General features: G+C 46.4%; 2 protein-coding genes and 2 pseudogenes across 10 annotated transcripts; 1 reads left to right on the forward strand and 3 right to left on the reverse strand.

The window, feature by feature from the left end:
* The first annotated feature begins 5,905 nt into the window (after positions 1 to 5,905).
* Positions 5,906 to 108,598, forward strand: Smarca4 (SWI/SNF related, matrix associated, actin dependent regulator of chromatin, subfamily a, member 4). Of its 9 annotated transcripts, none has more exons than XM_057766802.1 (35): positions 5,906 to 6,181; positions 29,636 to 29,888; positions 31,888 to 32,020; positions 32,707 to 33,111; positions 33,355 to 33,453; positions 34,559 to 34,817; positions 35,878 to 36,004; positions 36,462 to 36,635; positions 38,912 to 39,085; positions 40,354 to 40,521; positions 40,626 to 40,676; positions 49,514 to 49,644; positions 49,785 to 49,842; positions 56,412 to 56,533; positions 60,422 to 60,572; positions 64,093 to 64,256; positions 70,522 to 70,588; positions 71,503 to 71,613; positions 72,968 to 73,210; positions 75,075 to 75,188; positions 75,712 to 75,819; positions 76,835 to 76,921; positions 78,279 to 78,325; positions 79,615 to 79,781; positions 81,435 to 81,598; positions 84,112 to 84,339; positions 84,637 to 84,735; positions 85,004 to 85,081; positions 85,460 to 85,677; positions 91,744 to 92,007; positions 105,040 to 105,148; positions 105,265 to 105,366; positions 106,040 to 106,172; positions 106,274 to 106,416; positions 108,261 to 108,598. In XM_057766802.1, the coding sequence occupies exons 2-35, from the start codon at positions 29,667 to 29,669 to the stop codon at positions 108,291 to 108,293; spliced, it is 4,953 nt and encodes a 1,650-aa protein (XP_057622785.1). In that variant the 5' UTR covers positions 5,906 to 6,181; positions 29,636 to 29,666; the 3' UTR covers positions 108,294 to 108,598. The 9 variants fall into 9 exon arrangements, with proteins under 9 accessions (XP_057622785.1, XP_057622788.1, XP_057622784.1 ...); XM_057766805.1 differs by having other exon boundaries at positions 29,639 to 29,888; positions 85,460 to 85,678; positions 91,754 to 92,007; XM_057766801.1 differs by having other exon boundaries at positions 29,639 to 29,888.
* On the reverse strand, positions 10,068 to 11,136 carry LOC130872636 (lysophosphatidylserine lipase ABHD12-like; annotated as a pseudogene).
* On the reverse strand, positions 15,405 to 15,898 carry LOC130872638 (60S ribosomal protein L27a-like). The gene has a single exon (XM_057766811.1). The coding sequence runs from the start codon at positions 15,880 to 15,882 to the stop codon at positions 15,436 to 15,438; it is 447 nt and encodes a 148-aa protein (XP_057622794.1). The 5' UTR covers positions 15,883 to 15,898; the 3' UTR covers positions 15,405 to 15,435.
* Positions 18,692 to 19,544, reverse strand: LOC130872637 (poly(rC)-binding protein 2-like; annotated as a pseudogene).
* Positions 108,599 to 116,994: the final 8,396 nt, after the last annotated feature.

Genomic DNA, 116,994 nt, shown 5'->3' on the forward strand with positions numbered 1-116,994 from the left:
TCTGATAAACAGGTGAAGTGATGGGATGGTCAGAAGGTAACTTATTGGAAGCATGACAGCTCATACCTCTCATCCTAGAACTTCAGAGGAGGAAGACAGAGGGATCAGGAGTTTAAGACCATCCTCAGCTCCTTAAGAATTCCAGCCTGAGCCGGGCGGTGGTGGCGCACGCCTTTAATCCCAGCACTTGGGAGGCAGAGGCAGGCGGATCTCTTGTGAGTTCGAGACCAGCCTGGTCTACAAGAGCTAGTTCCAGGACAGGCTCCAAAACCACAGAGAAACCCTGTCTCAAAAAACCCAAAAAAAAAAAAAAAAAAAAAAAAGAATTCCAGCCTGCCAGGTGTGGTGGCACACATCTTTAAAACCAGCACTTGGGAGGCAGAGGCAGGTGGATTTTTGTGAGTTTGAGGCCACCTGGTCTACAGAGTGAGTTCCAGGATACCAAAGATATACAGAAAAACCCTGTACCGAAAAAACCAAAAAATAAAAGTATATAAAAAAGAATTCCATGCCTATCAAAATCCCAGCAAGCTGGGCGGTGGTGGCGCACGCCTTTAATCCCAGCACTCGGGAGGCAGAGGCAGGCGGATCTCTGTGAGTTCGAGACCAGCCTGGTCTACAAGAGCTAGTTCAAGGACAGGCTCCAAAACCACAGAGAAACCCTGTCTCGAAAAACCAAAAAAAAAAAAAAAAACCCCAAAAAACAAAAAAACAAAATCCCAGCAAAATTCTTCACAGACCTCAAAAGAATGGTACTCAACTTCATTTGGAAAAGCAAAAACCCAGGATAGCCAAAACAATCCTGTACAATAAAAGAACTTCTGGAGGCATCACAATCCCTGACTTCAAACTCTACTGCAGAGCTACAGTACTGAAAACAGCCTGGTATTGGCATAAGAACAGACAGGAGGTTCGAGCCAAAACCACAGAGAAACCCTGTCTCGAAAAACCAAAAAAAAAAAAAAAAAAAAAGAACAGACAGGAGGACCAATGGAACTGAATAAAAGACCCAGATATCAATCCACACATCTTCGAATACCTGATCTTTGATAAAGAAGTAAAAAATATCAAATGGAAAAAAGAGAACATATTTAACAAGTGGTGCTGGCATAACTGGATATCAGCATGTAGAAGAATGAAAATAGACCCATATCTATCACCATGCACAAAACTCAAGTCCAAACGGATCAAAGACCTCAACATAAAGCCAGCCACACTGAACCTTATAGAAGAGAAAGTGGGACGTACACTTGAACGCATTGGCACAGGGACCAAGGTGACCTGGGAGTAGTGGTGCACACCTTTTTTTTTGTTGTTTTGGTTTTTTTTTTTGTTTTTGTTTTTTCGAGACAGGGTTTCTCTGTGGCTTTGGAGCCTGTCCTGGAACTCCCTTTGTAGACCAGGCTGGCCTCGAACTCACAGAGATCCACCTGCCTCTGCCTCCCGAGTGCTGGGATTAAAGGCGTGCGCCACCACCGCCCGGCAGTGGTGCACACCTTTAATCTCAGCACTTAGGAGGCAAAGGCAGGCTGATCTCTCGAGTTTGAGGTCAACTTTGTCTACATGAAGAGTTTCAGGCCAGTCAGGGTTCTATAATGAGACTCTGTCTCAAAACAAAACAAAACAAAACCCTGACCCATTCTACTTTCTCAAAAGAGCTGAGTTCAGTTCCCAACATGTTGGTGACTCACATGCCTGTAATTCTAGCTCCCGGCCATCTGACTTCCTTTTCTGCCTCTACCAGCATTGGTACACACATATCACACACACTCCACACACATACTTGAAATAACCATTTGAAATAATAATAATACAAATAAAAACCTAAAGTAAACCAAAAAATAAAAAAACCAACCTAAAGTGATAGCTATGCTCATGAGCCTGGTGTAAGCAGCACAAAGCAAGCAGGTATTCAAAGACAGTACTGTACTCCATAATATGTGTAATTGCTATGTTTCAATCAAAAGTCAGTTGTTAAATGTACTTGCCGCTTTTGCAGAGCACCAGGATTCAATTCCCAGTACCCACATCAGGTGGCGGAAATAGCCTGGAATTCCAGTTGCTATAGTTTCAACTCTTCTGGCCTCTTTGGGCACTGGTACTCATGTGCACATACCTACACACACACACACACTCCTATCATGCACCCTGGCTGGCCTGGAACTTGCTATGTAGATGAGGCTGCCTGCCTTTGCCTCTAAAGTGCTGGAATTAAAGGTGTACATCTTTCATATAAATTTTGTTTTTAATTTTTTAAAATTTACTTATTTTATGTATATGGTGCTCTATCTGCATGTACACCTGCATGCCAGAAGAAGGCATCAGATCAGTTTTAAAGGAGGAGAACACAAGGCATGCCATGGGGTCCAGTAGACTTGTCTGCGGATGATGAAGTCTGCAGTTACCCTGCTCCAGTCAGCTTCTGCACATATGTGGACTTTTGCTTATGATCTTCCTGGTGGGTACCCATCTGGGGATGGGAAAGGCCCAATTTGCTGATGCAGAGTTACCCAGTTAATAGCCAGGTAGCCTGCCCTCTCTTCATCCCCCTCCCCCCATTTTTCTTTCTTTTTTATCTTTGAAGCGTTCTCATACAGTCCAGGCTCACCTCAAGTCCACTCTGTAGCGGAGGGTGACTTTGTACTACTGATCTTCATGCCTGCAAATTCCTATTTCTGAGCCCACAGGCGTGTACCACGTGCTTAGTGTACTCAGTGCTGGTGATGGAATCAGGGCTCCATGTGTGCTAGGCAAGCTCTACAGGTGAGAATCACACTCCCAGCCCATATGTGACGCTTTAAAAACTAGTACGGCTGGTCGTGCTGGCACAGGCCTCCAATCCCAGCACTCTGGAGACAAGGCGGGTGGATCTCTATGAATCTGAAGACAGCCTGATCTACATTGCCAGTCGCAGGTCAGGCAAGGTTACATAGACTCTGTCTCAAACAAATGAACAACCAACCAAATTCTAGTATGTAAAGTGGACACTTGTAATCCTAGTACTTGGGGAAAGAGCAGGAGAATCCTGAGCTGAAGGCCAGTTCAGTTTGTATAGCTAGACCCTGTCGGAGAAAAGCAAGCCTTACAGAGAACCAGGGTTTAGTTCCCAGTGCCTGCATGGCAGGTCATACCACCTGGCTTCTTGGGTACTACCCATGCACATGCATGTGGTATACATACATGCAGGCAAAACACTAATACACATTTTTTCCCCCAGAGGGGCTTAGAGAGATGACTCAGTGGTTAGAAGTGTACTGTCTTGTAGAGGATCTGAATTTTCACACACAGAGAACAAATAAAACTAAAAATTAGGGGGTTGGAGAGATGGCTCAGCAGTTAAGAACACTGGCTGCTCTCCCTTAGGACCTGGGCAAATTCCCAGCACCCACATGGTAACTTACAACTCCAGTTCTAGGGGATCTTACACCCTTACATATATGTAGGCAAAACACCAATGCACATAAAAATTAAAATTAATCACCAAAAGTGGTGGCATACACCTTTAATCCCAGCAACTGGGAAGCAGAAGCAGGTGAATCTCTGTGAGTTTGAGCCAACCTGGTCTACAGAGCAAGTTCCAGGACAGCCAGGGCTACACAGAGAAACCTGATCTTGAAAAACTTTAAAATAAATAAAATTTGTGTCTGTCATCTGTAGGCTGAGTGTGTTTTATGCTGAGTGTGTGTGTGTGCACCTAAGGAGGCCAGAAGAGGGCATCAGTCTATAGGAATTGTGAGCCACTTGAGATGTTGGCTGGGAACAGAATTTGGGTCCTCTGTGCAAGCAAGTGCTCTTGACTGCTGAGCCATTCATTTCACCAGTCATCGAAATATTTATTTTTGAGAAGAGTCTCATTATATAACCTTGACTGACTTGGGACTCACTATGTGGATGACTTGGACACAACTCACAGACTGACCTGGTGAGATTAAGAGCAAATGTCACCAAGCCCCATCTTTCTCTTGTTTTTTTTTTTTTTTTTAAAGATTTATTTATTATGTATACAGTGTTCTGTCTGAATGCATGACTGCACACGAGGAGAGGGCACCAGATCTCATAATAAGATGGTTGTAAGCCACCATGTGGTTACTGGGAATTGAACTCAGAACCTCTGTAAGAGCAGTCAGTGATCTTAACCTCTTAGCCATCTCTCTAGTCCAAGTCCCATTTTAAAATAAATCTTTTAAAAAAATATTTTTAATTTTGTGTGCACTTGTTTGCCTGCATTAGATATGAAGGTGTCGGATCAGTTGATACGGAGTTACAGGCAGTTATGAGCTGTCATGTGGGTGCTGGGACTTGAACCCAGGTTCTCTGGAAGAGTAGCCAATGCTCTTAATTGCTGACTCATCTCTCCAGATCCTTAAAATAAATCCAATAAAATAAATTCAATACCATAGGCTGCCAGTCCTGGTGGCTTGGGAAGCAGTGGCCAGGGGATCACTGCCAGTGATTTCCTGACAAAAACATTGTGCTGTTGTCCTTTATATGAAAAGAAAAAAACCCAGCCTTTTTGTTTGAATCCCTGGCTGTCCTGGAATTCGCTATGTAGGAGACCAAGTAGGGCTTGGTGGTGGTGGTACACACCTTTAATTCCAACACTCCGGGAGCAGAAGAAGGCGAATCTCTGAGTTCCAGGCCAGCCTGGTCTACACAGCAAGTTCCAGGACAACCAGGGCCTCACAGAGAAACCCTGTCTTGAAAAACAAAGCAAAAAAGGTTGGCATTAAACTCACAAATATCCACTTGTTTCTGCCTTCTGAATGCTGGGATTAAAGGCGTGGGATACCATGCCTGATCATTACCAGATATTTTTCTTTTTTTAAAAAAAAATGTTTATTTATTATTATGTATCCAACATTCTACCTCCACGTAGACTGCATGCCAGAAGAGGGCACTAGATCTTGTCATGTCATAGATGGCTGTGAGGAACCATGGTGGTTGCTGGGAATTGAACTCAGGACCCCTAAAAGAGCAGTCAGTGCTCTTAACCTCTGAACCATTTCTCCAGCCCCAACCACCAAATGCTTTTCTTGTTTTTTTTTTTTTTTTGTTTTGTTTTGTTTTTGTTTTTCGAGACAGGGTTTCTCTGTGGCTTTGGAGCCTGTCCTGGAACTAGCTCTTGTAGACCAGGCTGGTCTCGAACTCCCAGAGATCCGCCTGCCTCTGCCTCCCGAGTGCTGGGATTAAAGGCGTGCGCCACCACCGCCCGGCCCAAATGTTTTTCAAACTCAAATAGAGGCTTGGACTCTCTACACTTGCACCAAGTTCTACGCTCATTCCTTCTTAGGAACGGGAAGGAAAACTGTGACCTGGCTGTGTCCACCTCACACACAGCACATTTCACTCACTCATCCTGCTACCCACCGATTCTGAACCCGAGGGCGGCTAGGAGCTGATGGCAGTTCAATAAATATTTGGAAAGCTAATTAATGGGCCTCAGCAGGTTCTGCAGGAAATGTGGACAGGGCAGAGCCTTGCAGAGCAGTCAGGGCCACGCCAGCGCCAGGATCAAAGAGTTTCCCAGACCTGGCCTTGGCCTCGCGTGGGCTCTGTACCGTCCTTGGGCAGTATGACCGTTCCTCGGCTTCAGTTTCCACTTTGGGTGCTCATTTCCGAGCCTAAGGGCTCGCTTTCAGCACGCCTATCTCCCATCAGGACCACAAAATCCCCTCCCCCAACCTTGAGTCCTCGCAGCAGTGGCGCTCCCTTTGCGCATGCTCCCCTGGTTGAGGCCCAGTTTGGAACTGTGCGCGTGCGCAGAGCCGCCCAGCGCCCCACAGAGGCGGTGCGTCAGGATCTTGTGCGGCGTCTGGACCCACCCACCCTCTCGCTCTCTTAGAGGAACGGTGCGCCTGCGCGCAGCGAACTCCTGCGCGTGCGCACAGGGAGCGGAAGGGTGGCCTGGCGCGCTCACGAGGCCAGGCGGGCGGCGGAAGCAGGAGTCGTGGACTGGGTAGGAGGGAGGCGGGCGCGCGCGTGGCCGGCGCGCGGGCTGCGTGTGTTGGGGGGGCGGCCTGCCGAAGCTGAGCGGGCACGCGCGCCAGGCTCTCCCCTCGCTTGGCAGCGGCGGCGACGGCTTCTTTGTTTCGCGAGGAGAAGCGAGACGCCCACTCTGTCCCCGACCCCTCGTGGAGGGTTGGGGGCGGCGCCAGGAAGGCTACGGCGCCGGTACCTCCGGGTAAGGAAGGGAGACTCTCGGGCGAAACGAGGCGCCCGGGGCTTGGGGAAGACGGTTTGAATGAAGCCGAGGCGCCGGGAGGGGGAGGGGGCAGCCGGGCGACCCGAGCGGGGTCGGGGTACGGCGGCGCCCGAGGGTCAAGAAGCCTTGCGCGCGGCTCAGGCCTCAGTGCAGCGAGATCGCGGCCGCTTCCCGGCTCTGTGGCCGGCCAGGCGGGTGGCCCTGGGCCTCGTGGAGGCCGCGCGCGCGTTCTCGTGAGATCTTGGGACAAAGCTCCCTCCCTTTGCCGTTCCAGAGATTCAGACCTCTCAACTTTAAATTCTGTGACCCCAACTTTCAACAATGGCTGGCTGTTTGGTCTTTTCTGTCCTGTTTGTAACGGGTGCGATCTTAATGCGCTGTGGTCGGGGGTCTGGAGCAACATTTTACCTCAGATATTGATGTCCAGAGTGGCTTGGACGCAGTCAGGAACCCTCTTCGTTCCCAAGACATCTCTTGTTTTGACAAATTTTATTATTGAAGATCTTGAAGGAAAAGTAAATAACGCCTTCCGTTCCTTGCAGGTAGTGACTTTGAAATGCTTTCCTAAAAACTGAAAGATGCCTAGGAACGTTTGCTCACGGAGGCATTGTTTTTCTTTCGAGTCCCTTGGCCCTCCCTTCCCTGCTTTCCAGATAGGGCTTTTTATTTTAAAGCATCGAAGGCATCGACTTGATGCCCTCCCCACTTGCAGGGACTCCAGCTGCTTCTCAGGATTTGGAAACAAGTTTAGTTTGAATTGACAGACTGGCTTTGAGTTTGATGCCCCGCGCCGGCTGTCAGCGTCGGCTGTGTGGCCTTAGGCAAAGTCTTCCCTCCGCACCCGTTGGTTTCCTCCTTTGTACAAGGGAACTGCTTCACAGATAGGGTTTGGAAAAACTGGACAAATAATTCCTGCATTATCATCATTATTATTGTGATTTCGGAGACAGGACCTCATAGAACCAAAGCTGACCTCCAACTCCTTAAGTAGCCCAGGCTGGCCTTGAATTCCTCCTCCTCCTGCCTCCACCTACCAAGTGCTGGGACCAGAGGCGTTCAGCCAGTGTTCCTGCACTGTCGTTGACTGCTCTGCGGATAGTCAGTCCTTACTGTGTAACACACGTCTTCAGGGCAAGGGGCTGGAAACGAGAGGGCATTTTCCTTGGCCTGTAGATGTATTCATTCATTTTTAAAGTGCTTGGAGCCGGGCGGTGGTGGCGCACGCCTTTAATCCCAGCACTCGGGAGGCAGAGGCAGGCGGATCTCTGGGAGTTCGAGACCAGCCTGGTCTACAGAGCTAGTTCCATGACAGGCTCCAAAGCCACAGAGAAACCCTGTCTCGAAAAAAACCAAAAAAAAAAAAAAAAAAAATAAAATAAAATAAATTCTTGGTTTGTTTTAACTTTTTTGTTTTGTTTTCTTGGGTCTCACTGTGTAGCCCTGGCTGTTCTGGAACTCTCCATGTGTCTGGCTGGCCTCAAACTCACACATATCTGCTTATCTCTGTTTCCTGAATGCGGGGACTAAAGGCAGGCATCACCGTGCCTTGTGGGCCCACTCGTGATTTATTTTTTGTTTTTGGACACGGGGGTTTCAACAGTCGTGGCTGGCGTCAAACTTGCTCACTCCATAGACCTGAACTCATAGAGATCCTCCTGCTTCTGCTTCCCAAATGCTGGGATTAAATGTGTGTGCTGCCACCACCAAGCTCCTAATATTTCTTTTCTTTTTTCTTGTTTGTTTTTCTTTCTTTTTTCTTGTTTTTTTTTTTTTTTTTGGTTTTTCGAGACGGGGTTTCTCTGTAGTTTTGGAGTCTGTCCTGGAACTAGTGTGTAGACCGTGCTTGCCTCGAACTCACAGAGATCCACCTGTCTTTGTCTCCCAAATGCTGGGATTAAAGGTGTGCGCCACCACTGCCCGGCTTGGGTGTTACTACTTTTTTTGAACTGAAAACATTTTTTGTAGGCTGGAGAGTTGAATCCATGGTTAAGAGTACTTGTTGCAAGCCGGGCGGTGGTGGCGCACGCCTTTAATCCCAGCACTTGGGAGGCAGAGGCAGGTGGATCTCTGTGAGTTCGAGACCAGCCTGGTCTACAAGAGCTAGTTCTAGGACAGGCTCCAAAACCACAGAGAAACCCTGTCTCGAAAAACCAAAAAAAAAAAAAAAATAAAGAGTACTTGTTGCTTAGGACCTGGGTTCAATTCCCAGCACCCATATGGATGTTAACTACTTCCTTAGGCACCAATCTTGATATACATGCAGGCAAAACACTCATACACATAAAATAGTAAAAATCTAAAAAACAACTTGTTTAATTTTGTGTGATATGTGGAGGAGCAGATTTTTACCCATGGGTCCTGGGGATTGAATTCCAGGTCATCAGATTGACAGCAAGTGTTTTTGTCTGGTGAGCAATCTTGCCACCAGGTAGTTCTTCAGAGCTCTAATTCATATGCAGACCCCTGAGTCCTAGCATTCATCCTGTGAAACAGGTGTGACCAGTGCCACCTCACCTGGTGTTGGGCTTCAGTGAAATGGCATTAAAAGTTAGTCTTGCCAGGCGATGGTGGCGCACGCCTTTAATCCCAGCACTCGGGAGGCAGAGGCAGGCGGATCTTTGGGAGTTCGAGACCAGCCTGGTCTACAGAGCTAGTTCCAGGACAGGCTCCAAAGCCACAGAGAAACCCTGTCTCCAAAAACCAAAAAAAAAAAAAAAAGAAGTTAGTCTTCTGGTTTCATTGTTGTTATTTTTTATTTTGTGGTGCTGGGAACAACGCAGAGCTTACAGTGATGGTGTGGTTTGAATGAGAATAGTCCCCAGAAGCTCATACATATTTGAAAGCTTGCTGGACCTGTTTTGGGGAAGGTTTAAGTTTTATGACCTTGTTAGAGGAGGTGTTTCACTGTTGTTGGGTCTTGAGACTCAAAAGCCCATGCCAGCCCCAGTCTCATCTCATTCACTCTCTTTCTTGTGTATTGAATGTAAATGAGTTTGAGGCCAGCCTGGTCTACAGAGTGAGTAGCGGGCCAGGACTGACTGTTCTCTCTCTCTCTCTCTCTCTCTCTCTCCCTCCCTCTCTCCCTCCCTCCCTCTTTTCCTTCCCCTCTCCCCCTCCTTCCTTCCCTCCCTCCCTCCCTCCCTTTCATTTTTTTTTTTTTATTTAAGAAAAACCACCAAGATTTTATTTTATTTTTTTTTTTTCAAGACAGGGTTTCTCTGGTTTTGGAGCCTGTCCTGGAACTAGCTCTTGTAGCCCAGGCTGTCTCGAACTCACAGAGATCCACCTGCCTCTGCCTCCCAAGTGCTGGGATTAAAGGTGTGCGCCACCACTGCCCGGCCAAGATTTTATTCTTAAATAAATGCTCAGTCTACAACCAGGTTAGATGACAGGTGGGCAGAATGGCAGGAAGTGCAGATCTAGGTGCCCCTTACTGTGGGTGAGCAGATACCATGAGAGGCAGGGTCAGCTGAGGAAGGCAAGCAGGTACACGAGCTGAAGGGACAAACCGAACTACTTAGAGTCCACTCTACGCCAGGAAGAGCAGAAGGAACCATTTTCCCATAGTTTAAGTGGTGGTGCCAGAGGGAGTGGTCCTGAGCTCCCGGGTCCCTCCCAGGTTGCCTGTGCCCAGCACAAGGCATATGGAGTTCCAAAAGTTCATGTCAGGGCCACCTGCCTGCCACCGTGTTTTCCTCACAGATTCTTCTGGGGAGGCTCTGCCTGCTGGGTCTGAGTCCTTTCTAGGTACACACTGGGCTCCTGAGCACCACAGGTAGCGACACCCTGAGCTACTGGGTGCCAGACTGCTGGCCAGGGGAGAAGGGAAGGAGGGTGGGTCTTCATGCTCCTTCACAGGCCGGGCTCAGTGCTGGCGCTCCGGTTCCAACTTCCCTAGGAATTCCCTCCTATCCGTGGAAGCTCAGAGCTCTTGTAGATGTACTTATGTCTGTAACCAAGGTCTGAGTGAAAGGGGACATCCTCAGCATGCAAGATGAGCTGAGGACAGGAGATGGGCTTCACAATCCCTCATTTGCAAATTCCACTGCTTGTAATGGGGTCGAGGAAGAACCCGTCAAAGCCAGGGAAGTTCGATATATCACTGAAAATGGGTGACTTTGCTTCTTCACGGATATTTGTGAATGGAGACTCCAATATGAGGGCATGTGGCGGTGTCTCTCTCTCACAGAGAAGCCGTACCAGATTCGATGCCACTCCAGTGCCCAGTGAGTGGCCCCAAATATACACAGGGTTGCCACCACTTCTTGCTTTGATCCAAAGACATGGAGCGCATCATACCTCATGCCTCGCTTCAGTGGTGTTCCCACCGAGTCACCCCGGCCTCTGTAATCGAAGGTGATGACCACATGGTAACCAAGGGAGCTCAGCACCTTGTACAGCTCCACGGTGCCTCCTCTGGTGCCTGCATTCCCATGCAGGTATAGAATGATGGGGTGGTTAGAAGCCAAAGCATCCTCATACCACATCTGGTCCTTCCCTTGGGCATTTTTCCACCAGATGGAGGGGATGGTGTGCCAGACTCCAATAGTCACATCATCCTCTGGCTGGAGGTAGTAATTGCAGGTGTGATTCAAACCTTGATCCTGTGTTTTTTTCCAAGTCAGTGAAATAGGGAACCCTCACAAAATTCAAGAAAATCAGTTTGGCCTGTATCCCAGGACACAGTTTGACAAGAAAAGGAATGGCAGTGTAGAACCCCAGAACACAGAGAATTATCTTCCTCAGTCAGAACCACAGTCTCTTTAGTCTGCCCAGCGTCTGCTTCATGCCCGCGTCATCCCCTTGCCCTCCAGACACAGGTTCTGCTTCAAGCAGCAGTCGATACTGCAGTCCAGCGGAGGAGGATGAGCCTGAGGCGGCGCGCAGTGCTCATGCTCCAAGGTGACGGGCTCCGTCCAAGCCGGCTTCCTCATCCCCCTGTCGGCTAGCAGTCCCAGCGCTGGCACTCTGGCTTCGCTGGCCTGGCCGCAGTCGCCGGGATCCCACTGCCAGTCACTGGCCAGGACTGTTACATAGAGAAACTGTCTTGAAAAAAAAGTTATTTCATAAAATGAGTGTAATGTGTGTAGAGAGTGTGTCACAGTGGCTTAGGGAGGTCAGAGTTGTCATATCCTGCCAAGACAGGGTAAGATAGTTTTGAAAAGTTGCTTGCCTTTGAAAATGGTATGTCAGTTATGTTAGGCCTTAGCCAAAGTTGGTTGCAAACGTGACTTTGGGTGATTTGTTGCATGTTTTGGTAGGTTTTTTTTGTTTTGTTTTTGGTTTTTCGAGACAGGGTTTCTCTGGCTTTGGAGCCTATCCTGGAACTAGCGCTGTAGACCAGGCTGGTCTTGAACTCACAGAGATCCGCCTGCCTCTGCCTCCCAAGTGCTGGGATTAAAGGCGTGCGCCACCACCGCCCGGCCTTGGAAGTTGTTTTACTGAACTTCCTAATTACCCAGGAAACATTATTTCCCTTCTCAGATCTTCGATGGGGTTGAAGACTATATAAATGTAGTTACTCTTCTCTCATGACTTGGCCAAATTATTTGTTATACAAGACCTAAGCTAGTTAGAATAGAATATTTGTACTTATTGTATATACTTTCGTAGTAGGTTTAGAACTCTCTTACTTAAACAAAAGGGGGAGGTGTTGTGGGAGTGCCTTCCGCTCCTTCAGCCAATAGCCGCTGAGATACCAGCCCATTGGGGTGTGGTCTCTCTCCCTTTAAAAAGGATATTCTGTGGAGTTGGTTCTTTCCTTCCACATTTATGTGGGTTCTTATTTTTTGTTTGTTTGTTTGTTTCGAGACAGGGTTTCTCTGTAGCTTTGGTGCCTGCCCTGGAACTAGCTCTTGTAGACCAGACTGGCCTCAAACTCACAGAGATGCACCTGCCTCTGCCTCTAGAGTACTATGGGTTCTTATTCTTATTTCATACTTTTACAGCTGAGCCATTTCTGTTTCATGAACTCTTTTTTTGTTTGTTTGTTTGTTTTAAGGACAGGATTTCTCTGTGTAGCTTTGGAGTCTGTCCCAGAACTCTCTCTGTAGACCAGGCTGGCCTTGAACTCAGAGAGATCCGCCTGCCTCTGCCTCTCGAGTGCTGGGGTTAAAGGCCTGCTCCACCACCTGGCTTGCTTTTTTTGGTTGTTGTTTTTGTTTATTGTTGTTTTTTTTTGTTTGTTTTTGTTTTTTGGGGGGGAAGGGATGTTTAGAAGCTCTAAATGAAAATGGCAGTATTATCTGGGATATGTCAAGACCAAGAGATCTTACTGATATCATCTCTTAGAGGAAGTGTTAAGCTCATTAAGGTAACTAGTGATTTTGATGTTTCCTGTGTAACTGCAGCTGCTGCTGTGAAGGTTTCTGTTTGTACAGTTGAGTGGCATGTTAGGGGAAGGCTTTGTCGGGGCTTGACTTTCCCGCAGCTTTGTAAAAGGAAGAGGGCCCTCAGTGGCTTCCCTTTGTTTCCCACCAGGAAGGGACTGTATTAGAAATAAGCAAGTGGATGTTAGCAGACAGACCAGCCTGGACCCCTTCCTGTCCTTGCACCCCAAGATGTTTCTAGAACTTATGAAATAGACTCTCATAGCTTCGGCTGGCCTCAAACTCATTATGTGCCTGAGAGTGACCTTGACCTTGAACACCGTCCCTTGTTTCCCAAGTGGTGGGATTTTTGGGTGGGGGGTGTGGGCTCTGTTTAGGTCTTATTTTTTTTTTTTTTAAAGATTTATTTTTTATTATGTATACAGTGTTCTGCCTGTATGTATGAGGGCACCAGATCTCATTATAGATGATGTGAGCCACCATGTGGTTGCTGGGAATTGAACTCAGGACCTCTGGAAGAGTAGTCTGTGCTCTTAACCTCTGAGCCATCTCTCCAGCCCTGTTTAGGTCTTATTATGTAGTCTAGCTGACCTGCTTCAGTCTTGATGTTGAGTTCCTTCTGCCTCACCCTCCCAAGTACCAGGGTTATTGGTGTGAGCCACTGTGCCCAGCTAACAGTTCAGCTTTTGTTGCGTGTGTTCACCATTTAATGTGTGGTAAAGTTGCTGGGGGTGTAGCTTGGTTTGTAGAGTGCTTGAAGTCTGAGACTCCACCTCAAGCACTGTGTAAAGCAGTATGGTAATGTATGCCTGTCACCCCCAGCACTTGGAAAGGAGAGGTGGGAGGATCAAAAGTACAAGCTCAAGCTGGGTGTGGTGGTGTTCCTTTAATCCCAGCTCTCAGAAGCAAAGATAGGTGGAGATAGATGAACTTGAGGCCAGTCTGATCTACATAGTTCCAGGCCAGCTAGGGCTATCTGGTGAGACTGTCTCAAAAATACAAACAAAAGCATCAGATCCAACAACAGAAAAGCAAGCAACATGTGCCCATTTTTAACAGTATGGCTCTTTTTCAGTTGTAAGTTGTTTTGCCAGTTAGGTATGCTTCACTGGCTCAGGAAGCAGGTGGCTTCATGACAGTTGCTGTATCACCTGTGATAGTTGGGGTGTGTGTGTGGATCAGGGACATCTGATGTGTCTCTTGCCTGTCCTAAAAGTCTCAGGAGAGTTGTACTGTGGGCCATCTCACTGTGCCTTTGAAGTTGGACCTGGAATCCTGGTGTCTATGTGTGATGCTGGTGGTAGCCACTACTGTTCATTTTCCAGTGTCCTGTGCCTGGAGTCTCAGTTCCTTGCTTCTCTGTCAACTACAGTCTTCTGTGCCCCTGGTGGTAGCTTCCCCCACCTATGTTATTTGTGAATACAGCAGGCTAGTGGGAACTAATGAGAGGCCTAATGGGCTGGAACTAGTCTTAATCAAGAAAAGGGAGATGGACAGGACAGGTTTGTGTAACCTGCTGCAGTTACTGCAAATGTGGTGAGTGAGCACAGTCTGGCCAGTGGTGGCATGCCCATCCTAGGGGTGGAGAGGTTAAGTGTCTGTGCTCCAGCCTTGTAGCCCCACCCCCACCCCTGCACTGTTCAATTCAGAGACTCCCTGAGGACTGAGACCAACCCGACTCTTTTAGGATGTTCATCTTAAGTGGGCGAAAGTAGAAAGGATGTAAGAGCTTAGTACCACACAGAGTTTCTTTTCTTTAAAGATTCATTTGTTATGTATATAGTGTTTGGGGCACCAGATCTCATTACAGATGGATGTGAGCCATCATGTGGGACCCGGGAATTGAACTCAGGATCTCTGGAAGAGCAGTCAGTGTTCTTAACCTCTGAGCCATTTCTTCAGTCTCTCATACACAATTTCTAAGTTTAATTTTTTAAGATTGATTTGAAATTTCTGTGTTGGCTTTTTGTATGTGAATGCAAGTGTCCCAGAGGCCAGAAAAGGATATTTATTGAATCCCCTGGAGCTAGAGTTACAGGCCAACTCATGGATGCTGAGAATTTAACTCAGGTCCTCTGTAAGAGCTGCAATCAGGGTTTCTCTGTGTGTCTCTGGCTGTCCTGGAACTTGATCTGTAGAACAGGCTGGCCTTGAACTCACAGAGATCCTCCTGCCTCTGTCTCCTGAGTGTTGATATTAAAGTTTTGCTCTGCCATTGCCTGGCTTAGCAAGTGTCCTTAATCACTGAACTCTCTCCAGCCCCTAACTTGTTCCTTGAAATAAGACTCTGTCTCAACCTGGAGTATGCTCATTCACTGGTTTAGACTGACTGGTGAGCCCAGGGTCCTCCTGTCACTCCCCTGTGCTGGGATTACAGTTGTGGCACTGTCCACCTGCATTTTTATTTATTTTTTTTACAGCTATGTCTACTTGCAGATGTGCAGGCACGTGTGTGTGGTGGCCCATGGTTGACATCTTCCTTAATTTCTGTCTGCCTTGTATTTTGAGCTTTTGAAACCAGACCTCCTCACTGGGCTAGTCTTCTGAGCCCCTTTGCTATCGTGGGCACACCTACCTAGTATTTACGTGAGTATTTTCAGAGCAGCTGCATCGCTCACTGAGCCGCCTTCCCAATCCCTCAGTTGCTTTCTTAGTGAGGTAGGCAGAGGCTGATTGCCCCTATCTTGATGCACTCATTTGGTTACTGTTCCCTGTGCAGAGCTTCCTTCTTTGTTCTTTCTCCGTGTTTGCAGGCTGGTTGACTGATGGTAAGTAGCTCTGCACACTTTCTACCTTTTCTGCAGCCCGATGTTTAGAGGCAGCAGCTTGAGGAGCAAGTGCTGTTTTTTTTTTTTTTTTTTTTTTTTTAAAGTGTTAGCATTTAATTGGCCTCCCTGAGTGGCTTCAAGCCACCAGAACACAGGCACCTCCAACACCCTTTATCTTCTCTTCAGCTCTTCTGCTGAAAAATTTGGCTTTCACAATGACAGGCTGCTTAGGGAGCTTTCCCTTCCCCAGAACTTTGTAGTAGCCCGATGGCACGACATCGATGATGGGAGCAACTCCAGTCTTGTTCTTGGCAGCGTTGACCCGAGTCTGCTCACTGACCAGCGTCCACAGTTTATCCAGATTGACAGTCGGGCAGAAGCTCTGGTTCCTCTTTAAGTGGTAATGCCTCATCCCAACTTTCCCGAAGTAACCTGGATGATATTTGTCGAAGTTGATCCTGTGATGATGCATGCCTCCAGCGTTCCCGCGTCCTCCTGGATGCTTGCGGTGTTTACCGATGCGGCCATGGCCGTGGCTCACGTGGCCCCGGAGTTTCCGGGTCTTCCTCAGTCTGGATGGCATGGCGGTGGCAGAAAGGAAAGAGCGCAAGTGCTGTTTTTATTAATAGATTGCATTTGTATGTGTATATATGTGTCATGTGTACAGGTACCCAAGGGTGCCAGAAGGATGTCAGATCCCCAGGAACAGGAGTTGTAGGACATTAGATATGTGTGTGTTAGGAACTGAACCCCCTGGCCTTCTTGAAGAGCAGCAAGTGCCCTTCACCACTGAGCCATCTCTCTAGCTCTAAATGACACTTTCAAGAGCCTCTTATACTTTCTGTGGTGGTTTAAATGAGCATGTTCCCCATAATCTCAAGCGTTGGAGACTTGAGCCCCAGTTGGTGGTGCTGCCTGGGGAGGTTTAGGAGATGTAGCCTTGCTGGAGGAAGTAGATCAGTTGGGTAGTGATTTAAGAGTTCATAGTCCTAGCTGGGCGGTGGTGGCGCACGCCTTTAATCCCAGCACTTGGGAGGCAGAGGTAGGCGGATCTCTGTGAGTTCGAGGCCAGCCTGGTCTACAAGAGCTAGTTCCAGGACAGGATCCAAAGCCACAGAGAAACCCTGTCTCGAAAAACCAAAAAAAAAGAAAAAAAGAGTTCATAGTCCTATTCTCTCTGCTTTGTGTTTATGTTTTTTTTTTAAAAAAAAAATATTTATTTATTTATTTATTTATTTTTTTTTTTGGTTTTTCGAGACAGGGTTTCTCTGTGGTTTTGGAGCCTGTCCTGGAACTCGCTCTGTAGACCAGGCTGGTCTCGAACTCACAGAGATCCGCCTGCCTCTGCCTCCCAAGTGCTGGGATTAAAGGCGTGCGCCACCACCGCCCGGCTATTTATTTATTTCTTATGTATACAACATTCTGCTCCATGCCCGCACACCAGAAGAGGGCGCTAGATCTCATAACAGATGGTTGTGAGCCACCATGTGGTTGCTGGGAATTGAACTCAGGACCTCTGGAAGAGCAGTCAGTGCTCTTAACCGCTGAGCCATCTCTCCAGCTTCCTGTGTTTATGGTTGAAGACATGATTTCACAGCTCTGTGCTCCTGCTGCCATGTCCACGCGCACCATGATGGACTCTTAGTCCGTTAGAACCATAAACCAGAATATATTCTCTCTGCCTTAAATTGCCTTTACAGTCATGGTATTTTTACCCCTACAATAATGAGTAACTAATGCAGCTTCAAAAGCTGGTCTTTCTTTCTTTGTTCTTTTTTCTTTTTTTCCCCTTGGGACAGGGTCTATGTTGTATTTGCTTTTCTGCACATATCTCAATGTGTAGACCAGGCTGGCCTGGCCTCTTATCTCAGAGATCTGCCTACCTCTGCTCCAAGTGCTGGGATAAAAGGTGTGTGCTAACACGCCTGGCCCTCAAAGGGTGCTATTAAACTGGGTGTTGGTGTACCTGTGTAACCTTGTCAATGGGAGTTAAGGGCAGCAGAATCCAGAGCTCTAGCTTGGGCTACACAATGAAATAATGTCTCCAAAAAGAAAAAAACAAAAGAAAAACCCAGAATAAAGTCTGTTCAGGAGTCATGTTGAGAGGCCATAGCAGTCAAACAGCCTTGCTCTCAGCTGATTGATAAAGGGAAGTTTGGCCTGTGCTGGGTTTGGGGTTGTAAGGAGATAGTGAGCTAGCATTTTCTGGTGCTGCTTGCAGGTTTGCCTCAGCTCTGTGTTGCTCCTCCAACTGCCTAGGAAGTGGGGAAGCCCATAGGAAGAATGTTTTCTTTCTTTTAAATTTTACTTGCATTGGTATTTTCCCTGTATGTCTATCTGTGTGTGGAGTCAGAGACAACAGTTAGCTGTCATATGGGTGCTGGGAACAGAACCCGGGTCCACGGAAGAGCAGCAGTCAGTGCTCTTTGTTTGTTGGTCCTAGGTTCCTAGTTGTCAGGACTTTTCTGTTTGTTTTTGTTTTTAAAGCTCCAGCCCTTCCTTATTTATTTATTTGTTTGTTTGTTTATTTATGGTTTTGTTTTCTGGCACAAGGTTTCTCTGTGTATCCCTGGCTGTCCGAACTCTGTGTCCTGGAACTTACTCTGTAGACCAGGCTGGCCTCAAACTTACTGGTATCCGCCTGCCTCTGCCACCACTCAGCCATCTTTTTTTTTTTTTTAATTCCTTGCATTATAGAACTAAATGGAAATATTCCACTCTTACATTGCCATAACAGAATTTCATTAGTCTTCTCTACCCCCAGAAAAAGAGGGGGGAGGAGAGAAGCTTAGAAAACATGGATAACAAGGTAATAACAGGAAAAGGAATTAAAATGCTTTACTTAAAAAATCATGAGTGGAGGGGCTAAGGATACTGACTGCTCTTCCAAAGGTCCTTAGTTCAATTTCCAACAACCACATGGTGGCTCACAACCATCTGCAATGAGATCTGGTGCCCTCTTCTGGCATACAGTCATACATGGAGGCAGAACACTGTAGTGTATACATAAAAAATAAAATCTTTAAAAAAAAATCATGAGTGGACCGGCAGTGGTGGTGCACACCTTTAATCCTAGCACTTGGGAGGCAGAGGCAGGTGGATCTCTGTGAGTTCGAGACCAACCTGGGCTACAGAGTGAGTTCCAGGACAGCCAGGGATACACAGAGAAACCCTGATACAAACAAACAAACAAACAAATCATGAGTGGATGATAAAGTATGTAGAAGCTGAAAATTTGCAAACTATTTAAAACCTGGAACCTCTGTTCAGAAATGACACAGATGGATCATGGGTGGTGAGAACAGCAGAAAGGGATTATGGATGAATCTGCGCTGTTCTGTTTCCTCCTTGTGCCACCTGTCTCCAAGAAAAAGCCTGATACTGATTTAAAACTAAGCCAGGACAATGCTGGCAGCCGATCCAGTGAGATAACCTGCTTGTCAGTAGATTCTTCCACTAGGTTGGAAAAATTTTGATCTGCACGCCAGATCTTATGAATCTCATTGATTTTTGACTACTTGACACACAATTATGCAGCCAATCAAATTATTTGGAGATTCATGAGAAATAGTTTGAGCAGGTACACTCAAACCTGCATTGAATCTGATATTGCCGTGAGTCATGGAAAAATGAGACTGTTACATTGCCATCTGGTGCAGCTTGGTAAAATCTAGCTGTGGAATGGCATATGTCCTTGAATGGTATAGGCCTGCAAAAACAACTGGAGAACTCAAGGGCTTGTGCTGGCACAAGATGGTTACACCCTTAGTGGGAAGGGAATAGACAGTCTTCAACATGACCACAAAGATCTGTTTGTAACACTTAATGATGGATTTTAGAGGGCCAGCAAGAGTGATTGCCTCTCAGTTGAGTTGGAGCATATCCCCTGCCACCTGGACCTTAGCCCTTATACGCTTTTATTTTGCTACCGCCTTTCCTAAAGAGAGCCAGCCACACTGACTAGCAGGGACCACCAGCTGTAAGCTAACTTGAAGGTCTATGGGCAGCAGTGCTATTGGTTGTAGAGATGCTAATGACCTTTTCCAGTTTGTCGATGGTCATAGTAAAGGCTTTGATAATGGCATCAGTGGATCCAGCCAACGTGATAATTATCTCAGGACAATTTCCTTCTGAGATGTTGATATGTGCACCATTCTTCTCAAGAATCTTAACAGATTTTCTTTCCTTTCCAGTGTCACTGCCAGCATCCTTTCCATGCACAAGTACCCCGATTGTGAGAGTCATACTGGTGTTCCAGCAATTTGGGGAGCTGGACTTTGAGTGGCTAAGTCTTTGGTCACTGGAGGCGAGAGTTGACTGAAGGGAAGAAGGGAGTTGGTAGGTGGAGGACTTGATTCGAAGAAGAGGGGTCCTGCTGCTTCTGGTCTTTTGTTTTGCTCAGGCTACCCTTAAACTCCTATCCTCCAGCTTTAGGCTCTACAGTAGCCAGGGCTATGAATGCAGCTGTCACATCTGTTCTTTCCACAACCGGTTAGAGGATACCCTACTCTGCTTTTTCCTCTAGTTAGCCTGAAGACTGTTGGAACACTTGATCCTTTAAAAAAAAACTTAAAACTGAATTAAAGCATTTGAAACTTTGTGTGTGTGTGAGAGAGAAGAGAGAGAGATGGCGCGTGGGCAGTCTTTTTCTCTGTCTTGTCTGCCAGCTCCCAAATAACCACATGGAGAAAACTTGGCCTGTAGTTTCGGCTTGTCCCACTAGCTCTTATAACTTAAATTAATTCATTTTTATTCATCTCGGTGTTGCCATGTGACTCATGGCTTTTACCTCTCCTCCTGCGTGTCTTACTCCCTCCTTTCTTGTTCCCTGAAGGTTTTCTCTTTGTAACAGCTCTGCTGTCCTGGACCAGGCTGGCCTCGAACACACTGTCCTCAGAAGTTCTGCCTAACCTCTTCCTGCCTAGCTGGTGGCCATTCAGCTCTTTATTAAAACAATCACAGTAACACATCTTCACACAATGGAAAGGAATATTCTACAGCATATATACATATATTTATAAAGGTTTTGTCTGCACAGTGTATCTGTCCACCACTTTTGTGATTGGTGCCTGTGGAGGGCAGAAGAATATGTTGGATTGCCTGGAACTGCCATATGACTGCTAGGAATCAAACTTTATTCCTTTGGAAGAGCAGCCAATCTGAGCCAACTCTCCACCCCAGAAACAGTTTGGACTTTTTATCTACTACTTAGGAAAAAAAAAAAAATCTATCTCATCCTTTTAGATTGAAATTCTTAATTTTTTTGTTTTGTTTTGTTTTTTTGAAGACAGTTTCCCAGACTGACTCTTTATTCTGAGACCTAGAATAAACCTGAACTACTGGTCTCTCACTGAATCTGAAGCTTGTTTTTTTTTTTTTTTTTTTTTTTTTTTTTTAAGCTAATCAACTCTTCATCTTCTAATGCTTTGTTACTAATTTATTATTAAAGTATTACAGGCATACACAGCCATGCCTAGCTTTTTACATAGGTGCTGTGGATTTGAACTCTGGTCCCCGTATTTGTACAACCAATGGGGGTTTTTGTTTGTTTTTTTCTTGAGACAAACTCTCACTATGTAGACCTGGCTGACCTTACAGAGCCATTCACATTCCTGTGTTGAAGGCTTAATTAATAAAATCAGCCATAGGGAAATAAACTGTAGGAAAGCTGGCCTATTATGTGCTGAGAAATGCTGTTTTGAAGGATACACCAGGAGGTCCTGGCAGCCGCCCTGCTGGCCTGTGCCTATTCGTATCCCGTGCACCTGAGGAGCCACCAGCCCTCTTCACTCCCAACCCTGTGGCTGACCCTGGGAAGTGTGATGGGTTAATAGGCCTGTTCCACCATGCCCTACTTTCTGGTCTGATTTCTCTTCCTGAGATAGTGTTTTCTCCAACCAACTGAAGGCAAGGTTTGGGATCAAAGGACTTTTGATTCCCCCCCTTCTCGGAGTGTCTGTGTGAAGACTGTATTGCTATATCATCAGGAAAGGTGATTTAGACAAAAGAGAATTGTATCATTGTATCTCAGGTGCTGTCTCAAGTTGCAGAGTTGTTACAATAACGTTTTTGGATGGGTGGCTACAAAGAAATTACTTTCTCATGGCTTAAAAATTTTTTATTACACAGTGTAAAGGGATATTTCACAAGAATATATGACAGATTTATGTGAAGCAGTAATTTTGAAGGAGTGAAGTGTTTGAAGATCACCTGATCTATCTAAAATATATCTCTGTTTGACCTTGAAAACATATCTAACATGACTAGGTTTGGTAGATTTATTAACCTGTATTTCTTTATTATCCTAAATAGCTTTTAGGGATTAAAAGTTTACATTTTAAAATGTGTTGTATAGGTACACTACCTTAAACAAGAGTAGAAACATACACAGTATAACCAAAATAATCTTTTTTTTTTTTTTTTTTGGTTTTTCGAGACAGGGTTTCTCTGTGGTTTTGGAGCCTGTCCTGGAACTAGCTCTTATAGACCAGGCTGGTCTCGAACTCACAGAGATCCGCCTGCCTCTGCCTCCTGAGTGCTGGGATTAAAGGCGTGCGCCACCATCGCCCGGCTAACCAAAATAATCTTTTTTTTTTAAAATATTTATTTATTTATTATGTATACAATATTCTGTCTGTGTGTATGCCTGCAGGCCAGAAGAGGGCACCAGACCTCAATCCAGATGGTTGTGAGCCACCATGTGGTTGCCGGGAATTGAACTCAGGACCTTTGGAAGAGCAGGCAATGCTCTTAACTGCTGAGCCATCTCTCCAGCCCCCTAACCAAAATAATCTTACCTTGATATCAGTATACAAAAATTCATACCAGTGTAAAATATTTGAAACCAGTGGTTGTTCAAAAGTAGATTAACAACCCACCCTTTTATCCCATATTTTTATACTATATCCTCCTTTTTCCCCTCAGAAAGAGATCCCTGAGTCTAATCTTTGTTAGCTTTTTCCCTAACCATGACCAGTAACAATTTTTAACCAACCCCCCTAAATGAGACAAACATCAATAAATCATTGAATGACCTAAAACCATCCACCCCATGTCTTGGAAATGTGGGCATTGTGTTCTCTAGACTGCTTCCTGTTGTTTGTGGGCAACGTCATCATTGGGGGATCCTGAGAAAACTGAGTTAATTGTCAGGTCCTGGGAGAGCTAGATTTTGGCCAGTCTCAGTGTGTTGGGAAAATGTAGGGCTTATCTGAAGTCTGGCTGGAGAAGTCTGTGAGGCTGAACCATCTCAGCCAGCAGCTTTGAAGCTGTTCTGGATGTAGAACTCTGAGGAAAGTGCAGCAGAGGCATCTGAGAGGCTGGGTCCCCTGAGCCATCCATTTTCATAGGTGTCTGTTCCCCTTGCTCTGAAAACACACAGTCTTTCAAAGGTAACGTACATATGTGCAAACAGAATTTTTTGTTTTATGTTTAAGCAGGTAAATTATATATCACCTGTCTTGTAGGTTTTTTTTTTTTTTTTTAAGGTTTATTTCTTATGTATGTAACTAGGATTTTCAGAGGGGGCTCCCCTGATCAAACCTGATCCTCTTTAACCTTGAACAAATCCACAGTGTTTCATTTTCTGTGGAAACAGAAGTATAACCTGTTTCTCAAAGCAATACATTTTTTTGACTTCTAAATTGAAGCATCCCTATAGTGTCTAGGTTGGTTTAACGCATCAGTCTCTTATACAACCCAGTGTGTCTCAGCAGGTGTCATTTCTTGTTCATTAGCTTTCAAAAAATTCAAAATTAATACAACACCATATAGGATTTAGACACTGTGCATTTTTCATCTTTGCATGGCTTATGCTTTTTATATTATTTTCTTCTCTCTTTAAAGACTTTATCAGCTTTTTCTCCTATGGCTGTCTATACCCATTTTCTTTTCTTTAAGCCTACTCACAATTTTAAATACATTGTAACCTGTTTAGGGTGTCGTCCCCCCCCCCATCTGAATCTGTCTTTACTAAGCATCTGCAGTGTTCTTTGGTCACATGAGACAACTCTTAAATTGCTAGTCAGTCACCATTATGGCAGCTCAGCCCACAGGCAGCAGCAGCACACCTTTATATGCCACTAAGCACCAGTCTACCTGAGAGACTGCAGGACTGTAGGACTAGGCTCTTTGTCCAGAAAAAAATTTTCTTAAAAAAAATATTTATTTATTTATTTATTTATTTTATTTATTTTTTTTTTTTTGGTTTTTCGAGACAGGGTTTCTCTGTGGCTTTGGAGCCTGTCCTGGAACTAGCTCTGTAGACCAGGCTGGTCTCGAACTCACAGAGATCCGCCTGCCTCTGCCTCCCGAGTGCTGGGATTAAAGGCGTGCGCCACCATCGCCCGGCTATTTATTTATTTATTATGTATGCAATGTTCTGTCTATGTGTATGTCTCAGGCCAGAAGAGGGCACCAGACCTCATTACAGATGGTTGTGAGCCACCATGTGGTTGCTGGGAATTGAACTCAGGACCTCTGGAAGAGCAGGCAATGCTCTTAACCGCTGAGCCATTTCTCCAGCCCCCCAGAAAAAATTTTTTTTTCAAGACAGGGTTTCACTGTAGTTTTAGAACCTGTCCTGGAACTAGCTCCTGTAGACCAGGCTGGCCTCGAACTCAAAGAGATCCGCCTGCCTCTGCCTCCCGAGTGCTGGGGTTAAAGGCGTGCGCCACCACCGCCCACCTTTTTTTTTTCTTTCTCAGTCCCTGTGTTTGAATAGTTGAGCCTCCATGTTAGATGTCATTTATAGACGGATATTTCTTTGGGCCTCCAACTCACAAAAAATGACATGGAGACTTACTATGAAAGCTCGGCCTATGGCTTAGGCTTATCCCATTAGCTCTTAAAACTTCAATTAGCCCATTTCTGCTCCTCTGGGTCTTGCTACGTTACTAGTGGCTTTTACTTGTGCCTCCGCTGGCAACTCCTCCTTTCTTCTTCACAGAGCTCTCTTCTCTGTCCCCAGAAGTCCCACCTAACCTCTTCCTGCCCAGCTAATGGCCATTCAACTATTTTTTTTTCAACTCTTTATTAAACCAGTCACTGTGATACATCTTCACACAGTGTAAAGGGATATTCCACAACAGATGTAACCTTTCATTTAGGAACCAGGTCAGAGATCAGGGCACCTAAAATACTTGTGACATCTCTGTTTTGGCAAGGAGGAGGCTTTAAGGTGCCCAAAGACTTTTATGGCTTTTAGTCAAGAGAGAAACTCGTTAGTTTATTTGGGGTCTTTTTATCATATATTGCTGGCCAAATTTTATCTCCTGTTTTCGTCATCTCCACCCTTTGAAGAGGTAACCCTAACTGCTCTTACGACATTGCAATGACAGCTCATCGGACATCCTCCAGGTGAGTGGGGCTGGAGTGGCTGGAGAGGTTGGCCAAATCCTGATTTAAGTCACAAGAAGGGAAGCAGGAAACCAAGTGTTCAAATGGCAACCAACCACTGAAGTGCAATTGGCAAAAGACTTTTTCTTTTTAACAGAGTTTTTTGATAACAGAGTTCCAGAGTTTTCAGTTTAGCAGAGAAGCCTGCTTTACAGAGCACCAAGTTCAAGGTTATATAAAGCACAGCAATGCTATTTGTCTTAAGAAAAGCAGATCTGAGGTTATGGAACATCATTTATGGTAACTGTTCTCTAGAAACTGAGGAAGGTTGTAGACATTCCTATGTTCCTTCTCATATTTGTTGTCATTCCAAATTCTCTTATCAAGAAAGATCAGCAGTGGATGTTCGTGTGCCCATGTCACAAATTGATTATATTTCCCACATGACTTTATTTGAACCCCAACAGTGTCAGTCAGGGTACCCCAGTGGGTCTGCATCAGTGATCCCAGAAGTGCATTGGTAGTTTCACTTGTGTAACAGCCAAGTGTGTAGGGGAAGAAAGTTCTTTTTTTCTAAAAAAAATTTATTTATTTATTATGTATACAATATTCTGTCTGTGTGTATGTCTGCAGGCCAGAAGAGGGCACCAGCCCTCGTTACAGATGGTTGTAACCAGATGGTTGTACATGTGGTTGCTGGGAATTGAACTCAGAACCTTTGAAAGAGCAGGTAATGCTCTTAACCACTGAGCCATCTCTCCAGCCCTGGGAAGGAAGTTCTTGACTGGTGCCTGGAGAAGGGTGAGAGGGAGGAGTGAAGACAAGAGCGATAGTGGGACAAGGCCAGACAGCTAGGAGGAGCCAGACTGAGGAGATTTATGCATATGAGTGTTTTGTCTATCTGCATGTATGTTTGTATACCATGTGCGTGCCTGGTGCACAAGGAAGTCAGAGGAGGGCATCAGAGCCCCTGGAACTTGGTTAGGGATGATTAAGAACTTCCATTGAGGGCTGGAGAGATGGCTCAGAGGTTAAGAGAACTGACTGCTGTTCTGGAGATCCTGAGTTCAATTCCCAGCAACTACATGATAGCTCACACCCATTATAATGAGATCTGAGATCTGGTGCCCAGAACACTATATACATAATACATACATACATACATACATACATACATACATACTTCCATTGAGCCGGGTGGTGGTGGTGCATGCCTTTAATCCCAGCACTAGGAAGGCAGAGAGAGGCAAATAGATCTGTGTGAGTTTGAGGTTAGCCTGGTCTACAAGGGACTGGACAGGCAGGACTGTTACACAAAGAAACCCTGTTTAAAAAACAAAGCAAAACAAACAAACAAGCAAAAAAACTTCCATTGGGTGCTGGGAATCAAATTCTAGTCTTCTGTAAGAGAATAAGTACTCTAAACTTGAGCCATCTCTCCTGCTCCCTATTAGACTCTTGGTCAATCTCAATCTCTCTCTCTCTCTCTCTCTCTCTCTCTCTCTCTCTCTCTCTCTCTCTCTCTCTCCCTCTCCCTCTCCCTCTCCCTCTCCCTCTCCCCCTCCCTCCCTCCCTCCCCCCCCCCTCTCCCTCCTTTCCCAAGACGGTTTCTCTGTCCTGGAACTTGCTCTGTTGACCAGGCTGGCCTCAAACTCAGAGATTCGCCTGCCTCTGCCACCCGAGTGCTGGGGATTAATGGCTTGCGCCAACACCACCTGGCCTATTAGAATGGGCTCCCAATAGCCTGCTCCCAGTTTTTCTGTGGTCTCTAAGATATCTGTCGAGTGATGAACTGAAGATAGGCTTTCAGGCACTTTGATAGCTGTGGAAGGGCTAGAATTGTGTGATGTTTTTCCCAGATGGCTTCTAGAGAGGGAGACGGAAGTTTAGTCATCATTTAACTTTTAGGCTAAAATAGCAGCCAACCTGTCTCTTGCAGCTGTAGGTAGGTGTTTTAGTGAGTCAAGGTCTGAAGTCTTATATCTGGGCAGCATTTTTCTTTTTCTTTTTTCTTTTCTTCCTCTTCCTGCAACTGCTGTTGCTGCTGTTATTGTTTGAAACAGGATCACTATGTCACCCTGGCTGGTCTGGAACTGTGTAGACCAGGCTGGCCTCAAAGCCAGAAATATCCACCTGTCTCTGCTTCCTGAGTACTGGGAATAAAGCTGTGGGCCCTGACTGTAGCTTTGATTAAAAGTATAGAGGGAATTTTCCTTCTGTGCTGACTGCTCTTCTTTGTGGGCTGGATGGTGGTTAGAGCTCATTGATGGTGTGTATTTGTCTTTCTTTCTGTTTGTGTTTCTGTCTGTCTCTATGACCTTCCTGAGTAAGAGAACAGATGATTCCCCAGATAGTCTCCTGGGACCCAGTTGATCTTTGATGCAAGGGGAGGATATTCTTCTGACCACATCAGTGTAGCCTCTAAATGTAGTTATTGATCACACCCAGGTCAGATTCACCAGTCTATTTCTTGTTTTGTTTTGTTTTTTGGTTTTTATTTTTAATTGATTTTTGTTGAGCTCTGCATTTTTCTCGCCCCCTCCCTGCCTCTCCCCTCCCCTTTAACCCTCTCCTAAGGTCCCCATGCTCCCAATTTACTAAGGAGATCTTGTCTTTTTCTACCACCCATGTAGATTAGATCCATGTATGTCTCTCTTAGGGGCCTCATTGTTGTCTAGGTTCTCTGGGATTGTGATTTGTAGGCTGGTTTTCTTTGCTTTATGTTTAAAAAACACTTATGAGTGAGTACATGTGATAATTGTCTTTCTGTATCTGGGTTACCTCACTCAGTGTTTTCAAGCTCCATCCATTTTCCTGCAAAATTTAATATGTTGTTATCTATTTCTGCTGTGTAAATGGACCACATTTTCCTTATCTAGTCTTCGGTCGAGGGGCATTTAGGTTGTTTCCAGGTTCTGGCTATGACAGACAATGCTGCTATGGACATAATTGAGCATTTGTCCTTGTGGCACAATTGAGCATCTTTGAATATATACCCAAAAGTGGTATTACTGGGTCTTGAGGAAGGTTGTTTCCTAATTTTCTGAGAAATCACCACACTGACATCCATAGGGGCTGTACCAGCTTGCATTCCCACCAGCAACGCAGAAGTGTTCCCTTTACCTCATAACCTCTCCAGCATAAGTTGTCATCAGTGTTTTTGATCTTGGCCATTCTTATAGGTGTAAGATGGAATCTCAGAGTTGTTTTGATTTGCATTTCTCTGATGACTAAGGATGTTAAACATTTCCTTAAGTGACTTTCAGCCATTTTAGAATCCTCTGTTGAGAATTCTCTGTTTAGGTCTGTACTCCCATTTTTTTTTTTTTTTTTTTACCAGATTATTTGTTGTTTGATGACCAATTTCTTTTTTTTTTTTTTTTTTTTTTTTTTTCGAGACAGGGTTTCTCTGTGGTTTTTTTGGAGCCTGTCCTGGAACTAGCTCTTGTAGACCAGGCTGGTCTCGAACTCACAGAGATCCACCTGCCTCTGCCTCCCGAGTGCTGGGATTAAAGGCGTGCGCCACCACCGCCCGGCGATGACCAATTTCTTGAGTTCTTTGTATGTTTTGGAGATCAGTCCTCTGTCTGATGTGGGGTTGGTAAAGATCTTTTTCCCATTCTGTGGGCTGTCGTTTTGTCTTGTTGACCATGTCCTTCGCTTCACAGAAGCTTTTCAGTTTCAGGAGGTTCCATTTATTAATTGTTTCTCTCAGTGTCTGTGCTACTGGGGTTATATTTAGGAAGTGGTCGCCTGTGCCAGTGCGTTCAAGTGTACTTCCCAGCCGGGTGGTGGTGGCGCACTCCTTTAATCCCAGCACTTGGGAGGCAGAGGCAAGCGGATCTCTGTGACAGAGAAACCCTGTCTCGAAAAATCCAAAAAAAAAAAAAAAGTGTACTTCCCACTTTCTCTTCTATAAGGTTCAGTATGGCTGGCTTTATGTTGAGGTCTTTGATCCATTTGGACTTGAGTTTTGTGCATGGAGATAAATATGGGTCTATTTTCATTCTTCTACATGTTGATGACCAGTTATGCCAGCACCATTTGTTAAATATGCTTTCTTTTTTCCATTTAATAATTTTTGCTGCTTTGTCAAAAATCAGGTGTTTGAAGATGTGTGGATTGATATCCGGGTCTTCTATTCGGTTCCATTGTCCTCTGTGTGGATTGATGTCCGGGTCTTTTTTTTTTTTTTTTTAATATTTATTTATTTATTTATTTATTATGTATGCAATATTCTGTCTGTGTGTATGCCCGAAGGCCAGAAGAGAGCGCCAGACCTCTTTACAGATGGTTGTGAGCCACCATGTGGTTGCTGGGAATTGAACTCAGGACCTTTGGAAGAGCAGGCAATGCTCTTAACCGCTGAGCCATCTCTCCACCCCTGATGTCCGGGTCTTCTATCCGGTTCCATTGTCCTCTGTGGATTGATGTCCGGGTCTTCTATTCGGTTCCATTGTCCTCTGTCCTTTGTTTGTTTGTTTTTGTTTGTTTGTTTTTCAAGACAGGGTTTCTCTGTAGCTTTGGAGCCTGTCCTGGAACTAGCTCTTGTAGTCCAGGCTGGCCTCAAACTCACAGAGATCCACCTGCCTCTGCCTCCCGAGTGCTGGGATTAAAGGTGTGCGCCACCACCGCCTGGCCCTGCTGTCTGTTCTTTAACTATCATGTGATATTTAGATAAAGCTGGTACAGTACCCACACCACTTGCCCTGGATGAGTGACCCCCTTGTTATGTAGACCAGAGATCCTCTGCCTCCCTATTGCTGGGGAGATGAACCTGCAGCATCATGTCCTCCTTTCTGATCTGATTTCTCTTCCTGAGATACAGTGTTTTCTCCAAAAGCAGTAGAAGAAGGATTTGGAACAGAGGTTTGGACAGGGCTTGCAGGGTGGGGCACTGCGGACTGGTTGGTTCTGGTTGGCCTCTGGGCCCTTCTTTGCTGTTCCTGACCTACTGAACTGATGTCCCAGATCCCAGGATGACCAGGATTTCTTTCCAGCAGGAGACCACTGCCTACAGCTCTTGTGAAGATGTCCACTCCAGACCCGCCCCTGGGTGGAACTCCTCGGCCTGGCCCTTCCCCAGGCCCTGGCCCCTCACCTGGTGCAATGCTGGGCCCTAGCCCTGGCCCTTCACCAGGCTCTGCCCACAGTATGATGGGGCCTAGCCCAGGACCTCCTTCAGCAGGACATCCCATGCCTACCCAGGGGCCTGGAGGATACCCTCAGGACAACATGCACCAGATGCACAAGGTAGGCATGCTGTGCTCTCATTTGGTACTCTGTTCTCGAGACTTGCCTGAGCTTGGGACCTTGGTGTTCCATACAAGGCTGCTGGAGCCTCCCTGCAGGCTAGAAGGGACAGATTTTTGTGGAGGTGATTTGGCTTGGTTCAGATTCCCACCCTGTGTCTGCTCCTGTGAACAAAGGGTCGGGCTGTTGTCCTGAGCCAGGGGCTGAGCAGCCATCCCACCCTACATTTCCCATACTTGTTAGGGAACAGTGTGCCAGAGCTTTCTTTTGTTAATAAAGGGGTTCCCAGATCTTTAGAGGAGGCTTAGGCTTTCCTCCTCTTCCTTCTTCTTTTTTTTTAAAGCCAGAGTTTCTTTGTAGCTTTGGATCCTGTCCTGGAACTGGCTTTGAACTCACAGAGATCCGCCTGCCTCTGCCTACGTAGTGCTGGAATTAAAGGCGTGTGCCGTCACCGCCCGGCCGAGGCTTCTCTCCTAACTGCACTGGTGGCCTGCATGCTTGAAGCAGTGCTGAGTGCTCAACCTGTTACTGAATTTAGGCTCTGGACTGCCTTCTTCCCACTTTGTAAATTTGCCAGCAAGGCTGCCAAGTAACTCTCTGTCCTGCTACCCGGTCCTCCTCTTAGAGCTGGCTGCGAGTAATAGTCTGTGCCCATGGAGGCGAGGGTGTGAGAAGATAAAGTTGAAGCTGCACTAGGCTTCACCATGGCGGCTTTGTCAACTGCTCTGCCTCCCTGCAGAGTCTTCCTTGTGTTTGCTTACGCCTCTGCAACTCGGTTTGGGTTGATCCCTATCCACAAATGAGGAAGGCCCTCCCTTGCTTGTTTCATCCCTCTATTTGGGTTGTCCTTGTGTGCTAACTGTGCTCTGCTTCCAATACATACCCTTTTCTGACTCCCTATTTTCCGGATTGTTCTGTTGTCTTAGTAGTATGGCATTTGCTTTGCCCTTTTCCTTCTGTGAAGGAAGCTGTGGGTCATATGCATAAGCCCACCTTCTGGTTTACGGGCTCCTGCAGCATGTCAGCCACATCCCCTCTCCCTATCTTTCTTCTCCTAGCATTGCTCACATGTTCTACTACCTCTGACAGGTGCCCTTTGGATACCTATCATATGTCCAGAAACCTGCTAGGTACTGGAGTCCTGGATGACAGCTCCTCCTATGCTGGAGCAAGGCTGTTGTTCAACATGAACAGTTTTGGGGGCCTGCCTATGGCCTTGGGGTGTGTACCTATGGACCCATAGGAAGCTGCCCCCATGTCCCTGTCCCAGCTTCCTTTGTTACAGCTGTACTGAACTGTGGTTTTGGTGTCACTCTGCTTCATCATATGTTAGCCTGTGAGTTTTTTGCAGAGCAGGATGCTTGTTAACCAGGCTCAGTTCACAGAGGGTTCTTAAGCAATGCCCCTTTATAACCGACTGCTGTAGCCATTTCCCTGGGAGGCATGCCCACTCCCAAAGGTGCCATGTGTCAGCCTCCCCTCTACAATGCAAGGACCCTGTTTTATTGTGCTCTGCTCAGTGGCAGGATACCTCTGCAATAGCTTCTTTCCAAGCTGGCAGGCGGCTATTGAGGACAGTGGAGCATCTGGTATCTCAGTGTTGTCCAGTCTGTGTGCAGACCTGTTCGTATGCCCCTTTGATTTATAGTCTCCAAGGATGAGGAGACGTTAGCCCTAGGTTTGCAGCCATGCTTCTTGGCACAGGGAGGAATGAGCCAGGACAATCCTACTGGGAGCTGTGGCATGAATCCTTTCTTTGTGGTTCTCACTGGCTTAAAAGAGAGCTCCATGCCTCTGCTGTCCCATTGCCTAAGTAGTCACCTTCTCCAACAGCTTGATTTTGTCTCTCTTGTCCTGACACCCAGAAGCTGTGATGTCTGTGCCTCAGAGCTAGCCTTATGACCCCCTTAGGTTGACTTCTGTGTGGTCTTCCTGATGGTACTTTGCTTGGCTGCCTCTTGCTGTACTTGACTGACCTGTGTCCTTGCACTTCTCATAGCCTATGGAGACGATGCATGAGAAGGGCATGCCTGATGACCCACGATACAACCAGATGAAAGGGATGGGCATGCGGTCAGGGGCCCACACAGGTATGGGACCCCCACCTAGTCCCATGGACCAGCATTCCCAAGGTACAGTCTTTCTAGGTCCCTTTCTGCTTCCTTTTGTTCATACACCTGCAGCCCACAGTGTACTTTCTTCCATGGGAATTTCGAGGACAGCTAGGACAGCTGAGCTGTGGGGAGGGCTTGCCTGGGGCCTCCCAGGTGAGGTGTGCTGGTGCTCTGTATAGTCTCTTGCCTTGAGCAGGCCTTGAAGACTGAACTGGTGGAACAGAGATGGCCGATCAGCATGGTATTTGAGGTCAGGACTTAGCATGGTGGGGCCTGTGGGCTAGCAACTCCAGTAGTGCCTCAAGACCTTGCCTTAGGCAAGCTGACTTTTCTACATGAGGAGATTGTAGTAGGTGACTTGTGGAGTCCTCCGTGTTCCAGGGGCAGCTAGCAAGATACTGAGTCCTGGGGCCTCATAGGAATGACAGGGGTAGTTTGCCTGGCCAGAAGGTAGGCTTGATGGAGATTGGTTTGGAGGTCTTACCTTTGCATTGATCATCTGTATCCTACTGAAACATCCAAGCTTACAGCTACATGGGCTGCTGGACTGAGGCTGTGACTTAGTCACCACCCTCTAGGTGCTGCTTGACTCAGGAGAGTGGTGTTGCCTGGCTACTATGTCTAGGAATGCCAGGTGGTGTGGATGTGATTTAGCAGTCATAGTGCTGCCAAGTGACCACTGAATTAGTCTTCTTTCCCTACAGGTTACCCTTCACCCCTGGGTGGCTCTGAACATGCCTCCAGTCCCGTCCCAGCCAGTGGCCCATCTTCAGGCCCTCAGATGTCCTCTGGGCCAGGAGGGGCCCCATTAGATGGTTCTGACCCCCAGGCCTTGGGGCAGCAAAACCGAGGCCCAACCCCATTTAACCAGAACCAGCTACATCAACTCAGAGCTCAGATAATGGCTTACAAGATGTTGGCCAGGGGCCAGCCATTGCCTGACCACCTGCAGATGGCCGTGCAAGGCAAGCGGCCAATGCCTGGAATGCAGCAGCAGATGCCAACACTACCTCCATCCTCAGTGTCTGCTACAGGACCTGGGCCTGGATCTGGCCCTGGCCCTGGGCCTGGTCCAGGACCAGCCCCTCCAAATTACAGTAGACCCCATGGTAAGGCCTACATCCCTGCCTCTGGAATGGGGAGGGTATTGAGTGTGGATGATAATGGCAGGCATCCCTGCCTCCCAGATGTGGTTATCTGGGACTACTGAGATAGATAGGGTTATGTTGAGATAAATATACTTTGTCCCTCTCTCTGACCTTATTTGTGGTGTGTTCCCTGAGCTAATATGAGCGTAGGCCAGCAGGTTTGAACACAGTGGTCTTTATGGTGCTTTGTTTTCTTGAATGTAGGTATGGGAGGGCCCAACATGCCTCCTCCAGGACCCTCAGGTGTGCCCCCTGGGATGCCTGGTCAGCCCCCTGGAGGACCTCCCAAGCCATGGCCTGAAGGTGAGTTTCTTTTCTCTTGGTGGCATGCCCCATCTTCTGTCATGAGCCTGAGCTATGCCGGATCCCAGAGATGGGCTCCATTCCCTTTCCCCAGAAGTGACTTTGGACTTTTCTGTGGGGTTCAGTTGGGGTCTGCAGAGGACTTGCCCTGTGGATGGAGGTTGTCCTGTAGTCTCCTTAGCAGAGAGGGAAGGCAGGGAACGTGTCTACTATGGGATTCAAGAAGAATGGCTGGCTTTAATTGTGACAACAGGCAAGCTTGCTCAAAGACAGGATGCTTCTGAGCTTAGGGGAGGAGGGTGTCCAGCATGGCTTCCTTCTCTGTAGAGAGCAATCCCAGTGGAGGATGTGTCTGCTGACTGTGTGTGCCCTTGGCCCTGTCCTCTCATAAGTGTCTTTGGATATTTCAGGGTCTATATTTGGGTTGGGACAGTGGACCCTCCCTGATCTCTTGGGGTCCGTGGTGGATCATTGTATATTAAAATCTGGTTTGTTTGGATGTGGAATAGAGCCATTCTCTTCATCTGAGAGAGAAGCTATCCAAGACTCAGTGCATACTTGATGGGCAAATAGCAGCAAACCCCATGTATACTGTGTATTTTCTTTAAACACTCCCTGTGATGAAGTTTCATTCATTAAACAGTAAATGATAAAACACATCAGTCATAGAGTAAGCAGGAACGCACTCAGGACAATGTGCACTGAACTTGCCTCTACAATGGTGTTGTGAGGAAGCAGTAAATGATGCAGAAGTAGAATTTGGGTGTAGCTCTTTAGAACAGCATGCAATTGATATCTTGCAATCATTTATTCCTGGAGTTTTCCATTTAATATTTTTAGACAGCCATTGACCAAGGATAATTGAAATGGCAGAGACAAAGCTTCTAAAAGGGAGGAGTGAACTACTTTAGAGGAAAGACAGGCATGGTGTCCCTGTGAAGCCAAGCACAGAAAAACCAAACACTGGGTGGTTGGGTCTGAGGTGTGGGAGAACCTGGCTGGAGGATGGGTGTGTCCAGGTTCTGGCCCAGTGAGAAGTAGGAGGGCTGAAAGAGCTGGCCTCCGGCCCCAGAGTTCAAGCAGCATATCCCGCTTGCCTCTCCAGGACCCATGGCCAATGCTGCTGCCCCCACAAGCACCCCACAGAAGCTGATTCCCCCCCAACCAACAGGCCGCCCTTCACCTGCACCTCCTGCTGTCCCACCTGCTGCCTCACCTGTGATGCCACCACAAACACAGTCCCCAGGGCAGCCGGCCCAGCCTGCTCCATTGGTGCCCCTGCACCAGAAGCAGAGCCGCATCACCCCTATCCAGAAGCCCCGGGGCCTGGACCCTGTGGAGATCCTACAGGAGCGGGAGTACAGGTGAGCACCCAGTGACTGCACTGCCAGTGTTGATTGCCAGGTACCAGAGAATGTTCTTTCATCTCTTTCTTAGGCTCATTCTTGTCCCACAGGCTGTGCACTTCTTCTGGCCATCCAGACCTCACTGCTGAGCATCCTGGTCCTGCTCCCTTTCTTCCTTGCACTTGGTGCTCTGGCATTGCTGGAGTGCTTAATGCTTTATTCCTGTACAGCCATTCTTCTAATGGGACTGAGCCACAAGAGAACAGGCAACATTTTGACCTCTGTTCAATGCTAATATTCTGCCCTGGCACATAGTAAGTGTAATATAAATAAGAAGATAGAGTAGGGGACTTTTCCCACACAGGTATCTTCTTAACCTGTAGACAAAACATTGATGCCCGTGGGCTATATAGATTCCCACAGCCCTGTGTCTCATGCTGGGGCTGGGTTGCCTGATGTCACAGCTCTCATTGGTCACATGGGATTAGCACCTAGCTAAGTCACTGTTCTAATTTGCTTTTCCATTGCTGTGATAAAATACTGACCACAGCAATTTGGAAAGGAAAAGGGTTTATTTCACCATAGACTTCCAGGTAACAGTGCATTACTGCAGGAAATCAGGGCAAGAACACAAACAGGACTTGAAGCAAAGACTGTGGAGTAACACTGCTTGGTCTCTAGCGCATAGTTTCTTCTATAGCTCAGACCTACTTTCTAGGACTCAAGCCGCCCACAGTGGGCTGGCCCATCTGATCAAGGCAGTTGTGCAGTTGAGGGTCCCTCTTCCCAGGTGATTCAAGCTTGTGTCAACTTGGCATTCAAAACCAGTGAGTACAGTCACCATCAGGTCCTGGGCTTGCTGTGATCCCAGCAGGCCTGTTTCCAAGAGCACTCTGAGGCTGCTTGCATCTGTTCTGTGTTGTAAATGTTGTCCTTTTCTGAGGCATCATCTCTTACAGCTGGGCTGGGTCTGCCTCCTTTGAAGGACAGATCCTTTATAGTCTCTAGCTTTAAAGACCAGGTGACTTCCTTCAGACCAATAGTCCTCACCACTTGCCCTTTTCCTGTCTCTGCCCAGGCTGCAGGCTCGAATCGCACACCGAATTCAGGAACTTGAAAATCTTCCTGGGTCCCTGGCTGGGGACCTGCGAACCAAAGCAACCATTGAACTCAAGGCCCTTAGGTTGCTGAATTTTCAGAGGCAGGTGGGTCTGATGGCCTCAACTCTGGGCTTATGCGGCCTTTTCTGACAGTGGGGATGCTGGGTTCCGAGAGTGCTTGGAAGGATATTACCTGGGATACCTGTGTGGTTGGGGCTATTAGGATCTCAGGGGAGTTAGTTTCACTGTCATGGCCCACACTGCAGCAAGACCTGGCTGTGTATACCCTGTGGATACACAGGTGTGGGCTCCTGAGATTGCAGTTGTCAACTGGAAGGCAGGATGCCTGGTGAGTCTCTTCCTGAGGTTTACATATCCCCCAGGAACTGTATGTGTGGCTGTGAAAAAGTTCAGATTGCTCATGTTCTGCTCCTTGCTTGTCTCACCTGTGGTACCTCTCAGGTGTCCTACATTCTAGCATGTGGTCATCCCTTGTAAGCATCACCACAGGCATTATAAACCCATCATGCCTGATGCCCGTGTCTCCTTTTCTACCCTAAAGCTGCGCCAGGAGGTGGTGGTGTGCATGCGCAGAGATACAGCTTTAGAGACAGCCCTCAATGCCAAGGCCTACAAGCGCAGCAAACGACAGTCACTGCGGGAGGCCCGCATCACTGAGAAGCTGGAGAAGCAGCAGAAGATTGAACAGGAGCGAAAGCGCCGCCAGAAACACCAGGTGTGTTTGCCACAGGGCCTTTGGGGTGCATTCTTTCTAGTCAGTTTTCCTATGACTTAGCATAAGAATGCTCTGGGCATAGCAGTGTGCCAGTACACAAGCCAAACAAAAAGAGAAGATGAGCAGTGGTCACTCTGGACAGATGAGAGGTGGGAAAGGAGGAGTAAGGACAGAGAAGAAGGAGCTACCTAAGGTGAAAGGGTATCATTGGGGTTTTCATGAGGGGAGACAGCAGACTTGAGTGAGGGTGCCAGACTGAGGAGGGGCAGTGGGGACTAGAACATGCTTCCCTGTTTCATCTTGAATCAAGGATCAGGGTAGCTAGCAAAGTGAGCTATAGGGCGTAGTGGATAAAGTGAGTGAGGGCCCTGTGCGGTATGGAGTATTTGGACTTTTGCTCTGAGCAAGGGGAAACCACAAGAGACTGAATAACTTCAGTTATTACAAAGTCCATCAAGGAAATGAAAATCTACAGTCAAGTAGGTTTATGGATGAATCCAGTATTCTCATTTGTTTTGTTGCGTATTTATTTTTAAATAGATTTAGGTTTATTTTATGCATTTTTTAAATTTATTTACTCTGTATCCAATATTCTGTCTACATATATGCCTGCAGGCCAGAAGAGGGCACCAGACCTCATTACAGATGGTTGTGAGCCACCATGTGGTTGTTGGGAATTGAACTCAGGACCTTTGGAAGGCAATGCTCTTAACTGCTGAGCCATCTCTCCAGCCCCTATGCATATTTATTTTGCCTGCATATATGTACATCACATACATGCCGAGTACCCAAGGAGGTCGGAAGAGGAGAGCATCATATGCCTGGGAATTAGAGTTACAGATGTTTGTTAGCCACCATATGGGTTCTGGGAATTGAACCTAGGTACTCTGCAAGACCAACAAGTGCTCTTAACCACTGAGTCATCTTTCAGCTCTGTTTATTTATTGTTGAGACAGAGTCTTGCTTTGTATCCCTGACACTCATACTCTCTGAGTAACCCAGACTGGCCTCAAACGTAACAGTCCTGCCTCAGCTTCCGGTGGTTTCTTATTCATAGTTGCTACATTTTTAAAACAATAACTATTTATTCCAGGATGACCATGGTGTAAGTAATCTTTATACCCAGGAACTAAGGCAGAAGTATCACAGATTTTAGGGCAACCTGAGCCCAGGGTGTATCTCATTAATAGAGTGTTTGCCCAGCACACACCACATGGCCATAGGTTCAATTTCCAGCACTGCATGTAAGAAAATTTAAAGTCAGTACTCAGTATTAATTATGGTTAACATTTTGGTATTTATGATTGTATCTATATGTGTATATGTGTGTGTGTGTGTGTGTGTGTGTGTGCCTGTGTATTAATGAGAAGTTTAAGTACCTATGTATGTGTATTAATGAGAAGTTAAGTACCTGGGTTATTGAGATGGCTCAGTGGGTAAAAGTTAACTACTTACCCTTTCAGTAGAATTTAGATAAATTAATCTGTACTCCATCTATCGAATATTGCCCAGTTTTCCTATAAATTTTGTCACCGAATCCCTATTTGGAACACAGAGCATAACATTTGCCTTCTTGAGTTAGGTTCTTTTAGCCTAGATGGCTTGGAGCTCAGTGATCTTCTTGTCTCTACCTCCCTCCCAAGTGCTGGTACTATAGGTGTGTAGCACACTACACTCAGATGTGTGTCTAACTTTTTACATTTCAGAGTTAAAAGGTGCCCTGGCAGTCTTGGGGTACAACTGAGTAAAAGGTGCGAGCATGTTTGGAAATTGATTTACAATGTCAAGTTGCCCTGGGCAAGAGTTTAACTTGGGCCAGGTGTAGTGGTATATGCCGGTGATCCCAGCACTCAGGAGGCAGAGGCAAGTTGTTCTCTGAATTCGAAGCTATGCTGGTCCACATAGTGAGTTCCAGGACAGCCAGGGCTATGTAGTAGACCCTGTCTCTACCTCCTCCTCACAAATGAGAGATGGGTGTGAGTGTTCACTTGATACACTCAACTGTTGTGTCTACGGGCCCCTGTTATTGTTGCACAAGTGCCAGCAGCAAATTTTGTCATAGGCAGAACTGAACATAGTAGCCTTATTATGTGGATAGTACCCCCCTCCATTTTCTTTGATGTGCTAGCGATGGAACCCAAAACTCTATGTATACAAGAGAAGCGCTCTGCCACTGAGCCAGTTCTAGATACTCCTTTGTCTTTGAACAAGCTGTAGGTACAATTGAGCCTTACTGAACTAGAACTTAGCCACCCCTCCATGATGTTTTTCTGCAGGAGTACCTCAACAGCATCCTGCAGCATGCAAAGGACTTCAGGGAGTATCACAGATCAGTCACAGGCAAACTCCAGAAACTCACCAAGGCTGTGGCCACCTATCATGCAAATACTGAGCGGGAGCAGAAGAAGGAAAATGAGCGCATTGAGAAGGAGCGAATGCGGAGACTTATGGTATACACCTGTTTTCTTGATTTTGGTCACCTGCAGGCCTTGGGTATAGCAAATTCTGGGCGTAGTCACCCAGGATTATGCTTAGATACTCTGTGCCTTAGCGTATAGAATTAGAGCTGAAGGAAGAGCCACATGGATGTGGGAGGCAGAGGTGTGGGTGGGCCTTCACCTTTATTCCTTCTGACTGTTAGGGCAGGATAGCTCTGAGTTCTCTGCCTCCTGCTCTAAGCCTCATGAGAGCCATGAAAGGTACAATGAGGACTCTACACCCAGATGAATCTAGTCGATGTTTCATCATGGTATAGCTGCTAACTGGACAGATACTGTTACCTGCTCTAGGGACATAGAAGGGAGCAGAATAATTTTTCTCTATTGGACTCATGTTTGCCCTAGAAAGGAACAGAATAGACAGAGTAGAGACAGTTGGGGCAGGACTGGGCTGGGCAGCTGTGAGACAGACTTGGAGCAGAGGTTGAGGGTCGGGTCCAGTGTACAGTGCGAAGCACTATGGAGAAGAAGAAAGAGTCCAAGGAGGAGACGAGAAGGGCAAGGAAGCAGGACACCAAACACAAGGTATAGCTACAGGTAGTCGCCACTGGGGCCCTGGAACCTCATGGTGTTAAAACAGGACACAGGGTCCAAAAGCTTGCGAAGTTTATCATGTGAGGCTTGCAGGCCATTGGGAAGAAATAGATTATGGAAGGAATACCCAGGGAATGTTCACTGCTGTATAGTACTTTCTGTTTTATTTAAGACAGGGTTTCATTATAAGCCTGTCTAGCCTCCTTTATATAAACCAGGCTAGGCTTGAACTCAGACCCACCTACCTGCTGCTGCCTCCTAAGTGCTGGAATTACAAGCATGTCACTTTGCCCAGCTTCTGCTCTTGTTCATTCATAAAAAGATATGTAAAGGTCAAGGCTGAGATTTGTGGAGATCTAGGTCAGGTAGAGACAAGATGGTTTGAGAGTCATGGCGATAGAACCCAGATCGGATAAGAAGGTTGGGATTTGTGATATATTTTTTGGACAGGGAGTCATGGTCATAGAACCCAGATCAGATAAGAAGGTTGGGGTTTGTGATGCATTTTTTTGGACAGGGAGTCTAAAATTTATTTATGTCCTCTGTGAAGGGTTCATGGCAGGACCTGTGTTCCCTGACAGGTCCCTTGAGGTTCAGTATGGAGCTGGGGTGGGTGCAGCAGCCCTCATAAATCCTCAGGTGTGCACCCTTACAGGCCTGTGTTCTATCCTGTCTTGGCTTTACAGGCTGAAGATGAGGAGGGCTACCGGAAGCTCATTGACCAGAAGAAGGACAAACGCCTGGCCTACCTCCTGCAGCAGACAGACGAATATGTGGCCAACCTCACAGAGTTGGTGCGGCAGCACAAAGCCGCCCAGGTTGCCAAAGAGAAGAAGAAGAAAAAGAAAAAGAAGGTTTGCTGGGCCTGACTAGGAATGGGCACCCTTTAGTTGGCCTGGCTGTATGCTTAGTGGCCTGGGCCTGCAGGATCAGGCTGACCTTGTCTCTTTATTTGCAGAAGGTGGAAAACGCTGAAGGACAGACACCTGCTATTGGACCAGATGGCGAGGTGAGAAGTGGGGCTTTCTTACATAAATGCTGGCCAACCCTGTGATACGTGTCTCTTTCAGTTTGTTCGTTTAAAAATGTTTGAAATCACATTTTGATTATTTCTTTAGTGGGGTGATAGTGGTGTAGGTTTTCTCCTTCCTCCTTGTGAGTTCCTGGGGTAGAGCTCAGGTCGTCAGGCTCTCATGGCAGACAGACACTGAGTCATCTTGCTCACGCAGGGCTGAACTTGCACTTTTGATTGTCTTCCTTCCATTTAGTTCTTTTTTTTTTAGTACTTCAAAGTTTTCTAAGCCAGGTGGTGGTGGTGGTACACACTTTTAATCCAGCACTTGGGTGACAGAGCCAGTTGAATCTCTGAGTTTGAGACCAGTCTGGTCTACAGATCGAGTTCCAGGACAGCCAGGGCTACAGAGAAACCCTGTCTTGAAAAACAAAGCAAAATGAAGAAACCGTTTTTTATTTATTTATTTTTTTTTATTTTTTTATTTTTTTTTTATTTTTATTTTTTTTGGTTTTTCGAGACAGGGTTTCTCTGTGGTTTTGGAGCCTGTCCTGGAACTAGCTCTTGTAGACCAGGCTGGACTTGAACTCACAGAGATTCGCCTGCCTCTGCCTCCCGAGTGCTGGGATTAAAGGCGTGCGCCACCAACGCCCGGCAAGAAACCGTTTTTTAAAGATTACATTTATTACTATGCATTTGTGCACATGCCTGCCCTCAAATGTGCATCAGGCATTTTCTGGGCAGCTTGGACTCCAGGCATGTGCTGTTGTACCCAGAAGATACATTCATTTCTGACCCAACTGCTCTTCTGTCTTCTTTTCTAAAATCAGTAGTTTCATTCCTATCAGCCATCATGGGTTTAATGTATTTGTCTAGTTCTACCATGCACAGAATATCCATCCATTCTGACTCCCTGTTAGGAAGTCTCATCTGCTAGACCGGCCTTTGTTTTCAATTGGTTGGGGAGTGTATTTTGAGGTTTATTGTTTTGACTCTCCTTGGAATTCACTCAGTTTGCTCATGTGGTTAGTGTGTGATTCCAGGAAGTCAGCACACAGCATTGTCTGCTTTGAGAGAGGGGATGCTATCCACACCATTCCCATTCAAAGGCAGGTAGTCTCATTCATGCATCTATTGTGTATGTTAGGGGGTAGGGTGGCTATGGATCAGACCCATCGCCTGTGCAGAGTAGGGAATCTGTCTACCAGTGAGCTCATTCCAGTACTCTGTGTTTGGAGGAAAAGGAGTGAGAGAAGAAACAACCCAGAAGGTAGATGTTGTATCGCCTGCCTGTGAGTCCAATGTGTGTGTGGCCAAAGTGAACGATCACCATAAGGTCAAAACCTTGGGCTATACACTATCCTGTTTTACAAAAAGCAATTAGAAAAGTTTAATTATGTGAAAGCAACCTCTCAGTCCTTCCCAGATGGAAACCCGGCCTCACGACTAGGCTGTTGCCTCTCCTGGGAGTTTTCTATGCAAGCCCCAGGCTCTCTGCCAGTTCCTGCCTGGCTGACATCTTTTCAAGTCAGGTCACACACATGCCCCTTGTTCTATCTAAAGCCTCCTGAAAAGTTGCTACTCCCCCTCATTTGAAAGGCGTGTGTTTGGTGGAAAAACTCCAGATACTCTCCAGGAAAGCACACTTAGGATACATGCAAGCATGCAGGGCTCTATGACCTTCCCAGTCATCAAAGTAATGCAGCAATCAAAAAGACTGTTCGGCTCAACATGACTCAGCCAATGTTGGTTCATACTTCATAACCCAAGTGGTTTATTTTAGGCGTATTTAAGTATAGCAAAATTACAGCTTATTCTTGTAACGATTAACTCAGTCCTGCATGTACAGCAAATCATGCATAAATCTCTTTGCGGAACAAATTAAACCTAATACAGATCAGATATGACTGCATTAAAACTACTTGTAGCCGGGTGGTGATGGCAGAGGCAGGCAGATCTCTCTGAGTTTGAGGCCAACCTGGTCTACAAGAGCTAGTTCCAGGACAGGCTCCAAAGCTACAGAGAAACCCTGTCTCAAAACACCCCACCCCCAAAACAAACAACCAAAAAAACAACTTGTAAAGTCCATAAAGATAGGTTTTGTGGATTGACTGAGAAAAACAAATTTGTGATAAGGATCTGGGGGTGGGAAGGTTGGAAGGCCCATTTAGATGCTAGAAAAGTCTCTAGTCACAGCAGGTAGCACAAAAAGGTCATCAGGCTAGAAAGAGCATCTGTTCCAGCTTTTGGGTCAGAAAGGAGGTTTTTAATCCCTTCCCTCAAAGGGGGACAACCCTGTATGCTTAAGAGTCCAGATTCCACTAGGGTAATGGATCTCAACCTTCCTAATCTGCAACCTTTTAATACAGTTCTTCATGTTGTGGCGACCCCCAACCATAAAATTATTTTCATTGCTACTCCATAACTGTAATTTTGCTGTTTTACAAATTTTACATTTCGTAAATATCTGTGTTTTCCAATGGTCTTAGGCAAACCCTGTGAAAGGTTCATTTGACCCTCAAAGGGGATGCGATTCACAGGTTGAAAACTGCTGTCCTGCCGGGCGGTGGTGGCGCACGCCTTTAATCCCAGCACTCGGGAGGCAGAGGCAGGCGGATCTCTGTGAGTTCGAGACCAGCCTGGTCTACAAGAGCTAGTTCCAGGACAGGCTCCAAAACCACAGAGAAACTAAAAAAAAAAAAAAAAAAAAAAAAAAAAAAAAAAAAAAACCTGCTGTCCTAGTACATGTTTGTGAGCACAAAGACCTCCATTCCATGGGTGTTTGGGCAAGCTCTCTGTGAGATATATTGCAAGGTTCTTTTAGACGGGCAGTGATGGTTCAACAGGTGGATCTCTGTCAGTTCGAGGCCAGCCTCATCTACAGAGCTATTTCTGGAACAGCCAAGGCTACGCAAAGAAACTCTGTCCCAAAAAACAAAAGAAAGGGGGGAACCTTTTGTTTCATTGTGTTTGTATGTTTGAAGTAGTGACATCAGGCTAATTTTAGGTCACATCTCATTCTTGTTTGTTTTTTGTTTTTCGGGACAGGGTTTTTTTGTGTAACAGCTCAGACTATCCTAGAACTCTTTCTGTAGACCAGGGTGGCCTTGAAATTACAGAGATCTGCCTCTGCCTCCTGAGTGCTGGCATTAAGGTGTGTACCACCATGCCTGGCGGTCATTTATCTCTTGAAGCTGTTACTTGAAGCCTCACTGCATTTCTGCATCATGTTTATCACACACATGTATTGTGAATTGGTGTGTTTGCAGGTGTGTATACATGTGTAGGCCAAAAGGCAGCTTTGCGTGTCGTCGTAAGAAGCCCTACCCATTCCTTTGAGACAGGGTTTCTTATTGACTGAGAACTCAGCAGTTATGGTATCCCCTGGGATCCTCCTGTGTCTGCCTCCCAGTGCTGGCATTCTAAGCTTGTGTGACTCCCCAGTCCCCTTGTTTTCTTCTGTTGAGGCTGGGTCTCATCTAGCCCAGGCTCACCTTGAAATCTCTGTGTGGCCAAAGATGATCTTGAACTTCCAATCTTCAACTCCAGAGTTATGGCAGGAGAGGTATGGCCCCTAAATTATAACTTTTATGATTTTTTAAAAATGCTGGTGAGTCCCGAGCAGCTTCCTGCAGGGCGGGCTGGTTCTGGCGACAGTGAGGTTCCCTGACCAGGAGAGCCGCGCAGACCCAGCCATGCAGCGAGTGGCTGTGCATTCGACAGTGAGTCCCCGGAAGGCACAGGTTCCCAGTGGCAAGCGGGTGGGAGACACGTGGACAGACACATGGTACAGAATAGAATTGGGTATTTATTACTTAGAGGAGGGGGGAAGAAGGAGAAGAGGATGGGGGGGGAGACAGAGGGGGGCGGAAAAGTGGGGAGAAGCATAAGCGAAGCTGACTCTCCAAGAGGAAGTCGGAAAAGAGAGTGAGCTCAGGCCGGAAGCTGAAGATCAGCCTGCCTCAGCAGATGGGGGAGGGAGTGGGTGTGGCTTGTCTCTTAAGGAGACGAAAATCATAACATTCTCAGCTCCTTTTTTATAATAAAAAGTGGGAGGTTAGACACCACAGTTTGACGGAATTGGGACGGTGGGTTCTCAAGACTGCTTCCAGCTTATTTGTGGACGTCATCTTTCGGGGGGCGGGGGACCTGAGAAGGCTGGGTGCTCGCCACATCCTGGCATACCTGGTCTCTTTGTTCCTGTCTGGTGTTTGTGCCATGGAAATATCTGGTGTCTCTTATACCTGTTTAAGGTATTGACAGAACAAAGAACAAAGTTAATTAAGGAAAAAAAATTTAGGACCAGGGAATTGAGGGAGTATCTGACCTGTTTAAGGTGGATTCTTTAATTTGGCTACATGGAACTCACAAGAATATCTTGGGTTTGTGAAAACAGGTTTTAGACACATACATTGTATAATGACTGTGACATATTTTTGTACAGTGAAAAGTATTTTTAAGACTATGGAAGGCAGTATAACAGAGAAATTTTAAAACTGGCAAAACCTCTCAGCTATCAAACTGTCAGAGATCTTTGAGAAGGATAAGATTTTACTTGAGTTATTGATTAAAAAATGACAGAGAATTTACTTGGTTGGCACCTAGAGCTACTCTTTTTTGGGTCCTCCATGGTCGCTGAAGGTTGTACTTGACCTTTGCTGTTTAGCACAGGGCCTGCCAGGCTCCAGAAGACCCTGTGGGCTAAGAAATCAGTAGAAAGACAGGCCTACCTTGACCTGAGCAGCTAGGCTGTCGATTCCAGCGATTCTGTCCACGTCAGGAGATCTTTAGTTTAGATGAAAGGCAGTTTTGCTCAATGGTCAGCATTGGGCAATTGAGCCAAACCGTGGATGGACGTTGTTGTATGTCCGTTTGTCTTCTGTCTTCTTTGGAGGAGGTAGAGTGCTGCTGCTAGGAGCCAGCCTGCCTTTTTTTGTTACGAAATTTTTTTTTAATAGTTACATATTTAAATATTACATTCCCCAGATCTCTGAGCAGTTGAGGGCTGTTTATTAGGTATAGCTGCAGTATAGAATCTGCCTGGAAGGCTGAGTGTGAGCCTGACTGTACTGGCTCTTAACAAATAAGATTTATACTGGTAAAAAGACAGAAAGAGGGCTGGAGAGATGGCTCAGAGGTTAAGAGCATTGCCTGCTCTTCCAAAGGTCTTGAGTTCAATTCCCAGCAACCACATGGTGGCTCATAACCATCTGTAATGGGGTCTGGTGCCCTCTTCTGGCCTGCAGGCATACATACAGACAGAATATTGTATACATAATAAATAAATAAATATTTAAAAAAAAAAAGACAGAAAGAAGAAACTTATGTTAATGACAAAACTGACAATAGTAGAGAACAGCTTAATATATTTTAAATGAGGGTTGGATTAAATATAAGGCTTTTTTGTAAGAGACTTAAAAGTACATAACAGTTTAAAACATGAGACTTATGATTTTATAGTCTGAAATGATATGTATTGAACAATTATTATACACAGAAAGAGTGAACAGGAATTAGGCAACGTGGATGCCTTTGGTGGGGCCTACCAAAGGCATGCCACTGTGCAAAACACATGTAAAAGAGTCAACAAGAGGATTTTAGTGAAAACCGGGGGACAATGCAGGGTATACTTAAGTAAAGATGGAAGAACTTGGTCACCTGACCCCAGTCAACATGTCGGCAGCCACGTGTTGTATGAAAAAGCCACAATTTTTGAGCTGTTGAGGATTTTTAAGCTTAATAAGAGGGACCGAAAGGTGTGATCTGCCCTGTCGCTGAGTCGCCATGCCACACCACACAGAAGGAAGCAAAAGGCTGGAACCTAAAAAACCGCACCATGCCACGGCTGGAATTGAAAAAGCCAGCTGGAATTTTAAAAAAATTCCATGGGCGGTTGCTATCCAGAGCCAAAATCGTGAAAACCCACGAAATAGCGGCACCCAAGGCCTATAACGGGAACAGGTGCTAAATGGCGCGAACACCCAGGACTCGTGGACGAGCGTCCTCGGACCGCAAGTGGGGTGTTATGGCCTGGCTGGATCCGGTTGTTCGGGGTGACTCAGGAACCAGAGAGGCTGGGGTCACTCCGAGCGGCATTTACTACGAGGGAAGAAAAAAGGAAAGAGAAGAAATGGGAAAAAAAAAAGATGAAGAAACTGGGGGACCTTGTTTCTACCTGTACAGTCGAATGCACTGGGGAGTGTACAGTGCTAATGCGCGGGCTGACTGACCCCGGGTCAGTCCAAATACGATTTCGGTAAAGGGAAGCAACCATAGCAGAAAGGAGGGAAGATTCACTGATTGAAGCCAGGAAGCCGGTGGTGGGAGTGGAAAAAAAACCTGGTTCAGGATTCTGATCCTGGAAAAGGAGTTTTGGGCAGGAGCACCTATCCAAGTCACGTGGCACCAATTGGGGGGGTTGGAGAAGTGGGAAGAGGCAGAAGCAAAGCTGCCTCTCCGAGAAGAAAAAGAGAGCAAGCTCAGGCCAGAAGCTGGTTTTTCGAGACAGGGTTTCTCTGTGGCTTTGGAGCCTGTCCTGGAACTAGCTCTGTAGACCAGGCTGGTCTCGAACTCACAGAGATCCGCCTGCCTCTGCCTCCCGAGTGCTGGGATTAAAGGCGTGCGCCACCATCGCCCGGCACCCTTACCTTTTTTTAAGACAAAAATTTAATTAGTCTTTTTGAGACTCAGAGATTCACTTGCCTCTGCCTCCTGAGTGCTGGGATTAAAGGCCTGTGTGTGCCATTACCGCCCAGCTGTGTTTAATTCTTTATATGCAAGTTGTTTTAGTGTCTGTTGACCTTTCGTTTATTATGAGTATATTGTGCCCTGTATATTTTGATGTCTTGCTTGGCTCAGGCTTTAGTAGCTAAGTACATGACTGGGTACATGAGAAGTGTTCTGTTGGGTTCTGGAGGGGGAGCAGAAGGAGAGGGTTTTCTTCCTGGGTTGTGGAGTCATCCTACCTGCTGTCTATATTTTCATGGCAGGGAAGGGGAAAAAAGCATGAAAAATCAGCTGTTCCCTTCCCTGGCTTTTAATTTTTGCCAGGAATGGAAGCTGTAACTTTGCACACTCAAGGTCAGGCTGTACAGCCGAGCTAAATTAACCCAGCCATCATTCTCACTTTATGACTCCGGGGGACTTGCCTTAGTCCTATTCTTTGAAGCAAGGACTTTTCCCCAAGCATCTCAGGAAGGCCAGAGCAGCGCACACTTGTTAATTTAGGCTGGCCTCAAGCATACTGCTGTGGCTGTTCCCCTGGAGATGGCCATTCCAGGGGATTTTATTTGGGGTATTGTCTTAGGGTTTCTATTGCTGTGCTAAAACATCACAACTAAAAGCAACTTGGAGAGGAAAAGGTTTATCTCAGGTTGCACATTACTGAGGGAAGGCAGGAGGAATGCTGCTTTTTGGCTTGCTCCTCCTGGCTTATTCAGCCTGCTTTCTTATAGAACCCTGGACCACCTGCCCTGGGTGGCACCCCCGGCTGTGACTGGCATTCCTACATCAGTCCTTAGTGATGATGGTGACTCACAGGCTTACCCATAGGACTGTCTTTGGAGAGCATGTGCTCATTGAGTTTTCTGCTCTCAAATGACCTTGGCTTCTGTCGCATTGACAGAACATTAGCCAGCACAGATGTTGTCTTGAGTGACTACTGTAGAAGAATGCGGGCTGGCACACTGCTGCACAGAGCCACTTCGTGGTAGTTGGTAGTGTCTTAGTTTATTTTTGTTGTTTGAAACAAAGTTTTACCGTCTAGCTCAGGCTGGTAATCTTCCTGCTTCAGGCTCTTTTTATTTATTTTTGTTTGTTTGTTGTTTTTTGTTTTTCATGACATGGTTTCTCTGTACCTTTGGAGCCTGTCCTGGAACTCACTCTGTAGACCAGGCTGGCCTCGAACAACCAGAACTCCGCCTGCTTCTGCCTCCTGAGTGCTGAAATTAAAGGCATGTGCTGCTACCACCCAGCATGCTTCAGCCTCTTGCCTGAGCCTCCAGACCGCAGAGATTACAAGTGTGAACCACTGTGCTTAAAGCACAAAGTGACTTACTCTCTGCCATGTGGGGAACTTAAGGCAGCCATCTTGCTTTGGAGAGCTAAGCTTCAGGGAATCATGCTAAGGCAGCTGTAGTGCTTCTTTGTGTCAGTTCATGGTACCAGTGTCACTGTTCCCAGCCTCCTGGGGGGCTGGAGAGGTTGCTCAGCAGTTGGGATCATTGATTTGTCTCACAGAGGACCTGGGTTTGATTCCCAGCACTGGCGTGGCTGCTGTAATTCAATCCGGGGAATCTAATGCCCTCTTTTAGGTACTTCTGGGAGCACTAGGCACATACGTAATAAACAGACCTACATGCAAGCAAAATAACCATACACATAGAATAACAAATTTAAAAAACAATTGAGATAAGACTCAGACTCACTTTAGGATACTTTGATTAAAATTTTAGGATAAGGTGTCAGGTCTCATCACTTTCACCCTTTTTTGTTGTTGTTGTTTTTGGTTTTTGAGGCAGGGTTTCTCTGTGTAGTCCTGGTTTTGCTGGAACTCACTCTGTAGACAAGGCTGGCCTCAAACTCAGAGATCCACCTGCCTCTGCCTCCTGAGAGCTGGGATTAAGGGCATTCACCACTGCCTGGTTACTTTTAACCTTTCTAAAGTGATCTGTGTCTCTTCTTGTTTTCTGATACTATGTAGTTCATACTGGCCTCAGACTTAGAATCTCTTTCCGTTTCCCAACAGCTAGGATTACAGCCCTTCTTAAGTGACTTTTTTAGATCCCAGGGTGGGAGTTGGGGAGCAATTGGTCATGACAGTCACTCTCTTTCAGCCTCTGGATGAGACCAGCCAGATGAGCGACCTCCCTGTGAAGGTGATCCATGTAGAGAGCGGCAAGATCCTCACAGGCACAGATGCCCCAAAAGCCGGGCAGCTAGAAGCCTGGCTTGAGATGAACCCAGGGTGAGTTGGGTGCCTCCTTTGTGGAACTTGGCCGCTGGGACGATAATTGCTTGCGTTTGGGGATCATCAGACCAGGTTTCAAGGAGAGTAAAGCCACTCCTTGCAGGGGCTCTGCATCTATTCATTGCTGTTTTTCCCAGGTATGAAGTCGCTCCCAGGTCAGATAGTGAAGAAAGTGGCTCTGAAGAGGAGGAGGAGGTAAGAAGCTGCTTTATCTTTCCTGTTGTTGGGCCTTCCACCTTGTTTGTGCCCATCACCCTGTGGGCTATGCCCCCTGTGCCCTGTGTGTTGGCTGGGCATGGTGTAACAGGGGCAGCCGAGACCCTGGGCTTGGCTGGAAGGGGTGCTTCACAGCTTTGCTGACCTGTGGACTGTTTCCGTTTAGAGCCAATCCAGTTTCAGTCATTTCCTCAGTTGCACCAGCCGCATTTCAAGCACTCAGCATCACTCCTCTGAATGCTTTGCTGCTTTTGCTCATTCTTGGTCAGTGCTGTGACTTAATGGGCACGTATGCTTGTTCCATATGTGCGGCAGCCACCCAGTGTTCTCTCATGCCTCTTGATGACTCTTTCCCTTGCTCCCTGGGTTTTATGTTTCCCTTCCTCTCCCCACAGCGTTAGGTGGATGGTGTGCCATCCTCTCCAGCTTTTCCCTCATGAGTTGTGGTGCTATGTTAGAGGACTTGTGGTTTCTATGTCAGCTGGAGTCTTGAGTGCCCCCTGCCTCCCTAAGAGTCTCCCCAGTCTTAGGTGAATACACACACTCACACACACACACTGTTTGTTTAAGATAGGGTTTTTGCTATTTTACACATTCTGGTACATTCCGCCTGGCTCTGAATGCTAGCTAGAGTTACAGGAGTGCTAGCATGCCCAGCCAAGAATGCTTTGTTCTAATCTAAACAGGTTCCTTGAAGTCTAGTTTCTTAGTGAACATTTGGGACTGTGGATCAGCCCTTCACACTAGTGTTAGAATGTGTGGTCAGCCAGAAAGCAACCCTTAAGCTGTCTGTGGTTGTCTGCTTTCCCTCCCCTCTTGTCCCAGGAAGCCACAAAACTGTTTTGCTTTTTTATTTCTCGTTGTACGAGTCTCCCTGTATAGCCCATGCTAGCTTCAAACTCACTGTCCTCCTAACTACTGGGATTACAGCGTTACACCCCCATACCCAGCTCACCAATCTGTTTTCCATCTCTATATTAGCCATTTGTGGATATGCTGCAAATGGAATTGGAGCACCATTGTGTAGCATGTTATTGAGGTCCGTCCATGTGTGGTGTGTACCAAGAACTTGTTCTTTTTATTGCTGCGTTGTGTTCCATTGTATGACTATACCATTTTTGTTTACCCATCCACCAATTGGGTGACATTTAAATTTCCAGTTTTGCTATAATGAATAACGTGAACATTTGCAAACATGTTTTGTGTGGACATATGTTTTCATTTTTCTTGGGTAGATTCCTAGGCGTGGAATTGCTGGGTCATGTGGTAAGTTTATGTTTACTTTCTAAGAGACTGCCAACTATTCTCGAAAATGACTGTACCATTTCACGGGTTCCGGTTTCTCCGTGTCCTCACCAACACTTGGTATTGTCTGTTCTTTTCCTTATGAGCATTTTAGTGGGTGTGTGGTGGCATCTCATTTGGTTTTGATTTGCGTTACTCTAGTAAGTAGTGATGTTAAGCATCCTCATATGCACATGTGCTCCATCCATCCATCTTCCTCAGGGGAAGTCTCTTCAAGTCTTGCCTGGTTTTAATTGAGCTGCCATTCTAATGAGCTCTCAGACCTTATTTATTCTAAACACGGTTCTGACCTAGTGTATAATTTACAAATATCTTCTAGTATGCTTGATTTCTTACCCTTTTTCTGTGTATGTATATACACATACATGTATACATACATGCAGCAGTGCCTGTGTAGAAGTTGTGGTAACCTGAGATGTCATCTTTTCCTCTACCTTGAGAATGGGGCTCTTGTTGACTGCTGTTCCCAGGTTCCAGGGATTCTTCTATCTCTGCCTCCCAACTCACCTTAGGAGCACTGGGATTACAGACATGTACTGCTGTACTTGGCTTTATGTGTGTTCTGGGGATTGAACTCAGCGTGTTTACCCACGTAGCAGTATCCCCAACCTCCAACATTGTGTTTAATGGTTTCTAACTACCTCTATCATACTGAAGGGTCAGAGGTGATGATTCCTGCATTCTGGATTTTGGTTCTTTGATGGTTTGTCACACTTTGTTGATTGATCTAGAGTTAAATTATTGATGTGAGTAAGGCTGTTTTGGGATATAAATAGTGTTTAAACCTCTATGTTTAACACTATGCACCCTTGATCTGTATTTCATAAACTTTGGTTTGAGATTGTCTCTCACTATGTATAACTCAGGCTGGCTTTGAACTATTTGGCCAGGATTGCTTCAAACTCTAAATCTCCCTGCTTCAGCCTCCTAAGTATTGGTAATTATAGTTGCATGCCATGACACCTGGCTTCATAAATGTTACTTTTCAATTTTCCCACTCCAAAAACCTAGGGCCTTATACATGCTAGATAAGCATTGTTGTGTGTCTCTGAAATTTTAATGAGTTTGATTTGTTTTTTTGTTTGCTTTTTGGTATTTTTGAGACAAGGTCTCTATATTATGATAGCTCTAGCTGTCCTGGAACTTGCTATGTAGAACAGGCTGGTCGCGATTTCAGAGATCCACCTGCCTCTGGCAATGTGTTTTTGTTTTGGATATTGGGGCTGGAAAAGGTCCCACGCATTCTAGGGTAGTACTCTCTACCACTGAGCCCTAGCTCCAGCAACTATTTTATGTTTATATGTTTTTGGTGCTCAGGGAAGCTTTATTCAAAACAAAAGTATGTCCACATACACAGAGCACACAAAGGGACAGACTTGCCCGGTGGGGGGGGGGTCCAGACTCAGAATCCCAGTGCTTTATTTTTGTTGCCATCGAATCTGGACTTTTTTTAAAATATGTTATCACATGTGTATGATTTGTGCGGGTGAGGGTAGGCATATATATGTGCCATATGTATTTGGAAATCAGAGGACAGCTTGCAGTAGTTAGGTCTCTCATACAGTAGTCTCCAGGCATAAAACTTGGGTTGGAGGCTTATGTAACATTTACAAATCACTGTGCTATTGGTTAATTTGATTTCTTTCTAATTTTCCCGTCTTTTTTCTTGTATGTTTGTGCAGGTGAGCATTTGAGGCAGTTTTGCTTTATATTCCAAGCTGCCTTGGCTTTATTATGATTCCAGGTGCTGGGCTTCAGGTGTGCATCACTAGCACGGCTCCACCTCCCGGCTGCCTGGCCTACCTGCCTTCCTTCCTTCCTGCCTCCCAATCTTTTTTTATTCTTCCTTTTCTGGTACTATCTTTTATCAGTTTGCTGACTTACCTTTTCTGCAAATTTTCATTTCAGCTATGCTTTTATTTAGTAGTTTCTTTGTAATCACTCATTACAGTAGGCATCTGATTTCATTACATTAGTTTTTAGGTTGGATTTTTGAGATAGGTTCGTGGTGGTTCTGCTCCAGTGGATGTGACACTCCTACTGACTGAACCTGTGACCTCCTGTCTCACTTCCTGAGTGCTGGCATGTAGCACAGTATTTTTTAAATTAATGCTTTATGCACTCTGAATCCTTTGAAAGATGTTAGCATAGAAGAAATAGATGAAAGTATATTTATAGTCTTTTACATCAATCTATATACTTACCATTTCTGATGCTATTTGTGGGTTGTTCTCCAAGGATTTATTTTTTCTGTGTCTGTGTGAGTGTATGCCTGTGTGTGTACGCCAAAACCAGAAGAGGGTAGCAGATTCCTTGGACCTGAGTTGTAGGTGTTTGCAGTGGGCTCTCATCTCTGTTGTCTCTTTGGGTGCTGCTTCTTTCCATGCATTTAAATTACTTGAGAGCATGCCTTTCACTTTTGTGTCCTGAAATTTTGTGTTAGTGGTTGTTTGATTCTAAATCTTTCACGTCTGCTGGGTTGGCCCCCAGGACCTTATGCATACAGGCAAGTGCTCTACTGATGAACCACACCCCAGCCCTCTAAGGAAATTTAATAAGGCCTGAATGCCAGCAACAGGTGCTATTCAGTCTTTTTTTTTTCCCCCCTGGGGTGTTTTTGTATTTTGGAAGGTCAGTTTAGTTGAACATATAAATAGTGTTTTATAACTCCTCCCCTGCTTCCTCCTCTTTCAAGCAGTTTGAGCATTGTGATTCCACTCTTGGTTGACCTTTTTGTTTCATTGTTTTTGTTTCTGTGCATGTTCATGTATCTCTGTATGCAGTTGTGACTTGTAAGTACAAGAGGACGTCACAGACCCTGGAGCTAAAGTTACTGGCAGCTATGAGCTGCCTGACATGAACACTGAGAACTGAACTTGGCTCTTTCACACTTCTCAGATCATTTAGTAGCCTTTTGTGTTGGCTTCTTGTTTCAGATGAGAATTCAGCCACCTGCTGTTTCAGTTCTCTTTTTTATTGCCACTACCACCCAATTGTTTGTATCTCTTGCCTTATAGATTATCTGTCTTTGACTTTTTAGTGGCCTTCATACCAAGCTGTCTTGATATTTATCCTTCTTGTTGTGTCTCTGACTTGTCTGTGAATTATTTTGATTTTGTCAGAGTGAGAAGTGGATAATCTCATAGTTCTTTGATTCTGTGCTCATTGACTGAACAGAAGCCTAACTCCTCCAGCAGCTTTGCACACGCTGTAGTTACCGGCTTGGGTTACCTTTCACTGTCTGTGGAAAGAGGCCGGAACACCTGACAGCCTTTGTTATTTCTTGTTTATTTACTTAGCTTTGTTGGTTTTTTTTCCCACTGGCTTAGAATGTAGACCAGACTGGCCTTAAACTCAGAGACTCCCAGTTAGCTCCTTTGAAAGATTATACCCCTACCCTCTCCAGAATCATGGTAGCTGTCTTAGATTTCTCTGTTGCTGTGATAAACACCATGACCTTTGGAGAGGAAAGGGTTCATTTGCTCTTACAATTTCCAGAGCACAGTCTGTCACTGAGGTAGTTGAGGGTGAGGCGGGACCGCAGAGGAGCCTGGCTACTGGCTTACTTCTCGACTCCCAGTAAAAGCACCTCCATGCCACCTGTCCCCAGGGTGGCTGAGCACTCACCCATCAATCAGTAATAAAGAAAAACATCCCAGCCCCAGGCCAACCTGATACCACTCAGTTGAGAGTCCCTTCTCACATGACTCTAGTTGGTGTTGGGTTGACCGAAGCTAACCAGAAGTGGCAGATATCTGTTGGTATGGTCCCAGATATCACTGTTTTTAGCTTCAGTTTCATTCTGTAAGGTGGCCTGACAAGTGGGTGAATCTTTCTGGGAGATCAGTTGCTCCTGTGACTGGTGCTCTTTCTTTCTCCCAGCAGGAGATGCCTAGGGAACTTCCCATTCTTTGGAATCTGTTGTTTCGGTAGTCTGATAGATTGAGAGACATAAGTGTGTGTTTGGTTTTTTTTGTAGAATATTTTTATTTCTACCAGACTGGTTATAGAACCTGGCAATTTTGTCCATATCCATGGCTGCCTAGCACAGCAGACTTCATATTGGGAATGGGTGGGCTATTTGAAGTGTTTCAAATAAATAAGCTGCAGCCCTGTGCCGTTTTCCTGAGAAGTTAACAGCATCTCCACGGTGAATGTTAGAATGTGCTGTGCCCTGCCTAACTCTTGGAGCTTGAATAGCCATTTTTTCAATCTTGCTCAGTTCATGTCTCTAGAAAGGGAATATCCTGACCTCTTCCTCCTGCTTTCGCTGTTTGACCAACTCCTGTGTTATTCTAGCCATGCTGTGACTCATTGGGTGGCTGCTGCCTTTCCAGACTCATTGGTGTTAGCAACCTCCTGATGATCCCCAGTGATCTTGCGTTACGTTTGCATGGTGCAGGGAAAACTTTGTCAGAGTTTTATTAGAACTGTTTAGCAGATAGTTGTGAAATAACACACGCATTTTGTACCATAGAGATTGAACCTCGCCACACATCCTAGGCAGATACTTTAGAACTGAGCTATAGCCCTGGTTGTTTATTTTAATTCGAAACAAGAGTCAACTATATTGCCCAGACAACTCAAACTTATAGTCTGTATTCTACAGTTTCCTGTGTAGCCAGGGTTAGAGGCATGTGGCATTTACATATGATATTTAAAAATCTCTGTAGCAATTCTGTGATAGTAGAGGAGAAGAATTTGCTATGGTTCATGTAGAACAAGAATCGCTCAGTACTGGGAAATGCATTGAATATATTTGTTGAACATGCTATGCAGAGTCCCAGTGTTATCTGCTCAGTAACTGCAAGGAGGCCCTTTAAGGAAGGTAACATTCAATCAATTTACAAGTATTGGAAAGATGCCTGTTGTCTCCAGACGAGTGAGAGCCTGTCTGTAGAACTGGAGGTAAAGCACAAGTATGCTCAGTGAGGTCAGCTATAAACTGGGAAGCTGCTTGAGTTGGTAGACACTAAAGGCGTGGCATGATTCGAGGAGCCATGTGGAGTCTGCATTGGAGAGCAACAGGTATAGAAACTCCCCAAGATACCCTTGCAAAAAACCTGCAAGCTGCCATGAAACTCAAGTCAATAATCTAGCTGTTCAAAGGGAAGGGCAGTTAAGACATAGACACTACTGGACTGGGGGAACAAGGCTATACGAGCATATCTTCACTGGGAGCCCAGCAGGATGCTAGGGAATCAAGCTAGGGATACTGGATGACATGGCACCTCTCTTGGTAGGAGGAGGAGGAAGAGCAGCCTCAACCCGCACAGCCCCCTACACTGCCTGTGGAGGAGAAGAAGAAGATTCCAGACCCAGACAGTGATGACGTCTCTGAGGTGGATGCGCGACACATTATTGAGTAAGGGGTCCCCATTTGTCCTCACCTGCAAGCTCTATAAAGTGGCACCAAAACAAGTGGCCAGAGTCCCAGGCTTTCCCCTTCCATTGTTTTTATTTTGTGTCAGGATCTTACTACATAGCCTAGACTGGCCTTAGACTTGATCATCCTCTCCTTAGGTGTCATTCCCAAGTTCTGTCAGCAACCAGTGTAGGACCATATTTGTTTCCTACAGATTTCATTTGTCTCTATAGTGATTTGCTATAGAAAATGATTCCTTGTTCATATGCTTTCAAAGTATAGTTGGGTGAGAGCACAGACTTGCCCATCTTCTCTTGTTCCAGCAGCTTCCTGATGTTTCCTCCCAGAAGCCTTTGTCCAGCCCTGTATCATCTTCTAGAGGGAGTAGCTGCGTTCTCTGTCCTTCTTGTTTTGTTTGCACACAAATACATAGACAGTGGTGTGCATCTCTTGTCAGTAAGCATCTGTCTGGGCTGTGGCCCTGTGTCTGCAGATGCAGAGAGCTGCTACGGTCTTGTGTAGTCACATGATCTGCTCTATGCTCTGGACTCACCCCTGGTGCTGGGCATGCAGTTTCTCTCTTCTACAAAAATTTTGCTCTTGGAAGCACAGTTAAAAATTAAGATTTGATCTCTTTAGTGAGAAGTTGATGGAGGACCATTATAGAGAAATAAGATAAAAGCTGAGTTACTTCAAGAAAATATCCTGTAAAAGAAAAAGAAAAAAAAGAAAAAAAAAAAGCTGAGTTACTCAAATCTGAAATGTTCCAAACTCCAAATGTTTCCATTTTCACAGTACTGTTTTATTTCGTGATTGGGAACTGTGAAATTATTAACATTTATATAGGGAGCTGGAGAGATGGCTCAGAGCACCGGCTGCTCTTCCAGAGGTCTTGAGTTCAATTCCCAGCAACCACATGGTGGCTCACAACCATCTGTACTGAGATCTGGTGCCCTGCTCTGGCATGCGGGCATACATCGAGGCAGAAAGTTGTATACATAATAAATAAATAAATCTTTAAAAAAATCAGCAAAAAAAAAAAGATTTATATAAATGGGTTGGAGAGATGGCTCAGAGGTTAGAAGAACTGAGTGCTCTTCCAGAGGTCCTGAGTTTAATTCCCAGCAACCATCTGTAATGAGATCTGGCGCCCTCTTCTGGCCTGCAGATACACAGTGCAGAACACTACATAATAAATAAAGATTTTTTTTTAAATAGATTTATATAGATATCTCACCAACTGAAAAGAACTCCAAAATCTTAAACACAATACAATTTCAGATAAGAATTGCTCAACCAGGTGGTGGCACATGCCTTTAATCCCAGCGCCCCAAAGCTAGCCTGGTCTAAACATTGAGTTCCAGGAGATCCAGGACTACACAAAAAAATCTCAACTCAGAAAACAAAAACAAAAAAAGAGAAAGAAGAAATAAATGCTTAACCCTAGGGGGGCTAGAGAGCTAGCTAGTTCACTTGCCTTTGCAGAGGCCCTGGATTCAGTTCCCAACACCTACATGGTGACTTATAACCATGTGTAACTCCAACTCCCGGGGATCTCTGACTTCCATGGGTACCAGGCTCATTCATAGTACACAAACATACATATAGGTAAGTAAGTATTCATACACATAAAATAGATAAGTCTTTCTTTAAAAAAAAATGAAAAAAGATTTTGAAAGAAAGAAAAGGAATGTTCGACCTCTACTTTCAAATCTACATGAGACATACATGAGAAGAACCTCCCCTCCAAGGGCTGGGGACATCCATGGCTTAGTAGGGAAAGTGCAGCAAGCATGGGCACTAGATTGTGGGTTCCCAGCATGTTCATTAATGCTGGATAGACAAGATGGTCTGCCTTAGTTCCACTTCATGGCAGTCAGAGCGCTAGGATCCCCAGATCACACTGGCTACCTGGACTAGCCATATTAGTGAGCTCTAAATTCAAAGTTAAAGATTCTGTCTTGTTGAGTGAATAGTAATCAAAGAACGCTTGGTCCTCCTTATACATGGGGACATACATAGACATTTAAATGTGCACACACGAGACCTTTTCTAAAGTAGTCATCGAGCAAGAAAACGATAGCTTAATGTGACTGTTCCCTAGGAGTTTTTAGCCAGAGTTTCGCTGTCTGCCTCTGGTTAGTCTGGAACTCGGCACGTAGACTAGGCTAGCCTGGAACACACAGATCCTCCTGCCTCTTCCTCTGGATTGTCAGGATTGTTTGCTGGCACCATCGTACCTGGCTGTAGCTATTTGCTAAAAAGATAAGAACGAAGCAGCAGCATACACAGTGAGGGGACGCACATCTGCCACATCGAGAGCATTGGGATTCATGAGTCAATGGCAGTGAATTTAAATCACTTGAAATTTCTGTTTTTTAATCCTGTGTTTTATTTTTATTTATTTATTTATTTTGTAGCGGAGATAGACTTGAACATGAACTACTCGGTTTTTTTTTTGTTTGTTTATTTTAAAGTTTTTGGGGGTTTTTGGAGATAGACTCTCACTGTGTAGCTCAAGCAGTCCTGTAACTTAGTATGTAAACCAGGCTGACATCAAACTCACAGAGCTACATCAGCCTCAGGCTCCTGAGAGGCAGGATTAAATGTGTGTGCCACTATGCCCGACTTTAAATTTTTTTTTCTTCTTTAAATTTTGAGATGAAATCTCATTCTATTGCCCAGGCTGGTTTCAATCCTGAAATTATTTTCCTTCCTGAATGCTGGAAGTGTAGGTGAGTATAGCCACATCATGCAGTTTAAATCACTCTAAATGAAAAATAAGGGGCCATTAAGATGACTCCTGGTAAAAGAACTGCCAGTTCTAACCACATGAGTTTGATTCCCTTGAATTCATATACTTGGTGGCACCTTCATATGCCACCCATACACCACTGACTTTTAATTGTTCGAAAAAGAGGAACCAGAGATCGGCTCAACAATCAAAAACACATACTGTTATTGTCAAGTCAGAGTTACACAACTGCCTGTAACTTAAGCTCCAGAATATTCAGTACCACCTTGTGGCCTTGTTAGGCCCCTGTACTCATAAGCACAAGACCCCTGCAACTCATACACATAATTAAAAATCAAATCTTTAAAAAAAAGAAAAAGAATTTATTGAGCCAGGAATGAACTGGATGCATGTAATGCCAACACTCCGGAGGCAGGATTGCACCAAGTTCAAGGCCAACATGGTATATGTAGCTAGTTTCAGGCTGGCCAAGGCTACAATAGTGAGACCCTGTCTTTAAAAAAAAAGAAAAGAAAAAGTAGAAGAAGAAGAAAAGTGAAGGACCAGTGAGATGACTGGTAATGGTCCTTGGTGTTAGTCCTGGTAACCGGAATTTGGAAGGATTGAGCTGTCTCTGACTTCCACGTGTATGTGATGGCTCGTGCATATCCTTCATACAAATAAATGGTCCCTTCAAACCTCAGAATGTAAAATGAAGAAAAAGAATTCATGAACCAGTTCTGAAATGGGAGACTTAGGCAGGAGGATGACAAATTGAAGGCCGGCTAGAGCCATATACTGAGACCCTGTCTCAAGAAGATAAAGATGGGTGTAAGCAGCAGCAGCAAGGTGAGTTCAGGTTGGATCTCAAAAGCACACAGGTACAAAGTGCTGGTTCTGTGAGCAGCTGCTCCTAAGCACCAGTACCTCCTGTCGTGGTGAGTGGCAGACCTTCACTAGCCTGTGTCAGTCAGAGGCGATCATCTGGTCCTTGGGTTGGGATCAGCTGCTAGTTTTACTGTGATTCCCACCTCTGTGTTTCTCGCAGTGTAGTCCATAAGTCACAGACAGAGGCAGCTAATTGAAGCTATTGGAAATAAATATATTATCACAGAAAGGAGTGTGTATCTTCACACAGCTTGTGTCCCCTCCAGGAATGCCAAGCAAGATGTGGATGATGAGTACGGTGTGTCCCAGGCCCTTGCTCGTGGTCTGCAGTCCTACTATGCTGTGGCCCATGCTGTCACAGAGAGAGTGGACAAGCAGTCAGCCCTCATGGTCAACGGTGTCCTCAAACAGTACCAGGTAAGGCAGGAGGCAGCAGGGATGACGGGTGGCTATACTTAGGCAACACTCACTTTTCCTGAAGAACCACAAGTTTTGTATTCTCAGAAACAGGGTTTGTCTCACTGTGTGTCAGGCTGGCTTGGAACTCATGCTGTAAATCACTCTGGCTTCAAACTCAACAGAGATCCATCTGCTTCTGCCTAATGAAAGATGTATAGCACTAAACCCAGATAGTTTCCTGGTCTAAAGCAGCTATGGTCAGAAAGGTTAGCTGCCAGAAGGTATAAAACTTGAGTATACCACAGGTGCTCCAGGCAGAGGAGCATTATGTGCACAAAGGACTTAGCCTTTCAATGCGGGATGGGCCTCATGTGGATGCTCTGCGTCACACTTCAAGACCCATAATCATCTGGACCTCCGAGCAGGACTTTGTTCTGGGAGCAGAGGAATGGTCCTTATCGTGGGAGGGTTTTCTATAAAGGCGAGAAGACCAGCCTGGCTGGGAAATTCTCTTTTTATATCTGAGAGTAGTCTCATCTCTTGAGATGCTAAAAGGGAGCCATATTCACTCCATCCAAAGATTTTATCTTCCTGTTTTTGTTTGGTTGTGGCCTCTGTTCTTGCCCACTTTCCCTAGGAGAACTCTTAGACTCTATGCCTGTGTAGCTTCCAGAGGCAAATCAGCATTCACTGGAACACCACAGGCCAGTGTAATTAATTAATAGCATTGCAAGTTGCCCCGGTCCTGCCTAATGTGTAAAAAAAAAAAAGTCCAAACTTTTTTCCTTATGTTATATTCAGTTGGAAAGCTCCCATACTTTGAAAAATCCTCTATTAAAAAAAAAAAAAAGCCTATGCAGTGCCTTAGTGCACACCCTTAGTCCCATCCAGCACTCAGAAGGCAGAGGTTTGCAGAGCTCTTTGAGTTTATGACCAGGCTTTTCTATAGCTCTAGTTCTAGTAAGGCAAAGCTACACTCTCTCAAAACACACACACACACACAAAGAAATATCTGCGAGCCGGGTGGTGGTGGCACACACCTTTAATCCCAGCACTCGGGAGGCAGAGGCAGGCGGATCTCTGTGAGTTCGAGGCCAGCCTCATCTACAAGAGCTAGTTCCAGGACAGGCTCCAAAGCTACAGAGAAACCCTGTCTTGAAAAACCAAAAATGAAATCTTTAATCCCAGCACTTGGGAGACTGAGGCAGGTAGATCTTTGTAAATGTAAGGCTAGCCTTATCTACATAATGAGCTTCAGACCAGCCAGAGATACACAGTGGGATCCTGTCTCAAATTTTAAAACAAAAATAAAGAAGAAAAAATTAAAGCATCTGGGAGGAGGCTGCAAGATTGTTCGGTACATGATGATGCCTGTTGCCAGACCTGGTGGCCTCAGTACAATCCCTTACACTCTCATGGTAGAAGCATAATTTCTTCAAGTTGTTCTTTGACACACAAGTGCACACATGTGTTAATACATCCATGCAATAAATTTTTGTGTGTGGGGCTGGGCCTGGAACCCATGGACTTGTGTGAGTAGGCAAGCAGTGTATCTCTTGATCACCTCTTCAACCTTCCTATCGTTACTAACATCACAGTAACATTTAGGCAGTCATTGGTCATCTGATGTTTCCATCTCACACTCCTCTGAAGCACTGAAGTATCCCATGGAGTGGCAGGCTTTTCTGTGTGGTCCATTGTTCTGTGCAGGCAGTGCTGCTGGCTGTTGAGAGCCAGCCATTCGCTCTTAGTCCACTATATATATGTGCAAACCCCACCACACTCCTGAGAATGAGAAGGTTTTAGGTAGTGGGCTAGGGGCATGGCTGAGTCGATAAAGCACTTGCTACTTAAAAATGAGGATTAGGCCAGTGGTCGTGGTGCACGCCTTTAATCCCAGCTCTCAGCAGGCTGAGGCAGGTGGATCTCTGTGAGTTCAAGGCCAACCTGGTCTACAGAGCTTTTCTAGGGCAACCAGAGCTACACAGAGAAACCCTGTCTTGAAGAACTAAAAGAAAAGATGATGATGACATCATATCCAGGGCAAGCTGACTTGCCAGTCTTGCCAAATCATAAAGTTCTGAGTTCAGTGAGCGATCCTATCTTATAAATATTGAGGAAGCTGCAAGTGACAGAGAACACTGATAAGCAGTGTCTGGCTTCCACATACATACTATGAATTCATACATGATCTATACATCACACACATTCAAAGCAGAAGTTTTAGGTCACCTTTGCCCACACTAAAGAGTCCTTGAGGTCTCCTTGCCCACTCTTGAGCACGTCTTACTTCTGAGCTTCTCTTTCCTAATCCTGTCCTAAAGTATTTAGAGGTGAAGAGATGGCTCAATTGGTGAAGAGCAGTTGTTATTCTTGTAAAGGACCTCAGTTTGATTCCCAGCACCCACTCTGTGGCTCAAATCTACTTCCAGTTTTGGGGGATCTAATATCCTCTTCTGTCCTTCACAAGCACCAGGCACACATGATGCTACATACATACATACATACATACATACATACAGGCAAATACTCATACACTTAAAATAATGACATACGTCTAAACAGAATTCATTTATTAATAGATCCATTCCTGAGGTAGCATCTCATTCGTGTGGTCTCTGTGACTTCTACCATGGCGTGCCTTGGCCAGGGCCTGAATGTAATTGTGCAGCTACCAGCCTCATCTTCAGATACGTGTAACGGAGATCTGGGATTCAGGCGTGCTTTATGGACAGTTGAAAAAGTTTGCATGAATATAATACATGATGCAAAAGAGATTCAGTCTACAACAAAGGCAAGAAAGCAACTGAGTTGAATCATGCTGACAGGAGAGCCTGTGACAGACACGGCATGTTCTAGCTAGCAGTGATAGAGTAGTAAGACATGGGGGAGGCAGCAGTGGTATAAAGCACAGAATGAAACAGTCTTATTCTTTTGATAGCTCTTATATTATTGTCAGGTGGCAGTAAATGCTGAGATAACTTCCACTTAAAAAATAAATAGCTGGGCAGTGATGGTGCACGCCTTTCATCCCAACTCTCAGGAGGTAGAGGAGGTGAATCTCTGGGAGTTCGACACTGGCTCGGTCTACAGAGTGAGTTGAAGGACACCCAGGGCTGTTACACAGTGAAACCCTATCTCAAAAATAAATAAGTAATGGGGCTGGAGAGATGGCTCAGAGGTTAAGAGCATTGCCTGCTCTTCCAAAGGTCCTGAGTTCAATTCCCAGCAACCACATGGTGGCTCACAACCACCTGTAAAGGGGTCTGGTGCCCTCTTCTGGCCAGCAGGCATACACACAGACAGAATATTGTATACATAATAAATAAATTTAAAAAAAAAATAAATAAATAAGTAAGTAAGTAAGTAAAACAAAAAATATCATAACCATCTTCAGCATAGTCCCTGCACTTTCACAATAAGTGTGGCTGGGTGAGCACAGCAGGAAATTGGGCGTCCACGGGAGAGTGCCTTGAAGAGGAGCTACAGGTGGCGTATTTGTTGTGTGAACATGGTCCTCACATTTCTGCCCTTACAGATCAAGGGCTTAGAGTGGCTGGTGTCCCTCTATAACAACAACCTGAATGGCATCCTGGCTGATGAGATGGGGCTGGGAAAGACCATCCAAACCATCGCGCTCATCACATACCTCATGGAGCACAAGCGCATCAACGGGCCCTTCCTCATCATTGTGCCTCTCTCGTATGTATGACCTTGACTCTGGTCGCAGTCCGGGTGCAGCAGGGGTTTCTTTCCTGCAGGATAGAAGTGGATTGTCCCAAGTGTGGCATGGGGTTGGTCTGGAGCTTCTCTGTGGCCTTCTTGCAGCTGTCTTCACATCGTGGCCACCTTCTGTCAGTCTTTACATGGTTGTCTCTTAGGTCCAGACTAGGACAAGACCCTGTTTCAGTCACGTCTGAGTTCTGAGTGTGAGGGCTGCAGTACATCTGTTTGGGAGACACACCAGCCCATTGCTGTCTGCCTCTGACTGAGGGCAGGTGTGGGGAGCCCACCCAAACCCCATGGATCAGCTCTTAGATTTCTTCAGTGGCTCCTTGCTCCTCTTGGGGGAATGGTAGGGCTACTTTTGACTCTTAAGCAAAAGCTTTTGTACTCTCTTATACGCATTGTGCCCTGTGTAGGGTCAAGTGTCCTCTTCCGGTACATCTCAGCTTGGCGTATACAACACAGGTGCCCATGCATACGTTTTGCTGTTCTGCAGTCTCCCACTCACCATTTCTTGGTTTCAGCATGCTGGAAATCGGATGGCTTAAAGCAGTTCATCTGCCTCAACCCTCCCTTGGGCTAGATCTCGTTGGCCCAGCCTGTGTTACACTCTGACCCTGAATCAGTCCCTGGCCTAGGCAGATAGTCTGATTCTGTTGTCTTTCTGTGACTGGCCTCATTCTAGAGTGCAGCCCTTGAGCACCACCACCATATGATGTGGGACCCCCTCTGTGTGCTGCGAATATGTTTTTAATACCATTGGTTAATGAATAAAACTATTTGGGCCAATGGCTTAGCAGAGTAAAGCCAGGTGGGAAGTCAGGAGAGAGAGAAGAGACAGACCGACAGACAGACAGACAGAGAAGCCATGTAGAAGGACATGAAGGAGGACACATTGGAAACTTAGCAACCTTACCAGTAGGCCACAGCCTTGTGGCAATATATAGATTGATAGAAATGGTTTAATTTAAGATGTAAGAGTTAGTTAATAAGAAGCCTAAGCTTCTGGCCAAGCAGTGTTGTAATTAATATAGTTTCTATGTGATTATTCAGGTCTTAGCATTTGGGAAGCAAACAAGTAGTGTACCTCAATCATATGTTCATCCAGAGTCACTAGTCTCAAATCTTAGTTCTTCACAAACTTGTCATTTTTGGGACTTGGACAGAAAGTTTATCTCTTGGTTAGGGTTTATCTGAAGTCTCTGGGGGTTGTGTTTTTCCACGGGGGACCCAGCTTCCAGGTACCTTCCAGGCGCTTTCACTATCATGCTGAGTATTTCCCTTTGTTGTTAGTTAAATGTCTAGTGGTAGCCACCAGGCTCGAGCTAATGCCCCATTTCCTCTGATGCTGCAGACATCACGGCAGGCACAGTATGAGTCCTGCCAGCAGTGATTGTTCCAAGAGCTGTTCCAGAAGTGATTCCTTCTTCAAGTGCTTATTGTACTTCTCCACTAGGAAGAGCTGCCTCTTTCTCCATTTGCTTAATTCCTTTCATGAAATTTCATCCTTTTGTTCTGGTGGTGGGTGACCGTAGTCACAGACTCACTGAGAGGCCCTCACACTTACCTCTCAGTACCCCTTTTTCCTCAGGCTCAGTCACAGTTGAGGGCCACCACTGGCATGGCGCCCCAGAGTGCACTCTAACCTCAGTCACTTCCACCAGTTTTCTCTTAATGTTTGTGACTTGGTCCAGGCTCAGTTATTAGGGCTCCATGCTTCTGACCTGTCATAGTTCATCCATATTTCCATAATTCGAACTTTGATACATTTTTATTGTCATTTATTATAAGATAGACTGATGTATCGCAGACTGGCCTTGAGCTCAAGATTCTGCCTCAACTTCCTGACTGCCTCTGCACTACTTTTTGTTAGAGGTGCTGGGTGTGGAGCCAGATTTTCAGAATGCTAGGCAAGTGTCCTGCATGCATGTGTATTTCATTGGTTTCTCCTTCGTCCTCATGGTGGGTTTGAAATTTTCCATTGCTAGACTATGCCCATGACTGTGGAAGTGAAGTACCCTCAGTTTCCCTCCTGTCTATGTTGCCCACATCATGCCCATTGCAATCCTGACCATGCCGTTCAGGCAGGAACACTCCTGAGTGCTTGTGGTTTCTCTACTACTCTGTTGTTTTTCTGTTATTCATGGCAGGGTTTCTCTATATGTAACCCTGGCTGTCCTGGAACTCACTCTGTAGACCTGACTGGCTTCAAACCCAGAGACCCTTGGCCTCTGCTTCCGTAGTACTGGAATTAAAGGCATGCCCCACCAAGCCCAGCTCTACTAATTTGTTGTGTTGGATGCTCAAGGCTGTGGATATGGAGCTGTTCAAGGTGGATGTCGCAAGCAGCATTCTGATTTCTTCCCTTTTGCCACTCCATTTATTTTCAGTGAGGACAGGAGTGTTTATTTGATGCTTTGGTCTGTACATTAACACTGATTCATTTCTCTTGTTTTTCCAGTTGTTCAGATTTGACTTCTCTTAGTTGACTTTCCTATCCTTTTAGCAGGCCCCGCCTGGTATTAGAATATTTCTTGTTCTTTGTCCTAGCTGATTTCCCCTGGTTCCTCTTTTCATTTCCTGTCCCAATTCTGGATCAGCTCATTCCCTAAGGAGCCTCAGTATTTGAAATCATACTGTGTACTCACTCATGAGACTGAGGCAGGAAAATTATTGCAAGTTTGAGGCCAACCTGGGCTGCATGATATTCCAGACTTGTCTGTGATATAGAATGAGACCCTGTTTCAAGAAAAACAAAAGGGGATGGTGAAACAACTCAGGGATTAATAGTGTTTGATTTTTCTTCCAGAGACCAGAGTTCAGTTCCCAACACCTAAATGATACTACCTTAAAATTGCCTATAGCGATAGGTATAGGAGACCACTCTCCTGGCTCCTCCTGACTTGCGAGTCTCTGATAGTTGCAGTAAATAGCTGCTTCCCACTTCAGGGCAGCTGCTTTATCTGAGGCTCACAGCTTGTAATGAAAACCTGTCTTTGTTACTTTACTGTTGCTGTGACCAAGACAGTTTATTAAAGAAAACATTTAGCTTGGCATAGGATTTCCGAGAGTTAGTGGTGGCAGCAAAGCGTGGTCCCATCAACACCTGAGAGCTCACATACTAATCCACAAGCGTGAGACCGAGATACTGGCTTTTGTAATCTCAAAATTCACCTCCAGTGACACACTTTTTTTTTTAATTATTTAACTTTTATTTTAAGTGCATTGGTGTGAAGGCATCAGATTCCCCTGGAATTGAAGTTACAAACAATTGTGAACTGTCATGTGGGTGCTGGGAATTGAACCTGGGTCCTGGAAGAATAGCCAGTGCTCTTAACTGCTGAGCCATCTCTCCAGCCCCTTAGTGACCTACCTCTTTCAGCCACACCTCCTAATCCTTCCTAAACAGTTCTAAGCTACTGAGTCTGAATATTCAAGCATAGCTTGTGGGTCCATTGTCATTCAAATCACCAGAGCACTGTACTGCCACCTTTCAGGAGCTCCTTGCTGCCTCCTTGGTGGGTGTGTTTCTGAATTGACCTCCAGTCTTGTGGTTCCTGTCCAGGCATGTTCATGCTCTTCATCCCACCTCCTTCTGGCTAGACACACTTCCTATACCTTGGAGTGTATATCCAGCTGTCCCAACCTGCCTCTGCGCTGCTGTTTACATTTGTGTTCCTTGCCTTTCTTACATTTCTGTATGTGTCCTGATCCCCAGGCTCCTCGTGACATGCCGGTTTTTTCCCTCCTACTGCAGGTCTCCGTGCCTCTCAAGCCTTCCATCTCTTTGTGCCTTTCTTCGACTTCCATCATGCTTTGCAATAGCAGGAAGACCTTAGTAGTTCAGCCACTAGTATTCCCTAAGGGGCATGCAGTTGGCCCAATGGCTCCCAGTACTACCAGACATCCAGGTTCCGAAGTGTTTTTAACTTTGCTTGTTTGTTTGATTGGTTGGTTAGTTGGTTGGGGTCTTGTTGTTTTTGTTGTTAGTTTGTTTGGTGGTGATTTAATCCCAGCACTCTGCAGTCTCGGTGAAGCCTGAGCAAGTTCCAGAGCTACACAAAAAAAAAAAACCTGTCTCACAAAACAAACAAATGTCCAACAAACAGTAAATGTGAAAATGCAGGCTAGCCCCTCTAGCCTCTCCTCACTTTTCAAGTTTCATCTATCTGCTTGCCTGCCTGCCTGCCTGTCCGTCTGTCATCTGCCTGCCTGCCTGCCTGCCTGCCTATCTGTCTGTCTATCTATCTATCTATCTATCTATCTATCTATCTATCTATCATCTATCTATCTTTTTTTTAAGTTTGGTGTTTTTTACATCATGCATCTTGATCCCATTCATTTCCCCATCCATTTGCAACTATCCTCCCCCCATTCAGCCATTTCCATTAAAACAAAATTTAAGGGGAGAACAAGTTGAAAATCTCGTCATGGCTGAGCGGTGCTGGTGCACACCTTTAATCCCAGAACTTGGGGGGCAGAAACTGGTGGATCTCTGTGAGTTCGAGGCCAGTCTATTCTATGAAGTGAGTTCCAGGACTGCCAAAACTGTTATACAGAGAAACCCTGTCTCAAAAACAACAACAACAACAACAACAACAATAATAATAATAATAATAATAATAATAATAATAATAATAATAATAATAATCTTGTCATGGAAACAGTGAGTCACACAATAAACCCTTTTGTCCATATATCTTTACTTGCAAGTATTCATTGCATAGAGTAATTTGTCTGGTTTAAGAGCTCTGATTTCTATTACACTGTTGGTGGTTGGGCCTTCACTAGGACTCTTCACAGATATCTTCTTGTTTCCCTGCCTGTGTTGTGTAGATCCTGTAGCTTTGGGTCTGCAGGTCAGGCCCCTTCACGTGCTCCAGCAGATCATAGATTGGCTGGATGTTGGAACAGGCCAAGTCATAACCCAGGTCCTGTGCCTAGGCAGCTACAAGGTTGATCAGCACACCAGTTCGCCCCTGTCCTCACCACCAGGGTGAGCTCTCCAGCATTGTCCTGGCTACTTCACTCCTTGTAGCAGTGAGCAAGGGGCAGGGCTAGTTCTGTCTCCGTGCCTTCAGGGTCATCTCTCCCATACCACTGATGTAGTGTCATCAGGGCTAGCTCACTGTGTTACCCAGTCCAGGTACAAGGGCCACTCTCTTGAGCGCTTCAGCTGGCTAGGTCTTCTTCCACCTGTCCCAGGTATGGTGGTAGCATCTCTCCTCCACCCATGCCGCCACATGTCAAATGATTACTGGGGACAGGCTCCCCTGCTCACAACATGTTTGTTCTTTTGAGGCAGGATTTTTCTGTAACCCTGGCTGTCCAGGAACTCACTTTGTAGACCAGACTGCCTCTTTGCCTCCCGGGTGCTAGGTTTAAAGGCATGCACCACCACTGCCCTTAAGTGTTCTTTTCATTCACACTTGTGTCGTGAGAGCTGTCTGTAGGCTGCAGCCTTAGGGCTGCAAAGTGACTGCACTGTCCCTTCTTCTCACGTAGGTTGCAGAGTCAGGGCCTCAGTAGCATAGTCCAGCTAAGGTAAACCTATGCCAATGAGACCTCAGCATCTTGAACTCTCATTAGATGGAATTTAGGCAGTCGCTGGAAATCATAGGAATGGAGTTTCTGTTAGGAAAATCGAAAATGGGGCACAGGCTCTTTCTTGAACTCCTCAGCCATTTCTCTCTCCTGCTCAACCTCCTAGGATTCCCCAAGAAAGAAGGCTCTCAGGTCTGTCCTGAGGAAAGGTCTTGGTTCTGTCCCCTCCCCTGTATTTGTGGTCTGCTTACCCTTTGCTTTTGCTTTTCCCCTCCTGGGACAGGATCATCTATAGCTTCTATTTTTGGTCTAAGTTGGTGGCAGGATCATTATGTCTCCTGTATTTCCTTGTGTTAAACCACAGTCCCTGGCTGCAGCAAATCTGTAGTGTCTCACATATTCATTCACCAAGAGGCCCGTATACACCCACTGGAGACAGGGCTGGCTCCCTAAGACCTACTCCTGGCTCTGCCCTGGGTAAGCTTCCCAGCACCGTATCTTTGTGTGTATCTGTTCTTCCCATTTGGGACCCAGTGTCTTTTCTCTCTGGCTGCTGCCACCCGACTCTTCCCCAGTCCTGTGCACAAAGCTCCCACGGGACACGTTGAGTTTGCTATGATAGTTCTGAATACAAGGCCTGTTGGTTTCTCTGTGGCCTCATCTAGTAGAAGTTGACTGTCCCTTCTTTTCCCTTCAGGACGCTGTCAAACTGGGCATATGAATTTGACAAGTGGGCCCCCTCAGTGGCAAAGGTTTCCTACAAGGTATGTCACAGACCGAAATGGTGTCTTCCAACTTGTTAGGAGACACAGCCATGGGCAGGGATGGTGAAGGAGCGCAAAAAGAAGCCATTATGCGTTAGAGGCACAAGGCTCCCGGGCTTGGTGCTTATTTGATGCTCACATGGTCTTAGTGGTAATGCAGAATGTATGTTAACTTATTTTGTGACATAGATGCTTTTTTTTTAAGTCAAAATTAAATATTCCATTTGTGGAGCATGTGAAACATGGTTTCAGCATATATAACGGACATGGATACATTCACTGAAGAGTTGTCTTCACCAGAACTCTGGTTAAAACCCTTTTGTATATGGGAGCAGAACGAACATAGATCGTTGATGTGGCATGATGATAAGTGTCCTGGGTACCTAGGCAGGCCTGTGCCTGACTCTCTGCCTAACTTCATGCCAAACTCAGGTGTGGGCATTGGAAACTTAGACTGAAGGGGCACCAGTCCACCATAGCATAGCACTGTTTACTTCTGCCATGGACTCTGTCCTGTGCCTGTGGTGTTGTATGTTATAGCTTGATGTGTTACGAAGGAAGTCATGGAGGAGACTGGGTTCTAGAAATGAGGAAGGACTAGGCAGTAGGGAGCAGGGTGAAGTGGTTATAGTGGCTGTTGCCATGTGAAGGAAAGGACCTATCTCCCAGGTTAGGGGCCTAAATTCTGGACCAAGGAAGAGGGGAATTGGTCAGACACCAGGAATGTGACTGATGATTGTGCAGGCAGCACAGTTTCCCAAGGTGCCTCGTGTCCATTTCTCTCCTGCAGCTGGTGTTGTACATGCAGGATCAGAGCAGGCTAGCAGTCTTGCTTAGCACAGTCCCTGGCTGCTTTTGACAAGGGCCATCTTCCTTCTTCAGGAGTCTAAATTGTTTGCATCCTGTCTCAACAGGGCTCTCCAGCGGCAAGACGAGCTTTCGTCCCACAGCTACGTAGTGGAAAGTTCAATGTCTTATTGACCACCTATGAGTATATCATCAAAGACAAACATATCCTGGCCAAGGTAGCGTATCCTCACCAAATACAGCCTAGAGCTCAGGCTGTCTGTCTATGCCCTTAATGCCTGATAGCATGCTTGTGTCATAGCTCCTTGCAAGGAATCCCTCAGTGCTTCATCTGCACATAGAGCAAAACACAGCTGCTGCGCGCTTTTGTAGGGCACAGCCATGCTCTGGCTCCTTCAACATCCGAAGCAGGCCTTAGGTCAGGTCAGGATTCTCCACAGAACATGGACAAGTGTCCCTCACCCATCTCCCACAATCTCTGGGCAGAGAGCCTCTTTACTTATCCCCTGACCTTCTTGAGTGTCCTATTGGCTTGAGACAAGACCACCCTTGTATGTGGTCCTAGTGGGCCTCTCCCTGGGGCTTGGCTGTCCAGTAAAATTGACTGTGGGTCTGGTGGACACTGCGGGGAACAATTGAGGGTGAGCACTGTGGTGGGTATGTATTGGGCTAGAGTGGGGCCCCTGTCCAGGGTGGCTGTGGCTCTCTGTCTGATGTACTGACCGCCGTAAGTGGCATGAAGTTACCCAATCTCTATCTGTCCAAGCTTATTTTCCTAGTGTGGACCGGGGAGACAGGGCTGGGCCCCCACAGCTGGTAATCCAGCAGAAAGTATTAAAGAACTCACTTGGGGATGGGACCTCTACCCATAGCCAGATTTCCTTGCAAAGTGCTAGCAATGTGTGCACTTACTGTGGGTTCCTAGGCTGACAGGTGAGTATATCAAGATCCAAAGAGTTAGCCCCATTGCATTCTTTTACCATATAGGCCTTCCACAGGGCACCAACTCCAGTGTACAAAACCAAATCCTGAGGCCCTGAAAAACAGCTGACAATCCTGTCAGTGGTTCACACTGATATCTATGCCGAGCTTCTGTATCTTCAAATGGTACCTCGGACAGGCTTGTTATGAGAGGAGGAATTGATTGTGGTCATAAGAGACATAGCCAGGAATTTTTCTAGGGCTCCTACCTGAAATCTCACTCTGTCTAACCCTTTCCTTGGAGTTTGGAGTCACTGTCAGACTCTGGGGAGGAAAGGTCTGGCACTGCCCCTACCTGGGAGCTGCATTTGTTTGTTGTGTGTGTGCCACCTGCTGCAGGGGCATTGCTACTTGTGACCAATGTTCAGGTGCCTCCCCATTGCAGGGTGAGGTGCTGAGCACTATTTCCTGTCATTGTTTGAAAACCAGAGTACTTTTGCTCTTTGTCCTGATAGCACAGCCTTATCTCAGCTCTTCACCCATGTGTCCTCACTTCACGTGCTGGAGTCTGTGTCTTGTGGTTCCTGCTGGACATGCTGGTCACTTGGCAACTCTGCTACCTCCTCTTTCTACCTCCTGTTGGCCTTGCAGATCCGCTGGAAGTACATGATTGTGGATGAAGGCCACCGCATGAAGAACCACCACTGCAAGCTGACACAGGTCCTCAACACACACTATGTGGCCCCTCGGCGCCTGCTTCTTACGGGCACACCATTGCAGAACAAGCTACCCGAGCTCTGGGCACTGCTTAACTTCCTGCTGCCCACTATCTTCAAGAGCTGCAGCACCTTCGAACAGTGGTTCAATGCACCCTTTGCCATGACAGGAGAGAAGGTGAGCTTGCCTGGGGTAAAAAATGGCTCCTAAGGAGCCTAGGCTCGGCCACCCTGAGACTGACTATATGTGCCCTCTGGCCACGTAACAACAGAGCCTCTGTAGTCACCAGGTCTCCAGGGGAGCAGCAATCAAATGCCCCAGTGGAGACTGTGGAGCTTCCGTGAGAATCAGGTCTTGCTGTGAGGGTATTACAGAGCTCAGAAAATTTAGCTAAGACACCTGTGGCTTTGATTTTACCTTGTTTACAAAGAACACTACAGCTAGTATTTTTCCCAGTTGCTATGAGGTGGAACTAAGTCTAAAGGTCATACTCTTCATATGGGAGGGCAGGTCATCTGTGTGAAGACACATCTTTATCTGAGAAGCTAGCCCACAGCACTGATGCTGGTGGATTTTAAAGCAAGCCATATGCATTATGAAAGGCTTAAACAACTAGCCTGTGAGCCTGGGCAAAACCCAGAAGCTGATGGCAGCTCTCATCTATTCCTCTTAAGGCTGTCTGAGCTTGTAGAAAGGCATCCTTTGCTCTCATCTGTAAGTTCCCCATCCTCCCTGGAGACATGCTGAGGCAACAGGCCTTGTGAAAGGGAAATTGAAGTTCTTTCCAATCCAGATAATGAAAGAGCCTCTTCTCAGAAGTGCCCTTTACAGAGCCAGGGCCCAAATCTATAGCTGGACTTCTTTTCCTCAAAGAGGAAGCTCTAAAAGGGATGACCAGAGAGCAACAGAAAAGCTCAGTTGTCTCTCTTTCCTAGGAGAGGCTTGGTGGTGGACAGGTAGCTGGATCTCTGAGGTTGAGGCCAGCCTGATCTCTACAGAGCAAGTTTCAAGACAGTCAGGACTATACAGAGGAAACCTTTTATTGAAAACCCAAAAATTAAATTAATACATTAAAAAAAATGAATAAATAAATAAAATGGAACCCTGACTAACAAGATGGCTCAGCAACTAAAGGTACTTGCCACCATTCCTAATGACCCAAGCTTGAGTCCCAGAACCCACAAGGTAGAATTAGAGTCAACTTTGACCTCCTTGGGGTCTGCATCTCCCACCCCCCCACCCCACCCCCTACCACACACACAAATAAGTAAATCAAAAACATTTTATGTGTTAAACAATGTATCATCTTAGCTGAAGAGTGATGACTTGAGCTGGGTGATGGTGACACACTCAGAAGTCAGAAACAGATGGATTTCTGTGAGTTCTAGGCCAGCCTGGTCTACAGAGTGAGTTCTAGAATAGGCTCCAAAGCTACCAAGAAATCCTTTCTCGAAAAAACAAAACAAAAAACTCACACACACACACACAAAACTCTCTCTCTGTCTCTGTCTCTGTCTCTCTCTCTCTCTCTCACACACACACATACACACAAAACTCTCTCTCTCTCTCTGTCTCTGTCTCTCTCTCTCTCTCTCTCACACACACACACACACACACACAGAATAGAAAAAAAAGCAGTGTCTTAGATAAACAGTATTTCTTACTCAGCACTTCATCTCAGACTGAGAGGGGAAAGGGTGGCCCTGCTGTCAGAGCAGCCTTAGACGCTGGTCAGACCTGCATGGAGTGCCTTGGTCAGCTAGTGTTGTGGTTGTAAATACAAGCTGGTAACAGCTTAGGGGGACCCCCGCAGCCAGCTGCTACGTATGTTCTTCGAGTTGGGGAGGCATAAGGAGAGCATCGTACCTGGCTCTTCGCAATACGTAAATTACCGAAGGCCGCAGATTTTTCCCAGGAAGAGGGTGCTTCTCCTCGTATAAAGCAGCACAAGTACCAGCTGCTTTTGTAATGCAGCTGCCCCTTCCCATGCCCTGCCTCCCTCTTCTGGAGACAGTGTTGTAATTTACTGTCTGGCACCCAGGTGGACCTGAATGAAGAGGAGACCATCCTCATTATCCGTCGCCTGCACAAGGTGCTTCGGCCCTTCCTCCTGCGGCGGCTCAAGAAGGAAGTTGAAGCCCAGCTACCTGAAAAGGTAGGTGTTGGCAGAAGTCACAGGGTGCCATTTGCAGGGCATTTCTAGGGTAGGGGCAATCAGGTGTTCCTTCCCTGGCCCTGTTCCACCAGGCGTGGAGTGGTGACTGACACTACTGCAAAGCCAGGGCAGTGTGTCAGAACTGAGCCCTGTCTCACACATGCTTGCTGTACGCATGCCCAGATTCCTGCCCACAGCAAGAGCCCATGCCTTAGGTTGGATCTACTGAGCATTGCCAGTGGTATGGGCTCTCTGCTCCATGCAGCCGTACTTGGCTTGCCTGTCTAGTTCACCTCACCCTTTATTTTCTAGCAAGCTATGGAGAGCCCTCCAGAATGTGAACAGCTTACCCATTTTGGCCCAGAATCTGGTCTGTCTTCTCTTCATTCCAAATCTCCCCAGTATTGGTGTTCCTCTCTCAACCCCATATCCTAATCAGAGTGCTGGTCACAAGGCTCCAGTTGGTGATACGGGTGACTCAGTCTGAGATTGTATGGCCTCAAGAGTACTCTTTGTTCCACAGGTGGAATATGTCATCAAATGTGATATGTCAGCCCTACAACGTGTGCTCTACCGTCACATGCAGGCCAAAGGTGTGCTGTTGACTGACGGCTCTGAGAAGGACAAAAAGGTTTGTTCCAGGTCCCTGTTCCCCTGATTGTCTTTGGAGGGGAGGGTGGTTCGAGAGCACCATGGGATTCCGAGCATTGAGCATCCTGCCCAGAGGCCTGTCCTGGCCCTGGTCCCTCAGGCAGTCAATCAGTCACAGCTTTTATACTGGTTGTTTTTTGAGGATGCTCACTGGACTGCTTTCTGGAGTTCCTCTTGTTTGAGACACTGCCTTTCTCATGACAATAGGAAACACGGGGCTCACTGATCTAGATTTAGAATATTACTAGGGAGCTCCACTGCCTCAGCAGTCGTGATCTTCATGACCTTCCTCTTGGTATTGCTGAGGGTGTGCTGACACTGGAAAGAGTGAGGGGGCAGGCCAACCCTCTCTTGTTGGCACACAGAGTGTCCTCTTCCACCTCTAAACAAATCTGGGCTTGTCCCATAGGGAAGCACCAATCCCTCTGGTCTGTACCCTGCATCCCAACCATAGTTTCAATATGTCTCTATTGTTTGTTCTCTCAGGCTTTTTTTTTTTTTTAAGATTTATTCATTTATTATGTACACAGTGTTCAGCCTGTATGCCTGCAGGCCAGAAGAGGGCACCAGATCTCAATACAGATGGTTGTGAGCCACCATGTGGTTGCTGAGAATTGAACTCAGGACCTCCAGAAGAGCAGTCCATGCTCTTAACCTCTGAGCCATCTCTCCAGCCCCTCTCAGGCTGTTTTTTAGCCCCTTTCTTATTTGTACTCCTTGCTTCCCTTCCTGACATAGAGGATAACTCCCTTCTCATTATAACTGTACAAAGTGCCTGTGCTTGCCCTAAGCCATTTGCCACATTTGCTTCCAATCATCCCATGTGCCAGGTAGTCTCTTAGGACTTCTCAGGGACCCCACACAACACTGCTCCCTCCTTCCCAGTGTCCAGCTTGTTCTGGGCCCTTCTCCTACCACCCTGCCCCAATCTCCTGCCTCCTTCATCTTACCAAAAGGCAGGACCCCATTTTGGACCATTTCATGTGTCCCTGCAGGGCAAAGGTGGCACCAAGACACTGATGAACACTATCATGCAGCTTCGCAAGATCTGCAACCACCCCTACATGTTCCAGCATATCGAGGTAAGGCTCCAGCCCATTGGCCCGGCTTATGGAGGTAGAGCTGAGCTGCTTGTCCCTAATGCCTGTGTGCATGTGTGTGCGTGTATGTAGAGGCCACAGGTTGATGTCAAGTGTCTTCCTCTACTAATCTCTGCCTTAGTTTTTGAGATAGTAATTTTTATTGAACTTTGAGCTCACTGGTTGGCTAGACGGAATAGCTAATGAGCTTCACAGATCCATCTGCCTCTACCTCCACTACCTTACCCACATCAGCCACCACATCTGGCTTCTACCTAGGTGCTAGGAATCCAAATTCAGGTCCTCTTTGTACAGCAGGGGCTTTGGGGACAAAGGCATATGTCTCCTTGGACCTTATGATGTTCTTAAGAATAGCTTAAGGAACTGGTTACAGTGGCACACTTCTTAATCCTAGCACTCAGGAGGCATAGGCAAGTGGATCTCTATGATTTCAAAGACAGTCTGTTCTACATAGGGAATTTGAAAACTACCAGGGCTATGTATAGAGACCCTGTCTCAAAACAAAACAGAATAAAGGTAGCCAGTCATGGTGGTACACACCTTTAATCCCAGCACTCAGGAGGCAAAGATGAGTCTACCGAGTAAGTTCTAGGACAGCCAGGGCTACACAGAGAAACTCTGTCTCTAAAGAAAATAAAAAGAAGGCTTAAGATTCTCACCAGCCACTCTTTGTACATCTTTCTCCATTGAGTTTTCTTTTTGTTGGAGTTTAGCATGTATGTATGTATGTGTCTGTGCTGCCAACGGTCATGCATGTAACCACATGCTTAGCAAACCCATCACGTGGCTAAAAATGAATGTCTCTAAAGCTCCACACTTGAGTCACCTCTTAGGTGGATTTGGAGACTTCTTCTCTGGGATATGTGTTCCTACTCCTGAGGTTACACATATCTCTGCCAGGGTTTCCCACACCTGGTTATGAAAAGCTGCCATGGACACCAGTCAAGTCTGTGGCCACTATCCACAGTCATTATGAGTTGTGCTTTTGAAGAATCTGGACTCTTGCTCCCAGAAAGCACACATGTGTTTGTATTCTTGGTGTACAGTTTCAGGGTCACTCTAGACCTATGATGCCTTGGAGTTCCATTTCAGGGTGGTCTGAGGTGTTCACATTGGTGACCGAATATCTGTGGTCCTCCTGTCCATCACAGGAAAAGCACGAGGGTTGGCATTTGGTGCACTGAGGCTAACGACATCCATATCTGGACTCGGTGCCCCTGTAGGACACAGTGACCACCAGTGTGAACTCTCAGTCCTCTGCAATAGCAGCTTGGACTATGGGCTTGACTGGGCAGCCCCTTCCTGCCTTGGCACTGATCCATCTCTTGTCCTGTTGCAGGAATCCTTTTCTGAACACTTGGGGTTCACCGGCGGCATCGTGCAAGGGTGAGAAGCTTCCCAGTTCTGGGGGTGGGCAGCAGTCTGCCCAGAGGGGTTTGTAGTCTTGTTCAGTGGCTTTGTTGCTGTGATTAACATTTATCTGGTAAGAGGCAGAATGTGCTATTAGACTGGCCCCCAGACAGTGACTCTGCTGTCCACAGTGTAACCTTAGGCACAGGCTCTACTTCTCTTTCTTTTGGATTGTTGGAATATGGTTTCAATGTGTGGTCTAGGTGCCTATGTAACTGTGTAGCCCAGAATGCCTAATCATCTCCCTCCTGAAAGAGTTGGAGTCCTTCTGCCTCAGCCTTCCAGGTGCTGGCATCATTGGTATGATACAGATACCATGCTTGCTTCCAGACCACACTTCTGTCAGTCCATAGTGGTAGCCCTGGATGCCAGCTCTAGAATGTCACTGAGAGCCTTGTTGTGTACATTCTTGAAGATGAGGCCACATTTCCAGCCTTGCATTGTTCGCCTGTAAAGGCGAAACATAGGATTAGAAGAGCACTGGTGCTCTTTGCTGTTGCTCTAGAGGTCTTGGGCCTCACCATACTGGGCAAATGCTTCATTATCATGTGCTAGCTCGACCCCCTTGATTTAGAGGTAGGGCCTCTACAGTCTTTGGTCTTACACTCTCGTGTTGTAGCTGGAATTACAGGTATGCACCACCAGGCCTAGCTTCAAAAAGTCCTACGGACCTGTATGTATTTATGTCATTTGTCTTATAGTATATCTCAGATCCTGTTCTGTCCCACTATCCTTGCCACTCTGCCTGTTTCCGTATGTCTAAAGCTAGAGGAAATGAGAGAATCCTGGGATTCTTTAGTCTGGAGTTCAGTTCCTATTGTGAGCTGTTCTAACCAGAGGGTGGCAGACCCAGCATCCTTGGAGCCACTCCAGCTCGTATCCACCCTCAGCATTGTTTCTTTCTGGAGCCATTTCTCTCTTTTTACCTTTCCATGGGTTCTAGGGACGGAACTCAGGTCAGCAGGGTTACAAGACAAACACTTTACCCATGAACCAACTCCCTGGCCCTCTGAACATCATATCTAATCACACTTACTTTATTCTCCTTGTGACCTGGTGAAATGACATGTACACGGTCTCTAGTGACGTGCCCTGACTGAGCGTGACCTGAGTTTAGCTGTAGCTATGGGTGGGTCTGCCTGGGCAAACCCCCTCCCTTGTCCTTGAGTCTCCTAGGCAACCTAGAATCCACATACACCATTGTTGAGCTCACACTTGTGTGACTGACCATTTTTATGTTTTCACCTCTTTCTTCCATGCACTAGATTGGACCTGTACCGTGCCTCAGGGAAATTTGAACTTCTTGATAGAATTCTACCCAAACTCCGTGCAACCAACCATAAAGTGCTACTCTTCTGCCAAATGACCTCCCTCATGACCATCATGGAAGACTACTTTGCATACCGTGGCTTCAAATACCTCAGGCTTGATGGTGAGTGGAAGACCATCTACTTGAGAGATGCATTCCAGTGAGTACTCTGAGTCCAACAACATCCTAGCAGCTTTGACATGACGGTATTTGTTTAGACTCCTGTTCGCTGGAGTCTTCACTGCAGGGCTGGTTCAGTGTCAGCGGGTTCTAGTGGTCCCATTTCAGCAGAAGTCACATAAACCTTTGTCACATGGGCATGAACATAAGAGCACCACTATTCTGGCTCTGTAGAGCTGCATCCAGTGCATGCTCTCCTCCATCTTGGCCTCATCCCAGTGTCACCAGCAGAGGCTCAGCTGCAATGGAACCATGGCCTGCTTGCAGGCAAGGTCAGACACTGCCCAACATGCTCTGTGTACTAGCTGTCACAATATGTCTTTCCACCTTCCCTGGTCTCCAAGACATGCTTCAGGGAGGAAGACATCCATATTGTTGACAGAACAAGTGATCAGGGAGACCCTGAAGTTACTTTCCCACACTGTCAGCCTGGGAACTTCAGTAATAATCAGACTTGGCAACTTTCAGTTATCCTTGCAGAGACTTTATTGGGCTCAGGAGCTGGGTGTGTCTCACAGTAGACGGCCCCCCTTCCCGTTGCTGTCACTCCTTATCCTCTGGACCTTTTTTACTGCATTTATTAAGGTTTTAGGGACCACCAACCTGAGCTTGGTTGTTTCATCTTTTTGTCTGACTCTGTGGAGCCTCATTTAGAGCATGCTGACTAGAACTGCACACCCACCTGTCCCTAGCCCCTCAAAATATCCCAGGGCCACCTTTGCTGAGCCAACATCCTGTTCTATGTGTTCATGTATCTCAATGCTGGCCAAACATTGCTGAGGTCCGAATGACTGGGCCTCTTTAGCTGCCCCCTCCTGTCCTTGTGAAGCACCAGGTCCTTCTATATGTGGGTCCCTGTCCTCTCAAGGAGTAAGGACTTTTATCTATTTGATCTCAGCTGTGTGTGCTGCATGTAGTGTGAAGGCCACAGGCAGCATAGCTTCCCGCAGAGCAGGGAAAGGCCAAAATGCAGTGAAATGCCGCCACAGGGCAGGCTTCTTTATTATTCTATGAGTGGCGAGTATGAGGTGCAGGCCTATTAGCCCCTTGCTAGCTAGGAGCCTAAGGAAGGCTGCAGTGGGCACAGCTCTTGTGCATACATTTTTTTTCCTCTTAAGCCAGCCAAACTGACTGCAAGAAGGTCAAGGGTGAGTGCCAGTCCTGTAGCTAGTGGCTCATGCCACCACCCCAGGCCATTAATGCTGAGGTACTGTGATCCTTGTCAGGGTATGGTGTCAACCTTGTCAGCCTCTTAATGTCTGTCCTCGTACAGAGAGCATGAACAAGAGTCAGGAGGCATTGCATCTGGAGCTGATGCCCCAGGAGTCTGTCATCATCTTCCTCTTCCAATGGCTCGTGTCATACAGGGCACGGCTGGCCTGTGGGGCCCATTTTTTTATCTCCTGAGATAGGCATGATGACATTCAGTAATGATACACTGTACCTCCGAGTCCTTCTCTGATTGATCCTTTCACCCTGTAGAGGATAGCTGTGGCTCTTGTCCCCTGCAACACCATTCCTGATGCCAGGGCACAAGCTCCTTTGCATATCCCACCCCTGGTCACCCTCCTGACCCTCTTCTCCTGTGCCTATCAGGAACCACAAAAGCAGAGGACCGGGGCATGCTGCTGAAAACCTTTAATGAGCCTGGCTCTGAGTACTTCATTTTCCTGCTCAGTACTCGTGCCGGGGGGCTGGGCCTCAATCTGCAGTCAGCTGACACTGTGATCATCTTTGACAGTGACTGGAATCCCCACCAGGTAAAGGCACTGGCCGTGGAGAGGGGACTCCTCCTTTCTTAGTGTCCACTTCCTCCCCAATGCTCTCCCTAACCTGGGAGCTGTGAGAAGTACATTCACTGGTCCATGGTGGTCAGGGAGCAAACCAAGCAGATTCCCCTCCTGCTCCTCAAAGTGGAAGTGACCTTGCACCCTGCCTGAGGAGGACTTTCTTTCTAGTCTCCATGTTTTTATTCCTGGATGTATGTGGGCAGTAACTAGCACAGAGGTAGAGTTCTTCTCTAGCCCACATTAGTCTCCAGGCCCCACACACAGCATTATAGTTACCATACAGTTCTTGGGTTCCACAACTGATAAAAAGGTGGAAAACAGCCTCATCTACAGGACTGATGATTACTTGTCACTGGGGCACAGCCCTTCTAGACCCGTCCTGAACCCCACATGCAGTCCCATTCAGTAAAACCAAACCTGGGCAAGCTCTGTGCTCTGTTCATTACCTCTTCTTGCTTCTTAGCCACATTTGCTCGGGGGCCCCATGTCAGAAGGTGCCAGGGCGTGCTGTTCGTACTTTTGACATTTTGAAGATGAGTAACAAATTCGCCCTGTCTCCTCATATAGGTTTACTATGTTGTTTTAGTTTGCAATGCACATGCTAGTCTGTAAGGTGAACTGAAGTCCCCATTCCCATCATCATTCTGCATCTACCAGGCACACACAATAGTGATGTGTTTGATGTGTAGTGGTGTGGTCCTGTCCCATTTGGCCATCATTGTCTGTCACCGCTCCAGAGGAGACATGTAAAGCTTTTTGACGGTTGCCTCTGCTGCAAAGTGCCCAGCAGAATCTAAGAGCTCCAAGACATTTATATTATCCTCTAGTTCAACAGACAGATGTCTATATTTTCTGTCTATTTATTCAGTGACCATTAATTAGCCCCTAGGGAGCCTTTTTTGTCCTCTTGGGGCACTTTTGCAAGGACCCTTTAGTCCTGTGGTTCTTAACAAGTCATGACCCTTTGGGGAGGGGTTAAACAACCCTTTCACAGGGATCGCCTAAGATTATCTGTAAACAGTTTACAGTATAATTCATAACAGTAGCAAAATTACTGTTATAAAGTAGGAATGAAAATAATTTTATGGGGCTGGAGAGATGGCTCAGAGGTTAAGAGCACTGCCTGCTCTTCCAGAGGTCCTGAGTTCAATTCCCAGCAACCACATGGTGGCTCACAACCATCTGTAATGAGATCTGATGCCCTCTTCTGGCATGCAAGCTACATGGAAGGAACGTTGTATACATAATAAATAAATAAATATTAAAAAAAAAAAAAGAAAATAATTTTATGGTCAGGGGTCACTACACCATGAAGAATCTGTATTAAAGAGTAGGATTAAAGCATTAGGAAAGTTGAGAACCACTGCTCTAGTTAGATCAGCCCTGAAAATAAGTGATTGCCGTAGTTATAAGGCATTCCATTCACGTGCAGGCTGCTTGTGTGTAGATGACTCCCTCCCATCGATAGTCTGTGGCATGTCATTGCCACAGCCTGACAGACCTAGTAGAAATGACCCATGTGATGCTCAAATTGCCTAGGTGGTCACTCTGTCATTTCTGTGAGTGTCAGTGTGGTTTCCACCCAGATGCTACTGATGGGCCAATTCCTAAGAGATGCTCAGGTAATAACAGAAGTCAAGCAGAGGCACTTCAGGGCCAGCCAGGGGCACATCATCAAGGCCACTCTTGCCAGCCATCATCCTGTTGTACCTGGGGGCCAACTGTCAAACAAGTCCCTTCTGTTCTGATGGTCGTGGTCTCTAATTGAGAAAAATTTGTTGATAACCAGCTTGTCACACACAGCTTCTGGCCCAAAGAGAATTGCAGGCAGTCTTACTCTGCTAGAAATGACAGAAATAATACTGCAGCCTTGACTGCCATGCTGTCAGGAGCTGACTACTCTATTTCCTGTACCCATCTGTGCTGCCTGTACTGGGGCTCAAAAATGTTTGCCCCAGACCCAGAATGCCCAGAAGTGCCATTCCCATAGCTGTGACATTGGCCATGCCTTGGAGCTTTTGCAAGGGCTGCTCAAGAGTGTTACTCTACGAGTTACCCTAGGGTGACTTTTTAAAAAAGAATTGTCGGGCTGGAGAGGTGGCCCAGCAATTAAGAGCATATAATTGCAGAGCACCTGAGTTTGGTTCCCAGCATCTGTGTCAGGTAGCACACAGTATTTCTATGTTCTCTGACACCCTCCTCTGTGCCTAGTGGGTATTTATATGTTACACATTCTCTCTTTTTCTCTCTCTCTCTCTCACTTAAAATAGATGTATGTTTGTTGGTTTGTTTGTTTGTTTTTAAAAGATAGTATTTATTGTGTCTCAGGAAAGTAGACAGCTATTATGGGCTAAACAGGGCTCCTCCAGGCCTCTAGGGACAGATCACAGGTTCCATTCTTGGGTTCCTGGCTCATGAAGCTGCAAGCCAGTGCTAAACATGATATCTAGAATTCCTCATACTGACCCACCTCCTCTTTCAAGGACCTGCAAGCACAGGATCGTGCCCATCGAATTGGGCAGCAGAATGAGGTGCGTGTGCTCCGTCTGTGCACCGTGAATAGTGTGGAGGAGAAGATCCTGGCCGCTGCCAAATACAAACTGAATGTGGACCAGAAGGTTATCCAGGCAGGCATGTTTGACCAGAAGTCATCCAGCCATGAGCGGCGCGCCTTCCTGCAGGCCATCCTGGAGCATGAGGAGCAGGATGAGGTGAGCGTGGTGCCATCCTGGCCCAGCGTGAGTGGTGGATGCATGAGGCTTTCATTTTCAGTTTTGTACCTTTTTTGCACTCTTGTTTTTTTGTTTTTGGTTGTTTTTTGGTTTTTTGGTTTTTGGTTTTTTTTTTTTTTTTTTTTTTTTTGCGTCCCTTTGGAGTAAAGGGAGTGTGGGCTGAGCAGAAAGAGGATGCGCACTTGCTTTCCCTTCGAAGTGGGTTTTTTTCTAAACTGCTGGTGACAGACGCCGCATTGACAGCCCTGGAGACTGAAGTCCTGTATTTATCCACAGAGCAGACACTGCAGCACGGGCAGCGGCAGTGCCAGCTTCGCCCACACTGCCCCTCCGCCAGCGGGCGTCAACCCCGACTTGGAGGAGCCACCTCTAAAGGTGAGAGGGGTAGTTCAGTCTCCACGCCCACTCAATTCTCGGCTTCTCGCTGAGACTGGCCAGCAAGGGCCTGACCCCACAGAGCGTGCGTGTGCGTGTGTGTATGTGTGTGCCTCTTGCTGACGTGTGGGAGCCTCCACCGCAGCCAGCCTGGGACCTCCAGCTCATCAGCTCATTCCTATGGACGGACACCGCTGCTCACCTCTGAGCCTGGCCACCACCCAGCCCAGCCCCACCACAGTCAAACTAAAGCTTTGCAATCTTGTAGGAGGAAGATGAGGTACCTGATGATGAGACCGTCAACCAGATGATTGCCCGGCATGAAGAAGAGTTTGACCTCTTCATGGTGAGCACCTGGGCTGAGACCACACAGACTCAGTGATGATAGTGCTATCCCTGTAGTTATTGGAGCTGCTGTTCCTACTTCTGTAGCTTTCTTACGACTTCAGCTGACCTTCATGTTGTAGGGATAGTGAGGGACACTATACTGCTATTTCTATATATGACCTCAGACCCTTTGGACTCTTAGCCCAAAGGCTCCCTCTTAACAGTCTGCTGTAGCAGCCAGGTCCAGTCAGTCTCCAAAATGAATCACTGTCGGATAACTCTTCAACACCTAGTGTGCCTGCAGGCAGTGAGCTGGTTCCCGTGAGGCCCACACCGAGGGCTATTGATCACTGTGCTGACTTCTTTCTACCCTTCTACCTACCACCCCACATCACAGCGCATGGACTTGGACCGCCGGCGTGAAGAGGCCCGCAACCCCAAGCGGAAGCCACGCCTGATGGAAGAGGATGAGCTTCCATCTTGGATCATCAAGGATGATGCTGAGGTAGAACGGCTCACATGTGAGGAGGAAGAGGAGAAGATGTTTGGCCGTGGTTCCCGCCACCGCAAGGAGGTGGACTACAGTGACTCACTGACAGAGAAGCAGTGGCTCAAGGTACATGCCTGAGAGGGCTGTGCGACACAGACCATGCCAGGCAGGGCTGGGAGCAGAGGCCAGGCCTTCTTGGGTCATCCCAGCTGGCGCCTTCCCACATTGTTGGCTACATTGACCACTGCATGGCTTCTAAGGACCTTTATAGTTCCCAGCTCTATAGCTACCACAGGGAAGAGCCATGCTGTTGTCACTGTGCAGCCCCTAGCGTGCCGTCAGCTCTCCTGGGCTCTCCAAGTGTGGGTACTTGCCTCTTGATGTGGTTGACTGATAAGAGACCTGATAAATAGTCAGCAAGTTTACCTGGAGGTGGCCAGGAACTGGGCTCATAGTCCAACTGTGGAGAAGGCTGAGGTTTCAAGTCCCTGCCTGCTTCTGAGCTGACCGCCCATAGGCACACAGAGGGCAGGGCAACATCCTTCTGGTGCGGTGCAGCTGTCCATGCAGCAGTAGTTGCAGATGGTGAGTGAGGACATAGCTGAGTAGTCCCAAGTGTCTGGCATTAAGACTGGCATTTGATATTAGGAGCGTAAGCTAATAATTGTGATTCACAATCTAGCCCTGGAGTCGTGTTGTGAGCACAGCCCGGAAGCAGCTCTTTAGGATTAGGAAGGTGGCAATTGAAGCATGATCCCTGTGTCCCTGCTGTGTGGCCTGGGCCTGGGAACTCAGAAGAACCTCATCTAGAGAGCACAGCAGGAAAGCCAGTGTGGTGGCTCAGGTCTATAATCCTGAGGTTGAGACAAGAGGATTAAGGAGAATTCCAGGACAACCCTGGCTGGGTAGTGTGCGCCATTGTGGAGAATTCCTCATGCTGTCTTTCCATCATTGGTTGGTGTTTGTGTTGCTTCATTTGAGGAGCTGTTTTGGTTGATATATGGTAACTATATGTGGGCCTGTCTTCTTGTCTCTTGTGTGTAGCTTGGAATGATATTGATAGAAGAGATGGCCAGCCACACATGTGCCAGTCCTTGGGTTTACCACATCCTCACTAACATCTTTTATCTCTTGCCTTGGTTGTATGTTTTGTGTGCTTCTTGCCCATTCCTGTATCTTCTGCATAAATTTATCTATTCATGTCCCTTACCACCCACCCCTACCCCTTTGAGAAAATTTTCTAACTGTGTTGCCCGTTCTGATTTCCAACTCATGGGCTCAAACAGTCCTTCTGCCTCAGCCTCATGAGTAGGTGGCCTTATAAACACACAGTAGTGCCTACTCTTTCTCTTTTTAAAAGGTTTTTTGTTTTTCTAAGACAGGGTTTCTCTGTTTAGAGCTTATTATCTGGGAACTCACTGTAGACCCAGGCTGGCCTCAAACTCAGAGGCTTGTCTCTGCCTCCCAAGTACTGAGATTAAAGGTGTGTACCACCACCACCTGGTCTCTTTTTTAAAATTATGTTTACATTTATTTATCTGAAATGTGTGTATATGTATATTGGGGTGGCATGGCATGTGTAGAGGTCAAAGGACAACTTGATAGGCAATTCTGACTTTCTACTGTGTGAATCCTGGGAACCAAATACAAGTACTTACTAAGCCATCTTGCCAGCCCCAGTAGAGCTTATAAATCTTTCTTTTTGTTTTGTTTTGTTTGTTTTTTGTTTGTTTTTTTTCAAAGACAAGGTTTCTTTGTGTAACAGTCCTGGCTATCCTAGAACTTGCTCTGTAGACCAGGCTGGCCTCAAACTCAAGAGATCCACCTGTCTCCACCGAGTCCTGGGATTAAAAGTGTGCACCACCACCACCAGGCCATAAATCTCTTTTTATAGATACACATAGCAGTAGATTCCTCTTCTCTCGTTCTTTTTCATCTCTTTGTGTGTATTTGTTCATGCTCACAAGCCACCATATCTAGAAGCGGGCAACTGATTGCTGGAGATGGAGTTGGGACAGGGAAGTGAGTCAGCTGACATGGGTGCTAGGAATTGAACTAGGGATTTTTTGCAAAAGCAGTGTGGGCTCTTAATCCCTGAACCCTCCTCCCCCTTTTACCCTCTTGATAACCTTGACATCACAAAGGATTTTTCATTTTTAAGGTTATTTGTTATTGTTGTGTATGCATATGAGATTTGTTTGTGCGTGCAGGCACATACATACCGAGGCACTCATGGAAGTCAGGACTTACAGGAGTCTGTTCTCTTCCACCATCTGATATGGGGCTTGGTAGCGAACTCTCATGAGCCACCTTGGTGGTGTTATTTATCTTTATTGTTTACGCTTTGATTATATATTTAAAAGTTGCCAAATTCAAGCACACAAAGACTTATCCCTGTTTTCTATTTTGTTTCTATCCTTATACTATCCTTATCCTTATCCTTAGAGCTGTTTGAACCCTAGCTAGCCTGGTAATTGTTTAGACTCCCAGGTGTTCTTCAAACTCATATTCATGGTGATCCTGCCTCAGTCTCCCAAGTGCTAGGGTTCTAGTTGTGTACCAACAGGCCTGACTTTTTGCCTTTTGTTTTGAGAGGTTTGTAGTTTTACTTTTTAAAATAGAGCACTTCTGGGGCTGGAGAGTTAGCTCGGTGGTTAAGAGCACTTACTGAAAAAGGATCTGGGTTCAATTTCCAGCACCCATGGAGGCTCACCACCTCACCTCCTCTGGCATCAGGCACACATGTAGTACACAGGCATAGATGCAGGGAAAATACATACATAAAATAGTAAAAATAAATCTTTTTTTTAAAAAGAAAAAAAAACACATCATGAATTTGAATGTCTCTTAGTGTTTTGTTTCCCTAAAGACTTATTTACTTTTATGTATATATGTACGTATGTTTTATGTATATATGTATATGGATATTTTGCCTGCATGTATGTCTCTACCTATGAAGGCCAGAAGAAGGCATCAATCAGATCCCCTGAAACTCGAGTTATAGATGGTTGTGAACCATCATGTGAGTGTAGCTAATAGAACCCAGATTCTGTGGGAGAGCAGCCAGTACTTTCTCAACCACCAAGCCATCTGTCTAGTCCCTTTTGGTGTTTTCTCTTGGCTAAACTAACTGGACAATCAACTCAAGGACAGCCTGTCTCCACACACCCCACACATACCAGGACTGAAGATGCATTCCATCATTCCCATTTATGTGGGTACTGGGCATCTAAACTCAGGTCCTTAGGTTGTAAAACAGATACATTCCCACTGAGATATCTCCTAGACCTCATGTTTATTCCACACATTAAGGTCTGTGAACCGGGTGGTGGTGGTTCATACCTTTAATCCTGGCACTTGGCAGGCAGAGACAAAGAGGTCTTCAAGTTTGAGGCCAGCCTGATCTACAGAGTGAGTTCTAGGACAGCCAGAGCTACCCAAAGAAACCTTGTCTTGAAAAAGAAATAAACAAAAAAGTTCTGATTCATTTTGGGTTTTTATAAGTATGAGAAATAGGGTCTAGTTTGAATGCCTGGTACGCATATCCAGCTGTTTGGCAGCATTCGCTAAAGACACTTATTTTGCCAGTGAGTACATCTTACATTATAATACATTTATAGTTATAAAGCTAAGTATGCTGGCACATGTCTGTCACCCCAGCACTTGGGAGATAGAGGTAGGAGAATCAGAAGTTCAAGGCCACCCTGGATTACTGAAGACCGTGTCTCAAACAAATCCATTCACACTCGTGAAATCTCTAACCCCAGCCCTTTCCCACGCTGCAGTGGGCATGTGATTCTTGCACTCTTCTGGCCACTGTGTCCAGATCTTAGAGCTTATTTGACCACCAACAGGACTGAGACTGCTCTGATTAAGTACCATGATCGTGCCATTCAACACAGTTTTAAAACACTCTCTCTGTTGGAGAACCTGGGAAACTGAAGGCAAATTGCCAGCAGGGTCATTTTCCCTCAGGCCCTGGGCAATATCCTTGGCTTTTCCAGCTTCTGGGACTCCAGCAGCTCTTGACTTGTGGCCTACTTTCTCTAGTTCCTGCCCCTGTCTCACCAGGATGGAGGGCATGAAGGAATGACTTAGTGATTAAGAGCATGGGCTGTTCTTGCAAAGGACCCAAGTTCAATTTCTGGCACTTACATCAAGTGGCCCACAACCCCCTGTATCTCCAGCTCCAGGAGAGCTGATGGCTGCGTGCATGCGTGAGATTAAGTAATGAGTGAGAAGAGGGCTGGTGCTGCATCTCAGTCAGGCTGTCAGGCTTGAGGCCCAGGGTTCCACCACCGCTACTCCCCACCTAAACAAATCATTAACAGATTGTAAGGACCTTGTAGATCAAGTTGTGAAGTTCTGTGTTGACATGAATTTGGGGAACAGTCATTTCTGGGTGCGGCAGAGTTCACAGGTGTGTCTCACCAGCTGCTACATGCCCTAATACTGCTTCCTTGGCTCAGAGGCTTTCCCTGTCTCCTCCTTGCTTCAGCTTGAAGCTCAACTGTCACTCTTCTTGTGGGGTTTGGTCATACCATACTGAGCTGTATGACTGTCTGAGAGCCAGGGTTCATCTGACTTCAGCATGCAGCCCTGTGCCTGGACACCACAATCCACATGTAAAACAGTGACCTGCTAGGTCTTTTGGATCCAGGCCTCTCTCCTGATCCCAAGCTCCCCTAGAATATTCTGAAAGTTAACTATTGTTCTTTGGCATGCCCTTCACGTTAGGTCTCATCCCCAGCACAGCAGTAAGGTGAGGCTGGAGAGGTGGCTCAGTGTGACAGGCACTTACGATGACTGTTTCAGAGGGCCCAAGTTACAGTTCCCAGCATCCACATCACAGCTACCATTAATTCCTGCTCCAGGGATTCTGATTCTCTGTTCTGGGCTATGGGATCTCTCTCAAACACAGAAAAAAAGTAAATTTTTTTTTAAAAGAAAAAGAAAGGACACACATTAAAGTGCCTAAGGATTTGTCTGAATTACATTAGTGCAGTTAGTACACTGAAAAATTGAGCAGACAGGCTGTGCATTAGCACGGCAGCTCCAGGACACTGCTTAGTTAGCCTGCCTGAGAGCTGAATCCCATCCTTCGCATCACAAAGTAGAGTGAGAAAAGGACAGGAAAGCTGGGTGTGTCGGCACACGCCTCACCCATAACTCAGGGTGGGGGAGTAAGCAACAATAATAGTAGTAGTAAAAGGAGAAGTGTGTACAACACAGTAAACCTGTGCTGCAGCCCCACAGCTGCACTGAAACATCGAGAGCACCTGATGCCACTGTACTCTGTACTGATCAACAGCTAAAAAGAGTAGATGGGGCATGTCTTAGGGTTTCTACTAGTGTGAGGAGACAATATGACCACAGGAACTCTTAAAAGGAAAGCATTTAATTGGGGTGGTTCACCTTTTCAGTTTCAGTCCTTCATCACCATGCTGTGACATGGTGGCATGCAGGCAGACTTGGTGTTGGAGAAGAGCTGAGGTCTGCATCTTGACCCACAGGCAACAGGAAGTGTCTTTCTCACTGGGTGTGACTTAAGCGTCTATGAGACCTCAAAGCCTGTCTCCACAGTGGCACACCTACTCCAACAAGGCCACACCTCTTAATAGTGCCTCTCCCTTTGGGGGACAGTTTCTTTGAAACTACCACAGGGCACTAGTGTGGTAGTTCAGTAGGTAAAGGTGATTGCCACTGTGCCTGATGACCTCCGAATTCAATCCCTAGAGCCCACATGGTAAAAAGAGAGAACCAATTCCCATACCTTGTCCTCTGAATTCCATCTCCACTGCCACTTGTCACACGCATGCATACACAATACATATAGTCGGTCAATAAATTAATTTAAAAATTTTTTAAGTAGATGGTGACAGAGCCTGGAGCAGGGTCTTCCAAATGTCTGTACCTATGTGGCTAGGCTTTTTTGCCTGGCTCATTCATGATCCTGTGTAGTCAGTCTTTTGATTGGACACTGGGTGGGGCATCAAAGTGGGAGAGAGCACCGGACTTTCCTACCTATAGGAGGTAAGTCAGGGTTCCCAGTACATGTTGTGCCCTGAGCCAGCCATGCTGGAAGAACATCAGTATGGGGGCCACCTCCCTCCCTAGCCGGGCCCTAGGAGCGTGCATTGTGGCCTCTTCTTTGTCGACCTGGGTGCTGGCTGTCCTATTTTACCACTATTGACCCTGAAGGCCATCGAGGAGGGCACGCTGGAGGAGATCGAAGAGGAGGTCCGGCAGAAGAAATCCTCACGCAAGCGCAAGCGGGACAGCGAGGCCGGCTCCTCCACCCCGACCACCAGCACCCGCAGCCGTGACAAAGATGAGGAAAGCAAGAAGCAGAAGAAGCGTGGACGGCCTCCTGCCGAGAAACTGTCCCCAAACCCTCCTAACCTTACCAAGAAGATGAAGAAGATTGTGGATGCCGTGATCAAGTACAAGGACAGGTAAGCTGAGGCAACAACAGAGGGTTCCCTGTTGGGTGTCTGTGAAGTGTAGAGCATAGAACCTGGCACTCATCAACACTGAAGGCCTACGTTTTGGCACCCTTCTTCAAAGGGCTTTTGATCTGAAGCAGGGATGCACACAGGTGTCTTCCACCGTGATAGGGAAGGAACGGGTGGCAGGAGATAGAGGCAGGCATGTATGTGTTAGCAAAGGTGGTATATGCTGTTGGTCTGTCTGAGGAAGGACTGGTCTGGAAGGACAAGGACAGGCCCTGCAGTAGCAGCAGTAGGTGTAGTTGTTGGAATGGCAATGATGTTGAGAGGTTGTGGCTGGGTGGATCATGACTGCAGCCTCTGGTGTTCCTGCTGTGTGTCTGGTTCTCCCTCTCCCAATGTTAAGGGTCATTGAGATGTTGAGAGTTTGTAGACCTTGTCTTGTTTCTTGCCAGGTTTCGTTTTTGGAGGGAATCCTGTCTGATAAGATTTGCCACACATGAGATAGGCCATGTTTTCAGCTATGACCAAAGCTGTCAGACTACTGTTCGTGGGAACTGTGGTTCCCGTGCAGGCCTTGACTAGCAGGAGATGGACGCATGAAGCTTGGGACTTGCTAATCTTTCCATTGCATGATGTCTTAATTCACCTTTCCAATGCACACTGGCCAGTGCCGGCCCCTTAATTGAAATTTTTTCTGGACAGAAAAATTTTCTTCTCTGACTCAAGCAAAGTATGAGTCATCCAGAAGGAGAGTTAGCAAGTGTGTTTGCCAAGAGTCCACAAGCACAATAGTTTATAGTGGTGGTAGTGCCTAAATCAGCACAGATTGGCCGGAGAGACGACTCAGGGACAAAGTTGCTTGTCACCAAGCCTGATGGCCTGAGTTTGATCCCCAAGACCCAGTTGGTGAAAGGAGAAAACCAGGTTGTCCATTATTGACTCCATTATACACATCTTGGCACCCATTCCCCAGCTAGATCTGAAAATGTAGTAGGGGTGGATGGACAAGAGTGACAGCCCTGATTTGCTGCCGTTACCTCTCAGACAGATTCCACACAGAAAGGAAATGGAGGACTACTGTGGAGAGAGACTTGCTCGCTTAAATACTTGTTTTAGATATCCTTTTTTTAAGTTTTAATTTTTTTGTGTGTATGATTGTGTGTCTGTGCACATGTGCCTTCTAACAATTTTAAGTTCTTTTGAGGAAACTTAAAGCTAAAGTGAAGGAGACTGCTGAAGGTCAGTGGGACAGCAAGGTGGCCTTTGAAGTGAGCCCTGCTAAGGTTTTGGATAGCCACTTGAGAGGCGGTAACCCTTGACCCTCTTATGTTCCTCTTTGAAATAGATTGTGATTGTAAAACTGAGAAAGGTAAAAGTGTTCTAGGAGAAACTACCAGTTAGTTTTTGATCCTTGAGTCTTCCCTTCAGGGGGACACAAGCCATCCGTCATTAATGGCTAAGAAATTAGAGTTCAGAAAATCAGTTCACCACAAGGTGACTCCCTTACAATAATGCAGGCTTTTTCCAGACTGAGAAGATGAGTTGATACAAACATGGGCAAGGGTGTGAAGACATGCCTCCTAAAAGGATTTCCTGGTGACCCACTCACCATGAGGTGTGAGTGCCAGGGTCTCTGCGATACATCAGAATATCGGGCAATGCACACAAAAGCCAGGGTGACTTAGGTGCTGGTACACCTTTGTGGGCCCAGCTTTGAAATGGGGGTGGGCTGAGACAGGATGATCACAAGTCTGAGGCCGACCTGAGCTACATAGTGAAAACCTGTCTCAGAAAAAAACAAAAATGAGCCACGAGGTAGCTTAATGGGTAAAAGACCCTTGCCACCAAGCCCAATGGCCTGAATTTGATGCCTGAGACCCACATGGTAGACAAGTACTGACTCACAAGTTGTATCCTCTGACTCCATGTGTATTCTTGTGGCACACATTCCCACATGTACACAAATAAGTAACTTAAAAAAAAAAAATTGAGCCGTTGCTGGAGTACACCTTTAATCCCGGCACTTAGGAGGCAGAGGCAGACAGAGCTCTGAGTGAGGCTAGTCTGGTCTACATAGAGAGACTTTGTTTCAAAAAAAAACAAGCAAGAAAATAAAAAACACTAAAAATAAAGTTAAAATTTTTTCAATTAATATTGAGAATTTGAAAGACTGCCCCTGCCAGGATATCCAGATTTTTGGCCGTTGATGGCGAGGTCCTGAAATGACTCAGCCCCATCCTCTCAGCTGAGCTCGGTGTGCAGTTTCCTCTGTGCTAGTCGCTATGGCCCAAGTCCATAGCAGCAGGGTTGCAGTCTTAGGCAGGAGTCCATCCACAGGGCAACTGTAACCTGAGAGCTCTGAAAGCAGATATTGCTGCTACCTAGAGGGCCTTTGTCTGCAGAGCACCATGTACTTCAATTCAGTGTGGATGAGGTTCCAAACCCATCCATGGTGCTGGCCGTGGGCAGCAGTTCCTCCAAGTGGGGTCTGCCTGGAAAGCTGTCTGAAATGGTAGGTGTGTACATAACAATACAGGAAGGGCGTGTGTAAGAGACTTCATAGGCATTGGTTGTTTTCAGAGGAACCAGTTTGTTATTCGTGTATTCTGTGCCCTACTGAGAAAGCTTCCTTCCCTCATGCAATTATCCATGAGGTGACAGATGACTCACCCAGCAGTAGAATAAGCAGGCTCCAGTGCAGATTGGTTAGTAAGGTGACGACTCAGAGTTGGTTTGTCAAGATGGCTCTGTTGCAGGGCACAAACTCCTTGGATGTGGTAAGTATATAACCTGATGCTGAGCACCTTGCTGGGATGTTACTGTTCTTATAGCTGACCCTGGGGGCAAGATGTCTTGGAGCTTGATGCCTATTTCTAAGTAGCCTCCCATAGATTGGATAGTGTCATGGAGCCCAGAGCTCCCGGGAAAGAGTGTAACAGGATTGTAACAGATTGTTGGAAGCAGGTCCCTTTACCCTAACAAGGGTTGCTGATGGCTACAGTCACATGTCACCTGAGGAAAGTCAGCATTGCCTCATTTTCCTGGTCAGAAACTTAACTCATTTGCCAGAGGATTTTTTTTTTAAAGATATATTTATTTATTATGTATACAACTTTCTGCCTCCATGTATACCCACACGCCAGAGGAGGGTGCCAGATCTCATTACAGATGGTTTGGAGCCACTATGTGGTTGCTGGGAATTGAACTCAGGACCTCTGGAAGAACAAACAGTGCTCTTAACCACTGAGCCATCTCTCCAGCTCCCTGCCAGAGGATTTCAAAAGGATGTTTAGGTACAACATTGACTTGTTTTGTGGATACGTCTGACACTTAACTAAATTTGCTACTAGTAAGATGAGCACAGCTGTGGGACAGCACAGTGTGAGCCTATGGGAAGTCTGCTTTGTTGTGGGGAGAGCGGCCAAGGGTGCCCACAACTGCGGTAACTGATGGAAGGCCGTCAGTAGCAGCAGCTCTCTGGAGAGGCCTCTCCCACTGTCCCTCCCTTCCTGGTGGCATCACAGACATTGCCAGTTTCCCTGCAAGTGTAGAGACAGCCAGGGATGCCCCTGGGCACCGGGGGTTTCGTTGGGGCTCTCTCATGTATGCGTGGCTGGCTGCTCACATGTCTGGCCTCTGTATCTACCACCTCTGCTAGTCAGTCTGTCCCAGAGCCACCAGCCGGGATCACGGAGCCCTACCCCCTCCAGAATGTCAGCACCCAAAGGCAGAGGCTACAGATTCTTTATGACGTACTTGTCATCCAGAAGGCTCTGAGCCAGCTCTGGTCTCCGGCATGGTAGGCAATATTCACAAGTCAGGCCTAATATCTCTTACCCCGTTGCAGATATGCTGGGGAGAATAACATTGTAGCCTCAAACTTAGTTTTGTTTTTTATTTTAGACAAATGCTCTCTATGTAGCCCTGTCATCAAAACTGCTTTCTTTTTTTTTATTATTATTTTTATTTGTTTTTTGTTTTGTTTTTCAAAATAGGGTTTCTCTGTGTAGCTTTGAGCCTGTTCTGTCCTAGCACTCACTCTGTAGACCAGGCTGACCTCAAACTCACAGAGATCCACCTGCCTCTGCTTCCCAAGTCCTGGGATTATAGGTGTGCACCACCACTGCCCAGCGCCTTAATACTTGACAGGCACCGAAGAATGATTTTGGGTTAGACCATAGACCTACTTCTGGGTGACGGTTAGATTGCACGTCCATTTGGCAGCCTCCAGGAACTAGTGCTGCTGGGTTCAAGACAAACTGCTATGGAGAGGCAGGGAAGCCCTGGCCATGTTAGTGCTGCTGGCCATTGAGGCTGTGGCTTTCTGGCCCAGCTTGAGTTAATACCCAAGAACTAAACTTGTCTCCTTTTTATGTTCTCCCATAGGTGCTGGTAGCCAGTAGGCAGGGCCTACTGACCTTGGCTCCATAGCACCAACTCGCAGTATACCTTCCTGCTATGGCACACAGTGGGTAGGAGCTTGAACTGTGTGACTCTTGAGTCGGTGCACAGGCAGGCAGAATTGAGCTCATGAGCAGAGCCCCGTGAGAAGAGGAGGATCCCTGCAGTTCAGTCCTCTCTTCGTGTTAGAGAACCTGCCAGACTAAGAGGAAAACTGTGCCTGCCTCCTGCAGAGCTGAACACCATCCCCAGCTAGTACTGTAGCACACAGCCAGTCAAAATGAAGTGGGAAAAAGAACTTTTTACTTTGAAAGTAAAACATGGATGAAAATTAAGTATGGACTCAGGAGTTAGGTTGTACCTTGTCCTGGACCATGGAATAGCAAGGGCCCAAATCAACTCCTTTCAAGTGCATAGGATTAGGTTCCAGAGCACTGTAGGGTGCCGTCTCAGCCAGCTGTGCACCTCCCAGAGCCCTTGCTGGTGTGTAGATTGTGTGTTCCACACTACTAGTGTTGAGGTCATAGTAACAACATGTTTGTTCCACAAGTTGTGCATTGTGTGTTATATGACAAAAAGGTGTGGTGTTTGCACTTGACACTCCAGGGTGGTGGGCACACGTTCAAAAGTTTTGAGTTGTAGATTTTAAAATTCTGTTCTAATCCTGTACCTCAGTTTCCAAATGAAGAAACAAGATTGAGAGGTCAGGCATATGGGAAAGTGAAGCTAGGTAGGATGAAGTCTCAGGCCCAGAAATACCCAGCACTGCCTGGGACTTCTCAGCAAGCCATACTGTCTCCTTCCAGCCCCTACTCAGTGTAAAGAGACAGGAGGCAGATGTTTTTCAGAAGAGAGAGGCTGTGCTCTATGCAAAAAAAAAAAAAAAAAAGCCAAGCTGTGGGTTGTTGCCTGCCTGAGGTACTTCTGTGATTAAACCTGTCCTCTTGAGTAATGGAGATGGGCCAAATTAGCTCCAGGGTTTTCCAGCTCCTAAGCCTTTGAATGACATCTGGGCTTGCTGCCTGTTGGTTCTAGGTTTGTGGCCAGCACCATCTGCTTAGCTCCTGGCCCAGAAGCTGCAGCAGACTTTGGCAGATCAGGTGAGCCCTGGCCAGGCCACAGACAGAGCCCACTCTGCAGCTCGGGAGAGCCTTGGCCTGCTTCCTTGTCTAGCCACCTAAGACTCTGAATTCACCTTAGAATCTACCTGAAAAAGCTCCACCTATTCTGGTTAGAAGGCAGATTCCATCTTGGGCTTCATGCCCTGGGCCAAACATTCCTACACCAAGGAAAGCAGGTGACTGATAAAGAGACCAGTGATCAGTTCATAACTCACAAGCAAACAGGTGGGGCTGACAGGTGAGGTACTGGATGGAGTCTGGAGCAGCTGGGTCCTTTGCCCTCCTGCTCTGTTCCCTGCAGTCAGCAGCCTATGTCCCTGTGAAGGCCTTCCATTCGGTAGAAGGTCCCAGGTCACATTCGCAAAGTCTCCACATATGGTGTATAGGTCACCCTCTATGTAATGAGCTCAGATCCAGTTACTCCCAGTCCATATGCTCTGCTAGTTCAGAATACCCCATCACTCATTGGCTCCCAAGTTTCTTATGCCTCAGAAGAGGATTGAGGTGTCCTTTGACAGTGAGATTACTCCACAGTCACAGATGGAATGCTGACAAATTCAGTCTGGGCTGCTGTCACTCAGTACTGCAGACAAACCTTGCGCTTCCCTCATCTTGCCTCTAACCTCAGTCAACCCACAGAGCCATGGCTAGCCTTGCTGTCCCTTTGCTCTGCTTCCTAATTCTCAGATGCTTTCCTGGCATAACCGTGCGCCTGTCATCTCCTGTTCCATTCTCCGCTTGCCTTCACCAGTGCCATATCAGGACCTTCATCAAATGAAGGTGTTGAAGTTGTGTCCTATATATTACTGGACTCTGTGGAAGGTCTTCCAGACTTCTTGAACCCTAGGTTCAGATTCCATTGTTAAAAACCAGCATGATACCATAATAAGAACTTTGGTTCCAGGGCTGGTCTGTGCGTCCGAAGCCGGAGTATTTGCCTAGTATGCATAAGATCTTAGGTTCCATCCCAGCACCTGGAAGTGCACGCCTGTAACCGTCAGCATTGAGGAAGTGGAGACGGAAGAATCAGAAATGAATTCAGGGCCAGTTTGGGACACATAAGACTCTGTCTTTAGAAGACTTGATTTGTCACTTGTGATGGCACACACCTTTAATCCTAGCATTTAGGGAGACAGAGGCAGAGGCAGTCAGATCTCTAGGTTCGAGATGAGTTCCTGGACAGCCAAGGCAACACAGAGAAACCTTATCTTTTTTGTTTTGTTTTGTTTTTTTTGTTTTTAGTTTTTTGAGACAGGGTTTCTCTGTAGCTTTGGAGCCTGTCCTGGAGCTAGCTCTTGTAGACCAGGCAGGCCTCGAACTCACAAAGATCCTCCTGCCTCTGCCTCCCGAGTGCTGGGATTAAAGGTGTGCGCCACCACCGCCTGGCCTGAGAAGCCTTATCTTGAAAAGTAAAAAGAAAAGACTTTGACAGTAACTATTCCTGAATGCCTGAACTGGTGTGGAGGAAGGCCCTGCCCATATGGTGGCAGTACAGTCGAGGGCCCCACATGGGCTGCTGACTCCCAAGAGGGCCTGCAAACCAACTCAGAGTCCTCCCTGGTAGAACCTCAGTGACTGGACCCTGGGCCTAGACAGTGTCCCTCTCTGTAGTGATAAAGTAGGACAGTATCTTCTCTAGGAGCTGACACAGAGAAGCAGAGCGGCAGCCATGGTTCTACCCCCAACTGTTGCCCACATCGTTGGCTGTTAATAAAGCAATGAAACTCAACAGGGAAGCCATGGCCATGGCCCGCACTCCTGTGTCTGGTTGAAAGAGGGCTCTCCCAGCTCGTTCATGCCATCCAGACACAGGTTCAGATTCCCCTTCCCTCAGTTCTCATCCTACAGAAGCATTCATTGGCAAACCCCACAGAGAAGCATGGATAGGCACAATGGTGTCTGCAGGGAGCTCTGCAGTGGATCTTCCTTGTGGTGAGGTGGTGTGCAAGGGACAGCTCAGGCTCCTCAGCCTCCTGCACGTCCTCCTTCCTTTGTGCTCGTCTCAGTTTGTGGCTCATGGTTTGCCGTGAGTGAGGAGACAGGCAGGCAGGACTGGGTGGGAATGCTGAGAACAACTGGAGAGAACATCTTTACCGAGGTGACCAATCCTCAGCTAGTGGTGTGGGGTTGTTTTCAAAGTACATGTCTCTATCCAGTCTGATGCTAGGAAGATGCCTCTTCAGCAGGACAAAGAACACCTTGAAGAGAATGAAATGAGCCACACATCAAACAAGTGTTTGCAATAAGCAAGTTCAAGTCCCGTTCCCAGATAGATGAACAAATCCAGGTTCTGACAGTGTCTGGAAAGGTTGCAGAGTGCTAGCAGCCTTCAATATGGTGCTCAGCTTCACTGTGCACCCAGAAACATGGGTGGACCATAGAGATGCCAGGTCATAGCCTCACTGCAGAGTGGCTAAGGAAGAAAAAGAGCTGTCATGGCCCCAGGCCATCCATCTGCTGCCAGCTTACTGCCCGGGAGGGTTTCCTGTGACCAAGTGCTTCCTTTTCTAATATGTGTCCTCATTTTATTCCTGTTGCTGTGGTAAAACACCCTAAGATACAGCTTAAGGGAGAAAGCGGTTTTGTAGCTCACAGTTCCAGGTCACAGCTCATCGGAGCAGGGACGTTAAGACCATTTACTTCTGACATCCAATTCCATTACATCTGGTCATGAGCAAGTCTCCGAATGCATATGTGCTCACTCCCTGCACGTTTACAGTCTAGGAAATTTTCTGCAATGGAAGGGTCCAACCACTCTGTTAACACAGTCAAGAGTTTTCCACAGACATGCCCACCAGCCAACCCAATCCAGACAGCTGTTTGTTGGTTTGGTTTTGTCTCTGCGTACCCCTCACTGTCCTGGAACTCATTCTGTAGATCAGAAGAGCCTCAAACTCAGAGATCCACCTGCCTCTGCCTCCCGAGTACTTGGATTAAAGATGTGTGCTGCTGCCACCCTAGCAACTGCTGACTTCTTTTTTATTTTTGGTTTTGTGTGTTGATTTGTTGAGACAGGATTTCTCTTTGTAACCTTGAGTGTGCTAGAACACTCTCTGTAGACCATGCTGGCCTCACACTCAGTTTTGCCTGCCTCTGACTCCCTAATGCACCATTGCCACCCAGTCCAGCTGCTGGCTTCTTAATACCCAGTGATGCGCCCCAGTGCCTGTTAGCAGTAGCAAGATTTGTCACTTGTGACTCTCAGCATGATGCTACATCAACATAAGGAGAACAGACTCAGCTAATTCCACCCCCACCCCCAGAACCACTCCAGGACACAGGGATGGCAGGATCATAGGCCTCTGGGTGTAGCTCCATGGCTGAGCATTTGATTAGAATGTGTAAAGCTGGTTGAATACCAGCATCGTGAGAAATGTGTGGATGGAACCAGCACCTCGGGCCAGAGGTTACATTTGCATCAAGGTGAGGTGTGTGATAGGCTTCCCTGGGGAGGGGCATTCAGTGCCCATGTCAGTGGGCAGTCTTGAAGAGCTTGGAACGTTATTCAAGTGTGTGACAAGCTACGATTATGTTCACCTCTCACTGGCTAGGAAGCTAGGCAAGTGGGCCCGGGGATGGAGAAGGATCCAGCATGGTACTGTATCACAGTTGTGATGTTTTAGCCCCCAAAGTATGATGGCATTGACTGCCCGAGAGGTCCTCACAGCAAGTGCACAGTCTTAGGGTTCACTCATGTTTCTGAAAAGGGAAGGGGGCTGTGTAGGCCCTTATTCCTCAAGGGTGGTGTTGTTCCTTGGGTTCTTGGGACAGGCATCTATGTTTCCTTCCCAGGAAGAGTCTTGTACCATCCATAGTCTGTCTGATCACAGTTGTCAATCTTCCAAATGGATTTATAGCAGAGGACCATCATCCACCTGGCCTGCATGCAGACCGAATGTCAGGTAGCACCAAGGCATAGTATCACCATGTGAGGTTCCTGCACAAAGGGAAGTGTCTGCTTGCCTGGTGAGCTGCATGACTTAACTTGCTCAAAGCCGAGTTTTCTATCCACATAGAGCTGCCATCAGCATCCTTCGCTGCTCACCAGGATGAAAGGTGGCCTTGAACTGTGCTGCCAGCTGCTGTGTGATAGACAGCGCTGACAGGATACCATGGAATGCACTGTCAGCAGTACCAGAGCACAGAGAGCTCAGATGGGTGCTTTGAAGATTTCTAGAAGAGGTGGCATAATGGGGAGATCTCTGTGATTTAGAGACCAGCCTGGGCTACATAGTGAGTTGCAGGTCACCCAGGGTATGTAGATGAAGGGACCTCAGAAACAAAAAAGACAATTTGCCAGTCTCCTCTAGCTAGTGGTTCCCAGCCTGTGGGTTCTGACTCCTTTGGAGTCGCATATTTACAGTATGATTTATAACAGTGGCAGAATTACAGTTATGAAGTAGCAACAGAATGCTTGCATGGTTGAGGGTCACAGCATTAAGAACTGTATTAAAGGTCTCAGCTCTAGGAAGATGAGAACCAGTGCTCTAGAGGGACAGCTGACTCTCTGGGGGTACCATCTTCAGACCACAGGAGAATGGCTGCAACAGCTTTTGTCACCTGGCCTAGTTTCATTTCTGTTAATGTGATAAAATGCCATGACAGGAAGCAACTAAGGAAGAAAGGGTGTCCTTAGGTCACGGTTCAAGGCAATCTGTCATTGTTGAGAAGGAAATCAAGACAGGAACTAGTCCCATCACAAGCACAGTCAAGAACAGAGAGAAATTTTCACCCAGGGAATGATGCTGCCCACTTTAGGCTGGGGCTTCCTACACCAAATAGCACAGTCAAGGCAATCCCTCAGAGGCATGCCCATGAATCATCATCCAAAACCCATCATCATGGGGAATTGGAGGCAGGAGTCTCTTCAGAATTATGGAAGTGGCACTGAGCAGAGCTGAAGGGGAAATGAACTGTTTCTAAATGCTCAAGACTCTTCTGCGTTTGAGTCACAATTTAAAAATAAAGGAAGGAGCGCACACCTTTAATCCCAGCACCTGGGAGGCAGAGAATTCTGTGAGTTCAAGGCTAGCCTGGTCTACAAACGAGTTACAGGACAGAAACCCTGTCTCAAAAAAAGCAAAAGAAGGGGCAGAGGATGGAGGGAATAGTGGCATAGTTCTTAAGCAAGCCTGCCACACTGGGGACATCTTTTTATGGAGACGGTTTGCTGAGCTGTCCAGGCTGGCCTTGGATTCCTGGGCCCCACCAACTTGGCACCTCCTATTTGTGTCTTTGCCTACCTGTCTTGTGTTAGTGAGAAACAGTTCTTGCTAAGAAACAGAGTTAAATGAATCCTTGCTGCATCAAGAAGGCTCTGCTTAGGAAATTGCACAGCAGGGTCAGTTTAGGAAACCTGGCCAGTGCTCTGCCATTGCAAAGAAGAAGCTCCCACAGCAGGCGTATATGCAAGTGCAGGAAACCACATCCTTTGGAGACTACAGACAGCTCTGTTTTGCTGGAGGGCATGTGCCATAGCCTCCTTGAGGCCCATACACGGGCTAGTACTGAAGATGTAGCCCTGAAGGAGATGGAAGATGCTAGTCCTATATGTACCCAGGCGTGTCCCTATACTCCTACCCCACTCCATGCTGGATGGAGGAACAAAGGGAACAAAGCTGGAACTTCTCATGCTTTCCCAGCAGCAGCATAATTTGATGTTGTGGTACAGGGGCAGTTGCTCTGTAGAGCATGTGCCATGCAGGGACAAAGCATCCTCCTGTCTATTGTATTCTAGGGACTCTTGTGTCTGTATCAGGGGTTGTGATCTCCATGCACTGAGATTTTTTTTTCTTCTTCTTGTGGTGCTGGGATGGAATCCGAGATCTTCTGCATGCTAGGCAGACGCTCTACCAATGAGTTCCATCAGGCCTAGCCATTTAGAATCTTCTAAAACAAAACAAAAACTTTTTGTATTTTGATCATTTTCACTTCCTACCCCGCACCCTAACTCATTATCTACCTTTTATAACCCACCAAGTCCCATTTGTGCTGCCCATCATCTTGTAGGTATGGGGCATCCACTGGAGCCCCATTCAGTTTGTTGGTTAGTTTTTTGAGATAGGTTCTCACCCTGTAGCCCTGGCTGGCTTGAAACTCAACATATAGACTGGGCTAGCCTCAACTCAGAGATCCTCTTGCCTATGCCTGTTGAGCACTGGGATTAAAGGTGTGCACCACCACCCCAGCCTATTTTGAATTTAGGGTTTTTTAAAAGAGAAAGTTCAGGGTCATTCTTGGCAACGCAGCAAGTTGGAGGGCCACCCTGGCTATTTGAAAAGAAGAAAGATAATGAAGAATAGAGGGGTGCTGGAGAGGTGGTCGTGGAGCTCAGTGCCACAGGGACTCTCCCTACAAATACCACCCTCTTGGCCCTGGGGGGCATGGTTTCCTCTGCCTAACTCACTGGCTTATCTGCCACTTGGAAACTCTGAAGGGCTGGGCAACTGTCAGTTGATTGGTGAGGGGGTGGGTGCATTCTGGCCCCTTACACCAGCTACACAGAGACCCTAGGGAGTCTGGTTCCCTCCCTCTGCTAGTGGGTGTGACCACATCTGCCCCCTTAGGCTCTCTGCACAGCCTGCTCACACCACTTGCTGTAGGGCCCGCTAAGGTTAGCACTTCAGGACAGCAGTCAGGGTGATGCTAAGCTGCAGCTCACCCTTATATGAAGCAGCACTTGTCCCTTTGGAGAGCCCAGGACACAGCTGTGCTCTTCCTCTTCCGTCCTGGGGTTTGTGCCATGTACTCTGAAGACCTCTGGCTTGGTGCCACCCTCAGGAGAGATGCTTGTGGGAATTGTGGCCTCAGGAAGGTCCCTGTAATGCTCTCCGTGCTCAAGCATAGAATGGAAATTAAGGTGAAATGGGTGTGGTGGTGCACACTTTACTCTCAGCACTCAGGAGACTGTCAGAGCCTGGTCTAGAGTGAGACTACTGATGGGAATGAGAGTGCTTGGAGGTGTGTGCTCTGAGGGTGGCAGTGTGACACTCCTTCCAGAGCTAGGCTCAGAGACGGCACCAAACTGCGTCCTGCCACTGGACCTGGTTATCCGTCAGGAATGTTTCAGCATTCAGAAGGCCTCAAACACTTAAATAGCTGCCAGGTTAAATGGAGGGGGTGCTCACCTTCAGTCACAGCACTGGGGAGGAGGCAGGCTGTGATTTCTGAGTTTAAATCCAGCCTTGTCTGCATAATGAGGCACTGTCCCAAGAAGATAAAAGAACTTCCCGGTCTTTAAATCCTCCTCTTAGCCGGGCGATGGTGGCGCACACCTTTAATCCCAGCACTCGGGAGGCAGAGGCAGGTGGATCTCTGTGAGTTCGAGACCAGCCTGGTCTACAAGAGCTAGTTCCAGGACAGGCTCCAAAACCACAGAGAAACCCTGTCTCGAGAAACCCTGTCTCGAAAAACCAAAAAAAATCCTCCTCTTCTGTCCTTGTGTGATGGTGCAATGTCTCTCTCGGGTGATGGGCCAACGCCCGGGAGTGACACACACCGTGTCACCTTGCAGCAGTAGTGGAAGACAGCTCAGCGAGGTATTCATCCAGCTTCCCTCACGCAAGGAGCTTCCTGAGTACTATGAGCTCATCCGAAAACCCGTGGACTTCAAGAAGATCAAGGTATGTGGGTGCCAAGAATCTGGGGCTCTGGGAGGACAGTCAGGTCAGCCCAGCAGTCACAGCATGGGCAGACAGGAAGTCATGGCCCAGAGTAAGGCCTCCCTCTCTCCCCACAGGAACGCATCCGCAACCACAAGTATCGCAGCCTCAATGACCTGGAGAAGGATGTGATGCTGCTGTGCCAGAATGCTCAGACGTTCAACCTCGAGGGTTCCTTGGTGAGCACCCGCATGGCCATTGTGCCTCCTGCCCTTCATCCCCCTGCAAATAATGGGGTTTGAACAGTTTGGTCTGCTTCTGTTGCTGAAAGCTGTGTCCCTTTCCTTGGTAGTAAAGGGGTCACATGCAGCTGCCTCTCAGCCTTGTTGTCTGTCTTGCAGTTTTATTTTATATATGGTGTTTTGCCTGCGAGGTGTCCATGCACTACACGTGTAACTGGCGCCTGCAGAAGAAAACAGATCCACTGCTCCATGCAGTTGTGAGCCTGAGTCCTCTGCCAGAGCATGGTGCTCTTAACCCTGCGTCATCTCTCCAGCCTGTGTTGCGGTTTTATATTTACTCTCTTGAAAGACATACTGTGCCGGGAGTCTTTTCTGTCGGGAAATGCCTGGCAGTGGTTCCCATCTGCCTCTGGTAGGGAGGGGCGGCTTCCAGGAGATAGGTTTTTCTTTGTAGGTCATGGAAATACCATTCCAATAGGATTGTGTATTTCTGATATCATTCATCTTTATAGACATCAGGGCCTTGAAAAGTAGAGTCAGTGAGGGAGAAACTGGCCAGTGCACATACCTCCCAGCCCTGGCATTTTGTCATCCAGGGAAGGGTTGTGGGGTGGCATTGCTGAACAGCAGAGCTCCAATAGAAAGTGACATAAGCCCTGTGTCCTCACAGATCTACGAGGACTCCATTGTCCTGCAGTCTGTCTTCACCAGTGTGCGGCAGAAAATTGAGAAGGAGGATGACAGTGAAGGCGAAGAAAGTGAGGAGGAAGAGGAGGGCGAGGAGGAAGGCTCCGAGTCTGAGTGTGAGTGAGGGAAAGGGGCAGACTTGCTGCAGCAGCTCACAGATGACCTGAGGTGCCAGCTGTTGCCTCAATTAACAGCTTACTTCCTTATGTCCCCTCAGCCCGCTCTGTCAAGGTAAAGATCAAACTGGGCCGGAAGGAGAAAGCCCAGGATCGACTGAAGGGGGGCCGGCGGCGGCCAAGCCGGGGGTCCCGGGCCAAGCCCGTTGTGAGCGACGACGACAGTGAAGAGGAACAGGAAGAGGTGAGGTCACTGCAGCCCTTAGTTAAGCCACACCCCGGCCAGTCCCCAAGTCCAGGCCACTCTGCAGATGGGTAAACTCATCATTCTGTAACCTTGAATGTTCTCACAGCCATGTCTAGCAGCTTACAGTGCAGACCCAGGCCCGTAGCCAGGCAGCAGCGGTGTGCTTAGTTCTGGTAGCACACATGCTCCAGAGCAGGGGACTTTGGGTTTATGGTGAAGCCTGCAGAGCAGCTAGATTGGACAAGACAAGTCTATGTCTGGAGCCACCAGACAGGTGCCAACACATTGGAAGCCTTCCTGTTTGGTGAAGCCTTCTATGGGACACAGGCTGGGTCCTCAGCTTCTGCCTTGGCTTATATGGGACAGTTTCCACATAGGACCAGTGAGTTAAAAATAAAGAGGACTGGAAAGGTGGGTGCTATTCCAGAAAATTCAGATTCAATTCCCTGCACCAATGCAGGGGTTTAGAACCATCTATAATTCCAGTCCCCAGGGATTCCATGTCCTCTTATAGCTTCTGTAGCCCTGAGGAACACATGGTACACAGACATGTGTGTGAATAAAACACTCAAACGCATATTTTAAAAATTCAAATGGAGCCACGCAATGGTGACACCTGCCTTTAATCCCATCACTCGAGAGGCAGAAGCAGGTGGAATCTCTGAGTTTGAGGCCAGCCTGATCTACAGAGTGAGTTCCAGGACAGCCGGGGCTTCAGAGAGAAACCCAGTCTGGAAAAAACAGTAAAATGGGGAGGTTCTGCAAAGATGGCTCAGAGATTAAGAATGTTAACTGCTTGTGTAGAAAACCAGAATTCAGTTTCCAGTACTCAGGGGTGATTCAAGTGCCAGGGGATCCCAGGCCTCTAGCCTGAGTGCACATACTCGTGCCCACACACATACACACACCTGAACATTACATAGTGAAAACAAGCCGGCTGTGGTGCTGTGCCTTCAATCCCAGCAATAAAGAGACAGAGGCAGGCAGCCAAGATAGAGGCCCTAGCTCAAAAGAAAACAAAACCCAAGTCTTTCTTATCTGTTTGTTCGTTCTTATGTGTATTTTGTCTGCGTGTGTGTACGATGAGTATCCGTAGTGATCATGGAGGTTAGGAGGAAGGCAATGGGTCCCCTGGAATTGGAGTTAGAAAATGTTGTGAGCCGTTATGTAGGTTCTGGAAACTGAACTCAGGTCCTCTGTAGGAGCAGATAGTTCTCTTAACCACTGAGCCATCTTTCCAGCCCTAAAAAATAAATCTTAATAAAATAGTGACTGCAGTCTGGTGGTGGTGGCGCACGCCTTTAATCGAGCACTCAGGAGGCAGAAGCAGGCAGATCTCTGTGAGTTCAAGACCAGCCTGGTCTACAAGACAGGCTCCAAAGCTACAGAGGAACCATGTCTTCAAAAAACATAAATAAATAAAAATGACTGCAGACATATAGTGGTGCAGGCCTGTGATCCCCGGCCTTGGGAGGTAGAGGCAGGAGCTTGTGGTTATCCTTGGCTGCATAGCAAGTTTGAAGCTGGTCTGAGCTGCATTAGACAAATACCAAAATGGCCATCATAAAACAGGACAAATTTCATACTCAGAATAGCTGTAATGGGCCGGTTGCCTCTTGGAGCATTCCATAGTGGTCTGTCCTACACCCCAGCCAGTTTCTTTCTCATGTCTACTCGTAACAGGGCTGCCATATTGCAGGGCAGGACCCAGGTTTTAATGTTTTCTTTCTGCTGTGTCAAGGTATTTTATTCCTTGGGATCTGAGATCCATAGACTCTTCCCCAGCACTCAGGAGAGTGCCTAGGTGGCGGCCACTCAGACCCTGTCCCCTCTTCCTCCAGGACCGCTCAGGAAGTGGCAGCGAGGAGGACTGAAGCAGACATTCCGGAGTCCTGACCCCGAGGCGCACGTCCCAGCCGAGATGGAGTAGCCCTTAGCAGTGATGGGTAGCACCAGATGTAGTTTCGGACTTGGAGAACTGTACACATGCAATCGTCCACATTTATAGGCAGAGAAGAATAGGCCTGTCTGTCGGCCCTGGTCTGGCCTTGAGTCTCTACCAGCATTAACTGTACTGTATCTTACTGGACAGAGCCGATGCTCCAGGAGGTCCGCAGGCCCCGCGGGTATGTCAGTGTCACTGGAGTCAGACGTAATAAATTAAACCAATGACAAACCACTGCTGGCCTCTCTGTACTCTTTGTTGTTACGGTAGGGTCTGGACCACAGAGAACAAAGACCTTTGGTAGGTGGGACTAGCTCGGGGGCAAAGTACTGGCCATGTCAAAGGTGCATCCCTACCACCCACACATGCCAAGCAAGCCAAATGAGTGAGCTTTGGGTTCAAGTGAAAGCCTTCATCTCAATGTGTTCGGTGGAAATGAATCACAGAAGATGCCCAGTGTCCATCTGTGGCCAGCATGTGCGAATGAACACACACTAGCCATGTGCACATGCATATACATCCTGCTCATATACACATCCACATGGGGCAGTCCCTCGTTTGGTCTGGGTAGATGGCACTATAGGCGACAGTGTCTGCAGCACAAAGTCCCTGTATCTTCAAAGCCACGGGCCAGGCCCCAATCCAGTCCAACGTACTGTGCTCTAAGACAGTCATGGAGAAGAGCCTCCATGCTCCTTCAGGCTTGTGCCACAACTATCTGGCTAAACACAGTTTTTTAATGGCATTTAAAATCTGGGTCTTGCTGGACCTGGATACTCAGGCCTTTAATCCCAACATTTGGGAGGCAGAGGCAGGAGGATCTCTGTGAGCTTAAGGCCAGCCTGGTCTACATGGTGAGTTCCAGGACAGCTAGAACTCTGTCTCAAAAAACCTAAAATAAATGAAAGAATAGAATAGAATAGAATCTGTTTATTCCCAGGAGGCAAAGACGGGTGGATCTCTGTGAGTTTGAAGTCAGCCTGATCTACAGAACAAGTTCCACAACAGCTAGGGCTTCATAGAGAAACACTGTCTCATCAAATAAAAAAATGATAAAATCTGGCTCTTGCCGGGCAGCTCAAATAAATAAAGCCTGTCTCAAAAAAAAAAAAAGTGTACATAACACACCAACACATGAGTATGATAATATTGTTCATTTTAAACAGCAGCAAATCCAAAGTGAGCCTGACAGGTTCTGTGTGACCTTGCGTTTCCCCCAGCAGAAGTCTGGAGCTGGCCCCTCTTAAGTGTCAGAACCAGCACCGGCACCCACACATCCAGCTACCTTGTGGTCGGAAATGGCTGCCATCATCCCAACTGTTTAGGCCGTATTCCAGCTGTTCACAGAGATGAGCAGTCCTTCTCTTTTGTTGTAACTGTATACATGGTTTTTTATGCTTTTGACTACATAATTGAAATAGCTTCTTCTCATCTGAGAGCCAATAAACTAGTATAGATTTACAAGGGAAATGACCTGGTACAGACACACATTGGGTTCAGCATCATGTGCACCGCCAGGTGTCATGGGGACATGGGTCATGTGGGACAAGAGGTCAGAGTAGCAGGCCTGCCTAGTCCCTAACTGCCCTTTGCCTGAGGTTGGCGACAGCCCCTTCTGGCCCCTCCCCTGCTAGTCCCACTCAGTGCCTGAGCTGTCCAGATTCCAGCGTGTAAGGGAGTCTTCATTTCACAGGTAATACTTCTCCATGACTATTAGATCCAGGCCTACATTTCCGGAGCACCAGGAGTTGGAGTGCCTCTGGGTTCTGGAGGAGGGGTATTAAATCTGGAAGGTGGAAATGTCTTAGGAAGAGGTGTGACTTACACAGTGAGCATGTAACCATTTGTTGATACAATGAAGCACACCAGGCCAATTGCTAGAAAAATAGCAGCAGTGATGGGCAGTTGGTGTTCATGTTCCACTGTGAAACTCCCTCTCCACACAAGGAGCCCTGTGTCACCCAGTAGGTAGAGTACTCACCTTTCCTTCCTGAAGGCCTGGGCTCCACTCAAGCCTTGCATAACCTTGTCCTCAGACATCCAAGGGCACCTTTGTGCACACACCCGACAATCTTTCTTTAAAGCAAAGTTCCCAGCCAGGCAGTGGTCATGCACACCTTTAATCCCAGCATTTGGGATTGCAAAGTGAGTTCCAGGACAGTCAATGCACAGATAAACCGCATATCCAAAAGAAAAAAAGAAAAATTAAAAATAGTTGGATTCTATTTATTCATTCATTTATTTATTTATTTGGTTTTTCTAAACAGGGTTTTCTCTGTGTAGCCTCATTTGTCCTAGAACTAGCTCTGTAAATCAAGTTGGCCTTGAACTCATAGAGATCCACCTGCCTCTGCCTCCCAAATGCTAGAATTCAAGGTATGTGCCACCACCACCCAGCTAAGAAAATTTTAATTACAATTTTTTTTTGTGGAGTGGTGAAGGCGAAGGCGTAAGTCACAAACAATCCCACGCTAGTTTGGAATTATGATTAATATAATGGTTATTTATTTAAAGGGGAAAAAACTTACAGATCACCGTCCAAGACAACAGCCCTCTGCGCAATCAGGAAGGGAGTCTAGTCGCCAGAAGCGGAGCAGGAAGGAAGAGAGCGCAGAGGGAAGTGGTCACTTTTTTAAAGGGAGAGAGACCACGCCCCAATGGGCTGGTATCTCAGCTGCTATTGGCTGGAGGAGCGGAAGGACCTCCCGCAACACCTCCCCCTTTTGTTTAAGTAAGAGAGTTCTAAACCTACTACGAAATTATATACAATAAGTACAAATATCCTATTCTAACTAGCTTAAGTCTTTTATAATAAATAGCTTGGCTAAGTCATGAGTGGAAAGTAACTATATTTATATAGTCTTCAACCCCATCGAAGATCTGAGAAGGGAAAAAACATGCAACAAATCACAGAGACAACTAGCTACCTGGGCAATCACCCAAGGTCACGTTTGCAGCGTTGAAGCAACCAACTTTGGCTAAGGCCTAACATAACTGACATACCATTTTCAAAGGCAAGCAACTTTTCAAAACTATCTTACCCTGTCTTGGCAGGATATGACAGTCCTGTTTTATCCATTGATGCACGCTCTGTATCTCTGTCAGTGGTTGAGGTATGGGCATTTCTTTGCCCAAAGGCCAGTTCTGCCAAAAAGAAAGGCTCCAGGTGGAGTGTCTTTGGTGCTCAACATTCTCTCGGGAATAGAGTGGTGTTGCCAGGAGCAATTGTGTCTCACTACCACAAAACTCTGAGTTAAAGGCCATTTTCTACAGCTCTTTGAAGAGGTTGAAGATTATCTATCTATACTGAGTATAATCTCTATGTATCTAAAGAACCTGATTAGTCTAATTATAAATGACAAACTCAGAATACTATTGATCTATATAATTCTCAATACCTATCTAACTTAAGGACTAAGACAATAAACGACTGTGAAACAAATGAGGACAATGACCTTCAAATATGAACAATGTACAAATATACATTGCAGTATGGTAAATATATATCAATACACAAACAATATATAAGTATCTTAATCAGAGGTAGAAATGTACACTGCAATATGGTAAATATATACAATATATATCAATACAATATATGTCAATAATGTTTTAAACAGAGGTAGAAACATGCATGCATACAATAGTCAATATAATTTCACTTTGTATCAATATATAAGAATCGATACCAATATATTTGTCTCAAAACAATAACTCACAAGTACCAACAAGTACCAATCTATTATCCCATCATCCCATTATCCCTCTTTTTTTATTTTCCAAAACATCCCTGAGCTTATAAAATTCCTCCCCCAACCCTCAACCGTATACCAATTATAAACAACCCCTAAATGATGTCCCTAAACCCAAGGGCAAACTTTACTGGGAGAGGGGACGTCGTCCTCTAGAGTTACTTCCAGCTGTCAAGGGGGCGACGTTCTTTCTGGGGGATCCTGTGAAAGTAAAATGATGGTTAAATTTCAAGATCAGCCGGGCTGTGGTGGCGCACGCCTTTAATCCCAGCACTTGGGAGGCAGAGGCAGGCGGATCTCTGTGAGTTCGAGACCAGCCTGGTCTACAAGAGCTAGTTCCAGGACAGGCTCCAAAACCACAGAGAAACCCTGTCTCGAAAAGCCAAAAAAAAAAAAAAAAAAAATTTCAAGATCAATGTCTTTTAAAATTGCAAATAGTCTCTGAGTATTTTGTGCAGGTCTGGCCAGAATGTTGTATAAGATGTGCACCGTTTCAGCTAACCAAGTTGGAACTGTCTTGTGCAGCTGGTACCCAAAACAGGTCTTGTAGTAGCACTATCAGTATCATGACGTCATATCAACCAGGTGGAGTTGTTGTTGTGGGGCCCCATCTTCTTCCTGGAAACTTCAAATGTCACTTCAGGAAAAACTCATTGTTCATTGTGAAAAACTTAAACATTAATCATATAGACATATATAGACATACATATATATATATATATATTCAATGAAAGGCATGATAGATATATTCAATGAAAAGTATGATAGATATGAAGAAAAGCAAAGATGTTTTCTATTTTTTTTTAATATTTATTTATTATGTATACAATATTCTGTCTGCGTGTATGCCTGCAGGCCAGAAGAGGGCACCAGACCTCATTAGAGATGGTTGTGAGCCACCATGTGGTTGCTGGGAATTGAACTCAGGACCTTTGGAAGAGCAGGCAATGCTCTTAACCACTGAGCCATCTCTCCAGCCCCCACAGATGTTTTCTAAACTCATATTTCTTTCTGTCCCCTATCACGGCTCTTGACATGAGACAGAAACTCCAGAAACTCTGGGTTTTTCTCTTACCAACAGGTTTGGAATTGGAGAGGGACTGAGCCAGAGTCCAACTTCAAAACCAGCTCTATAAAATTAGAAATATGGTTTAGTATATTTTTCTTACATAACCTATTCAGTTTTCTTGATAGTTCCTATTGGGCAGGTATTTTTCCATCTGTCAGTATCCAAACATCCAGGGTCCCTTGAATTTTTCAAAGATGAGTGTTTTCCTGTGGAGATAAGAACAGAACCCTGCCCCCATTCTATATGTTTTTCTTACCACCTGTATGAATATCATCATTGTGGATGAGTTGTCATTTCTCCTTTCCAAGAGGTTTCTCCTCTTCAAATCGAACCTTTATTAATTTTGGTGGTATCCACAATTTTTCTTCTCCTTTGGAAACAAGAGCAAAACCCCTTCCCCAACGTAGCGCATCTCCTGGCTTCCATTGAGAGGTCAGCACATCTTTGAAATAAATTGGTTGATTAACTTCAGCAGACCTTTCCATTATCCAATGTCTTTCTGCTGCTGTCGTTCCTTTCTCATTAGCGTTAAGAAAATTCAAGGTTAATAAAGCATTATGTAATCTATTTCTGGGAGTATTTTTGGTCCCTTTCTGTTTGTTCAGCATATCCTTTATAGTACGATTTGATCTTTCTATAACTGCCTGACCAGTGGGATTATGTGGTATACCTGTAATGTGTTATATATATATATATTTTTTTTTTTTGGTTTTTTTTTTGTTTTTTTCGAGACAGGGTTTCTCTGTGGTTTTGGAGCCTGTCCTGGAACTAGCTCTTGTAGACCAGGCTGGTCTCAAACTCACAGAGATCCGCCTGCCTCTGCCTCCCGAGTGCTGGGATTAAAGGCGTGCGCCACCACCACCTGGCCTGTGTTTTATATTATAATAAGCAAAAAAGCGTTTCATTTTCTTAGATACATATGCTGGACCGTTGTCCGTCTTTATTTGTGCAGGTATTCCCATGATGGCCATAACTTCCAATAGATGTGTGATTACTGAATCAGCCTTTTCTGAGCTCAGGGCAGTAGCCCATTGAAAACCTGAATACATGTCTATGGTGTGGTGTACATATTTTAATTTACCAAATTCCATAAAGTGGAACAGATCCATCTGCCAGATTTCATTTCTCTTAGTACCCTTTGGGTTACTCCCTGCAGGCAATGGTGTTTGATTATAGAAAGAACAAGTAAGACATCTCTTTATAATGTCCTTAGCTTGTTGCCATGTAATGGAAAATTCTTTCTTTAGGCCTTTACTATTGACATGATGCTTTTTATGAAATTCTGAGGCCTGCAACACGCTTCCAATCAATAATTGATCAATCTCAGTGTTGCCTTGTGCTAGAGGACCAGGCAGACCTGTATGGGACCGGATGTGTGTTATGTACATCGGACAAAGCCTGTTCCTGATTGTCTTGTACCTGGATAAACAATGAAGTCAACTCTGTGTCATCTGGTATAAATTCTGTGGTTTCAATATGCAAGATAACTCTTTCTGCATATTGTGATATTGTGAATCTGTGACTATATTAAGAGGTTCTTTAAAATCCCTTAGCACCATAAGAATGGCATATAATTCTGCCTTCTGGACAGAATTATAAGGGCTTTGTTCCTCCTTACTCAATTCATCTGACTTATAACCTGCTTTCCCTGATTTATTTGCATCAGTATAGAACGTATGGGCTCCAATTATTGGAGCATCACATACAATTCTAGGAAGAATCCAAGAAGTTCTCTTTATGAGGTTAAGTCTACCACTTTTGGGATAGTTGCTATTATTAATTTCTCCCAAAAAATTAGCACAAGCTCTTTGCCATGGTTCATTGTCTTCCCATAACTTTTTTGTTTCTTCAGTAGTAAAAGGCACTATAATTTCTGCTGGGTCTATACCTGCTAGTCGACGAAGTCTCAGCTTACCTTTTATAATTAACTCAGAGACTTTTTCCACATAAGTTTTTAATTTTTTACTTGGTTTATTAGGTATAAATATCCACTCCAAAATAATATCTTCCCTCTGCATTAGAATCCCTGTAGGAGAAATTCTGGAAGGCAATATGACTAGGATGCAGCTAAGATTTGGGTTCACCCTATCCACATGTGCCTCCTGTAATTTTTCCTCAATCATTGTCAGTTCCTTTTCTGCTTCAGCTGTCAGTTTCCATGGACTATTCCAATCTTTATCACCATCTAAGGTTTTGTTTAAATGAACTATTAGATCAGGTGTTATCCCAACAGCTGGTCGTAGACTGGAAATGTCTCCTAACAATCTTTGGAAGTCATTAAGAGTCTTTAACCAGTCTCTCCTAATTTGTGCCTTTTGTGTTTTAATTTTCTCTAAACCTATTCTGTAACCTAGGTAATTAATAGAATTTCCTCTTTGAATCTTTTCAGGGGCAATTTGTAATCCCCACCTAGGCAAGACTTTCTTCACTTCTTCAAACATCCTTTCTAAAGTATCTTTATTTGAATCAGATAACAAGATGTCATCCATGTAATGATAAATTATGGACTTGGGGAATTGTTTACGAATTATTTCCAATGGCTTACTTACAAAATATTGGCACAATGTAGGACTATTGAGCATACCCTGTGTGATGATTTATGTTAAACTGCTGGCTCCACGCACAAGGAACAGGCCGCAAGGCACAGGCCGCAAGGCACAGGCCGCGGCCAAACTGGCAGCAGGCAGCCGAGCGGGGGAAGGAGGGGTCCTAAAACCAAACGTTGGGCACCAGATGAAGGCGAAGGCGTAAGTCACAAACAATCCCACGCTAGTTTGGAATTATGATTAATATAATGGTTATTTATTTAAAGGGGAAAAAAACTTACAGATCACCATCCCAGACAACAGCCCTCTGCGCAATCAGGAAGGGAGTCTAGTCGCCAAGCGGAGCAGGAAGTAAGAGAGCGCAGAGGGAAGTGGCTGCTTTTTTAAAGGGAGAGAGACGACGCCCCAATGGGCTGGTATCTCAGTGGCTATTGGCTGGAGGAGCAGAAGGACCTCCCGCAACAGAGTGGAGAGACATGTGCTATAGTGTGCACATAAGGATCAGAGGAAAACTTGTGGGAATTGCTTCTTTCCTACCATGTGGGTCCTGGGGGTCAATTTCAGGTTGTCAGGGTTGGGTGCCTTTCCCCGCTGAGTTATCTCACAGGCCCTGAAGCCCTTTATTAAAGCCCCAAACAAGGGTCTGAAGGGGTAACAACAGTTAGTAGAGCCCAGTTCCCAGTACTACATCAGGTTGGTAACTCCAGACTCAAGGAATTAGATGCCCTCTCTGGACTCTACAAGGACGCACACAGAGACAAAGAGAAAAATCAAGTCTTTAAAACCACAAACAAGGCTGGGTAGTGGTGGCTCACGCCTTATAGGCAAGTGGATCTCTGTGCGTTTTGAGGCCAGCCTGGTCACAGAGCAAGTTCCAAAACAGCTAGAGCCACAGAGAGAAATCCTGTCTCAAAAAATCTAAAATAAGCAAAGTGGCAACCCACCAGGGATTCTGAGGTTTAGACTGATGACCTTCCTGCTCCTATCGGGATCTCTCCCTCCTCCCTTCTCCCCTCCTCCCTCCCCCCCACTCCCTCTCCTGCTCTTGTTTTTGCACTCACTTCTTTCAGGGTACTCTAGATAAGAGCTGAGGCTTTGGCCGCTAGTGTTTGAAGGTCTGCTGGAGACCAGCACCACACCGACATGCTCAACGGGGCTCACCCCTGAGCTAGCAAAGCAGCAAGGTGGGTAGAAGCCACTACACCAACGTTGCACTGTGGCCATATCCAGCCCTGGTTGGAACTGCATGGGCCAATGGTCTTC

This window comes from Chionomys nivalis, chromosome 4 (assembly GCF_950005125.1).
Source record: "Chionomys nivalis chromosome 4, mChiNiv1.1, whole genome shotgun sequence".
Classification (NCBI taxonomy): domain Eukaryota; kingdom Metazoa; phylum Chordata; class Mammalia; order Rodentia; family Cricetidae; genus Chionomys; species Chionomys nivalis.

Coding starts and splice junctions, on each gene's coding strand:
- LOC130872638 (XM_057766811.1), bottom strand. CDS start 15,882: ATGCCATCCAGACTGAGGAAGACCCGGAAACTCCGGGGCCACGTGAGC.
- Smarca4 (XM_057766802.1), top strand. CDS start 29,667: ATGTCCACTCCAGACCCGCCCCTGGGTGGAACTCCTCGGCCTGGCCCT. Junction 36,636..38,911: donor AGCGCCGCCAGAAACACCAG/GTGTGTTTGCCA, acceptor GTTTTTCTGCAG/GAGTACCTCAACAGCATCCT. Junction 64,257..70,521: donor CTCATCATTGTGCCTCTCTC/GTATGTATGACC, acceptor TTTTCCCTTCAG/GACGCTGTCAAACTGGGCAT.